Genomic DNA, 106,713 nt, shown 5'->3' with positions numbered 1-106,713 from the left:
GGCTGTGCTGCTCATATCCGGCGTGCTGCAGATTGTACGAGCTTTAATTAACTTTGACGTTGATGTTGTTTTCAACGTTGTTTATTTTTGCATGATCTCGTTAATCTCTGTGCTTGCTTACAGCTCGGCTGGTTCTGCATACACTTTGGCAACAGTTTGTGGCACATTTACGCCTCACGCATCTTTGGCGGCGTATCCGCTGGCGGGGCATTTGTGGTGCTGCCCATATTCATCAATGAGATTGCCGAAAGTCGTGATAAAGCTGCACGCCTAACATTTACAATTGAGCTGTGGCGCACTTTGGGCATACTCTTTGGCTTCCTGCTGGGCTTCTATGTGCCCTATGGTCTTGTCAACATTGTGGGCTGCCTGTTGTCCTGCGTCTTCTCGCTGCTGTTTCCGTTTGTGCAGGAGAGTCCACATCACTATGCGCGCCAAGGGAATGTGTCTGGCCTGGAAAAGTCATTGCGCTGGTATCGTGGCATACGCGACATGGACGAGCGCGAAAAGCCCGAGTACCTAAGTGAGCTGAGCGAATTTAAAGCTGCTCAAGCACAGCACATGGTTCACTCACCACTCTCCCATGGCTATGTGGTGCGCCTAATATGCGTGAGCTTTCTGCTAACCATTTGTGCCAAGCTAAGCGGCGTATTTGTGGAACTCAACTATGCTGCTGATTTTCTGGGACGCGCAGGCCTCAGCATCGAGTTGAACTATGTGCTGCTGGCGCTATCGCAATGCCTCGGAGCGCTGCTGGCGCGTCTAATTGGTCCACGCCTGCCGCGCAAGGTGAGTTCATTGGCTTGATTATCTAGCGTTTGCTTGCTATTAAAATTCTGCTGCAACAGTTGCTGCTCTGCTTATCCTCGCTGCTGTCCGCGGCGGCGGTTATTGCTCTGGCAATCTTTAAGCTGTATGGAGCGCAGTGGCTGCACACTGACTGGAGTAATCGCTATATACCCATGATATTGCTGGCTACGCAGCTGTTCTTTGTTAGCTTTGGTCTCTATCCGCTTGCGGCGGTAGTGAGCAGTGAGGTGTTGCCCACAAAGGTGAGTTTCAACAGCGTGTGTTGAGTTTTACTTTTCAAAAATAAATTCTACTTTTCGCAGCTGCACGATGTGCTCTATTCGCTGGCCAGCTCGCTCGCTTGGCTGCTGCTCTTTGGCATGATTGAGGTAACAATTTTTAAACTTGTTGCTTAATTGTTATAAACAAATATATTGTACACAGGGCTTCAATGCTGTCAAGAGCACGCTGCTGCTCTATTTGTGGGTCTTTGCTGCCGCCTCCATCTTTGTGGGTCTGATATCTTTGCCGCTGCTGCCGGAGACACGCAATCGTCGCGCCTCAGCTGTACAAAGGGAACTGGGCTTTGTGCCCGCCGATGTGGGCGTGGCCAAAGTGGGCTACTTTTAGCAGTTAAGTGCTCCGTTTAGAAGCTGCTGCGTTTTATCAGTTGTTTACTTATTGTGCCTATTTAATTTAATGACGAAGCAACTAGAATTTGGTAGCCGACAGACAGTTCTGTTGAAATGCGTGTAAGTGTAAGTGTGCATCATAAAATGCTGATCTGTGCTTATCTAATCTTAAATAAAATAAAATATATTCTAAAAGAATTCATATTTCATGCCCAGAGCTGCAGATAGGCTTACTCTTAAGTAGCAGTGGTTGCAATAAATTTCAACTTAATGTTGCTTGGTCGAAAAAAGAGGTAAACACTTTTGCTTTCATTTATACAGCACAGCTTAAGCTTAATATATGCTTATTTTTTAAACAAAAATTGAGACGTAGCGTGCAAATCGCTCCCAGATTTGCCCATGTGAGTTGCATTATAATGATGCGCGTCTCTATGAAATTTTTGAGGCGACGCGTCGCTGAAACGCTTCCTACATAACTATAATATAGTCTATATATAAATATATTGATTGTTTAATATTAAGTCAAAAGCCAATAGAGAGTGCAACTGCTTTGGTTGACAAAGAGCAGCGATAGTCTCAACCTTAGCAATTTGTTGTTGCCGCCAGCATAATGAGAGTGATAAGCGCAATGTGCACAGTTGATCTCTGTGTGTGTGTAGATTACACACACACACTTTTATTTATTAACTAACTGTTTTGGGTGCGAAAATTTTTAATGCCGCATATAAAAGTTATCATGTAGCAAGTGCACGACGTTAGTTAGTCGAGAACCTTAAGCGCGCACTCAACCGCAACTAAAATCCACAACTTTTGTTATAGAGGATAATGGTTGCTAACAACTTAATAAGTTAAAGTGCTTAAATTTGTTTAATTGTTTAAATTTAATTGCGACAATCATGGGCAATGCTGGCGATGTGAAATTTCAATATTTGGCTGCAATATTTGGTTAGTATTGAGACTAGTCTGCCAGCAGTCTATATCTAAGTGTGTGTGTGTGTGTGTGCTAATCAAATTAAAAATCGCAAACGGCAACAGTGCAACGTAGAAATGGCAAATAAAACCAAAAATACAACTGCATGATTTCATATCGAACTTGAATATCTACAGATAAAAAAAAATGCCATAAAAAATAGCAAGCAGATTAAATTCAACAATATTGTAAGCACTTTAGCAAACAATTTCGCTTTATTTTCATTTGTTGCAAGCATTATGTTTACAGAGCTTTATTCACATTTTGCTGCTGCTGTTTTTATTCCTGGAATCGAAATCAAACTCAGTTTTATTTTCTGTTCAACCAGTAAACATTGCATCAATTTCCTTTGGCGCATTCTGTGGCTGGCCCTCCGCTAGTTTTCTGGAGCTCTCCAGCAAGGACAGTCCCTTAGAGACGGGCCCGCTCACGCATCAGGATCAGGGCAATGTGGCTTCAGTGCTATGCCTGGGAGGCTTGCTGGGCAATATTTTTTTTGTCTGGCTAGCCGAGCGCATTGGACGCAAAGGCTCATTACTGTGGACTACTCTGCCCTGCTTGGTGAGCATAACTGCGTTAATTAACTTTTCTTTCGAAGCAAAGAAAGCAAGCAAACTGCAAAGCTTACTCTCATTTGTAGCTTGGCTGGATAGGCATACCTTACGCTCGGAATCCTGCGCACTTGATTGCTGCACGCTTTCTGGGCGGCTTCGGAGGCGGCGGTGGCTTCGGCGTCATTCCCATTTATGTAGCAGAGCTGGCCGAGGACAGTGTGCGTGGCGTGCTAGGCACATTTTTGATTTTGACTTGCAATGTGGGCGTGCTGCTGGTCTTTGTGCTGGGCTACTATTTTAATTATGCCACAGTCGCTTGGATGGCCTCAACGCTGTGCATAGCTTTTGTTGTGTGCTTCTGGTTTATGCCCGAGACGCCGCAGCACTTGCTGCAGCTGGACAAACTGCAGGAGGCGGAGCAGTCACTGCGCTATTATCGCAACATACGTGCGCGCGTGTCCAAGGAGCTTAGCGAGGAGTTGCAACTGGAGCTGCATAGATTGCGCACACCCGAGAAGGTCGAGCCAGAAGATGATTGCATTGAAGATAACAAAAATAGGCTCAGCTGGGCTGACTTCAGTAAGTAAACAAGTTGGAGTGCATACAAATTAGCTCCTATTATTATTTTTATTTTCCAGCGGAGCCCACAGCGCGCAAGGCCTGCCTCATTGGCCTGGGCCTGCTGCTGTCCAATCAGGGCTGCGGCTGCTTTGCGCTGCTCAACTATACGGCGGTGATATTCGAAGCGTCCGGCGCCAGCATGCCGCCTACGCTGGCGGCCATAATGGTGGGCGTCATACAGCTGTTGGGCACATATGCATCCACCTTGCTGGTGGAGCGTGCCGGACGCAAGCCGCTGCTGCTGATTTCAGGCGTGGGCATCTGCTTAAGCCAGTGCGCCATGTGCGCACACAGCTATCTGAAGAGCACGGGCTACGATACGAGCGGCTATGACTGGCTGCCCGTTGTGGCGTTCTCCTTTATGCTGTTCATTGCCTGCTGGGGACTGCTGACGCTGCCGTTTATGGTCGTGGCCGAGATACTGCCGCCCAAGATACGCAGCACTGGCATGATGATGATTATGTCTGTGCTCTGGATGATTTCGATGACCACCATAAAGGTGAGCAGCTGCAGCATTCAATAAAGCATTAACTATAATTATTTAAATTTAAATTGCAGTGTGTGCCGCTGCTGATTGCCAATTGGGGCATGCATGGCACCATCCTAATGTTCGCCTGCCTAACGCTCTGTGGCACGCTTTTCATTGCCATCTGTGTGCCCGAGACCAAGGGCAAGTCTGTCGAACAGATACTAGCCAGCTTATAGGCACTAAGCCACTTAGTAGCGAGTCTATGTGTTCCAACAAGTTGTCTGTTGTTGTTGTTGTCATTCGTTATCTTTAAGCATTGCTTATGTGTAAGATCAAGGCGCGTCTTTGTTGTAAATAAAACTAGCATTTTATTATTATACTGCCCTGAACTTCCATGTGCGGCGACTATTAACAAACGCCCAGCTATGATTAGATAAACTTACTTAACAAATCTTTACAGCTTCTGGCGTCAGTTCGCGTGTCAGTCTAACTATTAAAACAATGCAAAGGAATTTATGCAGCCAAAAATGTAAATTCCTTTTATTTATTTAATGACAACATAAATAATAATTGGGTTAAGCTGACACATCGGTAGCAAAATAAAGAGTAAAAAAAACAATATAAATTAATTCATAACCACAATATGCACAAACATTCCGCGTATTTAGATAACATTACAATTAGCATTTAATTAATTTGCATTGTATGTTGTGCGTAAATAAACAAATAGTTTTTAAATGCAAAACCCGTTTTGAGAAATTAACACAAACTATGGTAATTTATGCAAAGTATAGAAAGCAAAGCAAACAGCAGGCAAAGAAGTAAGTTAAGTATACGCGCGCAGTTAGTTGGTTAAAACATTTCAAGCACGTCAGACGACAGACCGACAGTTGAGTGCGGTTCACTCACACATAAAATGCTAGTGAATAGATTTATTTGTTTAAAACTTTGTTGCACAGAACGTAAACTGAATCAATACTATGCAGCAGCAAGCGGTAAGTTGGCTACATCGTCAGCAATTGGTGAAAGCCAATCGAAAGTTTACTGAACATCTTGACAGCTTTTCATAACTGCTGGAAAAATGAATGGCAAACAACAAGTGAAGCTATAAGTACGGAAATTACATTTCAAGCTTATTCCATGTGCATTGTATTTAACAAATTACTTATGACAGGAACAACTTTAACAAGTTTGATGCTAGTTGTTGCTTATGGTGTAGCAAACATTAAACTACGTAGGTATAATATTTGTTTACTAACTAAATTATACAGCAAAATATGCTGAGCTATATTTAAAATCATGAAGAATAAGCATGTCTTGTATTTTCTAACTTTTTAAATTATTTGCTTTACTTATCAGCTATATAAATGCCAATGACATCTCTAATTTCGTATTTGTTTTGCCTAATTTAATTTTCTTTATGTTTTGCTTGTGCTTTGCCCCACTGTGTGTGTGAGCATAGACTTTATCTACAAAATTATTATTTTACTTACGCTTTTAATGCTCAGCAAGTTGTTAACCTTTGATAAGACAAGTCTACAAAACACAATCTAATGCATGCTGTCTAGCAAAGAATTTCAGTTTGGACCCAATCGTGTTTAGCGTCACTACGCGCAGCAAATTCTAAATAAAATATAGTTATGGGTTGGCCAACTTATGTGAGAAATCAATATATGGCAAGCATTGCTGGTGGGTTTACAATTGCAGCTAGTAACAGTTTAAAATTTAATTCGTATATAGTTAATTAAACGCGCGCTAAAATTAAATATATTTTATCTTAAGCTGCAGCTAAAAGTTTCGATATACGCTGATCTATTATTGCTCTTAGTATATATTTTATTTATTTACTTAAACTTTAGCTTATTTGATGCGCTTGCATTTGTTTTTGTTTAGTTTTAGTGATAAGCTTGCCAGATAAGCATTGCTAATATTTATTTCTTTGCAGTCAATATACTTTCAATTGCTTTTGGCGGCACCATGGGCTGGATGTCGTCCAGCTATCTGGAGCTGCAAAGCGCTGCAACGCCTTTGGCCACTGGTCCACTGAACAAACATGAGCTGGGCTGGGTGACTTGCAGTCCAGCGCTGGGCGCACTGCTGGTCACTGTTTTCCTCACGAGCTTTGCGGACAAATATGGACGCAAGCGCTTTTTGCTTTGCTTGTCGTTGCCCGTGCTGGTGAGTGTTTGATTCACAGCTGTGCACTTAAGCCATAAGTAACTTAGCAGTTGTTATTTAACTAGCTCAGCTGGCTGATTATATCCTTGGCACGTCATCCTTGGCATTTGTGTCTGGCACGCTTTCTGGCTGGCTCTGCTGGCGGCGGCTCATTCACCGTTATACCGCTGTATATAACGGAAATTGCAGAGAATCGACTGCGCAGCACACTGGGCACATTCCTGGGACTGGGCACCATGCTGGGATTTCTGCTTATCAATGTGCTCAGCTATTACTTTAGCTTTGCTGCTGTGGCCAGAGTCATGTGCGCGTTACCTTTGCTATTCGTGGCCTGCTTTCTGCGAAATCCGGAGACGCCGCAATTCCTAGTAATGCATAATGCTGCCAAAGCGCAGGCTGCTTTAAGCTATTATCGCGGCATTGACAGCAACGCTAAGCCCGATGTGGAAGTGCAGCAGGAGCTAAACAGACTTTGCGAGCCACCAGCACTTGAGGCTCGCGAGGCTGCAAAGAGTTCGCGAGTAAGCTGCGCTGAATTTTGTAAGTAAGTAGTTGCTTCCAAACTATCGTATTACAAGCTTGAATATTTACGTATACGTAATACGCAGTCAAACGCTAGTTATACAATTATTTTGCATGCCAATAATTTATTTTAAATTGTACATGCTTGCACAGTATTTTTTTTATTTTTATATATTTTTATTTAATTTTTCTAGTGTATATTTACGCATACGTATACGTAATACGCAGCCAAACGTTTAATATTAAGCTAGTTATACATTATTTTGCATGCCCAATAATTTATTTAAAATTGTACATGCATGCACTGTATTTTCTTTTATTTTTATATATTTTTATTTAATTTTTCTAGTGTATATTTACATATACGTATACGTAATACGCAGCCAAAACGTTTAATATTAAGCTAGTTATACAATTATTTTGCATGCCCAATAATTTATTTAAAATTGTACATGCATGCACTGTATATTTTTATTTTTATATATTTTTTATTTAATTTTTCTAGGTGTATATAGTATACATAATACGCAGCCAAACGTTTAATATTAAGCTAGTTATACAATTATTTTGCATGCCCATTAATTTATTTTAATTTATACATACTTGTGCTGTATTTTTTTTATTTTTATATATTTTTTTGTATTTTTTCTAGTGCAACCCAAAGCGCGCAAAGCTTTTCTCATTGGCTCGCTCATGGTGCTGATTAATCAATTGAGTGGCTTGTTGCCACTGCAGAATTATATAAGCAGCATTTTTAGCCAAGCTGGCTCGGGTCTATCAGCCAGAGTGTCCACCATTATAGTGTGCTTCATACAGCTGCTGGGCACCTATGCCACAACGCATTTTGTGGAGAACGCTGGACGCAAGACGCTGCTCATCTGCTCCACCGCGGGCATTTGCTTGGGCGAGCTTGCCTTATCGGCTTACTACTATTTAACAGCCCAGGGCTACGATACCAGCAGCTGCAGCTGGGTGCCCATTGCTGCGCTGTCCTTTGTGGTGTTTACTGCCTCCGGTGGTGCAATGTCTATAATCTATGTGGTTATGGCTGAGATATGTCCGCCGCGTATACGCAGCATGGCTGTGCGTATACATATAAGTTGCATATTCATATTGGGCATGACAATACTTAAGGTAAATATTGCTAGTAACTTATACTTATACTTAGGTAACTTTATTTTACAGACATTTCCACTGGCGAGCGCTGCATTTGGCATTGCGGGCACTATATTCGCCTTTGCTGTTTTCTCATTTGTTTTAACTATTTTGGTGATTATATTTGTGCCTGAAACGAAGGGCAAGACTATAGAGGAAATTCAAGCAAGCTTATAAACGATAAAATGTTGGAGCAGCAGACTATACAAAGTATTACTATAAATTTTTAATGCGGTATGTCTTGGTTTAAGTTCAAAAAACACTCAAATCAAATGAAGCAAAGCTGCAGCAGGCGTCACATAATGCGGTATAAGCCTGACTTTATGCATGAATAAATACAAATTTTAACAAATAAAAAGCTGTGTATTTTACATCGTTGTCTTGTTTAGTCTTCCAGCATGGACTTGCCTTTGGTTTCGTTGAGGCAGCAAACGAAAAATACAAAACCAAAGGCTGTGATTGCTGCACAGGACCACATGGTGGCGGGCAGACCCCAATTAGCCATGCACAAAGGCAATATATTGAGCATAACAAAGACAAAGCAGCTGCATATAACAATTGCTATAGATGCAGCCTGTGCGCGTATCTATCAAAAAGTTTAAGCAATAAAATAAAATTTAGAGCGCACTGTAAGCCAACTCACCTTAACTGGAAATAGCTCCACTAGCACAACAAAGAAACAGCCAATTAGACCTATGTTGCCTAAAAATATATAAAGCGACATGCAAAGCAGCGGCAACCAGCTCCAGTCGCTTAGATCATAACGCGCAGCAAAGTAAGTGAACAGACCCAAAGCACTTAGACTGAAGACGACGCCCGCTGAGCTAACCACCAGCAATATCTTGCGTCCCCATATATCACAGAGTAGTGTGGTTCCGTATGTGCCCAGAATTTGCACCACGCCTATGAAAATAGTGCAGTTATCTGGATTCAAAGTGCTGCCCGATGCAGCAAATATATCCGACATATAGTTGACCATAGCGAAGAGTCCACTGAACTGATTCACTATAAGCAGCACAAAGGCTATGCCGTAGGCCTTAAGCGCAGCTTTAGTAACTGCAAAAGATTAGATAAGCCAAGGCTTAATTTAAATGCTGCTCAACATACAAAAGTCCTGGAGCGTGGGCTTGTCCAGCTGCTTTGCTGCACTGGTAAGCGTATGCTTCATATGCTCAAACTCCAGCATAGCCGAACTGGCAATATCCTTTATGTTCTTATAATATCGAAAGGACTGCTCGGCAGCTGCAAACTTGCGCTTGCGTATCAAATGCATGGGCGAGTCGCGTATAAAGAAAAGCGTGGATATGAAGTAGCTCAAAGGAAAGATGAGCACCACAAGCGGTATAACATGATAGGCCAGATGAGTGCCCAGTATATAGCCCAGGAGTATGCCTATATTGACGGAAAGCATGACCATCGAACCAAATGTGCCGCGTACTCTAGCAGAGAAAAGAAAAATTATGGGAAAAATATTTGTGCTTAGTTTTCCCACACTTATAAATATTAATATGTTAACTGTTAGGTTAGGTTGGGTGGAATATTTAACGCTGATTAAAGTGCTTAACATTTTGTTTAGCTTAACTTACGATTTACTGCCATTGACACAACGTAGTCGCGTGTAAGTCGTAAACTTCACAATTTATCACAATTATAACTTACTTGGCATCTGAAATTTCGCTTAGAAATATGGGATGAACAATGTACATGCCACCGCTTGAAATGCCAGCGAGAAAGCGTCCAACAAACAAATATTCCATGCTTTGAGCAAAGTAAACCAAAATCCACAAGCACTGGGGGCGAGCAGAAAAATGTTTGAGAGCTTTAAACTTTATTGAAATACTCACTGAGTGTGGAATTGCTATGAATAGCAGTCCCAGTCTGGCGCCAATGCGATTGAGTGCCACGCCCATGAATATATTGCCAGTTACAGCGCCCATGCCCAGAGCAGAGCCCACCCAGGATATTTCCGCAATACTTAATGAAAATTCCAGCGGGCTGTCTGCAGACTGCAGCTTACGCAAAATGGGGGAGAGCCAACCTACGCCTATGCCATGTGCTATAGATATGAGATTAACTGCAATACCAATGCTATATATGCCATATGCTGTTTGAACTCTTTAAGCTTGAACACTTACTGAGCACAGTGGCAAAGAATTGATAGCGTTGCCTTTCATTTAGCAAACAGTCGGTACGCTGCAGCAGCTTCTTAAGCATTTTGACCGTACTAAATTAAATTAAAACTAAGTGTTGCACTTGGCTTGCATTTTAATACTACAGCGTCTGCAACTGCTGCATAGACTTTAATAGCAGCTGCGTGCTTACGTCATCATAAAGATAACGAAAACCTTTAGATTTAGCACTTTAAATAAGATGACGCCTACCCAAGAAAATATGAAAGTCATGCGAGCAACAAAGCCGCAAGCTAAACATGATTAAAAATATAATAACAGCTACTACGTACTTTATTTTTATTATATTTATACTAAGCATCCAGCAGCGATTTGCCTTTGGTCTCTTTGAGAAACAGCAAGAAATACACAAAGCCAAACAAGCCCACAAAGGAGCAGCCCCACATGGTGTAGGCCACGCCAAATGTATCCATGCATATGGGAAATATCTTAAGCGACACAAACACAGCGCTGCTCAAAGCAACAACCACAGCTGAAACGGCCACCGAGCGTATCTATCAAAGTCAAAGACACACTGTAATCATGTGTATTATAAATTATATAAAAATCAACTCACTTTTGCCGGCATCAGCTCCACAACCTGCACAAAGAACACCCCCACCAGTCCAATATTGCATAGGAAAACATCCAGCGATAGCAGCAACAAAGGCAACCAGCCCACTGACGACAAGTCATACTGCTGCGCCAGATACACATACAAGCCAAAGATGCAGAGACTCACACTCGCGCCCAGCGAGGAGATCAATAACAGAATCTTGCGGCCGCATCTGTCGCACAGCAATGTTGTGATGTAAGTGCCAACGATTTGCACTACGCCCAGGATTATGGTGCACATATTAACGTCCAGCGTAGTGTGCGACACCGCAAAGATGTTCGCCATGTAGGTGGTGAAGCAAAAGGTGCCAGTGAACTGATTTGTTATAATCAACACTGTAGCTGTGGCGTATGCACTCAAAGCAGCAGGCGTAACTGCAAAGACAGTTATGAAAACAAAGCTAGTAAGTGTTGCTTGTGGCACATACCGAAATCCTTGTAGCTGCTGGACTTTTGCTGCAAGCTTTGATCTGTTGTTAGCTTGTGCTTAATATCCTCAAATTCCCACATGGCAGCTTTGTCGGCTGCACCAATGTTTTTATAGAATCTAAAGGACTTTTCAGCAGCAGCAAACTTGCGCTTGCTAATCAGATAATGCGGCGTCTCGGGCAGAAAGAGATTGCAGATAAAGTAGCCAATGGGAAAGGGTAGCACCCAAAACATTGCAGTAAAGTAAGCCACATAGGTGGACAATATATAGCCAGCCAGGACGCCCATGTTGACCGACAACATAATCATGGAGCCCAGACGACCGCGAATGCTGCAAAGATAAGCGTTGAGTAATGGAGCGTAGCAAGCAGCAGCTTGGCAACTCACTTGGTGTCTGCAATTTCGCTTATAAATATGGGAAAGACTATATAGCCAGCGCCGCCTGTAATGCCAGCTAGCAAACGAGCTACATATAAATACTCCACGCTTTGTGCAAAGTAGGAAAACAGCCAGAAGCACTGCAAGTTCAGTTGTTAATTAAATTCAAAGTTATGCTTTAGCTAACTTACCACATGTGGAAAGGTTAGAGCCAACATAACAAACTTGCGCCCAATGCGATCCTGCATACAGCCAGCCAGCACATTGCCTATAGCAGCGCCAATGCCCAGCAAGGAGCCAATCCAGGACAGCTGCTCCACAAACACATCAAAGTCCAGTGGCGAGTCCGCAGTTTGCAGCACGCGCATCACTGGCGACATCCAGCCAATGCCAATGCCATGAGCAAACGTTGCAATGTTCACTATACCGCAAAGTTGTGAATTAACGAAAATTAAATTATGCCGTAAGCCTACCTAGAAACGTGGCCAAAAGCTGATAACGATTACGCTGGTTAAGCAGCGAGCTGGAATTCTGTAAAACAGCCGCCATGCTCAACGCTCAACGCTGGACAAAAGCGAATTGAATTCAAAACGTCATTATCAAGCAGTTTTCTAGTCTTTTGAGCTGTTGCAGATAAAACAGATTAGGCCTTAATTGCTCATGAGTAAGCACACAAATTTATTAGCGTGGTAAACAATGATGAAATAGTTGCAGATTTAAATACATTAAATTTAACTTAAAGCATGTAATGTTATTGAAGCTAGTCGAGCAGCGCTTTGCCCTTGGTCTCTGTCAGAAATAAGCCAAAGTAAATGAAGCCAAACAGGCCCACACTCGAGCAGCCCCACATCGTATACTCCACGCCAAAGCGGTCCATGCAAATTGGAAAGATTTTCAGCGTAACAAACACCATGCAACTGAGCAGCACCACAACAATGGATATAACCACAGAGCGTATCTGAATTGATATGAATTCAATTAATTAAGGCAGCGTTATTAAAAATTGTTATAAGCTTCACCTTGCTTGGCATCAGCTCCACCATCTGCACAAAGAACACGCCCACCAGTCCAATGTTGCACACAAACACGTCCAGCGACAGCAGCAGCAGTGGCAGCCAGCCCACCGCTGATAGATCATAGTCCTTGGCCAAATACACATAGACGCCAAATATGCCCAGGCTAATGCTGGCGCCCAACGTGCTGCACAGCAAAAGAATCTTGCGGCCACATCTATCGCATAGTAAAGTGGCCGTATAGGTGCCTACAATTTGCACTACGCCTATGATAATGGTGCACATATTGACGTCCAGCGTGGTGTGCGACACCGCAAAGATGTTGGCCATGTAGGTGGTGAAGCATGAAGTGCCAGTGAACTGATTGCAAATGATGAGCACAGCGGCTGTGGCATAAGCCTTAAGCGCCGCAGGCGTCACTGCAAGCAACATGTCAATGCAAATATTTGCCAAAGTGCGGCGGCTGCACTTACCAAAGTCCTGTGTGCTGCAGGACCTTTGTTGACCTTGTTCGCTTGTCAGCTTGTGCTTAATATCCTCGAATTCCCACATGGCAGCTTTGTCCGCAGCGTCAATGTTTTTATAGAATCTAAAGGACTTTTCAGCAGCAGCAAACTTGCGCTTCATGATAAGATAATGCGGCGTCTCGGGCAGAAAGAGATTGCTGATGAAGTAGCAAATGGGAAAGGGTATGGCCCAGAAAGGCGCCAATGCATAGGCTACATTGTGGCTTAGTATATAGCCAGCCAGCACGCCTATATTAACCGATAGCATTATCAAGGAGCTGAGGCGACCGCGAATGCTGCAAGCAAATTATTTAATTAAATGCTGAGCAAACTTCAGTGTGCCACTCACTTGGCGTCTGAAATTTCGCTGATATAAATGGGGAATACTATGTAGCCAGCACCGCCTGTAACGCCAGCCAAAAGACGCGCCAGGTATAAATACTCAACGCTTTGAGCGTAGTAGGACAACAGCCAGAAGCACTGCAAACGTTTGAAATATATAAGCGCGCAATTGGGTGTGGAATTGGATTTGGAGTAGCTACCACATAGGGCACAATGAGAGCGTACATCACTGGCTTGCGACCGAAGCGCGCTTGCAGGCAGCCCGCTAGCAAGTTGCCTATGACGCTGCCAATGCCCAGTAGAGAGCCTATCCAGGATAACTGCTCGACCAGCACATCAAAGTCGAGCGGGGAGTTCTCAGTTTGCAGTGCCAGCATCACTGGCGACATCCAGCCCATGCCCAGGCCATGCGAGAAAGTAGCAAAGTTTACTAGCAAAGCACAAGCAGATTAACATTTATATATATATACTGTTGATGTTGCTACCTAGCAGCGTTGCAAGGAACTGATAGCGATTGCGCCTGCTCAACAGGCAATTGGAATTCTCAAATATCGCAGTCATTGTCAATTCCTTTGAGCAACTCAACACGACGTCAACGACAACACACTAAAGACTCAACGCGTACAACAAGTGAGAGTTGCTTTTGAGCATAAAGATAAACGCAGCAGAGCTTAAGAGTTAAGAGATTTATTATTGCGGCTCAGTCCTCGACCATAGATTTGCCTTTTGTCTCGGGCAAGAACAATAAAAAGTAAACAAATGTGAGCAGCGCAGACACGGCCGAGAACCACATGGTTATAGATATGCCCATATGATGTAGCAGCAGTGGAAACAGCTTCAAAGTGCCAAATACCAACAGACTTAGAAACACCACAGAAATCGACGTTGCCACGCTGCGTATCTGCAAATGAAAACAGAGAGACGATGAGCAAGATAAATCAACGCCGCACACTTTTGTGCGTGCGCACCTTGGCCGGAAACAGCTCGACGAGCACCACAAAGAAGATGCCAATTAGCCCGATATTGCCCAGATAAACAATCAGCACCATCAGCAGCAGCGGCAGCCAATTGAAAGCGCTTAAATCACTTTGCGCCGCGAAATATGTAAACAGGCCGAAAACAAAGCAGCCCAGGGCCACGCCCAGTGTGGAAATCAGCATCAGTATGCGACGTCCTATAATGTCCACCAGCAGTGTGGATGAATACACGCCCACAATTTGCACTACGCCTATGATAATGGTGCTGCTGTTTACGTCCAGCACCGCACCAGACGCAGTGAATATGGCCGACATATAGTTAATGAAGCTAAACACGCCACTGAACTGATAGCCCAAGGACAAAACAGTAGCCGCGGCCATTGCTTTTAAAGCAGGACGCGTCACTAGAATTAAAAAATTCATTAATCAAATATTAAGTATACGTCCAACATTTGTTGCAAGTTTCTACTCACGCAAGTCCTTGTAGCTCACAGCGCTTGTACGCTCAGCTTCTCGCGCTTCAATGGCCGCGCGTAGCTGCTCAAAGTCCGCCTTGTTGGCCGACTCCACAGCGCCATGTTGATTGTTGTAGTATCTGAAGGATGCCTCCGCTGCAGTTGCGCGACTTTGCATTAGTAGATACGGCGCCGTTTCGGGCAGCATGAGATTGGCCAGAAAATACGCAATGGGCAGCAGTATGCCCAGAAAGGGCACCACATGATACGGCAGATAACTGCTCAGTATATAGCCCACGAGTATGCCCAAGTTGACCGACAGCATGACCATCGATGTTAAAGCGCCGCGTATGCTGAAAGTTTAAACAACTTACTTTAAAGTTCATGCGGCCATGTTAAGTTACCTGCTGTTGGCCAGTTCGCTAATGTAAATTGGCACCACCACATAGCCCGCACCACCAGTGAAGCCGCACAGAAAGCGCGCAGCATATAGATAACCCACATTCTCAGCGCTATATATCAATATCCACAGGCACTAAACAGAGTTTGCGCTAAGTTTAGTTGCAGTTTGACAGCAGCATGCCCCACTCACCGCATAAGGTCCTGCCAGCAAATAAATGCAAAACTTGCGGCCCATGCGCTCCAACAGCAAAGCGATTGTTAAATTGCCACATAGACTGCCCAGACCCAGCATGGAGCCCAGCCAGGAAACTTCATCGATATTAACCTGAAAGTCCAGCGGCGATTGCGCCGTTTGTATTGTGGTCAGAGTGGGCGACAGCCAGCCCACGCCCACGCCATGTGCAAAGGTTATAATGTTGACTAGCAAAATGTGAATTTCAGTTGGCATAGCATAGAATCATAGCTACCTATAATAGTGGCCAGCAGCTGGTAACGCGTCTGCGGCTGCAGCAATGACATCTTGACAGCTCCAAGGTGCTGCTTCAACTGCTGCTAATCAGCTATGGCTGCAATGTCGATAGCTCAAGTTTAAACAAGCTTTGACTTTTAGAGGGCACTTTCCAATGTGAGAGCGTGTGGCAGGTTCAATGTTTGAACTACAACAGACAATTGTAAATGGCTAAGACGCGCCATAAAGATAAGTTGCAAGAAATTGTCTGAAGCGTTAATTAGTGTGTTTTGCGATTTAGTTTTACTAAATGCTAAAGAAGGCGTGTCTGTTTATATATTTGCTAAACTTGCGCCAAAAATTAACAACCACATGCATGCTGAGTAAAGCTCAAGCTTAGCGACTTGACATTGCTGCGCAGGCAGCATCATAATTAACCAAAGGCATGCAACCGAGCAGATTGATATGCGATATATATTTGCCTGCTGCAGCTACTCACATCAATAATGCCAGCAGACATTGTAAGCATGCTAGACATGTAATTAATAAAGCAAAGCTGATATCCTATCAAAAGCAAAAGAGCAACGCAACATGCCACATAAAGGCTGCAGTCAGTATTTAATCCATATAAATTATTTTATGCTTAAATTTTATAGCAAAATGTAATTAATCTTGCGCTGTGTAACGAATTGTAGCAAGAGTTGCGCAGCTGTCGTATTACACATACGCACTGTTGTGTAAAAAAAATGCCAATGTAGCATATCAGTTGCAACAATTTGTGCTTTACCCTCTGCTTGCTGCTCTAAGAGTTAAAGAGCGTTTAAAAATGGTTAACCTACTCTCAGGCCAAGTTCGTCAACTCGAGCGACTTAAGTGACGCCTTTGATAATTTCACAAAGTAAACAAGCAGTTGGCTCAATATTTACTTTAATGCCCGCAAAACAATGATAAAGCATATTTAAATAGCTTAATATAACGCTTTAGTTAGCTTGGGTAAGGTTAGGTATTTATTATAATAAAACAACTAGCATATTTTTTTTGATATTTCGTTTTTCAGGTAAATGTATATATTTAAATAAATTTAATTAGATAATGCAACATATAATGCAATATATAATTTGTTTTTGTTTTGTTTTTTTTTTTAACACGATTTGGTGGCATAACATTTTGCCCACTTAAAACAAATTAAAAATCTAGCATACTAAATCACAGTGTTTTTTCCAAGTGAAAAAATTAGCAAAAAAAATCTACAAAAACTTTCTAGCATTTTAAATAACGTAGCTATAGTACAATATGTGTGATAATAATTATATATAATAATAATATGGGCTGCATTTAACATTTGCATTTTTAAAAGGTACATTAAAACATAATTTATGCAACAATAATTTGTTAAATTAAATAATTAATTATGTGTGGGATACTACTTTTGCCAGTAATAATAATAATTAGGATAAATGGCTAACAATTAAAATGCATAAAACAAATTTGAAATTTGTTGACTACTAAAGAAGAAGCAACAAACTAATTTTGGGATAGCGCCTGCCGTTTTGCCATTATATATGTAATGTATATAGAAGTAAATATAGGTATAGCATATAAATAAACTAAATAGTAGGTAAATAATTAATAATAATAATTATGTGGCTTGAAGATTTGAATCACAAAATTGGCGCACGTTTGTAATTTGTTCAACATTTGTGTGTGTGTGTTTCAGGCAAATTCGTATTTCTTTTTACCACAAAATGTTCGCATGATGAAATTACTAATTACGTATTTATCACTGGTTCGTTGTCTGCTGTGTGTGTTATCACGTCTTTTTGGGGCAACGCAAATAGCGCAGCACCGCATAGCCCAATCCGCGAAATACCAGAAAGAACATCATCAGGATTAGCGTATTCAGCCAGAGTGGTGATGTTGAGTTTTGTGCTTTGAGTATTTCCTCATATGGAATGAATTCGGTTGTCTGCTGTTTGCATATCTCATAGCTGCTGGGTGTGCCACAGCTAAAATAAATAGATAAAATCAATTAGAGAATAGAATGGGAAATTTAAATCTTAATTATAAATCTAACTACAATTACTTGATTTTAATTTGCCAATTATAAGCCCAATAAGCTATAGAGACAAAACTGTTGAAATAATTCTAACTTAAATTAAAAAATCGAGCTACGATTTAATCAAAAATACGTAATAACAAATTTAAATATAAATTAAGAATTTAGCTACAATTACTTGATTTAATTTCCTACACACTTAATGTAAATCAAAGGCGCAATTACTTGGTTGAAATTATAGAAACAAAAGTGCTGAAATAATTGTAACATAAATTAAAATATCGAGCTACGATTACTTGATTTGTTTCAGAAATATTTAATGCTAAGCTCGTTTATTTGGAGGGTAACAAATTTAAATCTTAATTGAAAGTGTAACTACAATTACTTGATTTAATTTCTTACATTATTAATGCCAATTGCTTGAATGAAATTATAGAAACAAAACTGATAAAATAATTCTAAAAATTGAGCTATTTGAAATACTTGAGATATTTAATGCCAAGCTCGATTACTTGAAGGGTAACAAATTTAAATATAAATTTAAAAATTTAAAGTACTTGAATTGGTTTTTTTCATTTCCACAAACGAATAGCTTAGATTTAATTATTAATAATCTATGTAATTACTGTATAATATATGAATTACTATATGTATTTAGTGCAAGTAATTGTGAGTAATTATTACCTAATTGCTGGTCCCTCGCGAAACTCCAGTATCTGCATATTCTGGTATGCATAGTGTATCATCGATGTGTAGCGTATCCAGCTGAGACCTTCCGGAATGCGTGACGATAGATAACCGCCAAAGAGCTGCGTGGCAAGCGTATAGAGCGCACTGAGCGTAATGCTCACATTCATGTCCATGCAACAGGCGCCTATGAAGAAGCCCACGCTCTGCGCCACAATCGTGTTCAACAGCAAAAAGATGAGCATCAAAAAGAACAACTTCAAACTGCAATAAATACAAAAATAAGTAAATGCTTATTAAGCTATAAAAATATACTCACCTGCTGCAGCCAAGCATGGGATAGCTAATCATGAGGTAGACTGTGGGCAGCGTTATGACCAGCGGCAGCTCGGCACACATTTTGGCCAAATAATAAGCCGACAGTCGATAAGCGCCCGAGCGTCGCTCCTTGCTAATGACCTCACGCTCCGAGGGGACTGCAAAGCAAGCAGCAGTTAGTCATCTATAAATGCTTAAAATCTTTAAAGCTTACATGAGTTAAGCGCACCAAAGAGCGCAAAGAGCATCCAATAGGTTTGCGAGAAGAACATCCAGCCCTGCAGATCGTGCAGAAACTCCTCAGTGCGCGGCAGCTGAAACCAAATGGCGCCCGCCATCAAAGCCAAGCCAATGGTTTGAAACCAATTGAGCTTGGACAGCATGCGCGGCTTGGCCTCCTTGAAGTTGCGGCTGGACAGCACGCTGAACTGCGTATGAAAGCGCGTGGGATAGGCCAACCAATCATCGCAGTCATTGGACGCAGCGTGGCCACCAGCGCTGTAGGAATGACAATCGCTCGAAGCGCAGCTGCTAAAATTCGATTGCGAATCGCCGCCGCACCAAACCAAATGCTGCGCAGCTTCCTCATCAATTTCACAGCCAGTTGCAGCATGATGCAAATGCTCAAACTGATGATGATGATGGTGGTGATGATCGTTGTAATAGTTGTCAATGATATCATTGATTAAAATGCTATGCTGCTGCTTCTTGGACTTTTGCTGGCTGCTAATGCAATTGCGATTCAAATAGTTGCCATGCGACTCACGCGCGGCAATGAAAAGTTTTTCGCGTATGTCCGGATGCGATTTCAGCTGCTCCACTGCGCAAATAAGGGAAAGTATAAAATTAGTTGCATGCTTTTGAGCGCTGCTGCGCCTGCAGCGACTGCTACACTTACAAACAAAATCCGCTGGATTATAATGCGGCTTAATGCGCACGCCTATATCTTCGAAATGTCTGTAGATATGCTGCACCTCACCAAAGTACGCGGTGCGTCCCTGATGCAGCAGCAGCAGCTTATCGAACATATGAAACATTTGCGACGACGGCTGATGCACGCTTATCACAATTGTCTTCTGCTCCAGCTGCGCATAGCGCTTCAGCACCTTCATTAGCGATATAGCCGAGTGGCTGTCCAGTCCTGAAGTGGGCTCCTAAAGCAAATAATTAATAGAATTGGGCTTAGCATAATTTTCTAAACTCACATCTAGCAGCATTAGCAGCGGATTGGTTAACAGCTCGCAGGCAATGTTGGCGCGTTTCTTTTCGCCACCGCTTAGGCCACGATTCAGATAGTCACCGAACTTGGTTTGCTGACAGCTGCTCAGCTCCAGTGTCTCCAGTATGTGATCCACCAAACGCAGCTTCTCCGCACGCGGCATCGACTCGGGCAAACGCAGCAGCGCCGTATACATGACCGTCTCCCTCAGTGTGAGCTGCGTAAAGAAGATTTCCTCTTGCAGCACATAGCCAATCTTGCGGCGCCACTTCTTGGACAGCGGCTCGCGATTCAGATACACATGACCGCTATCAAAATGCCGCTGCCCACTGAGACAATCCAGCAGCGTGGTCTTGCCACTGCCCGAGGGTCCCATTATGGCCAGCACCTCGCCGGGACTAAGAGAGAGAGAGAGAGAGAGAGCGAAAGAGCGCGCAAGGTAGTTGCTTGTAGTTGTTACTGGTTCAGTGGGTTTTGTTTTTGTTTTGATTATGTTTGTTTGTTTGTTGTTACCTGACTAATCCACTCACATCGGAAAGTATTTCGCGTTCATTGTGCAACAAGCTTACATTCTGAAATGTTAGCTGTATGCTGGGCTGCTGCTGCTGTTGTTGTTGTTGTTGTTGTAGTTGTTGCTGTTGTGGTTGCTGTTGCTGTGTGGCAGGCATGGCAATAATTTGATGTTGCTGCTGCTGCGGCTGCTGCTGCGGCGTTGCAGTATTAATAAACGAATATGGCAATGTGTCAACAGCGCTGTAAGTATATAAATTATTCATTTCATCCATTATGCATTTCATTAGTTAAACTATGTTGATGGATATATCAGATTAAAAATGATAAAAGTTGCTTTTATGTTCAGTTCAATGGTTAATTTGCTACATTTTAATTAAATAAATGCAGCTTAGTTTGATTTGCTGCATTAACAATTTATATAATTTGCATATTTTTTAACGCTTCAACTCCCAAATGTATGCTATGCCAGCTTATAGCTTATACTAGTGCATAGCATTAAAGTGAACTGAACTTGATTAATAATAATTTACAAGTGCATTGCTTTGTACGCGTTCAATGCGCATCATTTGAGCTCTGCTATTATTAATCGCGCAATTTAAATATAACGAAAAATACAAAGCAGGCAGCTATGCTAGACTAAGCGATACGCTACAATTTGGCAATACAAAAGTACACATATTTATAATTTAATATGCATTATTAGTTAGTTGACATAGCCGTTTTGTATTTATAGCACATACGCAGAAATCACAGCAACAATAAAAACAAAAGTCAATGAATATACAGCAAAAAAAAAAAAGTTCGCTGTGCATTTTATATGACAAAGGTTTACTCAGTGTGCGTGTGTCGTGTGCATGGCTGTGTGTGTGTGTGCGTTGGCGATAACGCAGACAACATAAGCAGCGTGCTGCTCGCATTATCACTCTCTTTGCATGCGCGCTCTCTTGCGCTTGCTCTCTCTCTCTCAATGTTGCGCTCTGTTTTCTTTTCGCTTTGGGCTCTCGGTCAACGCTTCTGCTACAAACCACGCATACAAATGCAGCAGCAGCGACTAAGCAAAGCGAGTCAATAGCCTCTTGGTCTCGCTCTCTTAGGCTACGCTCTTGCGCTTGTTGTTGTTGTAGCTATCAAAATTATTTAAATAACTGCCAAGCGCACACTCCCCTTACAAAGTAAAAGAAAAGGAAGTAATATTGTAATAAGCAAGAACAAAAGTGTGCAGACAGCAGCATCCAACCGAAAATTGAAAACAACAAATAAAAAAACAATGTAAATGTTCAATATGGGCAGGGGGGGAAGCCAAAGTAAATAGTGAGTGCAATGAACCGCACAATGTGCGTGAGCGTGCATGAGACGGCAACAATACAATAATGTAAGGCCTCAAGTGGGGGTCAATGCAGTCAGAGAGTCACACACACACACACACGCACACACACGCACACACTGGAGATTGTTACATGTGCATGCAAAGTATCTGATAAACTTTTAGCTTAGAGGCGACACACAAAATACAAAAGCTGTAAACATTATGACACTTGCAACAAGGTCCGGGTCTAAAATAAACAACAACAAATGCGCTGCTGATTTATATATTATTATTAAGTAGTTTTATGGCCAATCAATCGAGGCACAAAGAAATTTATGCGCTTGCTTGAAAATTTCCGGGTTTAATATACTAACAAATATATAGAAGCGCGATAAGTTCTATTAAAGATTTTAGCTTAAGTTTGATTTTTGTATAAGCCAGCAAGTATTTTATATAGTATAGATTGGACTGATGCAACAAATGTTGTTACTCGCTACTAAAATAAATTTTAATTAATTTTGCATACATTTTTGTTTGTGTCCAAATAACAAATATATATTTTTAATAGCTTTACAATATCTCTAAATTTTTTTTGTAATTTTTGGTAGCCTCTCTTTAGCTTTTATTGCTGCCTACGTGCGTTTTGTCACATTGAGCGTCTTAGAAAAGTTGCCCAAGCCTCGCTTACAAAACAAACAAATGTCGATTACAAATTAATAGAAAGTCTAGTACCCATTAAAATAACAAACAGCCACAGCAACGTACGAAATTTCCACTGAAATAAACTAACTTAATTTATTTGTCGACTTAAGTATATTTGACTTTAAAAGTCACGTGTTCTTTGCTCTTTGCTGTTGACTGCAAAATTGGCGTTTTTCGCTTTGTGAAATGGGGCAGCGTGTCATTTGAGCCATGTTTGGGTTTATGGGTCAAGAATGCCAAAACGCTGACGCTTCGGTCGCCAAGGTTATCGGTTTAATGCTGAGGCGCACAAAAATTGATTTAAATGTGCAAAATAAATTAAAGCGAAAAGTAGTTTTTGGGTTTTTGAATGAACTTTTTGGAAAGTGGCTAAATTTCTATTTGATAGACGTCATTAGTGCATGGACCAGCGAAAGTCTGTATATATATATAGTAGATATATATAAAATACAAAGTGCATATAAAAGTGAAGCTACTTTAAGTTCAAACGTCGTGACTTTATAATTTTGTGCTATAATTTATGTAATTAACGCGTAATTATGCAAAAAGCATAAAACTAAGCTAAGCTTTGTTGGATTAAGGCCACCCAAGGCAGTTGGCGCTTTCTAGTTGTTGTTAATACCTTAAATTAAGTTAAGCTAAAGCTTTTGTTGCTCAGACTGTTAAGGAAACTATGCGCTGACTACGCCAAAAGGTTGTTGACTTCTTACAGCAACACACACACACACACACACACAAGAAAATAATATAATTCACACACACACGCATACAGACGCGCTGAGCAAAGACAAAACAAAAATACGCAAAAATTACGTGAAAGTTTGGCATTGCATACACAGCCAATATAACTTATAATCATAACACACACACATGCATACACACGCATACACACATACACACTTAGCTACTTAAATAAGGCACGCAATCAAAAGCAACGAAAAAAAGAATTTTTTTTTTGAAATTCTTATCTCGTTTTTTTTCTTTATTTTTTATTTTATTTTACTTTTTGTTATTTTGAATACATTGACCGATATTAAACAAGTCGCAAATTGCGTGTGTGTGTGTGTGTGTGTTAAGGGCTTGCAGAGTTCATTGACTGTGGCTTTGTGTAGTTTTTTTTTTGGTTTGTGCTTTGCCATTTGATAATACTAGATTACTATAGAAAGACTTATATCAGCTTGGCTTAGCCCTTAATTAAGCTCAGTTTATTTAATAATTTATTGGTTTTATGCAGAGCAGCTTTGTGTATTATTAGCTTATAAATTTATTATTATTTATGTACTAACTTGCACTTAACTATGATCTGTTGTAAAGACAGCTGTATATATGTTTTGAAAATTATATATATTATTTTTATTATATATATTTTACTTAAATTTGTTGCTTTAATTTTACATTTTTGCATTTTAAATGCAATTTTTATTTTTAAATGAAAGATTGAAAAATATTAAAAAGTAATTCTTATAATTAAAATTGTGCAATAGTTTGCATTGCTTTAATTTGTTTTTTGTTTTCAATCAATTTGAAAGCTCGGAAATGAAAGCAAATGCGATTAATTTAACACTGATTTTTGCTATAAATATACGCGCTAGTTAAATTGGGTCACTAATTTGTTGTCGGTCTATCAAAATTTGTTGAGTGTGCAATTTATTTGATGTGGCTACAGCTGTTTGTTGTTTTTGCTTTCGTTTTGTTGTGAACTTCCCAAGACAACACAACTTGAAACAAAAATGATTATAATTCTATAAATGTTTGTCATCGTCGTTTTTATTTGTTGTTCTTGTCTACAAAGCTATGACCACGCTCAATTGCCATTTTTTTCATTCTTTTTTTTATATTTGAATTTTTGGCGTTTCTTTCATTTGGCTTTTTGTTCTTGCGGCGACTCGTTACTGACCCAATTCTTTTGTTGCTTTGCTCTTTGGACACATTTCTTTTTATTTTTTGATTTGTTATTTATGGCTGAGTTAATTTGTAGTCGCGACTATATATATATATAATTGTAGGCACATTTTTTGGGCAAATGTGCAAGGCTTAGGCTGTGACAGTGGCCTACATGCTGTATACGTAATTTATGCATGCACACACACATAACCAGCTCTGAAGCTACGATCTATATCAATTCCAGTTCTTAGCAAGCGCAACATGTGTAGGTGTTGATACTATATATATATATGTATAAGTTGTGAGTTTTTTTATTCTAAATTGAATTTGAAAGGTGAGTTTAGAAAGCAGTCGCTAGAGTAGAACCTAAAAGCGAACCAACTACTTTCAGAGTTGACCAACTTTGGATAAAAATATAATAAACAATGATGACTTTGGCAAAGGCGTTAGGCGTCGTTATATAAGCCAGTCTATGTAATTGAATGTCCAGAGTAGGAGTCTGAGTTGTCAACTTGCTTAGTTGTTTATATATTAAGCGAGAGAGGAAGTTCATAAATATGCAATATAAATGAGCCAAGGCGCCGACGCTTTCACGAACTTTCACGCCACCTTGACTATGAGTCTGTCCGTCCGTCTGCCTGTGTGTCTCTGTCGCTGTCGCTGTGTGTGGTAATTAGTTTGCTGGGAATTATGCTTCCTAGTTATTTGTTTTTGTTTTTGCACATATATTAAGCGTGTTTTTATTTCTTTTTCGCAATTGATTGGCAGCCACCAACTGGGGCAAGCTGCAACTGTATAATTTAGCATATGAATTGACACAGTTGTCAGCTGGATTCTACGCACTTTCTCCTCACACACACACACACACATGCATAGAGAGCTGCAGTTAATGTTACAATTGTCATTTGAAAGTGTCATGGTTGTTGCATCATTTTGCCAACAAATTTGCGCAAATTTGTTGCACAAATATTGAGCGTGCAACGGAAGTAAACAATAACAAACTAAACAAAATATTAACCAAAAAGTTACACAAGCTACAAAGCTTTTGCTTTATTTTTGCATAAAGCCGCAGCTGCTGCCAATTCTCAGCTCCAAGCCGCTGATAAGAGTGCGTGCCACAGTGGCACGTTGACGAAAAAGAAAAGCCACAGTGAAACTCTGAAAGTTTGCAAAAAAATTGTCTTTGACTGCGGAAAATGAGGCAGCGAAATGTCATAAACAATGCAGCCAGGCGAAAGGTGGAGAAATGACCAGAAAACAAATGTGCATAAGAGCGAGATGGCGAGAGACAGAGACGGGGTGAAAATGCCAACTTTGTCTTGTGCTACAAATGAGTGAAATTATTTTGACATATTTTGTGAAATTCAAATAACATACAAAATTGAAGACATGTATTAAATGAACTTTTAGTAGATTGTGCAAAATTCAAATACAACTTGACACTTGAATAAATCAAATGCTATTAAAGGATTTATTGATTTGAGTTGATAAGCTCAATCAACGTTTAAGCTTGTTGAAGCAGCAATTGAAATATTAAATTTCATTTTCATTGCATATGTGCATTTAACTAAAATTTAAGCGCTGCATTCTAGCAGCGAAAAATATATAAAACAAACAAACGAGAACTACAGTCTCAGCTGCATTCCCCACTTCGCTCTCTTTGGCAGCTCTAAGCTTGACAACAACACAAAAGCCCAAAAGCAAACGCACTAAAAATAAAAAAAAAAACAAAACGTGCGAATGGCGCGTCAAGAGCGCAGCGCGTCGCGCACGACAGAGAGAGAGCGCGCGGCAGAGAAAGAGAGTGTGAGGCCGGCTGCTTGGCGCGCGGGCATTGAACCTGCCAAGTAGAGCTCAGAATTGGCGAAAGTGAAGACCCACTGCCGCAAGCTCAGGCACGCCACAAAGAGCAAGCGATAGCAAAAGAGAGAGAGAGAGCGCGCCAAAGAGAGCGCGTAAGATCGTAAGCTGATGACGCAGTAGCCGCAGCAGCGCTGACGACAATAACAATAAAACACTAAAGCGCGATGATGTTGCAGAAACAACAAACAGACGCGATTAGAAGCGAGCGAGAGGCAACGAAGAAACAAAAGACATGCCACAAGAGCTTGCCACACTGACTGACTAACTCACTTACTGACTCTCGCGCTCACTCGCTCTCGCTCTCTCTCGCTCTCTACGCTTTGATAATTATTGCGTTGTGCTCATCATCATCAGTGCCCTATGCATTCATTTCTTGGAAGCAAACCAAATAATAAACACACTAACGCAAAAGCGTTGATCGCATCACACACACACACGCACGCACACACACACGCAATAAAGCCAAACGCAATTTGTTTAAAATGTAGGTCTATAGGTTTCTCGAAAGCCCCATGTGAAAAGACATGCCACAGCAACCGCAGCAGCAACAACAACAACAACAGCCGGCTAACAATAATAATAATAATACCAAACAACAACAACAACCAGCAGTGGTATAAGCAGCTGCTACACACACACACACACACATGAACACACACGCATAGGCAACGCTGAAATGTCTTTTCCCCCATCATATATTTGGCTACATGTCCAGGTCTGACAGCATTTAATGTTATACACGCGATTGCACTGTGAGAAAATTTTGGTAGCATTTCAAAGTTGTAAAGTTTACTTATAAATAAATTAACAAAATATTTCCATAAGCGAATTGGCAGCTAGTTAATGAAAGCTTTTTAAATTTATATTTATTTATGCTCATTATTGAGGTATTAAAATTTTGCATAATAAGCAATGTAACTCTCAAAAAACTTAAGTTATTTCAAATTTATATTTTAAGTATAGTGTGCATTTTATGCAATTTTATGCATTAATTTTAGTTATTTTAAATATATTTTTTTTAAGTATTGCTTGCATTTAAATAAATTTTTCCTTCATTAGAAAATCTATAAAAATATGAGCTGTTTAAGTTAAAAATAAATATTGAAATATAAAATAATTGCTTGCATTATAAAATTTGTATGCAAATTTTGCTTACTAAATAAATGTAATACTCAATTATAAATCAATTTGAACACACAAAACACACAATAGTTTTGCTTATAATTTTTTAATATAAAAATTTTTATTTTAATTTTTTAATTACTATTAACTTTTATAACAAATTTAAGTCTTATGCTTTTTAATAATTTTAGTCAGTTTCAAATATTTTTTTTGGGTGTAGCCGCATCATTTGCTTCGCTCTCGACTCCATTGAGCAATAATGAAGCTTTGGAGCTCTTAGCAAAAGCAACTTAAGGTTATTAGCCGCCTTGTTTTTGTTGTGATTTTTTTTAGATGCTTTTGTTTGTGTTGTTGTTGTCATTGCTGTTGATCTTAATGTAAGACCCAAAAGCGCCGCAGACTTTTGCTGTCTTTTTGTTTATTTTGACTTGTTTATGTTATAGAAAGCAGCAAATTGGCACTCAGCACAAAAATGGACGAGGCGCCAACAAATGTAAATAAATGCAATGTGTGCAGTTATTTGTTTTATTGCAGCTCGAACTAAAGCAAAGCAATTTAGGCGAAATGAATTGAATTTTGCTTTATGTTGGTTTCAGTTTTGCAATTTAATTAGTTTTGCTGTTGGTTGTAAACTTATTAATTGCATGAGTTGGAATAGCGTGTAAAATTTCGTACACGGCGTATGCGTAATGTTAAATAAAACCAATTACGTATACCACATGTAGTGCACTTGGCCGCTGTGGCGCTGTGTGTGCCATAAAATACGCTTAGCCACTTTGGACACACGCAGTTCAGTTCAAGTACGTCCATGTGACATGAACTTGCCCAAAGTTCAGCCCACAATGCAATGCAAAATAGAAGTGAATGCACTCAACTAAGCAAAGCCAAAGCTAAAGCAACAAATGATAACTGACAGCTGCTGCTGCAACCGCAATTTAAACTAATAATTTGCAACAACAATAACAGCAGCAACAGCAGCGCTAACAACAGCAGCAACAATGCCAATGACAATAATTCATGTTTGAATTAATTTTTATAGCAGCAGCAACAATAACAATAGTAGACCACAGACAATGCACAGTGGGCACACTTTTGTACCACTGTGCGGCGACTGCGACGCTGACTGTGACAGTGACAGTTGTCAGCGCCGCTGGCTGGCCGAACGCTTGGCCTGCTCTGGCCTCCATTGCCGCTGCTGCCGTCAGCGTAAGTCATCAACGCCCACACACACACACACACACACACATTTGTTGTGTTATTGACACTGGCAAGAGACACAAGCCTAACGGTAGATAAAACCCAAACGCTCGCCCCGCGGCCATAAAACTTACAATGTATGCAACTCAACTCGACTCGACTCGACTCTAGACACTCGAGTCTATTTAATTTTCTATTCTAGATTAAATTATAATAAATTGCAATTTCTCCTGCCTCCGTTGCTGCTTGCTGCGCCCTTTGCTTTACTCTTGCTGCATTTTTGCATTGCGCAACTTCCTTGTCTCGCTCTCTCTCGCATTCGCAATGTTCTCGTGTAATTTATTTTGTCATGTTCTATCATGCATGCTAATGTGTCCCCCCCTGCGGGCGGGCGATAGACAGACAGTCGGACAGACGGACAAACAGGATGGCCCAGACCTCGACTCGACTCGACGTTGACATCTCGTGGCGCCCACACAAAGAAAAAGTTCAAAAGATTGCAACTGAACTATGCAATTTATTATTGTGTAGCCGCATAGATTTTCAATTTAAATAGACAAAAGAGCTTGAATATTAAATTAGCTCACACACACACATTTGATTAAATAGCCACAAAAGGCATTTCAACTATGCCTTGAGCTCAAAGGACATAGCTCAAGGCAGTCCATGCCCACATGCTTTGAATTCAATTCAACACTTAGTAGCAAAATGTAATTCATATGCAAATGGCAGTTGAAAATTTCGACAGCAGCTGGCGCAGGATCGTACAGTTTATTATATATAATTCTAAGAACAGCAAGCTTAGATCTGCTACCTGCGTCTCCTTTGTTTGTTTTTCAGCTGCGCACTGAAATTCAACTCCTATCCAAACTTATCTAGCCCAAACTAGCTGAATCAGCAGTTGCCCCAAGCCCAGAACCCAACTCAATTCCAAAACACAAATTCTCAAGCTCTGACCACTCGGTTCGGCTGTGCAAAACTTGACCTACATACAAGTTTATTAACTGGTTTCGGTTAGCATCAATTGATGGCATTAAGGGTTGATCACAAGCCAATTGCTGCAGCAGCAAATCAAATGGAGCATAGCCTAAAAATTTAAAGCTTAGCACTGCTTAGATCAGCAAAAGAAAATTTAATTTTTTTTAAAAGTATTAGCAATACAGCAATACAACTAAAATTGTTAGTCAAACGTTTGATTAAAAGCATAAAAAGTGCAGTAAGCAATTAAAAAAATAATATTAATAGAAAAAAAATGATTAAAAACATAAAAAGTGAAGTAAGCAAATAAAATAATTATGTTAATAGAAACAAAACATTTAATTTATTATAAAGTTCTAAAATAAAATTAATTTTTCGTTGCCATAAAATAATATTAATAGACAAAAAATGATTAAAAACATAAAAAGTGCAGTAAAAAAAAAAATAAATATATTAATGGAAACAAAATATTTAAATTACTCTAAAATTTTAAGATAAAAATCATTTTCGTTGCCATAAAATTAAAATAATTATAGAAAAAAATTATTAAAAACATACAAAGTGTAGTAAGAAAATAAAATAAATATTAATAGAAACAAAATATTTGATTTACTCTAAAATTTTAAAATAAAAATCCTTTGCCATAAAATTAATAATGTTAATAGAGAAAAATTATTAAAAACATAAAAAGTGAAATAAGAAAATAAAATAAACATATTTATAGAAACAAAATAATTGAATAACTCTAAAATTTAAAATAAAAATCATTGTTCGTTGACATAAAACTAATAAAAGCAGCGATGTAAGTTGAATTTAAATATTTCAGCTATTTAAAAAGTTATTTAATTTATTTTCTTGTAAGAGCCATAAAATAAATAACAGCAGCTATAATAGAAATGTAAGTTTAAAAGTTATTAAATTTATCTTTTTGTATTATTTTATTTTTATTATTTTTTTATTTTATTGCAGCTGTGCTTTATCTAAATATTTAACTAGCTAGTTATACTAAAATAGTTTTCTCTAACGCTTAATTTTTAGTTTTTATTTTGAACTCGTAAAATTGAAAATGTTTATCGCTTAGAGTTAAAAGCTTTTCGATTCAAACCCAAACCCAATCGAACTGAAGCTGCCTAGATTTATCCCAATTTCAGCCCCCACCCCGCTCCTCACTACTTGCAAATTTATATAACTCAATCGTCAGTTGGCATCGGCATCGGCATCGGCAACGTCATAGCGACCATTTGGCCATTAGCCTAGTTAGGAAAAATGCGGGTGCAAGCTGTTTGCAGTAGTATGCATTGTATTTGAACGATCCGATAGCAACTTGGACTTCATCTCAGCTGCGATTTCTATGCATGTGTGTGTATCTGTGTTTTGTTTGCCGCTGGCCCTGGCATAGGCAATAGGCAATAGACGCTTGTGTATGAGCGTGGGCGTAGCTTTGTGGGCGGCGCTTTGCCGATAATGCAACAATATGAAACAAAAACATAAATAAATATACACAAACGCATGTGTTTGTGTTTGTGTTTGCGTGCCAAGAATGCGTTGCCAGCCCATCTGCTGCCGCTTCTCATTGTTGTTGTTGTTGTTGCTCTCAGCAACTTTTTCGAGTTCAATAAACTTTAATCGCACATTAACCGCTCCGCATTCAAAATTCGATCCGAAGAGCGCATTGTATGAAAATCGAAACGAAACGCAAACAAAATCAAAATCTGCCGCAGTCTTTGCCTTTTGCCCGATTGTTTTCTTTATTTGCCTTTTTAGATAAAAAGAAAAAAAACAATATGAAAGAGTTCGAGGCCTGTTTTCGCTTAAAATACCAAAAAAAAACTTCATATAAACATTCAATGCAGCATGTGGAATTTGAATTTGTGGCACGAGAAATTTGAAGCGTTTGAAGTTGGAAAAACATTTTAAAAATTGTAATAAGATGCGGAAAATTAAAAAAAATAAATATTGAAGTAAAGCAATTGTTATGAAGATTTAATAAATAAATAAAACAGCAATATTGTAATAAAATGCATTAAAATTGAAAGCAAAGCAACAAATGAACTTTTAAATAAAGCTAAGAATTATATAATATAATTTAAAAATTATATAAAAATAATACACATTTAATTTGTATATAAAATGTTGTAAAAATTATATGAAAATAATTCAAATTTAATTTGTATATAAAATGTTGTAAACATTATATAAAAATAATTCAAATTTAATTTGTATATAAAATGTTGTAAAAATAATTCAAATTTAATTTGTATATAAAATGTTTGCTATAATGTTGTAAAAATTATATAAAAATTATTCAAATTTAATTTGTATATAAAATGTTGTAAAAATTATATAAAAATAATATAATTTGTAAAAAGTTTGCTATATAAATATATATAAAAATAATACAAATTTAATTTGTAAGTAGTTTTGTTTTAAATTGAAGTTTTGAACAAGTTTAATAACAAGAGCTGCGAAGTTATTAATTAAAACAATTCAAATAAAGCTAAAAATCATAAGAAATGAATTATTTTTATATATAAAAAGCATAACAATTTATTTAAATACCTAGAGCAAGCAAATTTAATTCTTAAATACTTGTTTTGAATTGAATATTTTTGAGCAAATTTAATACTTAAATATTTCTTTTGAATTTAAAATTTTTGAGTTTAAGCTAAAGAGCTGCATAGACTCAAAAAAGTAATTCAAATAAATTTAAAATAAAATTTGGGATTTTCTTGGTGAACTATTTGTGCTATGTGAACCAAACTAGTTTGACAATTTGTAGTAATAAATATGTCTTCGAAAAAAAAGAGTCAAGCCGAAAAAGCAACACTTTTGAAAGTAGAATAAACTAAGTAGTTCAGTCAGAAACCAGCTCAAGAGCAATAACAAACATAAAAACTGGCAAACTGGTTTTATTATGCATTTTGATTGATAGTGCGACAATAAAACTAATGTATCATAATAAATATTGACAAATGAGCGCGCATAGCATAGAACAGATATTGAGTGAGTGAGTGACTCAAATTTGTTGTAGAGTGTAACCAGCTGTTGTTGCAGCAATTGCAGCTACAATTATTTTGTTTTCAAATTTGTTGTCACTTACCAACTAGCTCGACTGACTGACTGACTGACTGACTGATTGACTGTCCAACTGACTGACATATATATTGCCACACACAAACATTAAATGTTATAAATGCCAAGTACATTGTTGTTGTTGTTGTTGTAGCTTCATTTCCAAAGTCTGTAAGAAATTGCAGCTTATACTATAAGAAGTTCAACTGTAGCGCTTGCAATTTACTACACAGCAAAATTAAATAAATTAAATTACAATGTGTACATTGTTGTTTGTTAATGCACTTTTGCTTGCTTGTTGCTGTTGTTGCTGTGGTTAAGTGCAACTTCATTATGTGCATTTAACATAAATTTTCAATTACTTAAGATCTCAGGCATCAAAGTCAGACTTAACTTAAATTGCATTTTATTTTACTGCTGCTGCTGCTGCTGCCGCTTGTGGCCCATTTGATTTTCGCTTTTTTTTCATGTTCTTTGCTTCTCTCTTGCATTGATTGCAGTTTCTTTTACTTTTTCGATTTGGTTTTTTGAAATCTCGTACATCTGTTGTCGCAATTTTGCTGAAAATTGGTTCACAGTTGACCCAGTTTTTGTTAGCGCTTGCATTTGGCTCTGTTAGAAAGAGAGGCAAGAGTGAAAGAATGGATCTGAAATGCTGAAATGCTCATTTGCCAGCTGGCAGACACAATTTTATATATGTATATATATCAGATCGGCACCAAAAACTGCAACATGATGTTGCCCCAGCAACGTGGAGCAGCAAACAACTGTTGAGCCCAAGGGGCAAGCAGCAGCTAAACGTATGTGTGTGTTTGTGAGTTTGGTAAGTGGTTCACTTTTTTTTCAAAGGAAATTCTTGAAATGTTTATTGTGTCAAAACAAAGCACAAGAGCATAAAGAAACAATTGAGAGCAACAGCTAAGGGTAAGTTACGCTCTCGAGAGAGCAAAAGCGCGCTCACGAGAGCGTAAATAACAGATTAGTACAAGAACTTTTTATTTAAATGATATAGAAATTGTAAATAAAATAATTTTAACTATTTAAAAGTAGCAGCTGTATTTAAGTTCTAAGTTCTAAATTGTTAAATAAATTTCTACTTTTCTTATTTTTTTTAGTTAGTTAGATATTAAGTCTAAGCTATAAAAAATATATTTTAAAATTATATAAAAAATATTTAAATATATATAATTGTTCTTAAATCACACAATGAATATTTAACTTTCTAAGAGTTGAAGATCTTTCTAAGTTGTAAGACAATGATATAGAAAATTGTTAGATATATATGCAACCATTTCTAATTTATTTTATATTAACTCTTGAACATGTATGAAAACTAATAAAATATGCATATAATTGTTTTGCAAATTATAAATGGTTTTTTACAAATTATTTAACATTTTTCGCAGCTCTTCATTATTTTTTTTATAGTTCGAAAACTGTTACCAAAGTGCATAATTTAGTTTTAATGCAGCGCATCAGCAGTTGGCAGTTGTTAGCCCCAGTTTAATGCATATATATATACATATATATGTTTACTCATGTATATATGCCATATAATCCCCCCAACAGCGACAATACGCAACAAAACCTGCTCCTGGCTCCCAATAGTTTGCCCTTATGCTTTTTATATTTTTTACATGCAGCTTATAAATTTTGCTCTGGCTCTTGCTCTGGTTGCATGTGGTTCTGTTCTTAAAGTTGCATGCAACTCGCTTCAGTGTCTCTGTGTGTGTGTGTGTCCCAAATTTTGTAGGTGAAATTGCAGTTGATGACCTGTTTTATATAAGTTTTTAGTTTTTATTTTTTGTGGTGGCAAGAACTTGCGGCTTGAACTGGACTGCACAGTGTAATTCTAACTGTAGGGTGCGCAGCTTGCCACCAACACACAAAAAAAAAATTGGGTCAGGCTGTGCGAAAATAAGAAGTAACAACAACAACAAAATAAAAAAAAATAAAAAACTCACCTTTTGGCATCAACTAAAATGCAAGTTTTGCTCAGATTATCCGTACTTGGTAAAGTTGTTTGTGATGTGTGCGTAAAGTCCGAGGATGTTGTTGATGACGAAGACGCTGATGATGATGCTGAAGATAATGACGATGTTGTTGATTCGCTGCAAGTTGCTGCTGCTGCTGGTGCTGCTGCTGCTGTTGCAGTGTTTGTGGCTGCTGCTGCTGCTGCAATTGGCTGCACTTCGATTTGTCGCCGACAATCGGCAATAATTTTGGCCAAACGTAGGCGAGGGTAGCCAACCAACGGTACCTGCTCCATGGCTGCTGATTCGCTGTCGACGTCGACGTCAGCGTCGGCGTTAGCTTGAGCTTTAGCTTTGGCTTTGGCCTCATCAACACTTTCCACCACCTCCAATTGATTCAATGACATTTTTTCGTAATGTGTCTGCGACTTGAGCGATTCACACTTTGCCTTTTGCTTCTTGGCTTTCAATTCTTCAGCTGCCTTTGGAATTTTTTGAATTTTTGTTTTGCCGACACTGCGCAGCAAACTATTGTTGTTGTTGTTGTTGATGTTGCTGCTGTGCAGGGAACGCGCGGTGGCTGCAGCAGCAACAACTGCAACTGTTTCCTGTTTAGTCAACAGCAATCGCGATGATGATGATGACGACGACGACGGCGACGTCGACGACGATGTTTTAGTATTAACTGCTGCTGGCAGTTGTTGCTGTTGCTGTCCTACTGTTGCTGCTGTTGCTGCTACGGCTTTTAATGACTCCTCTACAACTTGTTCAGCTGTTGCTGCTGCTGTTGCTGTTGTTGCTCCTGCCGTTGTTGTTGCTGAGTTTACTGCCGACGTTGCTGCTGTTGTTGTTGTATTTATAATTGCCGGCTGCTGTTGCTGCTGCTGCTGCGTGGCGAGAGCGGCTCCACCTTCTGGAATAATTGTTGCAAAAATTTGTTCGCCAAATATGAAAAGATCCTTGGAAATAATCATTATCACCTTTTGTGTTGTTTATTTGTTGTTGTTGCTGCTGTTGCTTTTGGCTGTTGGATTTTTGGATTTTAACAGCTTTTATAAAATGTAAAGCGTTTCTTTTATAATTGAAACGAAGGATTTTGAAAACACGTTTTCTTTTTTATGCATTTAACATATTTCGCTGACACATTTCATAATTCGCTGCCTGTAAAAACGAGTTGCAAAAAATATACAAAAAAAAATAAATAAATGTGTATAAAGATAATGAAATTGATTAAAAATGAATTACATAAAATTACGAAATTTAAGCAAACTTGTTAAGGAAACAAATTTAAATTGAAACTAAGAATTTCGCTAGTAAAAAGCAAAAAGCGATTACAAAGCAGAGGGATAAATAATTAACGCCACACATTTTGCTATCGTCAGTTTACATTTTGTGCATAACGTTTGTGTATTTTTGTAAACATAACAAAAACCCCCATATACGAGTATTAAAAAAGCAATGCACAAAAAAAAATGCACACAAACACACACACATGTACAGTAAGGAAGAGAGAGAGGCAGAGAGCGGGAGTAAGAGACGCAATAAACAACGAATTGGCGAATCGACAAAATTGACAACGAATCTGCTTGTTAGGAGAAACGGTTGATATAGAGATGTTAAGGGTATGAGCGCTATTAAAATTACTCATATGTGTGCATGTGTGTGTGTGCCTGTGTGTGTGTATATTAAATATTAACTTAACGCCTTACACAAGCAACAAGAAGAATTAACGCTGCGATGATCGCACATTATGCTCTTTTCATATTTTTTTATTATTTTGGCATGTGCATGCCGCGCTGCTATTGCTTATTAAATTTTAAGCATTTTTTTTAATTCAATTCAACTTTTTATTTTTTTTTGTTGGGCTTAGCTCCACACTCGCGCACAGGGTATACACAGAACAGAGAAACCGAGACCGGAGACCGAGACCGAAACATATAGAAACCGAAACGAAACGAAAAGATGTAAAAGACATTTAATGCATATTGTTGCTTTTGCTTTGCTGCTGTTGCTGCTGCTGCTGCTCCGTTCGACTAACTGAATTTCGTATTGTAAGGAAGGTAAACGGCCAACGACAATTTTCACTCACAACGCGCAACGAGCCACGGCAATAACGAAGCAACCAACAGCGGGCGATTCCGATCTCATACTGTGATCACCGTTAAGCGCTCTGGGAACATTTGCTGTTGTCTGCTATGCAGCGCAGTCAGCGTCGCAGCAGCGCCAAAGAGCGGCGCGCGCACGAATGACAATTTTAAACAGCGCTCTCACTTGCACTCACACTCACTCACTCAGCTGCTGCTGCTGCTGCTGCTGCTCTCTTTCCCCAACACCAAAGCACGTGCGTACAAAGCTTATGCTGCTGCGCTCTCTTTGCTGTAAGCTTACAACTACAAGTGCGCGCTCTCTCTCTCTCTCTCTCTTTCTCTTTGTTACGCTCAGCTCAACTGCAATGTAAAGCAGCGACTGTTAAACTACAGCGCTGGCTGTAATCAGTTGCTGATAATGAACTTTATGTATGTCGTAAACGTTTCAACGATAAAAACAATAAATGTGACTGTTAGAACTGCACTGTAAAATATTAGCTACAGTTTCTCGCAGTGTAGAGCACATTTGATTCAACAAGTTTTTTGTTTTTCAAGTTTCGATCGGACTTATTTTTGACGAAATCTGTCGCATAACATTTCCGGCAGGCACTGCCAAAAGACTTCAGTTGTTCTAGCATAACAAAGCCCAGAGCCAACCACATACATAAATTAAAGCCTAACGCGCCTATACAAAGAGCTTAACAAGTTTAATAAAACAAAGAAAACGCAAACTTGTTTGCTATATTTTAAATGTAAAAGTCTAGCATGAAAGCAAATTTTGTATAAATAAGAAAATGACAAAAAATTAGGCCTATATGTATAGTCATTTTGGGGCTGTTAAAGCTTATCAGTCATTAAACTTCGCAAGTCAACAGCAGCGACAGCAACAGCAACAAAAACACGTCGTATGCGCAATTTGTATGCGTGTTGCCGTTAGACGAAAGTTATGAAATTAAATTTTATTAATTTATGTGCATAGATTAGCTTACTTGCAATAATAAGCTATAACAATTAATTATTTAAACTCAAATGAACATAAGCTTGTTGTTCAATTTTGAGTCTTTAACTATTTTATTAATTTGCGGCAATTTAGAGAGCGATTGTTCTGTTTTTCTTTTTTGTCATAATTCCTATAGCGAACGGGCTGCAAATACGCGAAACGTTGACAACAAGACACAAATACACGCGCATGCCTACGCACTATTACTATCGCACACACACACACACACGTACACTACGCATGCTGACAAAGCTTTTTAAAGCACACGCACTTGCTCTTAACCTTGAAAAATTGAACAAGACGCGCACAACTTTTTTTTTTGCCGCTGCTCTTGTTGTTGTTTTTATTGCTGCGGTTACTTGGCGCGTCGCTTTTTTTTTTTCTTTATTCGCATGTGCGTATGTGTGTGTGTGTGAGCTGTAGGTATTGTGCGACTCTTTTTGGGCAGCTGATAACATTTTGTTTTTGCTTTCTTTTCTTTCTTTCGGTGCGTGCGTTGCTCAGCGCACAGTCAAAAAATATTTTATTTATTTGCGTAGCGCTGTAGAATTTTCTATAGTTTTTTATTATGCGCAAACACACACACACACACAAACTGCCATAGGAATTCTTTATTCGCCAATTAGCTACTTTGTAACATTTAAAATTTCGTCACACAACTGCGTATTTATTTTCATACATTTATTTCAACGTTTAATGAACTCTTATCAGCTTTATTTTATTTCTTTGGCATTACAGCGGCAACAAGTAGGGGTAAGGCCAGTTACCCAAACAAATAAGGAAAGGCTGCATTATAAAAAAAGGTATTTGACCATTAAAGTGCTTGAAATTGATAGCACTTGAACTTCAACTTGACCTAGATTAATTGGCATAATATAGTAAAAAATAGCTAGCATAGAATAGAATCATAGTAGCTTAATTAAGTAACCATTATTTTTAAAAATGAATGCATTCACTTTATTTTAGTTTGAAAAGAGTTTAACTAGAATTTAGTAAGTGCTTGCAATTAAAAACTGTTGCTCAGTTTTAGGGCAATTTTGCAGTCGCTCAAAAGTATGTCACAGCAATTAGTAACGCACGCATGTAGCTTTTCCTCGAAAATGCAAACCAAAGCTCAAATTACACGGAAATTATTACATAGTTTTCAAATTGCTCTACCCAAGCGTAAGTTGTAAGCTTGACAAGCAAAATTGAGCAGCAAACATAAAAGTCGCTCAGTTCAAGTAAAAAGCAACACATGAACATAACTATAAATTATAGAAATATATAATTGTACACACACACACAGATATTTATATATATTTATTCAGCATGGATGAGTCTGTTATATCCATATACGATATGCTCATCAAGCGACACAAGCAACGTAAGCGAGAGGAACAGCTGAAGGAGGCGCTGCCCACAAAGCGCGTGTACGGCAGAGTGGTTGAGATTAAGGATAAGCATGAGGCAGCACAGTCAGCGGAGTACACGCTGGAGGGCAGAAAGATTATGCGACGCTGCAGTCATGCCAAAGTTAGCGCTGAAAGCGACAAGCAAAAGGTGACAGCAGCGCATCTGACCAAGAAGCATTCGGGCATATTGCTGCCGCCGCCCACGCGCAAGGATGTGGTCAATCGACTGGTGCAGCAAATGTCGTCGTCTGTGCGCAAGGCCAAGGAGCAGCTGGCCGTGGAGCACAAGGTGTCGACTACCAAGTCCACCAGCCGCATCAAACACTCGCCCAAGCTGAAGCCGAAGAAAGTGAAAGCTACACAGGATAGCGCATCCAGCGCCAAGTCCAGGAAGCGTCCAGTGCTCTCACCACGCAACACCAATCGCTTGTCCAAGGAGAAGCTCAAACGTGATAAGACAGTCACTGTTGCCAAGGCGACTCTAAGCTCGCCGCAGTCGCAGTCGGCGCAGCGCGTGCGCTCCAAGCTGCGCTCAAGTGCGCGCAAGTCCAAGATTTCGGTCAAGAGCGGCTCCGAGCGTCCGTCCAGCAAGCCAGCGGACAAGCCCAATCCACGCTATAGGCTCTAAGCAGCGCCAAGCAGCTCAACAGATTTTCCTTTCGCCAGTGTAAATTTTAAAAGTTATTGCCGCGTTTTTCACAGAGTTTGCAAAATTATTAGTTGCAACTTGTTCGCAAAACTGTTAATAAATTAATATATATTTATTTGCATACGCTCTCGCTTGTTTTTATAATAAATTAGAATTTTTATTACTGCAGTTTAACATGTTTCGTTTTACATTTATTTTTGCGACACTTTTCTTTTTGTAATGGAATCGTTTTGTTTTTGTTTTTTTTTTATCTATGCATACAGTTTATATAAATGTACATTAAAATGCAACTACTACAAACTAACAATACTTGCACTTATTGTTTTATAATCAATATAATTTCTGGCTTAGCATTTAGTTATGTACTTAAAGTTTTGTTTGGGTTTGACGACTGTAAACGGGCGTTAAAAAGAGTTTCGAAAACCAAAAACAAAAGTTCTCATAAAATTTCAGTTAGACTTGTAAAAATTTACACATTTATTGTTGTTTTTATAAATTTTAGATTTTTTTGGTATAATTTATATCAAATTGAATTTATGCTTTGCGCTTTAGAGACGTGAAATGAACTTTTTAAAACAAAAATCCAATAGGCGCATTCCTTTTTACTGGCATGTGTGTGTGTGTGTGTGTGTGTGAAAATACTTTGAGAGCAATTAAACATAAATGCAGCTACTAACACAATTTGAATTTAACTAAACTTAAACTAAATACATATATTAAATTCATTAAGCATAATACAACAAACTAAAAGTAACTTGTAATTTAAATAATAACATTATAAACTGCTGCAGATTTAAACAAACTTATATGTGTACATGTGTGTGTGTGTGTGTGTGTGAGGAGACTGCTAGCTTAACTGTTTGCTAGGATATTGTGCTGCTAAGGTATCATGACTTCGGTCAAAGTCTTTTCAGTCTGTAAAAAAGGAAGGAAGTTGGGTTAGCATAAATTATAAAAATCATAAAGGAAACACATAAAAAGAAAACTTAATAATAGTAAGAGTAAGGAGCAGTGTATTACTAGTTTCATAACTAAGTTGTTGCTAACAATTCATGTTTTCTTTTTTGGTATTTTGATTTTCTAGCTGTGAGCGAGCGCGCGCTGTGGGCATTTAAATGTTTTTAATTAAACAATTACAATTCAGTGTGCAGATCTTCAATGCTCTGACGCAGTCGATCATCGCTGTAGACCTTCTCGCAGACGATGCTCACCTTTTTCAGCAGCTCAATGGCAGTTTGCAGCACTTGATGCCATTTATGCAGCTCCGATTCATGCGACAGCTCCTGCTGACGCATTAGCTCCAACCAATCTTGATTCGTATTCGGCAACTCCCTAAAAGCAAACAGAACAACAATTAACAATAAGCAATTGATTTATCGATTTGCAGCTCACTTGAGTGTCGCCAGACTCGGCATGCGCGCCCGTCGACTGAGATCCACATCGATGCGTTCCTCTAGCTTCCAGAGCTTAATCAATAATATCACATTTAATGCCAGCAGCACGAACATGAGCACAACAACGGCCAGCGACAAGCTTTTGTGCTTGTAGCCATGTTGAGACTGGCCCAAGTCCATGCCCAGCTGCTGTGCGCCCGCCAGCAACTGTTGCTGCTGCTTCTGCTTCTGCTGCTTAGCACTGTCCGCCGCCAGTCCCGCTGCAGCGCCAGCCACGCCCCCAGCGCCCGACAGCAGCTTGTTGTCCCAGCTATCCAACGTGTCCGGCATGCATGTTTGTGTTGTGTTGCCCAGTGGCTCCTCCATGGGTCGTATTTGTGTAGCAGTTCCTACAATGGCAACGAAATCGAATTAACGAAACGCAAGAAAATTAAAACAATATGATGGGCTAAGCAACAAAACACAAAACTTTACAAATGCAACTAAATAAATTACAAATACAATTGTACACATGCACATATGGGGCTATGCATATATAATTAAGCTAACGAGCAATCAAAGCATACAAAACGCAACGATCAGCCGAGCGATTGCCAAAAGGAAAGCGAACAACTTGACTTTCGATTTATAACAAATAATGCAGCAATAAAATATTTAATTACAGCTATTCTAAGAAGCGCTTAAGACCATATAGAATTGATATGTTTTAGTTTAAGATTAGTTTAAGACTATTATAACTGCAGCTGATAGCATGTGCTTTCGAATTGATAAATTATATCAACTATATCAAGCGATTACTATCAGTTTATAGTTTTTACATTTAAATTGTCAAAATATAAGACTTTTGTAAGCTTCAGCTGTTAAAATTAACATTCAAGTTGGCAAATTATAAGACTAGCTATAAGATTACATTCGAATTGACAAAGTATAAGCAGCGTATAAGACATAGAATAGTCTTTAAGCTGATAGTATTTACATAGAGGTTGACAAATTATAAGAGTAACTATAAGATAATTATAAGACTATCAGTTATTAGTTTTTAGATTCGAATTGACAAATTATAAGCAGCGTATAAGACATACAATAGTCTTTAAGCTCATAGTATGTAAAAATAAGTTGGCAAATTATAAGACTAGCTATAAGAAAATTATAAGACTATCAGTTATTAGTTTTTACATTCGACAACGAAGCGTATAAGACATGCGAAAGTCTTTAAGCTGATTGCATTAACATTCAAGTTGACAAATTATAAGACTAGCTATAAGATTACATTCGAATTGCCAAAGTATAAGCAGCGTATAAGACAGAATAGTCTTTAAGCTGATAGTATACATAGAAGTTGACAAATTATAAGACAAGCTATAATATGCTTAGAAGTCTAGACTACAATCAATCTAAGTTGACATTCGAATTAACAAATTTGAGCTGAGTATAAGACAATTACAATTGTTTAATTTCATAGCCAAAAGTTGACAAATTATAAGACAAGCTATGAGATGATTATAAGTCTAGACTACAATCAATCTAAGTTGACATTCGAATTGACAAACTTTAAGCTGAGTATAAGACAATTACAATTGTTTAATTTCATAACTGTAAGTTACAAAAAGCGAAGCACAAAAGTCTACACTCAATTGCTTTATACGCTTGCAGTGGGATTAACTATATCTAATCTCTAAACTAGTTGTTCGAATTTAATGACATTATTCGTTCGCAGTCCAATGACAATCGCTGTGCCGCAAACTTTCAGTAACTGTAGCCATATGGCGGCTATATACCTTTGCAAGTGTGCAATTTGGCCTTACGATGCTGACAAATTGGTTGCTGTTGTTGTTGTTGTTGTTGATGAGATTTTGCATGATGCGGCGACGACGACTGCGACTGCTGCTGAAGATGTGAATGGGAATGATGATGACGATGCTGGTGATGATGTTGATGATGATGCTTAACAGATGAGCAGTCATTGTCCGTGCTGGTTGCTGTTGTTGTTGTAACCAGTTGATTGGATTTTAGGCCTGTGTATGTTGTTGGTAGCTGGTTGTAGCTTTTGTTTGTTGTCATTTATAATTGTTGTAATTGATTGTAGTTGTTGTTGTTGTTGTTGTGATTTTGTGGTTTGTGGTGCGTGCAGTATTTTTTTTTAGAGTAAAAGCAATATCAATGGCATTTGACATTTTTTTCGTTTTGTAAAGTTTTGTCACAATTTGTTGCTATTGTTGTTGCTTAAACAATTAGAAGCTTACCACGTCGCGGGCGTCTGCCTTTGCCCTTGGCAGGCGGTATGCAAGTTTCACTTTGCAGCGCATGCAGCTGCGCCCCAAAGAAATCCTCCAGACCCGCCCACGTGTTCTTCTCGATGAAACCCTTGACAACGCCCCAAATGGACTTTTTGTATTTTATTTGCGCATGTATGGACAACATGGTGTGATCATCGACAGTGCTGTGAATAGATAAACATAAGCTAACAATTAAATTAATTAAGCAAGCACTTACCGCGCCAGACAAAAGTGTATGAGCACGCTGAAGCTATCCGCATAGGGTATGCCCGCATTAACGCTGTTCACATCGATGGAGTAGAGCTCGCCCGGCTTGCTGCAGTCGCGCATGGTTTGATATTCAGTTACCTAGCAACAAATATTAGATAAATGCAGCTCCATATACTAGTAAGTGCTTGTACCTTTGAAGTCTTTGGACCCACTGAGGCCGCCAGCTGCACTGTGACGCTCACTTGACGCACATTTTGTCCCTCATCGTTCTTCTTCCACTCGCCCGCGGTCAAGTCTGTGGACTTGCGTGAGTCATGAAACTCCGTTAAGAACTTGGACTTGCTGAACAAAAAATTAAACAAAGTGTCCACCTTAATGGGCAATATAGTGTGCACTATTTGTCGCCCCTCATGCGTTGAAGTGCACTCGGTGCTGGGCACAAAGCTGCAATGAATTTCAATAATAAGTAACTGGGAGTTTGAAGTTGTGGCTGCACTTACGGCACATTGTTTGCTTCGGAATCGGAAGAGTCGGACACATCGGTGGGCACAGCCTCTGAGTTTTTGCTTGGCAGCTCCGCTTCGCGTTGACGCTGATTCAATTTGCTGTGCTTGCGTTTAGTTTCAGCGCCATGATGCGGCTCGGCGGGCGTCTGATTGTTGCTGCTGTTCTCCAACTTTTTCTCAGGCGCAGGCGCAGCTGCTGCTGCTGTAGCTGCTGCTGCTGCTACTGTTGTTGTTGCTGTGGCACTGCTGGGCGCGCTTAGCGTCACCGCTACTGACTGCTCCGCTGGTTTGACCGAGCTGAGCGTCAACTCTTTGGCATTTGCCTTCATTTTCTTATTCGATTTGCGATTGCTGTCGCTTGCTTTGTTGTCGGATCCGCTGGCTGCTGAAGCGTTTGCCGATGAGTTAAGATTCGAGGACTTGCTCGAGTTGAAGAAATACTTTGTTTTGGATTTACGTGTAGCTGCTGCTGCTGCTGCTGTGTTGCTGCCGCCGCCGCTGCTGGCGCTGCTGTTGCCGCTTTGCTGTGGCAGCTGCTGATTGCTAATGCTTTGACTTGAGTTGCTCTGCTCGCCGCCTAAATCATCAATGGCCGTTTGAAAATCAACGTCCGTTTCGGTGTCTGCATCCAGCGTGGGATCTATGTAGTCCTCGTCGTCTGTGGTTAGGCCCAGTTCGTCGCCGTAGCAGCTGTGCACATGTCGCCAAATCTCCTGGGGCGAGAACAGTTTATTCATCAACGTATTCTGCCATACCCGAAAGAGCATCAAGAACGACTTGTCACGCGACGCGAATGTGGCAAAGAAGTATTTGTCCTTTGCTGTGGCTATCGAAATGGCATTGGGTATGACCAGCGCTGTTTTCTCCTTCGTTATAGCAGTCACATCCTTCCATTTGATGCTCACATACGTTTCCCAAGTGAAAATGTTGGCATGGAAGCAAACGTAGTTCTGTGACACATACAAACGACCCTGCACCAAAATGTCGCGTTGCAAGGCGCACGAGTAATCTGCAATTGAAATCGAAGCAATAAATAAATGTTAAATAAATTGTTGAGTTCAATACTCACCCACTATTAAACGCTCTTCGTTGGGCACATCCTTGAACAGCTTTTTAAAGTCTTCGGCGCGCGATTTGTAGTTGGGATATATAACGTTGTACCAGGATTTCTTTTTGGCGCGCTCGGATAGACGCGAAGTGCTGCGTGCGGGTTTCTCTAGCGAGGAATTGCTGCTGCCCACCTGTTGAGTTGGATCGCCGCGCACAAAGTGATTCTCAGTTTCGCTTAGCTTGCTTAGTGTGTCCTGCAAAAGTCAATTGCAATTACTCATACGACGCGTGGGCTGAATCATACGCAACAGGTGTGCGCTGCTGTTATCTTTAGTAGTTATAGCCGAACCCCAAATTGTTGTATAATGTGACGCACAAAATTTAGCCTCAACTTACGCGTTGCCCCGCACATTGAATTCTAATACTAAAAAATATCGTTACGCCTTATCATGTTCCAAAGCTTCGCAACCACAAAACGAAGCTTTTCGTTATATTTTTTGTGGTTTGTTGTCAACAACATCGAAGGGTGGCGTTTTATCAGCTCATATAGCTCAATCGATAGGGCTGATTACAACACTCGCGAGCTGATCTACTTTTACTTATAGTTAAACTGTATTATCAGCTGATTTATATGTATTTGGGTATTTTTTGGTAGCGCGCTCTTCACACATTTTGTTGTAATTGCTGGCGTTGTGCTAACGATTAGCAGCCAAGCGCAAAATGTTAATAAAAAGCTTCGAAGCTTTTTATTCAGTCGAAAGTGCAGCGTCAATTCTTTTTTTTATAGCACACAGACGTGGCTAGAGCAATGTCTAGGGGTTTGCAATCAATTTCGCTTGAACTTTATCAATAGTTTGTTATATTTGATTGACTTTTAATTTCATAATAGAATTAAAGTGGAATGGAATTGCTTAAGCTGCTGCTTTCTTGCTATAATAATTAAAAATAAATTTTCAGTCTCTAAATTTAGTTACAAATATTTATTTTATATATATAAAAGTAATACTCGTTGCATTCTTTATCAGCTGCTCTGCTTTATAATTTTAAATTCATTTGTATTGAGTGGATTTGCTTACAACTTCTGCAATAAAAATGCAATTCAATATTTTGAACTTTGACTCTATACAAAATTCTTTAGCAGTCTCTAAATTTAGTTACAAATATTTATAATTTTAATATTAAAGTAGTACTCGTTGCATTCTTTTACAGCTTTTCATTTGTTTAACTTTCACTCTTTACAAAATTCATTGCTCTTTTAGTTTAGATTTATAACTAAACTAACTCTTGCTCTGATCTCGTTGAGGCTAAAACATATTTTGTCATATTTTGGGGCTATAAATTTACGTGGATTTAATCTTTGCTTATCTTTGCTGATAAAACAAATGTCGCTGCCTTTATCATTAACATATGTTTATACACACATTGATAAAAATTATTAAAAATACAAAGGCTAACAACCTAACAACAGCCCAACAATTTTAATGAACTGACCTATAAGCCACAGCTGGGCCTTAACTCAAACTCACCTCGTCCCTGTTCAGCTTGTCCGGCTTGCCCTTGGAGCTGGTGGAGCTCTTGCGACTGCTGGGACTGTCCGTGCTGCTGGCGCCTTGATTAAAGCCGTTCGAGTCCAGGCAGGCAGAGTGTGCATCAGTAGCTGGCGCTATGTGTATGCTGGGCGTGCTCTTTGGACTGGGTGGTGCTAAAGGCGGCGTTGCATGGTTGCCATTGCTATTGGTGCTGCTGCTGTTGGGATTAACAGGCGATGCGGAAGCGGTTGAGGAAGAGGAAGCTGTTGGGTTTGAAGACGAATTTGAGTTTGTGTTCTGCTGCTGCTGCTGCTGCTCCAAGCTGCTCACAGCCTCCTGTATGGTAATCAATTTGCTGCTAGTTGTTGTTGTTGTAATTAGTATATCCTCGCTAATGGAATCGCGCCTAAAAGTAAGAATTAATATGACTAAGTAACTAAGCCTTAGTATAAATTGTTAGGCATGCTTAATTAATTGTTAAATGTTGCATGCAACATACTTTACCGCAACGCTTGAGGCATGAAGTGTGTATTAGCAGAGACCTACCTGTCGCCAATGTTACTTGGCTCAACTTTATCCTGCTGCTGTTCATGCTGCTCCTCTTGCTGTTGCTGCTGCTGCTGCTGCTCCTGTTGCTGCTGCTCTTGCTGCTGTGCATCGCAGCTCATGTTGGCATGAGTTGTGTCCACACTGCTTATGGCAGCAGCTGTCGTTGTTGTTGTCGTCGTATTGTTGCTCAGTTCAATATCTTTAATCCTACAGCCAGGCAAAGAGTAAATAAAAAATGATAAACCAAAATAAACATAAAACACATGCTACAACTAAATTTAATACCAAACAACGCAAAACTCGTTGACAACGCGTCGTCCCATTTCACGTCTTGATCAGCGCAGCGCGCATAAAACAATTCAATAATAATAATTGCCCCATAGCCCTGACACACGAATTTAATCAATTTTCTTTCTTTCATATATATACCACAAATACAAGCTAATAACCAACAGCGCTGCAGATAAGACACGATAAGATATTTCTCCCTTTTGTTATTAATATTTTATTATTTGTTTGTGTTGTTGTAGCTAAGCTATGACTTATTATTAAGCTAAACAATTGCTTAACGATTTTTCTATGCAGCTAGCGCAACTTAGCTATACTACTATAATATATATATAACCCCTTGTTAACTTTGCCTTCCGAGCAGCAATTACTGCTCGTTGCTTATCAATTTAGCTGCTGTCTGAAAACTGATTGCAAAATGTCAAGAGCATGTACTAAAATATCATTAAATTGTAACTCGACAGCTCTGAGTTTTTCCATTTAAAGCACAGCGTTGGTAACTCGACATTTTAATTTAGTTTTATAATTAGAAAAAGAATAAACTCCGTTTATTTTTACTTTTTTGCTAAGCTCTTCACATTTAGTATTTAAATTTATTTATTTATTTTTAATTGTAGCCTAGAATTAAATTCTATGGAACAATTGGTATAGCAAGAGCAACAAATATTTTTAAACATTTTTTGCAGCTTATAAACTTTAGAATTTTACAGTTCATTGTGCTGCTGCTTAAGATTTCAAGACATTAAAAAAAAAATGACTCAAGCTTAAGTATAAATTAAATAGGAAAAAGTCGCTGTCTCATTAAAATAAAGACAAATTTTAAAACTTATGAGCAACTTGCTTAAAAGCAATTTAATTATAAAGGAAGAAAATGTGATGCCTGGAAATTTTTAATAAATTTAACAAACATTTTTATTTCTAAGTCTACAATTAGTCATTGCAATTCGCAGATATACACTCATTTTTGTTTATATATATTTATTAATATTTTCATTGTGTTGTAATGTAATCTGTACATTATTTATTCCTATAAAGTGCTGAAATATCAGCTGACAATATTGCTAGACAAATCAAGGGCTTGTCATAATAAACAAGATGACTTTAATTGTCTAATAAGCTACAGTTTGTTATAAAAAAAACTGCTCGTCTTAAATTTCTAGCTATTGTTTGCTTAAATATTCGAGCAGCTGTGCAATTGTTTGAGTTGAGTGATCTACTGCCCCAATATGAAGTATGGACTTGCGCAGCCATGAGTTAGAATTTTAGTATTACAGAACATTATTTAGTTAGTTTTATAGAGCGTGACGCAGCAGTTTGTGTGTAAAGTGCAATTGCACTCAATTTACAGCATATTTTCTATGGAATTTTGCTAACAATTGTAATATAAATATTTAATGCTTGTCTTTATAATTAGCAAAAGCATTTAGCAGCGTTATTTTATTATTATTTTTATAGTCTTATGGTTAACTATTTGTAGCGTAAATTGTTTACAGTTGAGCATATGCAAATTATAAAGGCGCAACGTGTCGACCTTATCAGTATAAAACATTGTATGCCCGCTCAAGTGCATAAAAATAGAATAAAAACAAACGCAAACACACAAACAAAATACAAAAATATGGTTGGAATTTTGAAAAAACACACAGCAGCTGAATTATCAACTGTCTAAATTAGCAGCCATTTAATTGGCGTGTAAAATTAGTAAGCATGGGAACTAAGCTTAAGTTGCTAAATAAGTATATAGTATTAATTGTTGTAAAAACAGGAAATTATTAAAACGTGCCAGCAGAGAAAGCAATTACTAAGGGGCTAAGATTATAACTTGTACACTCACCGCTTGAGCTTTAGATCTTTATTATTGTCATGACATAGGAAATAAGTCAACATGCTCGTAACAACAACAACAAACATTAATAACAATGCTAATTAACATAGATAACTAGCTAGTTAGTTCTACTTTTTTTTGGGGGCAAATCAACTATCAAACCCAACCCAGCAAACTCTACGAACTAAACTAGTTTATAACCTCGCGAAAAATCAATAATAACAATATCAAAAGCAAGCTCTTACATTTTTGTTGTTTTTTTTTCGTTATTTTTTACGCTAGTTCCTATTGTTATAGGTCACTCTTGGCTGGTCAGAAGTATGTCATCATGTTATGGCAAAAAACAATGACGAAACGTAGCCGTCAACAAAAAACACAACCACAAACAAAATGAGTTTTATTTTTAGCAAATTTCAACATTTCTGCAAATGTCATTAATTTAAATGTAGCAGACAGTTGTGCGCTTTGTTTGTTAATTATTTAATTAATTTAGTTTGCTTTTGTTGTTTATCTTTTTTGTCTTCTCTGCGTTTACTTTATTTATGCCGGCGCACGCGATTCTCAAGCGCACGTCATTTCAGGGCGACGTCTGAATTTGCACTCAGCATAAGAGAAAAACGCAAAGCGCAAAGCACGAGCCCGTAGCCGGCAATTCAAGTAAACAACAACAACAACAATGGATTAACAATTGAAATATATGCGCACCATGGGGGTTGTTAGTCATGCGCTTGACTGTATAATAATATAAAAAATTTAAGCAAGGCCTCAAATAATTTATTTAAAAATTACGCCAAAAAAAATCCTTGCTATGCTTTGGTTTGTGTCTTAGCTAAATTGCCTAAGCTACGCTCACTCACTCACACTCTCGCGCTCTCTCTATCTCACTCTCTTAGCTCGCCTGCTTTGAGGTCATTATTATCTTATTGGAAATCTATAGAACTAGCATTTTATGCCTCTAAGCTGTTTGTCTATCAATCAAGTTAGCCAAGGAATAACAATAGAGCATGCAAAGTAACTGTTAAGCATGCAAACCAGCAAGAAATGCCTACACCAAACATTTATACATAGTATATATGTAAATAGAAAAATTACGTAAAACGTTTGTATGTATCTTAGACCGAAAATTGCTTAAAGATAAAAGCTAGTCTAGTTAAACGAAATGAGATCAACTTACATGGACGTTGTTTGCAAATTGAGGCTGGCTGTGCGTTTGTGTTTTTGTTGTTGCTGCTGCTGCTGTGACGTTTGTCGATTGAGATTCTGAGCGGTGGTCAAGGATTTGGGAAGAGCTCCTTGGCTGGAAGATTTACGTAGACTCACAAAGCGCGTACCGGCTGTTAATGTGCTATAACTTGTTTTTTGTTGTTGTGCTTGCTGCTGCGGCTGTTGAGTTGGTTGTTGTTGTTGTTGTTGCTGTCTCTGTTGTGTGACAAAATGCATGACAACCTGAGCACTCACACTCACAAACTAAACTATTATTAAGCGCTAACGCTCGCACTCGCACAATTGTTTACAATTAAGCATTTAATTTTGCAAATTGCGTTTTGTTTTTATAATTCGCTATTGGGCCAACGGTACTTGAGTGTCTATTGAAATTGTGACTGCGACTGCTGCTGACGTCTGCGGAAGTTGTTTCCTCTTAATTTTATAGTATCTCATAGTTTTATTTGTTTAACACGACGTTAGCTTAAGACCGCGCACACGAATGAAATGCAAATTTTAACAATTATCTAGCCTAAAATGAGATTCGTTTGTTAAATTCTTGCGTTTTTAGCTATTGCAGTTTTTTTTTATTTGTGCGCATGAAAAGTATTCGTTGCGCATAGGGTTGTCGAGCTGCGCAAATTTAGCTGGCCACTTGCAATTTATACACACTGCATATAAAGTTAAGCTGAAGTTATATAAGCAGCCAGCGCAGTTAAAATATGTTATTTAATTATTGCATAAACAAATGACTGAATTCAGCATTTATTTAAAATTGCTGCATGTAGACAGCTCTGCCCAACAGCTGCGCATTTATCTAAGCTGGTCACACTATTTATATAAAAGCCACATTCAAAACAACGCACTTTATTTTATTAATATCACAAATTAATTTTATAAAAATGTTTGCTCCACACCAAGCGGCTGTTGCAGCCAAACCAACCAATTAACATCTATTGCAGGCGCTATAAGAGAAGAGGGAAATAAAGAGCATTAAATTTCAAGCTTAGCAAAGAGCGGGCAAAAGCGATTGCAGTTGCATTTGAAAATATTTTTCAACTTTGAAATGCAATGCGTGTAAATAGTTAAGCTTAAAAAACCGTTTTGCGTAAGTACAAGACTCGAGTTGCCGCTTTTCAATAGACCACGTATGAGTGCTAGATCATCTGGAGTAAGTGACCAGCCGGTTAATTGACCCACAGACTGCAGCTCCGGGCAGCTGTCCATAAGTAGCTGTAAGTGCAAGTACATATTATATGTTTATATTAAATAACAAATTGTATTTACCTCCACGGCCTGCACTGTAAGCGAGGGTGCCAAGGTAAACCAAATATCTTCCAGGATATGAAAATCGTGCTGCACAAATATGCTGGCAAAAGTAAATTAGATTAAATTATAGAGGTATGTATATGATTAAGTAAATACCTAATAATATCCTCATCTGTTATATCTACAGAATCCACTGCCAGGCGTTTAAGATCAGTGCAATTGCATACGAAGCTCTTCAAGGAGCTTGTCAGAATATCGCTGCTAAGAATCTCCAGTCCTTCCAGCTGCTGAAAGCGCACATGACACTGCGCATAGCTTAAGCTCTCTATCAGATAACAGTCCAAATCTATTAAGGCAGGGCAAAGCCGTGCTAGCTTGCCCAGCTCCAGATTGCCAGTGCCCTTAATCATGGTCAAGTGACGCAGATTGCGGCCCAAGGGACGCTCGAGCAGCGCCAAGAGCTCAGCGACAGCAAATTTGCAAATCTTAAGCTTGCGTAGTGTGCCATTTTGCAAAGCACGCAATGCACCAAGTTTGGGTGAGTCCATGTAGAGCGTCTCCAGCTGTGGACAGGTTTGCATTATTATACGCAAGGTGTCCTCATCCGTGGAGGTGTCATGCGCATACTTCAGGCGACACTTGAAGTTGGTATCAATGTTGTCATAGATAAATTTTAAAGCAGCACCCACAAAGCTGTAGGTGGAAAGAGTTTCCACATGCGAGCAACGCTCTAAGATTAAAGCTATATCCGAATAACATATGTTCTCCTCACCAGGCATGCCCACATCCAGCACTGTCAACGATTGAGCGCACACACCTTTAGCCAAAAAGTCTATGCCTATTTCTGTAATATCCGTTTCTCCAGATATATCAAGTATTTGCAATTTGGCACAATTGAGGCTAATCTCCTCCAGCAGCTGATCGTTGGCTATATAGGGCACATAGAGCTTCACCAGCTGCTTGCAGCGTCGCACTATTGCATACATATAATGCATATGCTCCTCCTTGACCCAAATACCCTTGAGATTCAGCACACGCAGTCCAGATCCCTGCGCCGCAATCACTTGCAATATCTTCTCGTAGTAGCTGAAGGGAAACACTTCGGTTACCAGAAAGGTGACGCCACAATTGAGCAACATTTGCAGGCAGGTGAAGCGCATGTTGGCCTCCAAATAATCCGAGCTGAGTATAACACGCAGCAGATCCTGATATATGTTTGAAGTGGCGCCATTCTGTGTTAAATATTCATTCAGCTCCACCATCACTATATTTATGTCCAGCTGCACATCCGGCGCATATTGGGCATAGCTTATGGTGGACACCAGCAGATTGGCCAGTTCTGCCAAGGAGCTGTCGCTCAAGCTGCGCACGCTGCATTTCTTCGACATGATCTCAAAATGTTTGTTTGGTAAACAACGCAGTTGCTGTCTTTAAGCTCTTAGGCGCTCTCTTAAACGCGCGTTGCGCTAGTTACATCACTAGTTGCATTTACTTAAACTTTAGTTCATTAGCATGACTTTTGCATATTAATATTTTAATTTAATGCTTTTTTGTATGTTTTATTGTGTTTTGCTATATTTTTAAGCAATATATAGTCCGAACAAAAATAGATTTAGCTTCACTGCTGTAGACAAACTATATAGAATCGGTCTATACCTTCGCGCGTCGCATTGCAGACTAAGAGCACTACATTTGCCCTGGGAATTGACAACAAACGTTTGTTATTCTAATTTTACGCCGGCTATGCAGACATGTGAAGAGCGCTGCACATGGAAAAAAGAATGAATTGGATTTAACTTGCGGTCTTGATAGTTTAAAATTTAAAGAGAGCGCGTGCTTTAATACAATTTAAGAGATTGCTAATACATTTTTAAGGCTGCAAATAACTTGGCAGCTTCATGCGCATAAACAGCCAAGTGGAGAAGAAGGAAACGAGTATAAAGATGAAGCCCATGGAGGTGAGCAGCATGCGATTGAGATGCGTTTTGCCAGGCGAGTGTATGGTGTCCATTATGATGAATCCCAGTCCGCCCATGGTAAAGAGAAAGCTGCTGGCGAGCCCTTCGATGATATACTGCGCATTCACGCGATAAGGAAGAAACGCCACCGGCTTCGAATGACCATGCTCGTCCACTGTAGCGCCCACGCTAGGCGGCTCCACAATCACATCGTATATAATGCCTACAAATACAAATGTTATTGTTTACTCTGCTTTTGTTGCTTAATTTGCAATTGGCGACGCTTACCGCCTGTAACCAAAAAGTAAGAGAGCAGCACTACAGAGAAAACTGCCATAGCCGAGGGCAGCGGTATGCTGAAGCGACGCACTCTGATGTTCGGCGGCACCAGTATGTGAAACGGTAAATTATACAAAGTTTCTAACATTTTATTGCAAACTTTAGCTTATTTATGCAAAAAATAATACAGCCGGCGTAGGCGTTGTTGCACTCTTTTATTGTTGACGTTGTGCTAGAGATTGCATACTATCGATAGGCCATCGATTAGCAACTATCGGTATATGCGTTTTACATTTGGTCACATTGCAACACACAGCTGTTGAGGATACAAACAATAGCGTAATAATAATATTGTTTGATAAATTGTATAAATTATAACAGAAATGGCAGACGCCAATATATTAACAGGTAAGCATGCAGCTGACGTTTATTGCTTAGACTAATTAATTGTTATCAACTGTTATTTTCGAACAAAGTGCCGGCTGTTGAAAAACGCGTGAATAATATGGGCGATTTGGCTCAATGGCAACGATCTCGCGCTTACCACGATCTAATTGGCTATGTCAATGGCACTAGCTCAGCCGTACAGGGTATCAGGAGCACAGATGAAATGTACGAATCAGAAATGCTGCGTAAATTGTTGGAATTATTTACAGCGTTGGAACAGCTAATGGAGCGTTATCCACCGCTTGAGCAGCCGCAACGTTTTGGCAATAAATCGTATAGAGATTGGGCTGCTGCCATGCGTGAGGAAATGCCCAAAATGCTGACAGAGATATTGCCCATAACAAAGCATAAATATTTGAACGAACTGCTGCAATATTTAATGGAATCATTTGGCAATGCCACGCGCATTGATTACGGCACAGGACATGAGCTCTCCTTTATGTTCTTTCTGTGTGCACTATTCAAGGCGGAGATATTGCTGGAGCAGGATATTGTGAGCACAGCGCTGCGTGTGTTTAAATGTTATTTGGAGCTTGTGCGTCAGCTGCAGCGCACATATAACATGGAGCCGGCCGGTAGCCAAGGTGTCTGGGCGTTGGATGATTTTCAGTTTGTCCCCTTCATATGGGGCAGCGCACAGTTGGCGGGTAAGTGTGCCAAGCAACAATATAATTCCAAATTGTATACAGCTTTGTTCTATTCTAGTCAAAAGCCCCTTTGATCCTGCCAAGTTTGTGGATGAACAGGTCATTAATGACTTTAAGGAGCATTATATGTTCATTAGCTGCATTGATTACATCTGCAAGGTGAAGACGGGACACTTTGGCGAGCACTCCAATCAGCTGTGGAGCATTTCAGCTGTGCCCTCGTGGGTTAAAATCAATACGGGCCTGGTCAAGATGTATCAAAAAGAGGTATAACTATTGTGACCAGCAAACTACAATTGGTAACTTACATTCCAAGCAGATACTGGCCAAGTTTCCTGTCATTCAACACGTTTACTTTGGTGAGCTCATGTCCTTCGAACCAGTTGCGCCCGGCACAGCGTTAAGCAATGCACGGCTAGGAAACGTAGCACCGCCGCCTTCCAAACGAATCTGCATTGCGGCACCAGTGGTATTACCACCGCCAGCGGAGGCACTGCTAGCTGATGCCAGTGTCGGTGACTCGAGCAGTGAGAGCAGCGATAATAGCGTTGTCTTGCGTCCACGCACAGAATCTCCCGCTTCACTAGTGGGCATTGAGTGCTCCGGCTCCGGTGATAAGCCTACGAATCCACCGGAAGAACTTGTCAAGCCGCAGCCAACAGAGTAGAGAGACAGCTCATGAGCAAGCTATTCAAGAAATTTGCAGTAGTAATGTTGTATTTTGAATTCCATTGTATGCTAAATTATTAAATTTATCGTTAGTTGTGAAGTTTGTATTTAATTCTGTATTGCGACAGTTAGACATGCACTGTGCGCTGCGCAATAAGCTCAAGTTTGACAGCCATTGTCTGCGATCGATAGTTAAACAAAACTGTTGCGTACCAAGCAGTTTGAGATGAGCTGCTCACTGCTCAATTAAGCCGAAGTTTGACAGTCATCGTCAGTGTAGCTTGCGCGTCATTGTGCCGTGTGTGATTTTAAAGTGTTTTATTTATGATTATGTATGCATAAGCGAACCAATTTGCTGTCCATCATTATCCTGCGAGATTTAAGTGTTAATAGCAGCCAAAATCAATATGTTAAATGGAGCGGGTAAATATAACACAACTTTTTGCATTTTTTATTATTTCGCAGTTTTTTGTTTTTGCGCGCGAGAGAGTCAAAAGTATAAACATAAAACAAAAGCCGTAAGCTGGGCATAATCATTTATTTTCGACACATCATTTATCACGCTGGGCACAGCAGCAGTTGCCACGCCCACACAAACAACAGCATAGATCAAGCCAACGCGCGCAACCAACCCCGGACTCCCCTTGCCCACACTTTCGCAACGGCTGCATTAAAAGTTTGCCGACGCATTTTGATTGAAGACTTGCAAAAAAGAGAAAAAGAAAAGTGAAAAAATAAAAAAAGCAGCCGTGAGCTGAACTTTGCACAGCGCTGCGCTCTTAGCTTGACCGCTGGACTCTGTGCTGTGTGCAAATTGAATGATGTTTGCGGTCGCTAGGTGGCGTCCGTGTGCAAAAGAAAAAGAGTTGGGTGCAATATTTATGGAGGGGGGAAACGCATTAATCAGTACAAGGGCTCGAAAGCAATAAGTCACGGCAATGTTGCAGAGCAGGAAGCAGAAATGTGAGCAAATAATAGTCAATGCAAAGAATTTGGAGTCAAAGGAATTTTTCTCTTTCTTGAGAAAAGTTTAAGTGTGCGTAGTGGGAAGACTTGCGTTTCAGTTTTGATTATGGCTTAAAAAGGACTAGCTAGATTACTGTTTGGGACTGACAGCCCAGCTGCACACTAAGGACCCTAAGCAAGCATGTCCTGGCTGTTGTTCTTGGCAGGCATATGGGACCACAAATTGTTCTTGCTGCTGTTGCTGTTGCTGGTGTCCTGGGAACGGGAACGGGAGTGTGGCAGTTACAGGACTAAAAGGATTATCGTTTGGTTGGGCAACGTTTAACTCGTTCGTTAGCTTGCTTTTGGCATTCATTATTTGCTCTTGTATTTTTTGCTGCTCTTTTTTTTCGTTTTGTTTTTGCTTTTGGCCGTTACATCTCATTCTCACACCACGGCCACATGCCAGTTGCTGTGTCCTTGTCCGCGCGTCAGCTGCTGCAACATAATGGAGTCGACTCGGGCAAAAAGCCGACAAAACAACAACAGCAAACAGCCAAACGCATATTTCAGTTGGTGACTGTGTTGCCTGGAAAGTCAATTTAGTTGGCTAAAAGAGAGAGTGAGAGAGAGAGAGTGAGAGAGAGTTAAAACTATGAAGCTGAATCTATTCAATGTCACATTGTTGTGAAAAATTAACTTGCTATGCTCGAACTGAAGCAGAAAATAGTAGTTTTTTTAAAAAGCCAATTTACTCTTTATACCTTAACTCAACTTTGAGCGCAACTTGTGCATAAAGCACTTTAACTTTATCTATACTATTTAGAAGCCATTATTTTGCCAACGCATTTACCATTTTCCTCATAGACAATAACTAATTTTCAGCGTCGTAAATGCAAAAGTTTTGATGCCGTCAAAGTTTTGCCTCAACAGTTTGAGAATCACTGCACAAAATGGACGCATCTTCGATGGCAAATTACAAAGTTTTCAACAGCAGCAGCAGCCAGCGCAGTAAATTGGAGGTGCACCAGTAATTAGTTGAAGAGAGTTAGCAGTTGAAGCGTAAATTGAGCTGCGCTCGCAACTTAAGAGATAATTAAAGTTGCAACTGGGGATCAATAAGCACTTAAGCTAAGAGAGCGCTGAGCTGAACGCTAAACAAATAAGCATTGTTTACACAACATTGCGCAATTCAAATCAAGCGTTAACAACAAGTTTACAATGATTTAGAACAAAAGTGTGCAAAACCTTGAGGAAAAGGTTCAAGTCATCAAAGGCAGAGAAATCTCAGAGCTCTGGCAGCAGCAGCTGGCACGCTGGAAAATCTTATAATATTAGCCACGACGTAAACTTCGTCATGCAAACATGACTTGGCAGGCAAGAAGCACAGCGATGTTAACCTAAAAGGGCAGGGGGAGTGGCGCTTGTTGGACATGAAATGCGCGCAGCAAATTGCATTTGCTTCCTCTTGGCCTACACAGCAGCAGCAGCTTTTACTACTTCCAATTCATTTTGCGTGCTCTTCCTCTATCCCACTCACTCACTCACTTACGCTTTGTGCTGAAATGCTTACTTCCTGTTTTGGGAATACGTACGTTGCATTTGCTGCGAAGCTTGAGCTTGGATTACATGACCATCGATATGTGTCTTGGCTGCGGGCCAGAAACAAATTCGAAAATGTTGCATACTTTTTTGCGCGTTCTCCTGTGTTTGTTTTTAATAACTTGCAATATTTCTTTATGCGCTTTACGTGCCAAGCTCTCCCTTTTTTTTGGGTTTGGTCGCTCAGGTGTCGAGCTTAATAATTAGCAAAGCACACGTGCCAAAAACGTTAACAATACGTAAGTGTGTGTTGTGTGTGTGTGGCAATCATCTTACTAATCAATAAGAACTTTCTATCTTTACTTCATCAGCTTTTGTGCGCTCTCTCTTTGCTTCGCCCACGGCAAAGCAGACTGTACTTTAGTTAAAGTTTCTTTCAGCATGAAATGCACTTGAGTAAAAGAACTTTGAACCTTTGAAAAAAAAAGTCAATATAAGCAATTACAGTTTGTCTTAGTTAAGTTTGAGTAGATTTTTATATTAGCGTTGGCACTCAACTTTTAACAATTCTACAATTCACTGTTGCCAACTCGCTTATATTAATAATTTTATTCTGACTAACGTTGCCTTCAATAGTTGCTTTTGATATATAAACCACAATGCATTTCAAACTTTAAGCTGCTGCTTTGTGCAAACTTTGCTGGCATTTCAAATGTGCATATGCACATATGTGTGTGTGTGTGTGTGTGTGCACATTAAATATGCTGGTTAACTTTTGCGCTGACGTTGCACTTTTTTTTTATTATTTGGACGAGTTCGTCGGTCGGCTTTACGGTTACAACAGTGACTCCCCAAACGACATTCAAATGCACAATTGTTGTCACTGTGCAGCTCTGCTTGTTGTCGTTGTTGTTTTTGTTGTCTGTCTGTCTGCCTGTCTGTTAGCATGCTAAAACATCCGGCTCTGGCTGTTGTGCAGCAGCTTCGCTTTATGTCGCCCAACTTCCGCTCGAATAGAGTGAAAAATAGCATTTTAGTGGGAGCAGTGCTCTAGTTGTTGTTGTTGTACTCTTTACTTGTTTTCTATTTTCTCTTTTTTGGCAGATAACAGCAGATTGACAATACAAAGCGCAGTGGCTGCAAAACCGCTGCTGGCAATGTCAACTCCAACTTGATCGCTCTCTGTTGCGTTGCGTTGAGTTTTGGGTAAGCAACTCTTTAAGCGCGCTCTTGGGGTAATTAAAGTAAGCATGTTAAGTTTAAGCGCAGGGCGGCGCTGGCAATATCGACTCCATCTAGATCGCTCCCTGTGCTATAAGTTAGTAACTCTTTAGGCGCGCTCTTAGGGCGATTAAAGTACGCATGCTATGCTTAAGCTCAAGGTGGCGCTGCTGCAATGTCGACTGCAACTTGATCGCGCTCTTAGATTAATTTAAATACGCATGTTAAGCTTAAGCTTAAGGCGGCGCTCTTAAGCACAAGACGTTCATCGTATTTGTTTGCGTTAAGTTGCAGTTTTAACTTTTGGCCAATTGGCACATTATATTTGCACAAGCATTTGTAAGTTTTATAATTGCAAAAGTTGAGAGAGAGAGTAGAGAAAAAACCTCATTTACAACTCGACAAAGTTTCTGTTAATACAAACACACATAGAGAAAGAGAGCGCAAGTTAGTAACGAAAAGCAGAAAAGAAAAAATAAAACAAAACCAAGCGAGGAGCATACGAAATAACATTTGCATGCAAAGAAAGCGCTTAAAAGCGTAGAGCGCTGAGCTGAGCGTATGCGCTTTAGTTTGTTTGCTGTATTTCTACATATTCCACATTATTTTTTATGCGTTGACTAAGCAAAGAAAAGCAAAGCAGAAATTGCAAACGACTTCAAATAAGTAAACATTGCACACACACACAGTCACAGCCACACACTAATGCATATTAACTGCAGCATGCACACAGTCAGACAGACTGTTTATTTATGTGTGCGTGTGTGTGTGTGTGTAAGTATTTCTCACCAAAAGCTACTTAAATAAACTACATTTTACAAGTGCTGCTGCTATTTTAACAGCGCCCACACCCACGAAATACTGCGACTGCTGCTCCTTTTTTTTTGCTTTTATTACTGCTGTCTAAAAGTTTTAACAACATTTTTTTTATGTTTTCGGGGTGCGCATTTTGTGCCAGTTTTATGTGTTGCGCCTGCCAATTTGCGTAGTTTGTTATAGCAAGCCGGAAATTTGATTTACAACTACGGAAAATGCTCAAATTTGGGTGTACAAATAGCGCTTATTAGGCAATGGCATTCAAACTGTAGACTTGAAGCGGACTGCGCAGCCACTGAGCTGTGGCTGTAAAACTGCATAGTGCTTGATAAGCATTTTAAATTGATATCAATCATTGTTATTTTCTGTTTTTTCATGTGCACACATTTTGACAGTTGTTTTTGCACCAATGTGTGGTCAACATGTAATCACTCAAAGAGTGTTACAACGCAAACTTTACACAATTTCAATTAACAAAGCAAACACACACACACATATACAACTACAAATACTTTAGGTTTGCACAGTTGCAAGTTTTTTGCGTAACTTTTACGTATCAAACAACTGACTGGCAATGCCTTTCAGTCTTTTGCCTTTGACAGCAGCCTAAGCCAGCAAAACAATTTTCAATTCTCTCCCGCTCTCGCTCCCGCTCTCACTCTCACTCTCACCAAAATAGCTAACCTCTGAGAGCGTAAGCGACACTTGTGGGCGCACCATTAAGCACAACTGTAGTCGAGTGCAATACCAAAGCAAATGCTTAAGAGTGCAAAAGAAAGAGCGTGGAGCGGGAGCACAAGAGAGCGGGGAGAGGCAGTGCATTCGTTTAATTGGAATGCATTTCAAGTGCCGCAGCAAAGTTGAAACTGTTGGCAAATTTTAAGCGTATTTTTTTTATTTCACTTTTACTTTGCTGATACTCGGATACTGATTTTATTTCGCCTTTAGCCAATTACCACAAATGGCTGCCACCAGCCCCTCTCCTACTCCTTTTTTATAACTACAACTATCTGTAGCTGCATTTTATTATGCTTTTCAATCAACTTTTGTATTCGATTTGATTTCGTATTTATATTCAATTTCGATTTGCTTTTTGCTGTGTGCATGCGTTTGCTCTTCTTCTTCTACTATTGTGAGCTTGCATTGCAGAATTTTCTTAATTCTGTGGCATGCAGCAAAGCGACAATGCAGCATATTTTTGATAAATCTAAAAGCTGATTAAAGGCTTAGCAAGTCAAAGTAATAAAGTTCAAAATAATGGTCAATTAGTTATGAACAAATAGAAATATGGCTTTGTTTAAATCCTTACGCTTTGATGAATAAGCATAAAAATAATTACTATATATTAAAGTATATTTTTACATAAATAATTTGCTTTCATTTGCTGCTGCTCAGCCAAATCCCTTGCCTGAGCCTTTACTAATTTCAACAGCAACTTGCCGCACAGGACTTATCTATTTTTTCTTACATAATTTATGAGCCTGCTTAGCACTACACACACACACACACACACACACACAGAGAGAGTGCGACAGCTGCGCCTCCCCAAAAATAAAAGAATGCCGGCAATAAACATACCATACAAGTACTTACTGCTCTATATATAAACGGCTAAACAATGAGGCCTGCTGCTCCGCTTTGGCTGTAAGCCTTGACTGTGTGGCTGGCATTTTAAAAATCGTTTAGCGTTTTGGGCACAAATGAAACATCAAAGATTTACGAGCCATGATTAAGGCATTCGCTGGCGCGTTCACCAGCAGCAGCAGCAGCGGGAAAAACAAAAGGCTTGGTGCAAGTGAAAATTCTATTTATATAGTAAGCAGTTTGGCTTAAAATGCGCGCCGCCCAAGCTCTTCAATTCATATTAATGCTGATGCTACGAAATGCTTTGCTTGCGCTGCAAAGTATGCTACAATAAATTGCATAAACAAAGGTCTAACTAATTATGACAAACATTTTGCTAGTGTGTCGTTTGACAAGAAATTTCTAATTAAGCTTGTGCTTTGCGTTAATTTTTGCAACCGACTGTCATTTGTCATGCATGCCTGGGGGGTCTCGCTCTCACTTGAAGCATTTCATTGTGGCCCTGCACCAAAGCCTTTGGCTTGTTGTCATGTTTAATTATGCCCTGGCTCGCTGATTTGTTATTGTTGTTTACAGCTGCTGCCGCGCTCGAGACACTCACATGGCAACCCAATTAAGCACCACTTAGTGGCGCAACCCACAGCTGATATCAAGGCAAATGCTTCGCTCTTTATTTTATTTTTTCCAAAATTCGACTTTGCCAGGCAAAGCAAAAATGTATTTTCAATCCTTTGGGAAATGCGTAGTTAGCTTTATTAACATTATGCTAGCAATAGGGTATGCTGCACTGTTTATAATTTATAAATTATATATTAAATAATAATTATAAGCATTAAAAATTAGACGCTTGTTGTTTTAAAGTTGAAATAATGCTGAAATTACAATTATTTTAGCTTATGATCAATTATTTAATGTTAATAATTATTAGCAAATAATGAAAATTTTTAAAACATATTAAAAGTAAATATTTTACAACTATACTTTAATTGAATAATTTTCAATAATTTAAATACAGCAATAAAATCTAATCTTTAACTTAAATAATAGATTTTTATATATAATTTATTTCTATATAAATTCCAAGCGTATAAACGCGTCGAGTTTGCCACTTGCTCTTTATTTATTTCTTACATTTTTCTCTCATTGCTTTTTTGGCCGCCACCGACGTCAACATTTTTGGTTTATTTGCTGGCGAATCCTTTCGAGGCTTATAGTTTTGTAATTGTTTTGGGGCCATTGTTGTTTATTGTTGTTGTTGTTATTTTTAGCTTGCTCTGCTCTGCTCTCGGCGGAGCTGTCGCTTCGCTTTAAACTGCTTTATTTCGCTTCGCTTGACTGTGAACGCCATTTGCATTGTTGCCTCCCTTGTTGGGGGGGTTGGAATTTTGTGCTTGTCGCTTTTGGGGCGTGTGAATAATGTGTGAGCTTATGCCAGTTGGTCTCATCTCTTTCGGGTGCCGTTATAATGATTTGTAGGCAATGCCAATCTAATTAATGTTGTCGCGGAACAGTCCAAAGAATTTTCTACTTTTCTTTTTTTAGTAAATTTTTCATTTTCTGCTAATTGTAAGCTCAAGCGCGCATTACGCTTTGTGTCCAGCTGCTTTAAGCCATTAGCTGCAGTTGTGTAAGAACTTCGCAACACGTCGACATCATTGTCATTATGCTTTTATGGTTTTAGTTTTGCCGGTGCTGCAAACTAAACTTGCTACTGTTTTTTTTTTTTGCTGCTCTACGTAATATGCATAGCACTGGGGGACAGGCGAGTAGTGTAACCTGTTTTAACGAGCTGACAGACAGATAACAGCAAACTTTTATTAAGACTAAAATGTCTTGTTGATTGCAAATGCCACGACGCTACACTGAGCTGGGAAAGTTGCTTTAAAGTTTTGCTGCAAAGTAGGCAACACTTTTTTATTGTGCTGCAAATAAAAAAGAAAACTAAGCAATATTAATGCAATATAAATGCAAATTATATATTAAATTTATATGCTGTAACAGCTTAGGCAATATATCCATTATGCTTTTATTTATTTTTATGCGCAAATAAATCTTAGCATAAATTTATGTGCTCTCTACCTGGCTGCAAACAAAGTTGTTTTAATAGCCTCCAGGCAGGCAGGCCGTTAGTTGTCTAACTAATCCAAGTAGTTGGTTACCAAATCCCAGCACACACACCTAACATTGTGCATTTGGTCAAAATAGTTGCTTGTTTGTGTGTGGTAAACTTTTTAATTACGTTAAGTCACTGGAAAATGTTTATGACTGGGCAAACACTTTTGGGGGGCGTGAAAACTTTTAACAAAGTGCAAATGCAACTTTAACTGCAACATGTAGTCAAGGCTGTAAACATTTTGCCATTTCTTGTATTTATTTTTCATTTCCGAGCAAGCAAATAATATGGAATACGTATTTGTATTTAACTTGTGCTTATTGACTTGGGTTATACAATATGCTTTTGCCATGGAAATATGACAAGAATTTCGCCGCAAGCAGCACATGAAGCAAATACAATCACCTGTCTCGATTTTAAGTGCCCCTCGATGACAAAAAAGCGAAGAAAGTAGAACAAAGCAAGTAACAAATATAAGAAAAAGCGCCGTTAGCTAGGCAACTGTATCAAAGTTATGGCGACAAGCGTATTGAATTTTTAAAACTAGGGCAAGCTTTACAGAAATAAAAAAGGGCAAGCTTAAAATATGCGTAATGTCAAGTTCGAGCAAACTGCATAAATAATTGAAGCCGCTCAATCAAAAGTTCAATGGGTGCGCATAAAAATAAAATCAATGACACATAAGTGATAAATTATGTTGCATGATTTAATAATGCGATTGTAAATCATAATTGAGCATGATTTTTAATCACTTAATGACAAGCTGAGTGTGTGCGGAGCGAGAGCGAGTTGGATATGAATAAATATGAATATGGGCTGCAAATATAAATGCATTGGCAGCTATAGACGAATGCTCCTGACCGTACACATGTCAACATGTTGTAATTGCAGTTCAGCACACACACACCCACACCCACGCACACATGCACACATATGAACACGTTGCAAATGAGCTGATTGGCTTGTCCTGTTGTTGGCTTTTGTGGTCACGTTGCTCATTTTCGCACAATGTTTTATGCACAACTAAATTCAAATGCGCATTAATGTGCACACAGCTAACCAGTCATGCCGTTAATTTATTATGCAAAACAGGCTCTGCCCACGCACACAGGACATAAGACATAAGAACATTGAGCAAACTAATAATACGATATATTATGACTGCAATTGTGGGCAACTATTTACGCAAGTTTCTAGTAAACGAGTCTACGAACTGTTAATGTCATCAATATTTGTTTTAAAAGCCTTTGATAAATTATTCAAGTTGTAAGTAAATATTACGTATTTTAAATTTGAAAAGCTGAACTTTACTTACGCAGCTTGACCGAATGGCCGATGTTATGGCTTTATTATACAAGCTTCAGCTTATTTGTTATGGTTTACTTACAATTATTCGGGCAACAAACACAATCTGGCGACCACAGCAGCCACCTGTACGGCCAACGCGACGTATGCGCAATGCAAGCTACGGCATAACAACAACAGCATTGATTTTGTACATCTTAGCCTGGCTAATCCTTGGCCTGGCCCAATTTGTTGCTCTTTATATTGAAAGCAAGATATATGCCAGAATAACTAGCTTAGAAGTTGACTTAAAGCGCTTGCAGTTGCATATTAACAAAGCCAAGCGAATGCCAACTTATAGTATTTGATTGCTATAATGAGCAAATGAGTTTAAACAAGCGTTTAATTGTGCATTAAATAAAATTATTGTTGCGCCAAATTGTTGTTTAAATGCTTGTGAAAACGTCGCACTGTATATTACAGTTTTGCATGCACTTCACTTCACTTTACCACGCGCACTGACATGTCAAACGTTTGAACTGCTGATGGCAACTGATCTCAGCCAGAGCTGCAGTCACTTTATATACCTGTCGCTCTCTCTCTTTAAGCTGCGCGCGAAAAAGTTACGCGCTCCCAGCTAGGGGGCGCCCTTACAGCAAAGCGAAAAAATTCCGCTGTCCGAGCTGCGCGCGCTACTCACTCCAACGTACAATAGCAATGCTACCTAGGCAGGCTCTCTCAGCTTCGCGCGCTCCCACACTTAAATAGACGAAACGAAAAAGTTACGTTCTCGCAGCTAGGGGGCGCCCTCACAGCAAAGCCAAAAAATTCCACTGTCCAAGCTGCGCGCGCTCCCTCACTCTTACGTATGAGAGCATTGCTACCTAGACAGGCTCTCTCAGCTGCGCGCGCTTTCACACCAACGTACAAATGCTGGGTAGCTGGTAAGGCTGTCTAAGCAATGCGCGCTCCCGCTCTCCGCTGCAAAGCAAGCTACTTAGACTCTCTAAGCATCAGTTTTGTTTTGAAGCCTGGCACACAAACAACGCGTCGCGAGCTCAGTGAGAGTGAGAGCAGCGCTGCCTTGGCAAAATGAGAGTGAAGTGAAATGAAGGCAGCGTTGCTTATACAAATCGTATGACAAGTGAGCGCTGCTAGGACAGCCTAATAAAAATTCTGAGTGGCACTTCGCTTTGTAGAGTGTTGAATATTAGTTACAGATTTTTATGCACTTCACTTCACCCCGCGCACTGACATGTGAAACGTTTGAATTGTTGATAACGGCTGATCTGCAGCCAGTAGTGCTGTACTTTACATACATGTGGCTCTCCCCTTAAGCTGCGCGCGAAATGAAAAAGTCACGCTCTCTCTCAGCTAGCGGGCGCCATCACAGCAAAGTTCGGCTCTCTGAGCTACGCGCGCTCCCTCACTCCAACGTGCGATATGAAGGCTGTTTCAGCTGCGAGCGCTCCCACACTCGAATAGACGAAACGAAAAAGTTACGCTCTCTCAGCTAGGGGGCGCCTTTAAAGCACAAAGTTCAGCTCTCTGAGCTGCGCGCGCTCCCTCACTCCAACGTGGGAATGCAGCAACGTGCGTTAGGCTCTCTAAGCATCAGTTTTATTTTGAAGTCTGACATACAAATGACGCGTCGCGAGGTCAGTGAGAGTGAGAGCAGCGCTGCCTTGCCAAATTGAGAGTGAAGTGAAGTGCAGGCAGCGCTGCCTATATGACAAGTGAGTGCGCTTCGCAAATTCGCGGTGCTGGCCAAACAAATATTCAGTATGCGACTGCGCTCTGTAGAGTGTGCACAAGTCGGCGGCGCAAAATGGTTCATGTAAGTTTTTATTTTTGTTGCTTGTTGTGTGCATTTCAAATTTGTGTCATTTTGCATAGCTCGTTGCATGCAACATAAAATGCGCATGTGTGTGTGTGTGATACATATGGCATAGTATACTATATGGTATATATATAAGTTTTTGAGCTGTTGGCTGCTGCGTGTAAGCGCTGACTAAGCCAAGCGTATATGCATATAGAATGTCGTTGGATTTAGCTTGTTAGCCATGGGATGGGGGTGGGGTGGAGTGGAAGCAATTCGAATGCGTTGCATGCTAAATAAAATGAACTACTACAGACACACACACACACACATACAGTTACATCTATGCATGTAAAATGCTGTTTAAGTTAAACGGATTTGGCAAGTCTTTGGCAAAATACTTGTGCTCAGGCTAAAGATTACATGCATGAGAACTGTCACAGCTGCTAGAAAGTCAAAGAAAGTGGACGGACGACTGCAGAGCAATGTCATTAATTTGATAAATGAATGGAATACAAATAGAAATTGTTGCAGCTTTGAGCTAAAATCTGTTCATTGAATTGCTATTAATATTGCCGAACATTTAAATTATGTTAGTAACTGTATACCCAACTATGCAGACTAGTAACAGCTTTGAAGTAATTTCCAGCCAAGCAGCTTGCAACTTGTAAGGACACCTAGGCAACAAGTCAGTCAACTGACGTTGATGTAGATAAATCCTTTCAACTATTCAATGAAAGCCAAGTACTTTTATTTCTGCAAATTCTGGTAAACCCCCCGCAAGCGCCTCGCGTTCCCACTGTAATTGCGCGCACTTTATGGCTCATTATTTTGAATGGAAAAGCGTTTGCTATGGCTGCACATGGGTGGGGGAGTGCGGGAGCAGGGGCTGTGGCATGAGCTCATTTGCAACATGCGACTTTTCATTATGCTGGCAACATAAGAAGCCAAAGTGTGGCTACAATATTTAAAGTTGCGCATTATGCACATGGCTGATGCCATTACCACTAATGACGTCATGAAATTCAATGCACTATGCCACCGGAGATGGTGTCAAACCCCAACCCCCAACCACTCACGCAGTCCTTGCTGCATATGCTGCGCCCACGCTGGACTTCGCTCTCTCGTGTGCACTCATTGGGGCATTCACTGAATACTAAATGAGCGTTTTTCCTGATATTGGAAACTTTGCTTTTGCATTTGCGGCCAGACTTGCACGCATGATGACGTCTATAGCATTTTTAGGCAGCTATTTTTATAACAGTCTCGGGCTATAAATGTGTGTGGAAATTTGAAACTAGCCAACGCCTTTTGTTGCTCTGCGCTTGACTTGCAACTGAACTTTTGACAGCGCCAAACGCAGCATATGATTTTAATGATAGCCACAACTACTACCAAGGAACGAACTTTTTTGACAACAGCTGTTGGCCCAAAGAGTAAACTTCAAGCCAATTCGAGCTTATGCATAACAATAACAAAAGCAATTGCAAGAAACTGACATTTGGCATGGATTACTCTGCAGAGTGGAATCTCTTTATGTTCTCTCTCTTTATACATAGCTGTAAATCGTATGTGTGTATGTGTGAGAACAATGGCAACTAATTTGAAAAGCGCTCAAAGGGCTCTGCGCTTTACAATTGCTTAGAGCAACAAAGACAACAACAACAAGAATGAAAAAAAAAAAAACGCACAGCAGGCGGCGCTGCTTAATTGAATCAAAGCTAAAATTCTCAGCTGGCGACAGCAGCGGCAAAAACTTTTCAAAGAGGGCGCTTCGTTTTAAGAGTAAAATAATTGCAGAGCACAATACTTTGATTGCAGAGCAAGCGAGAAGGCATGAGCACCGAAATCTAATTGCTTTAAAGAACTTTAACACAATAGTGCGGAATGTAAAAATAATAATAATTAATAAGTTTCGATTGCGCGCAGTTAGATTTATAATTAATTTCAAATTACGCGCGTGTGTGAAAAGCAGAGCAAAAATAACTTTTAAAAAAAAGTTTATAGCTGAACATTTGTTTACGTCAAACTGTTTTAAAAGCTTTAATTGCTTATGCATTAGTTGCTCACACATGCTTGAAACACAAATCAATTGAGAATATTTAATATTCAGCTTGTCGTTTTATCTACTTTAAAACTTAAATTTCATCTTTTATGTTTATGTTGATAACTTCAATAAATCATTAATTAATCTGTCAGTTAAATTTTGCAATCAATTGCTCTAGCAAGAAATTTAATTTGCTGCCAAAATATTTATTTCAATTTGAAACATAATCTGCAGCTTCTGCATTGCATTTGTAGCTACGAAAATTCATTTAATAATTCTATGCGAACATATGCATGCCACAGTCATTAAATTATAAATGAAATGACTTTTAGCAGTTGCAATAAGAAGCTGCAAAATTATTAATAAGCAGCGAAAGGATGTATAAACTTTCAAAATGAAATGGCCAAAAACTTGCACATGGCAATAACAAAAACAATAACTTTGTTTCGTGTTTGCCAAGTCTTGGCTGCAATGAAACAATAACAACAACTGTAAACTACAACTGGCCACAAGGCACTGGCAGCAACTATTTTTCTTTTATTTTTAACTATTTACGCGCTGGCGGTAATTGCCGTTACCCGGTTGTCGAGTTGCGAGCAGCAGCAGCAGAGCAATGAGTAAAACTTGCAACTTGCAACATTGTGTGGCAGCAGCAAAGCGACTTGCTCAGCCAGCTTGACTTTGTTATAAACAAAAACAATGCGACAACAATTTAGGCAAACTAAAATTATACAAATATAATTAAATTGTTTTTATTAATTAATGTTTTAACATTTATTTGTAGCGTATGTCGAACTTCGACTCAACTTTAATTTTTTGTCTGTTGTGCATTTTGTATTTCAATTTGCAGCCGCTGCACAAATTAAATTGCGCTAGCGCTTTACGAGGTGTTGGCCATTGGCCGTTAAGCCAAATGCATTTAACACACACACACACACAGACAGACAGAGACAACTTTATCTGTGGCTGTGTGCGTATTTTTTGCAATATTTTTCATACATATTTTATGATATGCGAATGGCCGCTTGTGCATTTTTCATATTTTACTCGCTCGCGCGTTGACAAGCGGCGTGCAGATTCACCAAGCAGCCAAGGACCAAAAGCAAAAGGCCACATAAATTTTAAATTGAAATCAATAATGTATAGCGGGCGCTTCACAAAATAGGCTGCCAATCAGTCAAAGGGCTCGACTGCTTTCTTTATGTTGCTCTGTCGCTTGCTTTTGCTTTAGTGCTTGCTTAATTGAGTGTGGCGTGAGTGAGGCAATGATTGTTGTTATTAAGTGCATGTAAAATTATTTATTGGCATCCTGTTTGGCCATCAATTTGCATATATGCAAAATTGTATTGAAAATGCTGACTGCGCCTTGAGGTATGCAGCACATTTTTGTATATAAATGCAGGCATAAAAACAGCAGCAAAACTTGAATTTTTAGTTGGAAATAGAACGTTTTTTTAAGCGTTTAACCACAAATACTGCAGCTACATGGTAAGCAGCGCAAAAAGTGCAATATGGCTGCTGAAAAGCTGCAAAAGAAATAAAGCGCGCGGCCTCGAAATAACAACCACGCCCAGTTTGACGCAGTTCGTGTGTTTTTTTAATTAAACCAGCCGACAATTTGACATCAATATCGAAATTAAGATCTTGCAGTGCCAGCGGCACACACACAGACACACACACACAAACACACACACACACACACACACACACACACTTCACAGCAGGTGCTGAAGTTATAGTAACAGTTGAGTACCAACATCCGCAGTCAAAGCGGATATCCGTTGCGAAAAAAATGGGCATTGCTGTTGTCATTTGCTGTGCGTGTATGCGTGAGTATGTCGAGTGCGGATATTGATGTGTTATATGCAACAGAGAGACGACATGCAGCAATGTTGGCCCAATGGCTGCCTCGGCTGCAGATTCTTAAATTTTGTTGCCAACGCTTATATATATATATACAGTATATAACCAATGCGACAATCAGAACGTGCCACGTGCTGTGTGTGTGTGTGTGTGTGCCATTGTCAAGTAACGGCAAAATAATTGCGCATACGCCTAGTGACGCAAAAATGTGCCATAAAAATGCAAATGGACGCAAAAGTTATGAATAAAAAACCGCAGCGACGCTTGTCAATCAAATTTACACACGCTCAAGTGTTTTAAAATACAGTCACACACACACATGCATGGTGTGTAAAAAACTAGCGCAATAAAAAATGTACAACTGGCATTTTTATGCTTTTAAAAATGCATTTTCTATAAATGTTTATGGCTCTTAACTGGCAACAGCTTGGGTTGCAAATAAAATATTGTTGCTGTAGCTCAATTAAAAATATATAAAACATTTAAATTTGCCAAGTTTTTATTTATAAAGCGTTAGCCAACTAATGTGCTTAAGGCAAACTTTTAAATACCCAAAAAATTAGTAACTGTATAAAAAAGACCCACAAATAAACAAAGCGATTCATGTAAATATGTGCGCAGCTTAAGCTTAGTGCAAAGCGGTATTAACAACAAGCAAAAAAATAAATATAAGCAAGACAAACAAAAGATATAAAAAATGCTGGCAGCGAAGCGTGCAAAATGCGCAAATGAATAAAATGAAAATGAAATAAAGCCAAGCAGACGGGGCAGACAACTGATGAGCAACTGAATATCAAAGCGTGCGAGAGGCAATAAGGCAACACACATAAGCCACCGAAAAAAACGATAAGCAAAAAAGGCGACAATGAGTCCTGGGAGTGGGAGATAAAGCGTGAGGCTGAGCAGCGTAGAAAACATAGCAACATGCGTTGAAAGTTTTCAATTTTTACGACTTCATTAGAAGCGCATGATGAGCAATAATGATAGCCAAACAGTAAGCAAGAGCGTGCGAGAGAGAGAGAGAAACTAAAACCACACATAGACCAAGCAAAGGGCAAAACAAAAAAAGCAGCAGCAGCAAATTGTAGCCACAAACGCAAAAACTCAGCAGGCAGCAAGTACAGCAAGGCGCGTAGACAAAAGGACTCTCAAGCTGAAGAATTTTCAACAGCCAGACACACACACACACAGACGCAGAGCAAGTGAAGCAGCTGGAAAATTACTCCTTACACTTTATGAATGAGTGTGTCGTTTAAGTAGCCAAATGTATGTCTTCTTGTCTATGTGTGGCTAGAGGTCCTTAGACACACATGAGTGTGTGTGTGTGTGTGTGCTCAGTGCTGCCCTTTTAGCCCTTTTCCGCTTTGAGCTTTTCTTTTTTATACCAACTGTGCGTATCCTTATCCTTTTTTTATCTTATACATTATTAAGCAATTTCAACAAGTGACTTTTATATTGATATTAATAAGCATAATATAAAATCTGTTGGCTTATATTATATATATGCAACTGCTATAGCAGTAAAAGTCAGTTACTGACTAAGTTTTAAGCAATAAAACTAACTAGAATTGCTATAACAATTTACTTGTGTAGCTACATGCTTAAAAATTTATTTTATTTATTTATATAGTTTTATTTTAATTATAAAAAAATGTTTGCCTAATTTTTACTTCAAAAATTCAAATTTAACAAACACATATCCAAAGCAAAGCTATAACTAAAGTATATATATTTTATATATATTTTTTTTAAATATTTATAATATTATATATAAAAAAAAATTGGCCTCGCTCTTATACAGAAACTCAAAACTATTGCAAAGTCGGATAAATAATAAAGAAATTATTTATATTTAAAACTTTACAAAACTGTTAAAATTAAAATATTTATAATATTTATTTTTTTATTTATATAGATATATAGTTAATATAAAAATGTTTGCCTAATTTTTATTTCAGAAATTCAAAGACATAAATCCAAAGCAAAGCTAAAACTAAAGTAAGTCCAATTCATGTATTTATATTTAAATGTAGAAGTTCTTACAAAACTGTTAAAATTAAAATATTTATAGTACTTATTTTACTTATTTTTATATTTATATCGTATATTTATTTCAGAAATTCAAATTTAAATCTAAAGCAAAGCAAAAACTAAAGTAAGTCCAATTAATTTAGTTATATTTAAATGTAGCAGTTTTTACAAAGCTGTTATAATTATAATATTTATTTTATTTATTTATATATTTATATGTTGTAATATTTATCACTGTAAGAATTGTTAATTTTGATCTGAGAATTTTAGATTTTTATTAGTTAGAATTATTAATTTTTATGAGTTAGAATTGTAGAAATTTATCAGTCCCTTGTCTATCCTTTTTATGTTTCCTTGTGGCAACACTGCTGAGCTCGAGTGTAATGAAAGTTTAAATTGTTTTTTGTGTTAGGCAAATGTGTTGGAGATTGCTCGACGCATAAATTCATTTTTCATAGATTTTGTTATCAAGTTTACGACTTAGACATATGATATATTGAGCTAATATTATTTGTATAAAACGAAAACATGTTACAAGCTTTTTCAATTAAAATGCACATGTGGTCAAACTTGCTGCTAACAAAATATCAATAAAATTATATACCTACTATATATGCTGTCTAGCTAGACTTGCCTTAAGCGCTGCTGCCTGCTCCTTTGGGATATTATTTCTAAAATCATTTTATGAGGCATGCAATTACATTTATACTTGTATGAAATCAAAGGCAAACACAAAATTGAATTTTGGCAGCCAAAGCAATGCGATACAAACTGGAAAAAAGAGCAGCAAAAAATACAAAAAACTCGGCAGCAAGTCAATAAAAAAAAAACGAGCCAAGTTGTAAGCCAAGTTGCAAGTACTTGGCGTGTCCTTTTTTTTTGGTCCAGGCAGCTGCACTAATTTGATTTGCTAGCGACAGTCGGTTGGCAGTTCTTGGCTAAATTGTTAATTGATTTCATTAAGTCATTTAGAGCCAAATGGGCGTGGCGTAGTGCAAGAAAATATTACAAAAGACAAACGCTCGTAATCAAAAGTTCATTTAACATGCAGTCTGCATTGCTCTGCCTCGAAATCAGTTAAGACAATTTGTTCGACAAGTTTGGCATATGTTTAGAGGCGTCACTCTGTGGCCAACAAAAAAAGAGAGCAAAGGACACACACACACAGACAGACACAGAGACAACTTGGGTCAGCCAAAGGACGCAGCCACATTTTCGATTTGATTTTTTTTTTGCTCCGCATCTTCTTTGCTTGTTGGTAGTGCTTTTCTTTTTTTTTTCCTGCTCGACCCGCTTAGCAAGTTGCCAACTTATCAGTATGCGGCAAGCATGGCATATATACATATATAGTATATATATAAGTTACACCAATTTCCGTTTTACGCACACTTTACTTTGAGGCTGCGGCACTTCTTAAAGGTCTATGCGCATCAAATAAAAATAAATATGACAAGCTTAGTTTAAATTTAAATTTATTTAGTGTATAGAGTTTTATTTTATATTTAATTTTTCAGGCATCGAATAAGCAGCGTAGCTTAAATTTAATTTAAATATAAATATATAACTAAATGACAATTCGTAAAAAATATTCAAGTAATGTTAACAAACTGTTAGCTAATAATAAATTAACATTATAAATAAATATGATAAGCCTTAGCTTAAATTTAAATTAATTCTTCTATATTATTTTATAGCAGCAAGTTGTTTGATTTTATTTAATTTTTCGTGAATCAAATAAGCAGCGTAGCTTATCTGAAAGAGAATTTTTATGTTAACTAAATGGCAATTCGCTAATTTCTATGTTAACAGCAGAATTTTCTATTAAATTTATATTAAAAATATTCCAGCAATATAAATAAGCTGTTAAATAATAATAGTATAGAAATAAATATGAGAAGCTTTGGTTTAAATTAAAATATATTAAATAAATAAATAATATTTATTTATTTTTATTGTATAAAATTTTATAGCTGTTTAATATATTGCATTTAAATTTTCGGATATCGATATATAATTTAAATGTAAACTGAATGACAATTCGTTAATTTTTTATATTAACAGCAGAATTTTCTATTCAATTTATAACAAAAGTATTCAAGTAATGTTAACAAATTGTTAAATAATAAATAAACATTAGAAATAAATATGAGAAGCTTTAGTTTAAATTGAAATTTATGTTGTGTATATAATTTTAAAGCAGCACGTTGTTTATTATATTGCATTTAATATTTCAGAAAACAAATAAGCACCATAGATTATTAAATAGAATTTTAATTTAAACTAAATGACAAAACGTTCATTTCAATATTAAGAGCAGCATTTTCTATTTAATTTATATAAAAAAATATTTGAGTAATGTTAACCAACAGTTAAAGCAATGATAGCTAGAAATGTTAACCAGCTGTTAAAACAGCTACAACTGTTAACCAACTGTTAAAGCAATTTAGCTGCATGCCTAACTATCTATGACTTTAGCTATAACTTTTTGAAACTTTTACAGAAACTTTTTTAGAAATGTTAACAAACTTTTACACTTTTTGAATTGCAATATAATATAAACCAAAGTCTATTAAATAAATGTTAGCTTTATTTATAAATGCCAACAGCCTAAATGTTATAGAAATATTAACAAATTGTTACATTTAATGCGCTTTGTTAGCAACAGTTTTTATTTTTTATATATAAAATAAAATATTTATTTGCTCTATGCTGTTAGCAAGTTGATTGCAACTCGTAAGCGCATTCAACGTTCAACGTTTTTTCCAGGCGTTAGCAGCTTATGTGTCAGTGACATTGTTATCCTTTCGTTTGCTGGCTTATCCCTGTCGTCTGGCAAATGGCACATGCGTTCTTATTTTTCCACACGTAAACGCAAAAGAGTAAAAATCAAGAAAATTGTTTTTCATTTTTTATTTGCACTGTCTTTTGCTTTTCCATTCGTGGCGCTGTCATCATTTCCCCTCATCCTTTTGCCATATCCGCTGCAATTGCCATGCAAATGTTGCGAGCGTTCTTCATTTATCATTGCTGTTGACTCTTGACGCTGCTATAGACTTAAAGTTTCAAATGTCATCACTTGATGATGTTGCATACACAATTTCCCCCCCTGTGTGTGTGTGTGTGACTTCAATTAATTGCAGCTGTAATTGGCTGCAAGCGAGAATCTTCATTGTTATTTGCATATAATCAAAGCATTTGCAAATTGCTGGCGTCAGCTCTCATCAAGGCAAAGGGTTAAAGTGTTTGTGCTCACGAGTCAAGCAGCTAATTTGTTGTGCAAATAAATCCAATCGATTGGAATTGGCTACAAAATTCATAGAGGCAGCAAATTCCAAGAAAAATTCACCACAAAATTTATTGAACAAATATTAATAATTAAAATAAATTTTTAAATGTGCAAATTGTATAACATTTCATGTCAATTAATATTGCTAAATTGCTGCTTAATATAAAATACATTTTCACAGCTTCAATTTACCGACATCATTAACATTTTTGGTTAATGCCAAGAGTTCAATGCTCAAGTTACGTCATTACGCCAAAGCTTTTTGTTATTAATATTTGGCAATTGTTGGCGTCGCCAGGCATTTGATAAATATCGATTACAGGCAACTTGTTTGTTCGACTTGACACAGGCAGGCGCAAGTGTAAATTTAAGCTGATTTATGGGCTGTTTATATGCCGCGCGCTTGTTAAGCAACAAAGTCGACGTCAACATAATCCGCTTATGTGTAGCAATTTGTGTGAAAAATTGAATAATAACCTTGCAGGCGATGCCCAAATAGCTTAGCATTGTTGCAATTTACAAAATGAAATTTCAGATTAGCTCAAATGCTTATTGATTCCCCCAAAAAAATAAGAGAGCGCGCGCAAAAGTAGGCAACAGTTTTTTTTTTTTTTAGCGTGCATGACTTGAGCGCATTATTGTGTGTGTGCTTGTATCTGTGTTTGTTTGTGTGTGTGTGTGTGCTTGTTTAGCTGTCACAACAGACTAAACTTTGCGTCTGCACATGTTTTGACACTGAAGTCGCCGCCGTCGCTCGCATTGTTTAGGGCTTAGACAAACTTTGGCTTTTACCTCAGCGCCGCCGCCGCCGCATGTTTTGTTTTATCTCTCTTAGGCTTAATTGGAAAGCACACACACACACCCACACACACGTGTTGGCTTTAACACACACGCTCGTCTACAAAAACAATAACAACGCAAAAGGCGCTGCCAAAATGTTGCTGCCCAAACATTGAACAGCCAAAATGCTTATGCTCGTGTCCTTGCAGCATCTGTGGCACGTACATTGGCCAGCAACAACATCATCAGCGCAGTTTATGGCAACGCATCAGCGTAACCAACTATTTATAGCACCCATACTCACATAACTCTCATATTTATGAGCACTTATTTAGTTTTCTTTTGTTTCGCATTAACATAAGTGTGCCTGAGCCTGCAGCAAAGCAAAGCAAACACTTACATATCCTTTAGGCTTTAAATGACTAATGCCTGCCATTGAAATCAGTTCGAGCATAACAAATGTAACCTGCATTGTTTCTATGTCGTAATTGGCGTTTGCATTTAGTTGAGTTTTGTGTATGAAATTTCGAGTGCCAAGCCTTAAAATTTACCTTACGCTTATTGTTAAGACTAACTGCTATAGAACACGCACAAACTGCTGCAACAAGTGAATTCATTGTCTTTTGTTTTAATTGCCTGCGCGCTTAGCTAAAGTTAATTAACGCAGCTAGAGTGAGAGTTAAGCTGCTACAGTTATAGCTATAAGTATAAGACGCTAAGCGAAGTTCCTTTGACTTCGTCAGAGTGAGTCTCTGCTCTATTCATTGTATAAGAATTGTTTAAATAATTATAATAGCATTGGTTGCATGCTTTGCATTAAAATAATAAACTTTATGTAGTGTTTTTACTGAAAGGATAATAATTGATGCATTAGCTATGCATATTAAATATTAATAATAATAATTTTTTAAGTTTGCTTACTTTAAAGAAATAATTTTGCTTTGTTGAGTTTTATTTAAACCAAAATAAAAATAATAGAGATTTAGTGGATTATATACTTCAATTCTGATATACTTATAAATTATTTCTTGGCTTTTATTCTGTATTTGATGATTAAGCTAAAAAGCTACAAGTATAAGACGCTAAGCGAAATTCCTTGAACTTCGAACAGGACTCACTCTGCTCTATTCATTGTATAAGAATTGTTTAAATAATTATAACTAGCATTGGTTGCATGCTTTGCATTAAAAGCAAAAATTGCATGCAGTGTTTTTACTTAAAGCATAATAATTGATGGATACGCATATTAACACACAGATAAAAAATTCAAAATAAATATTACTTCAATTTTATTATTTTAAAGAAAAAATTCTTTCTTCTTCAGAGTTTTAATATTTGAAAGATATAATTTTGCTTTGTTGAGTGTCATTTAAATTAATAAAAAATTAAAAGAGATTTATTACATTATATGCTTCAATTCTGCTATAGTTAGAATTTATTTCTTGGTTTTTTTGTGCATTAAAAAGTATGAGATGATTAAGCTAAAAAGCTAGCACAACAATTTATAAATTTATAAATAATTTTACTGAAAGGATAATAATTGATTACTTACAAATATTAACAATCAAGAATTATTTCTTAAGATGTGTTATTTTAAATTAATAATTTTGCTTTGATGAGTTATAATAAATAATAGAAATTTATTGGATATATATATACTTTAATTCTGAAATATTTTTTGGGCTTGCTGAGTTGTTTACTGATTAAGCTAAAAAGCTTATACTAGCACAACAATTTATAAAAGTGCATCAAATGGTTTTTTACATGTTTAAAATTATTTATTAATTTATTTGCAAGATTAATTATTATACAAATTAATATAATAATTAAAAGTGATGAGTGCTAGCTAAATTCTTAAAGTTTACTAGGCTTAATACATTACTTAATGTGTCTTTTAATATAACTGCTGCTTACATAAATTTTAAATATGTTAACAAGCTGTCAATGTTCAGGTTTTTCAAGTCACATTCAATTTAAAACTTCAAGCTGCTCCCACACTCTCAATGCTGCTCTCATTGATAATTTGGCAGGCAATTTCTCAAGTTTAATAGGTGCATATTTTGCTGCTCGCACCTGTGTGTGTGTGTGTGTGTGTGTGTGTGTGTCAATTTATGCTTGGTCAACTCAAGCGTCTAACGTGTTTTTAATTATGTTTCAACGACAGGCTCATTACGTTAAAGAGCGAGGCAAAGCTCATGATTAATGTATGGAGCATATGACACGAGAGAAGAAAGAAAAATGAGCAGCAAGGCGGGAGGCTTTACCTATCTGGCTGATAATAACTACAAACTGAGCGACAGGGCGACAATCGGTATACAAAAATGCCAAGCAGACACGCACACTCAGCTGCGTGTGTGTGTCTGTGTGTGTGTGTGTGAGTGTTGGTTATTAACATGCCATGTGGCGTGGCAATGAGGCAAAGGCGGCGCACAGGTAGCTTAAGTGATGGTCCATGATAAAATTGCGGAAGCGCCAAAAAAAAAAAAAAAAGCAGCAGCAAAAAAATGCCAATGGCAACACGAAATAAGAAAATGTTGAGCATGTGTGTGATGAGAGTTTTGTTGTTGTTGTTGTTGTTACTTTTTATATGCACGGCATAGGCAGCAGGTATTAAATAAGGAAAAACGGTTACGCTCTCGCCAACTGTCTAACAACAAATACGACGGTCACAAGCACTTGAAGCAAAGCGATTCAAGCACAGTTGGCTGCCTAACCTCATTTCGTGACTGCTCCCCCTAACATACCCACATCCCACATCCGTTTGGGGGCCTGCGCACGGAAATCAGTTTGTCTTACGCTTGCCTGCATTTGCGGCTTGCCTAAAATATTGTTGCACCTCGTATATGTTTTTTAGCTTCTAAGGCAGCAGCTGAAAGCAGCAGTCAGCAGCAGCATTAAAGGCTAAGCTGACTTTGTTTAAATTTAAGCAGCACAGCTTAATATAATATGTGAAACGAGTAACTAAATTTAATCAAATCAAATTGAATAAAATTCGTTGCATCTAGAAAAGAAATACAAATCGATTTGCACTTCCATTTTCAACATTTGTTTGCCTATGAGTTTCAATAAAAATAATCTATGCTATTGCTAGTTGCTAATAATTTTTAAAATATCTTTTAATTCAAAGCTCAAACTAACCAAAGTTAAAGTTTAATTAAGCAAAAGTCTAAATACCAGCAAATTTAGCTATGCTAGCTCTAAGCTCTTACTCTATAACTCTCTTTACTCTATATTTATCTTTACTAAATATCTATATATCTTATATATATAATGTATATGTTTTAACTTCTAAGGCAGCAGCTGAAAGCAGCAGACAGCATCAATATTAAATGCTAAGCTAGCTTGCTTAAATTTAAGCGCAATAGCTTAATGCAAAATATGAAATGAATAACTAAATTTAATCAAATCAACACAAATAAAATTCGTTGCATCTAATTTTATTTATTTATTTAAGTTCAGTTATTAAAATATTTATCAAAATTTTACTGCCTTAAATTTAAGCACAACAACTTAATATAAAATATGCAATGAATAACTAAATTTAATCAAGCTAAAATAAATAAAGTGCGTTGCATTTAGAAAAGAAATGCAAATCGATTTGTAAATTATAAATTATATTATTAAATTATTATATTAAATTATCAAAATATTTATAGTAAATGTCAAAATTTGTTAAATAATCTGTTAAATATCAACAAAAATAATCCTATTTATATATAAATAATATACTATTGCTAGTAGCTAAAAATCTTTTAACCCTTTAGTTTTGGATCAGTGTTGCCAACTTAGCTATTTTGGCGTCAAATTTGGCTATTTTTCATAGTCGAAAACTGGAAACAACCCAATTTGGCAGGAGCCTGTTATTGACTATTTCGAAAAATTAATTTGCTATTTTTTAGCTATTTTTTAAGTCGATAATTACAAAATGTTTAAGAAACTTGAGCCTCTACAACTTTTCGTAAAAATTCTGGCAATTTTGAAAATGAAAGCAGCTATTTTTCAAAAAAAAAAGCCAGCAGCACTGCTTTGGACTAGATTGGAACTAAATATATAACAAAAGTTTAGCCTTAACTAAGCAAAAGTCTAAATACCAGCAAAGTAGCTCTAAGTTCTTACTATATAACTCTCTTTACTTTTACTTACACTATATCTTCTATATATAATTGTAGCCTTTGCTTATTATTGATAACATCAACGTTTGTTTAGCTCTAACTGCGCTTGTGTACTAAGCGCTTAGCCTTAGCCCCAAATGTAGCCTGTGCCTTGAAGTCTCTCTCTGACCTGCTTTTGCGCTTGTCGCACTGACTGTGGCACGATTTGAAGCCGCAAACCTTTTGTGGCACATGCTGCATAACACTTTGTTTATCGCAACAAAAAAGTATAAAGCACGACACTTTATTTTATGTTTATGCTTTTATGCTGCGCGCATGTTTGTCTGTTTGCCCAACTCTCGAGTGAGGCTCGCCTGACAACAATTTATAATTTTCAACTGCCTTGGAGCGCGCCTTGTTGCTTGGCCTGCTTTTATTTCGAGTTTATGATGTCTTACTTACGCTTTAAAACGACGAAAATTAGCGCAGTGCGTTTAGCCTTTGCACTCGCTTCACGCGTCGTATGCGTTATATCGCTACATATTAAGTATGCGCCGCGTCGCCAAAAGAAAGTTGTTTGTGTATCATATTTGTTTGTTTTTATTAGACATAAACTAAAGTATACACATAAACAATTTATTTTATTTATATTTTGGTTTATTTGTTTATTTTTTTTCATATATGCGCATATATTTTGTATATAAAACTAGCATAAAAATTTACATAAAACAAAAGCATGTCAACAACAATAATTGAAACAAAAAAAAAACTACAATTTGTTGCTGGAATGTTTATAAAGAAAGCTTAAAAATTATATATTAAATTGAAAATTGAAACAATATTTACTTTCTATTATGCAGTTGACTCGCGCTTTTGGCTTTTCAATAAAAAATAATACGCTGCTAGTTTTTAATGTAATGTAATGTATTATATACAATTAAATTTTGTTTCCATAGATTTTATACATAGATGATGGATTCTCTTAAAGTTTACATAACTAAAACTAATGATAACATTTTCATTCATTTGCGAAATCGAAGACGCTGAGCTTAAGTAAATTGTGTGTGTGTGTGTGTGTGATATTTATTGTTAATGCTGGGCTATCTAGTTATAGTTTAAGCTTAATTGACTTAACGAATGCGTTGGCTGAGTTCGAAGTTATGCAAATTAAGCTTTGAGTGTTTTTGTTTCTTGTAAGCAGCTGCCAAAAGTTATGCATATATAAATATGTTTGGAATTTCTTTTGTGTTTCATTTATATTTATATATTTTTTAGTATATTTTTTAAATATGCTTTTACATATACAAAAAATTAATCAGTCTAAGTACGTGTTCTTGCTTTCTCCTCCACTTTTGGAAATTAAGTTAATTATGCCCATACTCGTGTAAATTTCATTTGTTAATAACAATTTTGCTAGCGATAGACAAAACTGAAACTCAAAATATTGGTAACTTATTGTTTTTTCGCTATATATATGCATGTGTGTGTGTGTTTGCATAATTTATATAGCCATGCACAAATATCACGTTCCGTTTTTCATTTTCCATTTTCCTTCGCTTACATTTGCTCTGGCGTCTCTCACGCGTATTTGGTAAACGCCCAACGCTGCGAGGCCAGCGCCGAGTTGCAACGCTGCGCACTTATGCCCTGCTCATTGTGATCCCGCGTGTCCAGGCAAACGTTGATCTTATGGTGACGCACCATGCCGCCCTCCCGCATCAGCCAGCGCTGATTCTCCGTATCGTCGCAGGCCTTGAGCACCACCTGGGAGCCGCGTGCGAACTGCACGAGCGTGAGGCAGAGATCGTCGTGCTTGATTTCGCCGCGCTTCGAGTACGCCCACTCCTGATTGCCGCCAGTGTTGTGACAGGGGAAGAGACCTTTAGATAAAGGAGCAAGCAAAACGCAGAGAAAACAAAAGTTACAATTTTGATAATTAAAAGCAATCAAATTGATATTGCTACAGATAAAAAATGAAGGCAAATGATGTTTGAAAACTGCAAAAATAATTTATAACCATTTTTAAAATCAAATCAGATGCTCTTAATGTAAATTATTTTTCTATACATCAAAGAAAAAGCAAAAGTAGCTACTTGAATATTTTTCACAGCAAGCAAAATATTTAAAAAATTTTAATTCTTAAATTTAAATCATATTTTCACAGACAACATTCCTTTAGATTTATCTATAGAGAAGTATAAATCTTAAATATTCTTTTTACACAGATCAATATTTTTAGAATACAATAATAGTTCATTAAATATTTCTTGGACAACAAGTTTAAAGTTTAAATCAGCTACTATTATTGTAATTTATATCTCTATGGATAAAATAAAAGCAAAGTAAATCTTTTAATTTAAGTAAAGTTGCTCCATAAATTTCCAAAAAAATTCTATTGCATATTTTCAAGAGCAAACCCCACAAATATAAGATCCAAAACGCATTTTTTCATGTTAATTAATATTCCCATTGCTCTATAAATTTCCAAAAAATTCTTTTCCATATTTAAAAGAGCAAAAACTACAAATATAAAATTTAAATCGCATTTTTTTCATGCTAATAAATTTTCCCATTGATAATAAAAGTAGAGCAAATATTTTTAAAATTTTTTAACGCTGCTCAATATGCTAAAAATACAAAAATAATTCATAAAATAATTTTTAGACAACAATTTCAGAATATTAATTCAATTTTCTTGCTCTACTATTGCCCACTGTACTTGGCATTTGCTTTAAATTTATTAACATACGTTTTTGTTTGTTTGTTTTCTCACTCACCCACTGTGCCGTCAATTAAATGTCCCATTGTGTCCAAGCATTCGGTAGCGTCCTGTCTGAATTGGCCCACTTCCTGGGGCACGGGGGCCTGCAGGTCGGGGTAGACATTCTCCAAATACCATTTGAATGGCTTGCAGTGCAGTTTCTCCTTCAGCGCCAGGCGGTCGTCGATGCTGCGCACAAGGACAAAGACAAAGACAAAGACAAACCAAATGAAAATAAATATAAATGGGAGTTCGCGCCGCACTCACTTGCCGAATGGAATGTTCTTGGCCAGCGGCACGGCGTTGTAGTAATGCTGCTTGTAGTCGTCCATCCAGACTTCGGCGGCGCGGCGCGTGTTGCGCGCGAACACGTTGCCACTGCCGCCGGGGAAGGTGTAGGGATGGCGCTTGCGGAACACGTGGCCCACACGGCTGCAGGGAATGATTTCGAGGCTGCCGCCGCACTGCCAGACGCGGAATGAGATTTCCAAATTCTCGCCGCCCCACACGTCCATTTTCATGTCGTACTTGCCCAGTTTGTTGAAATACGCCTTGTCGATGACGAACAGCCCGCCGGCAATCATGGGCGTGCGTATGGCGGTGGTGGGATCGTTGTGGCGTGCCGCACGCTCCGTCGGACTCAAATACTCCCACTTGAATATCAAATTCCAATCGAAGCCGCCACGCAAATCCGCCGATGCGCCAATGTACTGAAAGTTATCCATGCTAATCACATCGATGACGGGGCACACAACGCGCGTGGGATCCTCGCGCACTCGCTCCAGCAGCGGCTCCAGCCACTGCTCATTGCACTCCACATGGCTGTCCAGAAAGGTGAGCACGCTGCTCACGGCGGCATCGGCGCCGCGCACGCGAGAGCGCACCAAACCCTCGCGCCGATCGTTGCGTATCACGCGCACTTTGTCAATCTTCGCCAGCTCCAGACCATCCTCAGCTAGGGCGATAGAGAATTTGTCATAAATCGAGTTAGAAAATTTACTTCTAAGCTATTGGTATTCAAAATTTGTTGAGTTGAGTTTACTAGCGAAAATTAATATGCTTAGATTTTATAGAAAAAATAAAACGATATTAAATTTGCTAAGCTAATAGCATAGACTTTTAAATAAATATATAAGAAATTTTATATAACTTCTATAATTGTTAATCATAAGCTTAAGTTTCGTATACATAGTTAGTAGTTTGTTTTTATTTTAGGCAAACAATCAAAAATTATTTCAAACACCAGCAATTGCTTTATCAATTGATAATTGATAATAATTCTAAGCAAAGAAAAATATTTACAATAATCTGACTACTTAAAATTATTTTTTTTGATTCATTTCAATTCATTTGAACACTTAAATAATGCTGATTAATCTTAGAACTTTGCATAATCTTAATCAAATACGAAATATGCGAATACTTTATAGATTAAATGAATATATTATATTATATTATTATATTGTATGAATTTACTTCATAGATTATATGAATATTAATTACTTTTATTTTTTGTAAATAATTTATTTCATTTATATGCGTTAACCCAATTGAATTGCTAAGCAGCGAAGACAATTTTAGGTTGCAGTTTTTTGAGGCCTCACTTATTTACTTTTTTAAAAGCTTTTTGTATACAAAGAAATAAACATTTGAAAGCTATAAATTATTTAGCAAATATCTAAGCTGTCTTTTAATTAACGCCAGACTATAACTATATGTTTAATTGATATATATTGCTTTGAATACTTACGATGATCACTGAAATCATCCACGAGCACAATTTCGCGTATTAAATGCTCTGGACTGCGATTGAGCACGCTAACAATAGTTCTGAGCAGCGTTGATCTTGCCTCATTGTGGAAAGTAATGATGACGCTTGTCTCGGCCAAATCCTCGCGATACTTTTTGGTGCGACACCTGCCAAATGAAAAGTTAATGGAACTGCAAGTGCAGCCAAAGTGAGGGCAACTTACATGGGATTTCTGGTGTCGGGTATGTCGCGATTGCTGGGCAGCGCATCGCTCGCCTCCTGATTAAAGCGATTGCGTATGTAAGGATCTTCACCTGTGCGCAGCGCGCCGCCGCGTATGTAACCCGCTTCATCGAAATATTCCACCTCGCCACGTGCACTGCCGCCGGACATGGGCAGACGCGCCACATTGCCAGCGTTGGCAACGTTGCTGTTGCTGCTGCTGCCCAGCGCGGTGTCCTCCAAGGCGACAATGCCATTCAACTTGAGGCCATGCACGGCATTGCGCTCAAAGTCCTTAACACTGCCAATGAGTATGACATTGCCGCCGGGATCATCGGCCGCGTTGCCGCCAGCAGCAACTCGCAGCCCTGAGTTGGCAGCTGGTGCCCATTGGCGCGCTGTGGATGCGCCCGATGAGACATCGTCCTGGTATTGCTGCATAGCTGTGGCCACCTCACGTAGACGCAGCGCACGATTTTCCACCTAAGAGCACACAGAACAGACACAAACAAAGGTATAAATATATTTATATATAGCAACATATATGTGCAGCGCTTTTAATTTATTTCTTTAATCTGCGCCCAGCGTGGCCATAACTCAACTGAACTGTAAAAAAGGAGGAGAAGAGATAGAAACAACAACAAAATGCATAAAACAAAAGCGCAAAAGTTGCTGCTGCTGCTTGCCTTTTGGCTCATAGATATGGCGGCTATAGCTTATAAGTTAGTTGCAAGGTTTTGTTGCAAGCTTAATAATCTATAAATGCAGCTTGACCTAGTTAAGTTTAAAAATAAGCGTCTAAATTGAAATTTATTGTAAATTAAGCACAATATAATTTAATTGCTCAATGGTGTGTGCTAATAAAATATTTTAGACTAACAGGTGTGGCTAGTCAACTGCAAAACATAAACATAATAATAGTAAAATTAATATATGCATAACAGTTTATAAACATTTTATTTATTTGACAGCTATAAATTAAGTTAAATTCTAGCGCATAAAACAATTTAGTGGTAAATTATGTAAGCGGCTGAAATTGAAATTTAAACTTTAAAAATTTGGCAAATAATTTTGGCAGCTAAAAGTAAACGCGTTAAAAGGGCAACAGCTGCTTGGGGCCATATTTGCGCTTTAAGTTTCGTTTGGCTGCTCTCACAAATGATTCATTGCTTTGCTTTACTTTCTGTTTGGGTCATTTGGTCAGCGGCCCCCATGACTTGATTATTAATTGTCTTGCATTTACATGTATTTGTCATGGGTTTGAATTGAAACGAGTGAAATGTTTAGCCCAGTCATTTGTTATACGTTGCGTATGCGTGTTTTTTTTTTGCGCTTAGTTGAAATTCAAGTGTCGTTTTTGGTTTTGATTTACATAAGACGTGCAAAAGTTTGGGTGGGCGGCGCTATTCTTAACGCATTTTTATGCTCCACCAGAGATTTCTCTGCATTGTTAAAATATTTAAGCGCTCTCAGGCATTGGAATTGTAAAAGAAATAACAGTCGATGTTGACCTTTGCTACGCTTTTGTGGCATTGAAAGTCGCTTAGCAATTGAATTTCAAAGGCGGCGCAACATTTTTATTGAATTTCCGTTTAAGTAGAAAAGCAGCAGCAAATACAAAATACAATAAATATATAAAGCGCTAAATTTAATACAAAAGCAGCGGCTTGCTCCTTATCAATTTAAATTGCATTGCGTATACGCAATGTGTGCAATTGCCATAGGGTTCAAGCATTGCATATTGCTGCAGGCTGTGTTCTCTCACTCTCTCTCTCTCTCTTTCTCTCTCTCTCTCTCTTGCTTTGCATATTTAGCAAACTGTTTTCAATTTCGCAGCTCGTTTTGTTGCTTTTGGGGGCTAATTAGTTTCATTGTTTGCATGAAATGTAGCAGCAACATGAGCCTGGGATTTATGGTCAATGATTGGTTTAGGTTTTGCTCTGTTGATATATGCACAAGTGTGTGTGTGTGCGTGTATGTGTGTGTGCAAACTAAACACAAACATGTGGAGAGTGCAACTTGAAGCTCTAAGCGGCTTATTTGCAGATCATTTATGCGCACTTTGCTGCCAGTTTGCTGAATTGACAGCTTGCGGTCGAACTAAGCGCCAAAATTTTACTATTAACTTGGCGTTAATTAACCATAAATCTTTTGAAGGGTGTAGCTCATACTTTTCATTATTAGCAACAAGTTGCTTTTGACTATTTTCGCAGCAAAGTTCAATGTTTTCAGTTCAATGACTTCAACTATCAACTTGACCAAGTTAAGCTAAAATATTTGGAGCATGCCATATGCTGAGCAACAACATTGAGCAACAAATCTAAATTTATGTGCGTTTAACAAAATTGGCAGCATGTGTGTTGCGTTCTAAACAAATAAATGAAACTAAAGCAACAGCAATGTGGAGCAGAAGCAGCAGCTCAATTAAAATTAAAGCTAAATTGAAAAAAATGTTAATGTTGTAAATGTTGCAGCACAATTTATAGCTTTGACATTAAAATTGTTATCTGCTATGCATAAATGAAACATTGCAACATATTTTGAATTGTTTACAACACATTTCAGCTGCTGATAAGCAACTTCAAATGCTTCTAACAAATTTAAATTGCAAGTTGAGCTTTTGGGTTTGCGTTCAATCTCTTGGGCTGCTTTTTATTGCTTTGCCAGAAACGATTAAAACTCTTTGGGGAGCAATTGCATAAAAGTTCTGTTTGTGTGTGTGTTTGTTTGCTTGTGTGTGTGTGTTGAACTATTTAAAGCAGGCACAGTGCAAAATGCTAAATCTGTGCCCATGTCAGGTTTCGTTTTCAATTTTCTCTCAGCGCCTGGGCTGTCTTTTGTTGATATGTGCGCAGCATTGATGCAGCCCTGCAGTACAGCCCAGCCCAGCCCTATAGCACATTGATGAAAATTATATAAGCTCAGTTTTGTTGCTTAACTAAAAGTTAGTTAGCAATTCGTATTCCTAAATTTAAGTTACAACAATAAAAAGCAAAGACTTAAACCAACAGTTTCAACAACGCTGCGTACTGCAGGGCTGCGAATGGTTGCACACTTTGCTTATTTTTGGTATCAATAATTTTAGGGCGTGCATTGATTGAATTGTGTTGTACTTTTGTGTATTCTTTTTATTTATGCTTAGGCAGTGAGCGTTGCTCGTTGCTCTAGTGACGCATAAATGAAACACACACGTGTGTTGAATACTTGGCTTAGTCTCACTCTAGTTCAAGCTATTAACATATGCAGGCATTTGCTGGTTACGTTCCAATTAGCAAATTATGCAGTTTACAGCCTTTGCACGCATTGAGCTGGAAGACTGCACAGCCAACCAAAAAAATAAGTTGAAAGCGGCGGCTGCGGCTTAAACAAACCGAAACGAGCCGCTTTAAGCCTCAATGATTTAAGTTGCTTGGCTGTAACAACAAAGACATGAAAAGAAATTGGCCAGCGAAAATGTTTACTAATTAAACAAAGAAAAAAACGCAGCAAAAAAAGAGAAAAGCTAAAGCAATTAGCATTAGAAAAAAGTTTGAGCTGCCGCCCAATTAACAACGCCAAAATCTAGAAAGTTGCAATACTCTCTTTATATATAGCACAACTGCATAGCTATATAGACTAGTTAGTTAGTTGCTCCACCTTCTCCTCAGTCTTGCTTAGATCGGTGAGCAGCGCTTGAGTGTCGCTCGCCCATGTGAGCAGCGTTTCGATATTAACCTCCAAGCATTTGATGCGCTTTGACTGCAGCTCAATCACCTGATTCAGGCGCTCGACTTCCTGATCACGCTGCGCCAGCTGCCGACGCCAGTGCGGCGCGCTGTGACGCGCTTGCAACTGCTGCAGCTGCATGATCATGTAAGCCAAAGTGCGCAGTGAGAGGCGCGTGTGTGTCTTGGACTTGAGCGTTATGCTCGACGCGGTTTTGTTCCCCACACTGCTAATCACATCGATATTCTCTATAAGTTCGTCTATAGTGCGCACTATGTTGAACTCAATGGGCTCGCCAGCGGCTTCATCTGTTTGCTTAACACTCGCCATAAATTTGGCATCTTTGGCAACAGTCAGGGCTCTGGGCTGCTCTCCCGGACAGTCCAGCATGTTGCATATGATTTCGCTGGACTTTATCTCTGTGATTATCAGTCCACTCTCAAATTCATTATTATCCATTATTGGTTAGTTGTATTTAAATATAAAATTTTGTGCTTTTTGTTTAGCCTGGTTTGAGTGCGTTTCGTTAAAAATATATATCAATTAAGTTGGGTAGCTTAAGCTAAGCAAAGTTTTATTTAAAGCAAAGGCTACTCAGCTGTTGATTAGGGCAACAAAGCACAGTTGATAGTAAATTCAAGGCTCGAGCTGCAGTCAGAGATGCTAATAGATTTAGTAAATGACTTAAGACAAGCGAGAACTTTATATTGAAAATATATCAAGAGTTGTATAAATTTAAATCACAAATTTAGTTGATAAAGAAAGAAATAAAATTGTAATAAATTATTTTAAACATTTCTTATAAAAAAAGCTGCCAGTCTTATACTTATACTTCTACTTATACTAACTCATCTCATGGATTAATAAAATTGTAATAAATTATTTTAAGTACTTCTTTTAAAGAAAGCTGCAAGTCTTATACTTCTACTTATACTAGCTCATCTCATGTATAAATTATTTTAAGTATTTCTCATAAAGAAAGCTACAAGTCTTATACTTATACTTCTACTTATACTGTCTCATCTCTTGTTTTAATAAAGTTGCAAGTCTTATACTTATACTTCTACTTATACTAGCTCATCTCATGTATTAATAAAATTGTAATCAATTATTTTCAACATTTCTTATAAAGAAAGTCTTATACTTCTACTTCTACTTATACTAGCTCATCTCGTGTATCTTCATAATCTTTGCTTTTATTTCCTGCGCTTGTGCTCATTTAATTTTTATGCCACATTAACGATATGACAACAACTTGGTTACGTCTAATTTCCTAGACATAAAACAAAGATTTAATGAGCTGAGCAACTGTAATCAGTGCTTTCTCAGTTAATGTGCTGAGCATTAAAAACTAGTAACTTTTAAGTTTTAGTAGCAGCATTATAAAGTTCACATAGCGCACACATACATGTGCACATGTGTGTGTTATTGTTAGCATATTTGTTTTGTTTAAATTGCAGCTACTTATCTGATTGGCACATCAATCATTTGGCTGGGCCTTTGTTAGCTGCAACGACAATTGGCAATTGTCAATTGTTAGCAACAAATTGCTGTTGGCCAAAACAATAAAATTCTGTGCAGTTTACAATGCGTAACATTTTGCATAAAATTCAAATAAATAAAACCAAATAAATAAATTTTATAAGCCAACTACTGCAAGCGCTTTCAGTTGTTAATTGAACTGCAGGTTAATTGAAAAACTCTCTTTCTCGCTCTCTCTCTCTCTATATCTCTCCGTCTCTCTTTGCATATTGCTTTACTAAGCTGCAGCTGTCAGGCAGTTGGATGTGGCTTGCAGCTTGTGGCAATCTGTGCAGGTTGCGCAACTTGAAATTCATTTGCCGCTTCAATGTTGAAGATGTTGCTGCTGCTGCTGCTGGTTGCTGTTGCCAAACAAAATTGCGACCACAACACAATTGCAAATTGTTGGGTAGCAAAAAAATACAATTTTTCTTTTTCTTCTTCATGTGGCATCTTCAACGCAGCGCTGTGGAGCAATCGCTTGGAGCTTCCTCATGGCTAAGTAGCTGCTGCCGCTGCAGCTGTCAGTCTGTCTTTTGGCTTAAAGTTCAGCCAGCCAGCCTTCGTTTTCGTTTTCATTTTGCAGCTTAATTTAAGCAAACAAGTTTCCGTTGACTTTTACATTTACATTTGTGTTTGTTTTTGTGCTTAATTAAATCAACAGCAACTGTTAACTTGGGCAAGAGCAGCGTGGCTAGTATCATTTTCAATGTAGCACATCTAACATTAAACAATGCAAAATGTTCAAATGTGACAAATCATTTTTATGCTGGGAAAATAGCGCGAGTTTTGAATTTGTATAAATTTTGAAATATATTTTGTAGCTACGCAGAATATTCATTCAATTAAGAGCGGCTTCGATAAAGAAGATGTTGCTAGATTTAAAAAAGACTTAAATGTATCGAATATATTTAAATATTTCAAACTTGTATCTCATTTTGGAATTCTAGCTTTAACAAAAAATCATTAAAAAAATGTTAATGTAATATTCAGACTTATTAAGGTTAAGGTTAACTTTTTAAAGTTTGCTTAAGTCTAAATAACATTTTTAAATAATTTATCAATCATTGCCAGCAGACCTACAATCACTTTTCAAACTTAAGCACTAAATCTTTGACTTTTGCATGTTGCTGAGCTCAAATTGCAGCTGCTTTTGTGTGCAGGCTCAACACTTTCAATTCTCTATGTGTGTGTGTGTGTGTGTGTGTGTGCGCTCTATTAAGTTTAATGCCTGCTTAGTGGCCAAAGTTCAGCAGTTCACACACAAATGTTATAGCAATAGGCGTTGGCTGTTGTAGCTGCAGCTGCTGCTGTTGCAGTTGCAGTTGCTGCTGGGTGGCAATTTGAAGTAACTGCCACAGCAACGGCAATAAATTGCATGTTGCATAAACAACAGCAGCTGTTGCATGTATGTGTGTGTGTCCAAATTGCTACTATGACTATCACTCGCTCTCTCTCTGGCGCGCTCTCTCTATATTTATCAGACTCTAAATCCGCTGCGTCGTCGTCTGTTTAAGTGCCACATGTCGCCGTCGCCGTTGCCGTTGCCGTCGCTGTCTGCCACAAACAAAACGCAGAATGCTGACGCTGCTTGTGAATGTTGCGACGCTTGTAACTGTGGCTGCTGCTGCTGCAACTGGAGATCTTCATAAAATATATTAAAAGTGCTTTGCATAAATTTTTGGACGCAGACACAGACGCCTTTGGGTTTGGCCTTTGGGGTTGAGAGCATAACAATTAAGGCCAGCTGCTGATGCTGATGCTGCTGATGATGCTGCCGCATTAGAAATTAACACTCTAAGCAACTTTTGCCACTCAGCGTTGTGCCCCAGAGTGCTGGCGTTCTCGTATATAGATCATGATTCATGCGCATTCAATAGAAATTAAAGCGTTGCGAGCTTCATGTAGCACATTGTATTGAATTGGGCGCAACGCAAACGCCGCTGAGCTCATCAGCAACAGCAACAACAAAGCAATTTTGATAGATAATTGTCAAATAGCAGCAATTCGCAGTTGTTTGCGTTCAGTGTCAACAGCATCGCTATATTAAGTATACGCGCCATGTGGTCACTGCTGATTTTGTGTGTTTGCAATTAGCCTAATAATTCGATTTATTTTGCGGCTAATGCGGCGCAAATTTTTGGTAACCACACTGAATTGCATTAACATTTACCAATTATTATGAACGCGTTGCATCGTCCATTGTTTTTGCATTTTATTTAAATATTTTATGTGAAATGCTTTGCAGTCAATGATTTCGGTTTGGCATTAGCGATTTGACAGCGACTTGTGCATATTTGAATTTTAAATATATTTATGCTATTGTCTTAAATAAATTGCTGTGGCGTATATTTGCATAAAGCTTTAAGTTTTAAACATCAATTAATTTGACAAAATAAAAGCAATAGCAATTATAAAATTAAATGAACTCTGTTTAATGCTAAATATTTAATTTAATTTAATTAAAAAGCAGCGCTGTGTGTTTAATAAAATATGAACAAATTGTTAACAGCAATTTAGTTTATTAAAAACATATATATTGCTTATAAGCTATAAAATTTATTAGACAATTGTTGGCTTAACCTAACTAAATAAAATATAAAGCAAGCCAATGGCTTTATTTATTTAAATTAATTATAAAGCGGCGCTGTGTGCTTAATAAAATATAAAATAAATTGTAAACAGCTTTGAAAAATAAATTAAAGCGATTATTAATTTTGGTAATGCAGTTTTCTCATAAACTATAAAATCTATTAGAGAATTGTTGACTTAACTTAACTAAATAAAATGCATAGCAAGCGAATGGCTTTATTTAATTAAATTTAGTATTTATTAATTTGCATATTAACAATTAATTCTTCTGCTATCTTTTTATGCTCTCGCTCTCTCTCTCTCTCTATCTCTATCTCTATCTCTATCTCTATCTCTATCTCTATCTCTATCTCTATCTCTATCTCTATCTCTATCTCTATCTCTATCTATCTCTATCCATCTATCTTTTTCTCTATCTCTATTTATCTCTCTCTCTCTCTCTACTTCTCTCTCTCTCTACTTCTCTCTCTCTCTACTTCTCTCTCTCTCTACTTCTCTCTCTCTCTACTTCTCTCTCTCTCTCTACTTCTCTCTCTCTACTTCTCTCTCTCTACTTCTCTCTCTCTACTTCTCTCTCTACTTCTCTCTCTACTTCTCTCTCTCTACTCCTCTATCTCTACTTCTCTCTACTCTACTCTCTCTCCCTCTCTCTCTCTCTCTCTCTCTCTCTCTCTACTTCTCTCTCTCTCCCTCTCTCTTACTTTGTTTTACGCGCTGCTATTAAATCTTTTTGTTCTAGCACTAGCGCTTAACTATTGCTGCTGCTGCTTTATGTAGCGCACTTTAGTGTTGGCAGCCGAGTGGAGGAGCAGAGTGCTCTTGTGAGTGCTGAGATCAGAGTATATATAAACACCGTTTAATGCGGATATGACCCATATAACAACAGCTGCTTCACTCGTCGACTCGACTCGACTCGCCAACTTGCAACTCATTGTCGATGGCCTTACAAAAGTCATTCGCTACACAACATAAACCAAAGTACAAGACAAGCCGCTCCCGCCCCCTCCCGCCTCACTGACACTCACTTAACGTGTTTTGCGTCATAAAGTTCAAGTTCATTATGCCAGCAAACAAAAACAGTTAACTGCACGCCCCTGGCGCCCACAGAAATTGTTAAGTGCCACTTGCAACGATTACACAAAAAATAACAACAAGAGTGGCAAGAAAAAAAAAAGTGAAACCCGCACAGACAATAAAAACAAAAGCTGCTGACCAAGCAGCAACAGCAACAACAACAACAGCAAACGCATATTAGATAATTATTTTATGACAGTCAACTAAACTTGTATTAGCCAAGTCAGGCCTGGCCCTGCGCAAAAATTCGCATGCTGCTTGTCAAGCAACTTTTTTGCTTTTGGCCAAGTTGACATTTTGTTCGGCTGCAGTCAATGCTCATTTAAAGCCATTTAAATGTCAGCTAAAGATTATCATTTAAATGCAGGCAACCGAAATTAGCCAAATAAGTGAAAGTACAACAATCGAACAATTTCGAGAAAGTCACAAGACACAAGCAAAATGCAAATACAAAGATTTTGGTAAGCGAAGCGCTTAGGCCAGCGTGCGCAATTTCAATTACATGTAATTCCATTTACCCAAAAAGCTACCGCGATAGCAAATTTGCAAATCGTTAAGTTGTGGCAACAACTTAAACTTAAGCTTAAGCTCAAGGGTATATTAGTTAGCTTAGAGCGTTTGGCAACAACTCGAAGTGTGCAGACAACTTTTACTTTTGCAGCTTTGTTGAGATCATTTCTAATGCAATTTTAAAACAAGTTAGCAATTTGTTATAATTAGTGATGAATACTTTTAATCAATTTGTATTGAAATTAATATTAAGCTGCTGTTTAGCTTAAAAGAAAATATTTTATTGCATTTATTGCATGATGACATGACATTAAATTAATGCATAACTGAATAATTGCTATTGTTAACTTTTAACTAACAATTAATTCTAGCGAGCGGGCAATCGGCATTATCGAAAGTATCGAAACGCTAAGCAATTTATATTGGGAATTATTAAATGCTTGGGCTATAGATCTTGGCAGAGCTTATCAAATTTCGTTATATATATGAATAAAATTTATTGCAGCAGAAATATGTTAAACGTAGGGCATTTCTATTCGAACTATATTCATTGGCATCTTTTCTAAAATAGTTATACATTAAATTAAAACAATTATTTCATTTAAATTAAGCAGGCAAAACAAACTCATAACTATTTTAAATCATAGATGTAATATGCCTAAGTGGCAGCAATCATTTATATTATAAAAAAGTTATATTAAGTTATAAGTTATATTATATATATATTAAAGTTATATTATAAAAAGTTTAAAACATTTTAAATCTATTCTTCATAAAATATGTAAAAGTTTAGTTAACCCAAAGAAATTGATGACCCGATTGTCGAAACAATATTTCAAGTTGTGTTAGCATCTATTTTTATTTATATTTTATTAAAAATAAAAATTTTACAAATTAAATATTTGCTGTGCTATTTAAATTTCTACAGCTGTTCGTTCGATCTGCTAAAAAATTTAAAATTTATTGTACTAAAATATATTTTTTTGAATTAAATTTTAATGTTAGAACTTAGTCAATCTTACTTAAGCTAAGTGTATACAATATTTAGTCTCTGCCATAGCCTAACTTAAGCCTTTTTTTCTTTTGATATTTTAGTGAGCTTAACTAGCGCTGGCATTCACCTTGTAGCCCCCCAATTTTTTGCTTTTTCTGCAACTTTAGCAGCTGCGCATTGTAGTTTTTTTTTTATTAGTTGCTGCCGTGCCTCAGCTGTTCGCTTTTGTTGTTGTTTGTTGCTTGTTGTGTGGGTTTGTGTGTGCTGATAACTTCAAGTGTCTTACACTTTGATTGGCAGCCCAATGCTGAGGCGAAACTTAAACTCATCATTGATACTTGCTACACTGAAAACAAATTCAACGAATCATGTCTCAATGTCGTAACAGGTGTTGATTGTTCAACACGCTTCATTCACAATCAAAAAAATAAAAAGTAAAGCGCTGCATCATCGCAGTTCGCATTACAATTCGTTAATTAGTAAGAAAAGTTTCGACACAACTTCAATTAAAATTGTATATATAGTAAGCTATATAGATAATGCCGCTGCAGACTGAGCGACAACAGCAGCTTGTTTGGCATTAAATTTCAGCACGTTATATTGTCGTTTGAGCAGCAATCAGAGCGGAACTGCACGCCAGGCAAAGCAAAAGCTTCAGCCCTCTATGCAACTCGCTGTGTGCATAAAAATTGACGCTGTGATGCGTAAACTCATTGAGTTTGAACTTGAAATTCAGTGCGTTGCGTTTGCTATTTTCAGTTGAATCAAACTTCAGGCAGCGCAAATTGAAATTCTTCAGAATTCAAGAGTTAAGCGACTGCCAATTGTCGCTCGCATTGCTAATTTGCCAGTTAGGTAATTAGCACAGTGCCATAGCTAATCAACTCATCACATAATTAATAATCGCCGCACTGTTCCGCAATTATGTTGTGCAGTGTTGCTTAGATTATCTCAATGTGTGTGCGCATGAATAACTTTCGCTTTAGCTGTGATTAGTTTTGCTTAAAATGTTTAATTCAGCGTCTTGTGAGCAATAAATTGAGGTAAGGCTGTGACTAATTTTAGTTTTATTGCTTTATCAATATTAGAATAGCTTAATGGCATTCAAAAATCTAATTTAATTTTGAGGCACTCAAAAGCTTAAAATATAAATATAAATAAATTATTATTAAATACAAATATTAATGCCATTTAATTTTCAAGTAATTAAAAGCTTTAAATATAAATCTAAATAATTATTAAATATAAAAATTAATGCCATTAATTCCATTTAATTTTCAGGCACTAAAAAGCTTAAAATATAAATATAAATAAATATTATAAAATTTAAATATTTATGCCATTTGCATTTCATTTTGTTGTGACTATTTAATATTCAAATAAATACATTTATCTCTTTTAGCTTTTAGCAGCATAAATTCCATTTTGATTTATTTTTTTCCGCTTTTAAACTGCACTCTGATTTTCAAAGTCAAGTCATGTGCGTGTTCTTGACCCACGCCACTACCAAAATAAAATACATAACTGAATTTTAATGAGATAGGCCAGTTTGACTAAAACTGGAACTCAAAACGGGTCGTGCTGGGCAAACCTGTTTTCGATTTATCGGTCAGTCCAAAAAAAAATAAAAATAAAAAAGCAACAAATGTTAATGCACAAAAATTCGTGTGTTCTTTGCTTACACAAACTAATTAACATATTTATCAAAACTTTGAATAGAGCAGACAATTTGACATTTACTTTGAGGCTTTGATTTGCCAAGTTGAAAATTAAAAGATGCCTATCGGGGTAAACAGACAGACAGGCGTAGCTATTAAGCCTTAAGGCGCAAGAAGAGATTCTGGCCTAAACCGGCTTTAAGTGCAACTGCCTGTTAACTTCATTGCGCAATGTAAGCCAAGCTGCAGTCAAGGTCGTTTGCTCGCCACACTTAATCATCTCTTTTTTTTTTTTATTATAACGCGCAATGTTGAAACTGAAATATTATTGTGCGTATCGCTGTTGAGGCTTGAACACTTTCAATTTCATTGCTTGTGTGTGTGTGTGTCTTGATTGTATAAAATTACAAATAGTTTATTGATGGCAGGAAATCATTTTTTAACTGCTTTACAAAAGTGTGCTGCGAACTTTTATTCAACCAGAGCAAGCAAAACATTGCACAACAACAATTCAAACTACATATTTCTATTATCAAAATATAATGGTGCGTCCTACTACAGATCATATATATCATTGCGCGCGCTGCTGCGCGGAGCTGAGCGATGCGGGTGAAGTCGTCAGCAGCAGCAACAAATGTATATTTGTTAACAATACACGCAATATGCAATTTAGTGACACTTTATATTGCAGCAGCAATTATGTCATACGACCAGCCAAATGTGGTTGCTGTCATTATCTTGTTGGATATCGCGTTGAGCAGCATGCGCTGAGCCCAGCGTTTCAGCATAAGATAGCGCTGAACAAGAATCGAGCAGTTACCATAACCGATGGCAAAATATTCAAACCGCTGAATATTGTGAAATGGAATACGCAGTTGTCAATCTAAATGCAAATATAACAAGGATTTGGCAGTAAACAATTTGTGCAGCTGAAATTCAAGCAATTGTCTTACACTTGAGCTCGAGTTGTACTTCCAACGAAATGTTTTAGTCTGCTGAATTTCTTGTTAAGTCTGCAGCAGCAACAAACAATCAATTTGTAATTTGTTTGCTTAAATATAGAAATTGTATCTACGCTGGCTACAATTTATTTTTTAAATTCAATATGCAATTTAATATTCAATGCTTTCTATTTATATATAAACTGCTACTATTTTTAGTACATTAAATTCTTACGCTTTTATTAGCATTTAATTTACATATTGATCAGCTCTAGTTGCAATCAAATGTTCAGTTTGCTCATTGAGCTTCTGCTGCTTATAACAAATGCTAGTTGGAAATTTCAGCAACACTTGAAATGCAATTTTCGACAAATTAACTAACTGTACATTTTTTGCTTGCAACTTTTGCTTAAATGAAAACATCAAACTGTTAATTACAGCAGCGTATAAAAAAGCAATAAACGAGTCTCGACAGCAAATTTAAAATAAATACAGTGAACGACGCCATTTTGTTGATTCAATGCGCCCACACACACACACACATACACCACACACACACATACACTGACAATAATACGTCTGTTAATTACACTTTTGATCTTTGCAATGATTTTTAAATATAATTAACGCCAAAGTGTGAGCGAGAGCGCGCGATTGCGTAAAGTGCATAAATACAGGCGATTATATGCAGATTTAAGCCTATTTACTTAAGCATACAGACGTGTGCATTAAGTGTAAGCTATATAGCCAGCAGCTTGTGGCGAATGCAGAAAATTTCATTTATTTTCAATTTAAATTGTTCAAAATGAGCTGCAGCTTAATTAAAAGACAAAGCTATAACTTTAGCAGCTTTTATTTAAATATTTATATCTAAAGTAAACATTTTATTTGGCTGACATATTTAGCTATAGCATTGATATAGCAGCTACTTATAGCATGCAATGATAACTAAATCGTTCGATTAGCTTGTTTGCCTCGAAATTTGCCAACTTAACTTTTAGTTAAAGATAAGCCACAAAATGAATGTGCAGCTGTCAAAAAGCAAACACGTGTGTGCGCTAGATAAACAAAACTGACTGATGACACACATAAAATATTTAAATTACGCATACGCCGCATAACACAACTAAAAAACTAAAAGTAAAAAGCAAACTGATAATTTTTATATCAAAACGAAGCGGCCAAAGAGTTTCTGAGGCGTGCACCTGCCTGGCCAAGTACGTGAGGTTAATTATGTGCACACCCAAAGAGATGGGAGTGCGATAGAGAGAGAGGGGCGTACACAGTAGCCAACAAATAATTGCTATGCATGGCGTATACGCAACATGCCAATGCGGCTGATGATCTATGGCCTGTTGAGCGGAAGACAACAACCAAAAACAACAAAAAGAAAAATGCACAAGTGTTGGACAGTTAGACGGACAAGCTGTAAACTTGAAGGTGGCAATTTAACAGTTGTGAAAAATAGTTGAGCTTGAATTTCTTTGCTTACCTTTTCCGTGCTGGTTTGAAAGTAATAAACCATGACGAACATCCAAATGATGCTAACGAAGACGATTAATTTGATGTTGCGTCGCATGTTGTGATTTCAATTTGTCTGGACGTTTCCTTGTTGCAAGTTGCTGTTGCTTTGGCTTTACTTAAAACACTAAAAAACACAAAGTGCATTTATTTTGTTATTAATTGAACACTGCACATAGCTTAATTAAGCAAGCTGTTTATATTTAATTCCGCCATGCATTTAATTAATTAAGTTGTTAGTGTAGCTTTAAATTTATTTTAAATTGTACACTGCTACAAATATTTGCGCATTTATCTGTTGCTTGCTTATCGTATTTTAGTTATTAAAAGCTACACAAGTTTTTAATCAACTTGTTGGCGCTTTTATCTTAAAAAATGATAAGCTGAGCTAGCAAGACAATTTGCTTAACAATTGTCAAATATTTATGCGAACTGCTTTTGATTGCTTAACAATTGTGAAAGTTACTTTGATTATTATTATTATAAAACAGCGCACGTTTCAATTAACACTGCGTTAAGCATACGACGCGTAGTTTTGATAAGATAAACAAACAGTTATGTATTATAAAAAAACACTGCACATTTTATAATAATTTGTAATACCGTTTAATGGAGTTCAACTTGCCGCGCAAAGACCGAAACGTTGCACGTTGCACGCTGCCGCTTTTTACGAGTACAACTTGGCTTAGTAACGCTTGACTGAGTCACGCTGATAACGTTAACGTTAACGTCACAACGTTAGCGGGTCAGCGTCGCACACACAAATGGCCAAGCAAGCAAAGCAACGCGTATATTTTATGTTGTTGAGCTGCTATCAAAAGTATAAGAGTATCGAGTTCGAAGCGAACATGTTGCAAGCGAACTTGTGCGCAGTGCGTAGGCAGCCAACTGTAGCTGTGTGTGTGTGAGTTGATTGCCAGCTTGTTTATCTTGCAACGACTTGTGGCAGCAATTTATGTGCTACAATTGCTTGTGCTACATATGCTGCGTGTCCTAAGTGACGTATGCGTAATATTCTTATATCAGCTGTACTTTTGTTTTGGCCACTTAATTTGCAATTTGTGCGCTGCTATTCAATTAAAACAAAATTCATATGCATGAATTTTTAGCACAAACTTCAATTATGCAGATTTTAGCTAAAAAAAGCACAACTGAAATAAAATGAAAGTTGCGCTGGTCAATTGGCATGCAGTCCGAGCTAAATGTGTGCATTATTTATAAACTGACTCTGTGTGTGTGTGTGTGTGTTTAGTTAACAAAAGCCATAACTTTTTAAGGGCCAAGTGTGCTGTGTGCTGTGCGCTGGGCAACAAAAGAAACTTAACAAATGTGCGCAGAGTAAACTAAAGTAAGACACACAACAATGCGCTGCACAGTTTACACTACAGAACAAATTTATGAGTTTCTGTCTCTTGACATTTTGATAGTTACATTTTTAAATTTAAGCTTTTGGCATATTAGTGCAATTTAAAGCAACGCTGTTAACCCCAAGCTTAACCCACTGTTGCCCACTTCACTTATTTAAATTGGCTTAAAAACTCAACGAACAACAACAACAAAGTCATGAATATGCACACAGACAAAAAACCGAACGAGAGCTATACAATTATACAAATACAAGCACCCACACACACACACACGCACATACACATAAGTGTGCGTGTGTGTTGTAGTCTTGGCGTTGTATGAGTGGCATTTCCATTAGGCGTAATTAGAGCATTTAGCAGAGAGAAAAAGTTAAAAAAAGCCAACGGCACACACATAGACACACACACACAGTTACAACTTCAACTGGCTGTAAGTTTGCTTGGCTTGTGTTGAAAACAATTTAGCTGCTGCTGCTGCTGCTGGAAAAAGTCTCGACAGCAGCCTGTGCTGCTCAAGAGTCTGTCTCGAAGTGCAGACTTTGCTCAAGTATGATAATTAAAAGTTGGTTAAATGTTGCATGAGTTGCATGCAGCATCCCAGACACACCACACTGCACACACACATTCGCTTGCAACCGCAAGCAGCACATTTGGCAGCCGCTGCTCTCTATCATGCCACAACGTCAACGTCATTACTTAGCGCAGCCAACTCACTGCAGCGTCTCTGACTCTTTCGCTCCTTGCCGCCGCCGGAAATCAAAGTGCAAACTACATTTTGTCAAATGCTTGCAGGTTGAAAAATATTTCAAGTACGTTTCAAATTAACGCATAATTGCATTAGCAATCGCCGCCATTTTCCCCCCAATTTTTGTTGCAATTTATGGCCCAAAGTGCTGCTGCGCACTCATTGCTGCCACCAGCTGCAGCAGGCCAAAGTTATGTGGTTAGCAGCACAGTCTGTGAACGTTCAGCTAATGTCTTGCTGACAAGCGACGGTTAGCGCCTGATAAGTGGCATTAAGTGTTATAGCCCTTTGGCGGGCGGCTCAGTGCCTGCCAAAAGGTGTGACAACTTTGAAGCGCGCTCACAATTTATGAGAGAATTTTGGCAAAGCGAGTGCTGCAATTCATTTGGCATAATTTTAGTTAAAACTAATTGTTGCAATTATAGATTGTCTTCAATTGTTTGCTTCTAAAAAAAAACTTACAAATTTATAGAATCACTTTGTATTTTGTTATCTAACTTGTAAATTGTTTATATTTAGACTTTAGAGATATAAACAATTTGCAGGTTAGATAAGAAAATTAGAGATTGTCAAATTATTACATTAACAAAGAGAATAATTGTTATATTTTCTTATCTATTTAACTTGTATATTGTTTTTATTTAAACTTAATATGCGCAATTATAGATTGTCAAATGTAATTGATTTGAGTTGTTGTAAGCCTTGGAACGATTACAATATTGAACACATTTTGTTATTATATAAAATGTTAGAAGTAATATCTGAATGCAAATATCTGGTTATCTAAATTGTTGAATAGCATTTGAATTAATTAAACATACAAAGTTAGAAATGTGATTTATTATAGTTGAAGTCATAATAAATTAACAACTGCTTACATATCGTCCCAAACACTTTCAGAATTTACTTTTATGCCTTAGCAGTTATATTTAATTTATTAAATTTATAAAATATTTTTACATGATTTTTAACCACTTTTTAAAATTTTGAGTGCATTAATTCTACAAACTAAAATGCAAAAGTTCTACAAACATTTTAGCTGTTAAATGCAGCTTATTAAATATATTTTTAAATGTGCTCGCACATTAAACACACTTAATTTCTCTTAGTGTATACACTCAGCAATTGGCACTCAGTGTTTGGACTCACATGACACTTGCCGGCCTTGCTTGTGCTCTCTCGCTCTCAGCAGCACCCTTTGCGCTCTGTCTCTCTCTTGCTCTCTGTGTGTCTCTCACTTATCTGTGCATTCACTTTCTCTAGCTCATTCTACCAAACTTAAGGGTTGGCATTTGAAGAAGCACAACGAGTGTCATAATGTGCGTGCGGTTGCGTTTGCCCATAACCACTCCCTGGCACTGACAGCGCGCCCCTGCACCCCTCTCTCCATCTATTTGGGCAACTAACCCCCACCGCTTGGGCTAAAAGCAGCAACGCTTCAAAACAAAGCTGCCCTGTCAGCTGCTGCAGCAATTTGATTATTTTGGCACACGCGACTTTTTGTTTGTCTGCCTTCGATTTTTACAATAACTCACACACACACAAACAAACACACACATGTGTAAAAAATGTGTAAAAAACAATAACGTTTGGTTTAGCTTACATTTGTTTTACACTTTAAGATACTTTTAGACTAAATTGCTTATTCGCTTTGAGTTTTTGCAACATTTGTTTATTAATTTAATTTAAATGCACTTTTGGTGTTTGCTTAACTTTCGGTTTATTTACATGCTGTTCAGACGTGTAGCAAAAATATATTTATTTTTATTGTTATTGTTACAACTACATTAAGTGTTGTTCATTGCGCTTTTGGTTAAATCATTTTCTTGCTTCTAACGCGAACCGCTGCGTTTCGTTTGTTTCGTTTGACAGACGCTTCCAAGCTACTGAAGCAGCGCGCTGAGGCTCAGCGACATTTTTGTTATTGTTGTTGCACTCTCTGTTTTAGTCGCCCATTTGGCGTGCCTCACATATTCTTCATTTTCTTTTTTCCTTTGCTTCTTTCTTCTTTTTTTTTTTTTGCTTGTTTTATAAAGTAAATTTTTTCTGTCGCGCATTTCCTTGTTTTGCTATCCATTTGCTTCCTGTTCGAACTTTTATCACGCTCTCGCTCTCGCGCTCTCTTTGTTGCTTGGGGGTTGGTTTTAGCTTTTGAGCGCCGCTCTTGAGTTTCAAATGTGGCGCAGGCGCTAACTTTGAGTTTCAAAAATGTTAATTTGAAAAATTCCGTTAGCTAGAACAGAGTAACAAATATTTTAGTAATTATAAAATTAATTTCAAACAAATCTTTCAGAAATTATTAAATTAATTTAAAACAAATATTTCAAAAATTATTCAATTAATTTCATACAAATATTTCTGAAATTATAGAACTAATTTATAAACATAATATTTATTTTGTATATTATTCTCGCTTTAATTTTAATTTATTATATATTTATTTATATAATTTTTCTAGTAATTTTTATGTTTATCTTAAAAGTTTTAAGGCCTAACAAATGAATTTGATAGTTAATGCGCCACTTCTGCCACTTTGCACATTAAATACTTCAATTTGAAACAAATATAGCAAAATTATTATATGGAATTATCTTAAAAATATTTATTTTTTATTTTTATTTATATAAGCAAATTAATTATAAGCAATAAATTTGTAACTTTGCCATATTTTCTATCTTAATTAACAATTTTGGAATAAATTTGATAGTTACTGCTTCACTTCTGCCCACTTGGCACATTAAATATTATGATTTATTTTAGCTTAAAAGCATGCACACTTGAACTATGCCAAGATAATATTATTATTATTATTTGCAAGTAGAACTTGCGTTATATTTTGACAGGCATCGAAAACTTTTGTTTACCCACACGCACAACACGACGCATTGTTTACGTAATTTAAGCCAAACTTTCGCTTGTTGCTGATAACGGGGCACAAAACATAAATTTCTATTAGCCCACATAGGCCACATGTCAGACAAACACACACACACACACACATGCAGTGCTATGTGTGTGTGAGTTTATTGAAATTAATTTTCTTAAACCCTTCGCCTTAGACTCAACCGCAAAGTGACAAGCAACAGTGACAAAAGAATTTACAAATTCCTAGAGTATGCTGCAAAAACTCAACAGTTACAGTTATCACACACACACACACACACTAATACACGCATTTATATTTAGCACAACATTTATACAGCTTAATGCGCTTGCTGCCATTTTCATGTCATTTATATGGATTAGACATTAATTTTTCTTTTGGGCCTGTTTGCTGCTCAAGCAAATTTGCATAAAATTGTTTTTTTGTTCATTGTAGCAGCGAAATTAATATGACTACGACTAGGACTAGCTCCTTGCCGGTTGTCATGTTTATGCAAAATGATAAGAGCGCCCACACCCGACATAATTATAATGACTTTTGAGTGCTTACATTTATTTTTAGCCTAAAATGAGCGACTTGAGTGGGAATATGGCACGCACTGTTGCTTTTGACTTTAGGCAGCCACAATTAGTCTGCATTAGAACAAGTGACTTGGCTCAGCATTTTTAATCAGCAGCGGTTTCTAAGCATAAATAATTTCTTAATGTGTGAATTTTTATATAATTTAGTGGCAAACTTGCCATATATAGTAACGATATGAACAATTAAATAAACACAATGCTTTACTTTCTAAATATTTTTATGCGTTTTAAGCTGAAATTTATATGCAAATTGTTTGTTTTGTTTTATGCATGAAAATACATTTTAGCGTATTTAATTTGCAATTGCTTTTATTTATATATAGTTAAAATAAGCAGCTTGCTAAAATATAAAAAATGCAATAAATTTATTTGCATATCTTTTATATATTTTTCAGCAATTTTTTATGCCAGTTGCTGCTTTCAAAGGTTTTTCTATAAGCTTTAATATATTTTTTATTAATAGGTCTGGTCTATTGCATCATGTGGAAACTCTCAATTTAATGGAGGACTACAATAAAAGGCGCCTGCCGCATGCCGCATGCCACATGCTGCATGCACTTCCTACTGCCTGCCGCATAATTGTGATATTATGTTGAAGTCATATTTGGCAAAGTTGGGGGCTTGGGTAAGAGGTTGGCGCCTATGTTTATGCATGTGCTCGTAATCGCTGAGAAACTGAAACTGCAACAAAAGTGAAGCGCGCAAAATGTGTAGAAAAAAAAA

General features: G+C 37.8%; 14 protein-coding genes across 29 annotated transcripts in view; 5 read left to right on the top strand and 9 right to left on the bottom strand.

Annotated features, from left to right (window-relative positions):
• The window catches only part of LOC108607614 (facilitated trehalose transporter Tret1), an 8,044-nt gene extending 6,367 nt beyond the window's left edge, over nt 1–1,677 (top strand). Inside the window, exons 5-9 of the mRNA XM_033294956.1 lie at nt 4–34; nt 124–789; nt 849–1,052; nt 1,113–1,178; nt 1,234–1,677. Of these exons, the coding sequence (XP_033150847.1) occupies nt 4–34; nt 124–789; nt 849–1,052; nt 1,113–1,178; nt 1,234–1,419 (1,153 nt within the window). The 3' untranslated portion in view covers nt 1,420–1,677. The remainder of the gene's footprint in view (nt 1–3; nt 35–123; nt 790–848; nt 1,053–1,112; nt 1,179–1,233) is intronic.
• Nucleotides 1,678–2,317: 640 nt separating this feature from the next.
• LOC108607615 (facilitated trehalose transporter Tret1) lies at nt 2,318–4,412 on the top strand. Its single transcript, XM_017998528.2, has 5 exons — nt 2,318–2,366; nt 2,720–2,952; nt 3,032–3,524; nt 3,584–4,065; nt 4,125–4,412. The coding sequence occupies exons 1-5, from the start codon at nt 2,318–2,320 to the stop codon at nt 4,269–4,271; spliced, it is 1,404 nt and encodes a 467-aa protein (XP_017854017.1). The 3' UTR covers nt 4,272–4,412.
• Nucleotides 4,413–5,632: 1,220 nt separating this feature from the next.
• LOC108607611 (facilitated trehalose transporter Tret1-like) lies at nt 5,633–8,092 on the top strand. 4 transcript variants are annotated; one of them, XM_017998522.2, is made up of 5 exons: nt 5,633–5,724; nt 5,981–6,213; nt 6,279–6,753; nt 7,388–7,869; nt 7,921–8,092. In XM_017998522.2, the coding sequence occupies exons 1-5, from the start codon at nt 5,676–5,678 to the stop codon at nt 8,065–8,067; spliced, it is 1,386 nt and encodes a 461-aa protein (XP_017854011.1). In that variant the 5' UTR covers nt 5,633–5,675; the 3' UTR covers nt 8,068–8,092. The 4 variants fall into 4 exon arrangements, with proteins under 4 accessions (XP_017854011.1, XP_017854010.1, XP_017854013.1 ...); XM_017998521.2 differs by having other exon boundaries at nt 7,388–8,092; XM_017998524.1 differs by lacking the exon at nt 7,921–8,092 and having other exon boundaries at nt 6,279–6,757; nt 7,388–7,524.
• An 8-nt stretch (nt 8,093–8,100) lies between these two features.
• On the bottom strand, nt 8,101–10,147 carry LOC108607617 (facilitated trehalose transporter Tret1). Its single transcript, XM_017998530.2, has 6 exons — nt 10,026–10,147; nt 9,735–9,964; nt 9,550–9,680; nt 8,998–9,329; nt 8,534–8,946; nt 8,101–8,476 (listed from the first exon to the last, which is right to left on the bottom strand). Exons 1-6 carry the CDS (start codon nt 10,102–10,104, stop codon nt 8,276–8,278), a joined length of 1,386 nt encoding a protein of 461 aa, XP_017854019.1. The 5' UTR covers nt 10,105–10,147; the 3' UTR covers nt 8,101–8,275.
• A 201-nt stretch (nt 10,148–10,348) lies between these two features.
• On the bottom strand, nt 10,349–12,047 carry LOC108607951 (CG3285). Its single transcript, XM_033294062.1, has 6 exons — nt 11,954–12,047; nt 11,672–11,901; nt 11,490–11,620; nt 11,102–11,433; nt 10,636–11,048; nt 10,349–10,573 (listed from the first exon to the last, which is right to left on the bottom strand). Exons 1-6 carry the CDS (start codon nt 12,027–12,029, stop codon nt 10,373–10,375), a joined length of 1,383 nt encoding a protein of 460 aa, XP_033149953.1. The 5' UTR covers nt 12,030–12,047; the 3' UTR covers nt 10,349–10,372.
• A 193-nt stretch (nt 12,048–12,240) lies between these two features.
• LOC117135054 (facilitated trehalose transporter Tret1-like) lies at nt 12,241–13,902 on the bottom strand. The gene is made up of 6 exons (XM_033294955.1): nt 13,827–13,902; nt 13,542–13,771; nt 13,349–13,479; nt 12,967–13,295; nt 12,500–12,912; nt 12,241–12,438 (listed from the first exon to the last, which is right to left on the bottom strand). The coding sequence occupies exons 1-6, from the start codon at nt 13,900–13,902 to the stop codon at nt 12,241–12,243; spliced, it is 1,377 nt and encodes a 458-aa protein (XP_033150846.1).
• A 121-nt stretch (nt 13,903–14,023) lies between these two features.
• Nucleotides 14,024–15,709, bottom strand: LOC108601093 (facilitated trehalose transporter Tret1). The gene is made up of 6 exons (XM_017989007.1): nt 15,643–15,709; nt 15,366–15,595; nt 15,178–15,308; nt 14,792–15,126; nt 14,310–14,722; nt 14,024–14,242 (listed from the first exon to the last, which is right to left on the bottom strand). The coding sequence occupies exons 1-6, from the start codon at nt 15,692–15,694 to the stop codon at nt 14,042–14,044; spliced, it is 1,362 nt and encodes a 453-aa protein (XP_017844496.1). The 5' UTR covers nt 15,695–15,709; the 3' UTR covers nt 14,024–14,041.
• Nucleotides 15,710–17,087: 1,378 nt separating this feature from the next.
• On the bottom strand, nt 17,088–36,651 carry LOC108596920 (ABC transporter G family member 21). 3 transcript variants are annotated; one of them, XM_017983138.2, is made up of 9 exons: nt 36,223–36,651; nt 34,505–35,674; nt 20,417–20,656; nt 19,890–20,301; nt 19,583–19,838; nt 18,899–19,504; nt 18,686–18,842; nt 18,364–18,630; nt 17,088–17,629 (listed from the first exon to the last, which is right to left on the bottom strand). In XM_017983138.2, exons 2-9 carry the CDS (start codon nt 35,485–35,487, stop codon nt 17,434–17,436), a joined length of 3,117 nt encoding a protein of 1,038 aa, XP_017838627.2. In that variant the 5' UTR covers nt 35,488–35,674; nt 36,223–36,651; the 3' UTR covers nt 17,088–17,433. The 3 variants fall into 3 exon arrangements, with proteins under 3 accessions (XP_017838627.2, XP_033149001.1, XP_017838635.1); XM_033293110.1 differs by lacking the exon at nt 36,223–36,651 and having other exon boundaries at nt 17,434–17,629; nt 34,505–35,426; nt 35,494–35,595; XM_017983146.2 differs by lacking the exons at nt 34,505–35,674; nt 36,223–36,651 and having other exon boundaries at nt 17,434–17,629; nt 20,434–20,545.
• Nucleotides 36,652–38,822: 2,171 nt separating this feature from the next.
• LOC108602918 lies at nt 38,823–39,766 on the top strand. Its single transcript, XM_017991259.2, has one exon. The coding sequence runs from the start codon at nt 38,912–38,914 to the stop codon at nt 39,620–39,622; it is 711 nt and encodes a 236-aa protein (XP_017846748.1). The 5' UTR covers nt 38,823–38,911; the 3' UTR covers nt 39,623–39,766.
• Nucleotides 39,767–40,389: 623 nt separating this feature from the next.
• Nucleotides 40,390–51,045, bottom strand: LOC108608324 (protein Aster-B). 6 transcript variants are annotated; one of them, XM_017999658.1, is made up of 12 exons: nt 50,445–51,043; nt 47,155–47,364; nt 46,606–47,014; nt 45,099–45,333; nt 44,024–45,038; nt 43,715–43,967; nt 43,531–43,661; nt 43,281–43,477; nt 42,816–43,052; nt 41,036–41,426; nt 40,855–40,975; nt 40,390–40,558 (listed from the first exon to the last, which is right to left on the bottom strand). In XM_017999658.1, the coding sequence occupies exons 1-12, from the start codon at nt 50,708–50,710 to the stop codon at nt 40,523–40,525; spliced, it is 3,501 nt and encodes a 1,166-aa protein (XP_017855147.1). In that variant the 5' UTR covers nt 50,711–51,043; the 3' UTR covers nt 40,390–40,522. The 6 variants fall into 6 exon arrangements, with proteins under 6 accessions (XP_017855147.1, XP_017855146.1, XP_017855151.1 ...); XM_017999657.2 differs by lacking the exon at nt 40,390–40,558 and having other exon boundaries at nt 40,704–40,975; nt 50,445–51,044; XM_017999662.2 differs by lacking the exons at nt 40,390–40,558; nt 50,445–51,043 and adding an exon at nt 49,516–49,641 and having other exon boundaries at nt 40,704–40,975.
• Nucleotides 51,046–51,328: 283 nt separating this feature from the next.
• On the bottom strand, nt 51,329–53,143 carry LOC108608527. Of its 4 annotated transcripts, none has more exons than XM_017999940.1 (4): nt 51,899–53,143; nt 51,761–51,842; nt 51,574–51,706; nt 51,329–51,438 (listed from the first exon to the last, which is right to left on the bottom strand). In XM_017999940.1, the coding sequence occupies exons 1-4, from the start codon at nt 53,128–53,130 to the stop codon at nt 51,368–51,370; spliced, it is 1,518 nt and encodes a 505-aa protein (XP_017855429.1). In that variant the 5' UTR covers nt 53,131–53,143; the 3' UTR covers nt 51,329–51,367. The 4 variants fall into 4 exon arrangements, 3 of the variants coding, with proteins under 3 accessions (XP_017855429.1, XP_017855430.1, XP_017855431.1); XM_017999941.2 differs by having other exon boundaries at nt 51,342–51,438; nt 51,590–51,706; XR_001915555.1 differs by having other exon boundaries at nt 51,347–51,438; nt 51,590–51,706; nt 51,761–51,829.
• Nucleotides 53,144–53,594: 451 nt separating this feature from the next.
• Nucleotides 53,595–54,175, bottom strand: LOC108608529 (putative oligosaccharyltransferase complex subunit CG9662). Its single transcript, XM_017999944.2, has 2 exons — nt 53,989–54,175; nt 53,595–53,923 (listed from the first exon to the last, which is right to left on the bottom strand). Exons 1-2 carry the CDS (start codon nt 54,125–54,127, stop codon nt 53,613–53,615), a joined length of 450 nt encoding a protein of 149 aa, XP_017855433.1. The 5' UTR covers nt 54,128–54,175; the 3' UTR covers nt 53,595–53,612.
• A 125-nt stretch (nt 54,176–54,300) lies between these two features.
• Nucleotides 54,301–55,832, top strand: LOC108608528 (serine/threonine-protein phosphatase 2A activator). The gene is made up of 4 exons (XM_017999943.2): nt 54,301–54,387; nt 54,456–55,073; nt 55,132–55,340; nt 55,393–55,832. The coding sequence occupies exons 1-4, from the start codon at nt 54,363–54,365 to the stop codon at nt 55,738–55,740; spliced, it is 1,200 nt and encodes a 399-aa protein (XP_017855432.1). The 5' UTR covers nt 54,301–54,362; the 3' UTR covers nt 55,741–55,832.
• A 26,622-nt stretch (nt 55,833–82,454) lies between these two features.
• LOC108594256 (polypeptide N-acetylgalactosaminyltransferase 2) lies at nt 82,455–104,143 on the bottom strand. 3 transcript variants are annotated; one of them, XM_017979379.1, is made up of 7 exons: nt 104,129–104,143; nt 100,385–100,540; nt 85,899–86,380; nt 85,676–85,842; nt 84,193–84,880; nt 83,942–84,114; nt 82,743–83,044 (listed from the first exon to the last, which is right to left on the bottom strand). In XM_017979379.1, the coding sequence occupies exons 2-7, from the start codon at nt 100,469–100,471 to the stop codon at nt 82,743–82,745; spliced, it is 1,899 nt and encodes a 632-aa protein (XP_017834868.1). In that variant the 5' UTR covers nt 100,472–100,540; nt 104,129–104,143. The 3 variants fall into 3 exon arrangements, with proteins under 3 accessions (XP_017834869.1, XP_017834868.1, XP_017834867.1); XM_017979378.2 differs by lacking the exon at nt 104,129–104,143 and adding an exon at nt 101,017–101,187; XM_017979380.2 differs by lacking the exon at nt 104,129–104,143 and having other exon boundaries at nt 82,455–83,044; nt 100,385–100,471.
• Between the last annotated feature and the right edge of the window lie 2,570 nt (nt 104,144–106,713).

Source organism: Drosophila busckii, chromosome 2L, assembly GCF_011750605.1.
Source record: "Drosophila busckii strain San Diego stock center, stock number 13000-0081.31 chromosome 2L, ASM1175060v1, whole genome shotgun sequence".
Lineage (NCBI taxonomy): Eukaryota > Metazoa > Arthropoda > Insecta > Diptera > Drosophilidae > Drosophila > Drosophila busckii.
This window is presented reverse-complemented; position numbering and strand designations above follow the sequence as displayed.

Bases quoted from the DNA above. Each gene is read 5' to 3' on its own strand.
- LOC108607617 (XM_017998530.2), bottom strand. From the start codon at position 10,104: ATGCTTAAGAAGCTGCTGCAGCGTACCGACTGTTTGCTAAATGAAAGG. The intron at 8,947-8,997 runs GTATGTTGAGCA...AATCTTTTGCAG, and splicing joins GCCCACGCTCCAGGACTTTT to TTACTAAAGCTGCGCTTAAG. The intron at 8,477-8,533 runs GTGAGTTGGCTT...ACTTTTTGATAG, and splicing joins TGGAGCTATTTCCAGTTAAG to ATACGCGCACAGGCTGCATC.
- LOC108607611 (XM_017998521.2), top strand. From the start codon at position 5,676: ATGGGTTGGCCAACTTATGTGAGAAATCAATATATGGCAAGCATTGCT. The intron at 5,725-5,980 runs GTGGGTTTACAA...ATTTCTTTGCAG, and splicing joins ATATATGGCAAGCATTGCTG to TCAATATACTTTCAATTGCT. The intron at 6,754-7,387 runs GTAAGTAAGTAG...TATTTTTTCTAG, and splicing joins AGTAAGCTGCGCTGAATTTT to TGCAACCCAAAGCGCGCAAA.
- LOC108607615 (XM_017998528.2), top strand. From the start codon at position 2,318: ATGGGCAATGCTGGCGATGTGAAATTTCAATATTTGGCTGCAATATTT. The intron at 3,525-3,583 runs GTAAGTAAACAA...TTTATTTTCCAG, and splicing joins GCTCAGCTGGGCTGACTTCA to CGGAGCCCACAGCGCGCAAG. The intron at 4,066-4,124 runs GTGAGCAGCTGC...TTTAAATTGCAG, and splicing joins TTTCGATGACCACCATAAAG to TGTGTGCCGCTGCTGATTGC.
- LOC108594256 (XM_017979379.1), bottom strand. From the start codon at position 100,471: ATGCGACGCAACATCAAATTAATCGTCTTCGTTAGCATCATTTGGATG. The intron at 85,843-85,898 runs GTAAGTTGCCCT...TTCATTTGGCAG, and splicing joins CCCGACACCAGAAATCCCAT to GTGTCGCACCAAAAAGTATC. The intron at 84,115-84,192 runs GTGAGTGCGGCG...CCTTGTGCGCAG, and splicing joins AAGAACATTCCATTCGGCAA to CATCGACGACCGCCTGGCGC.
- LOC108607951 (XM_033294062.1), bottom strand. From the start codon at position 12,029: ATGGCGGCTGTTTTACAGAATTCCAGCTCGCTGCTTAACCAGCGTAAT. The intron at 11,902-11,953 runs GTAGGCTTACGG...TTTGCGGTATAG, and splicing joins GCTTTTGGCCACGTTTCTAG to TGAACATTGCAACGTTTGCT. The intron at 11,434-11,489 runs GTGAGTTGCCAA...TTATCTTTGCAG, and splicing joins AGCGAAATTGCAGACACCAA to CATTCGCGGTCGTCTGGGCT.
- LOC108596920 (XM_017983138.2), bottom strand. From the start codon at position 35,487: ATGATTATTTCCAAGGATCTTTTCATATTTGGCGAACAAATTTTTGCA. The intron at 20,657-34,504 runs GTGAGTTTTTTA...ATATACTTACAG, and splicing joins ATTTTAGTTGATGCCAAAAG to CGCTGTTGACACATTGCCAT. The intron at 18,631-18,685 runs GTGAGTATATTT...TATTTATTGCAG, and splicing joins CCCATGCTTGGCTGCAGCAG to TTTGAAGTTGTTCTTTTTGA.
- LOC108608527 (XM_017999940.1), bottom strand. From the start codon at position 53,130: ATGTCGAAGAAATGCAGCGTGCGCAGCTTGAGCGACAGCTCCTTGGCA. The intron at 51,843-51,898 runs GTATTTACTTAA...TACTTTTGCCAG, and splicing joins ACAGATGAGGATATTATTAG to CATATTTGTGCAGCACGATT. The intron at 51,439-51,573 runs GTTTTTTAAGCT...CTTCTCTTATAG, and splicing joins TCTTGTACTTACGCAAAACG to CGCCTGCAATAGATGTTAAT.
- LOC108608528 (XM_017999943.2), top strand. From the start codon at position 54,363: ATGGCAGACGCCAATATATTAACAG. The intron at 54,388-54,455 runs GTAAGCATGCAG...TTTCGAACAAAG, and splicing joins AGACGCCAATATATTAACAG to TGCCGGCTGTTGAAAAACGC. The intron at 55,074-55,131 runs GTAAGTGTGCCA...GTTCTATTCTAG, and splicing joins GGGCAGCGCACAGTTGGCGG to TCAAAAGCCCCTTTGATCCT.
- LOC108608324 (XM_017999657.2), bottom strand. From the start codon at position 50,710: ATGCATTTTGTCACACAACAGAGACAGCAACAACAACAACAACAACCA. The intron at 45,039-45,098 runs GTGAGTATTGAA...TTTCAATTGCAG, and splicing joins CGAAGAGCGTTTAATAGTGG to ATTACTCGTGCGCCTTGCAA. The intron at 43,478-43,530 runs GTAAGTGCTTGC...ATCTATTCACAG, and splicing joins ATACACTTTTGTCTGGCGCG to CACTGTCGATGATCACACCA.
- LOC108601093 (XM_017989007.1), bottom strand. From the start codon at position 15,694: ATGTCATTGCTGCAGCCGCAGACGCGTTACCAGCTGCTGGCCACTATT. The intron at 15,309-15,365 runs GTGAGTGGGGCA...AACTCTGTTTAG, and splicing joins TGCTGGCAGGACCTTATGCG to TGCCTGTGGATATTGATATA. The intron at 15,127-15,177 runs GTAACTTAACAT...TTAAACTTTCAG, and splicing joins AGCGAACTGGCCAACAGCAG to CATACGCGGCGCTTTAACAT.
- LOC108602918 (XM_017991259.2), top strand. From the start codon at position 38,912: ATGGATGAGTCTGTTATATCCATATACGATATGCTCATCAAGCGACAC.
- LOC108608529 (XM_017999944.2), bottom strand. From the start codon at position 54,127: ATGTTAGAAACTTTGTATAATTTACCGTTTCACATACTGGTGCCGCCG. The intron at 53,924-53,988 runs GTAAGCGTCGCC...TTGTATTTGTAG, and splicing joins TTACTTTTTGGTTACAGGCG to GCATTATATACGATGTGATT.
- LOC117135054 (XM_033294955.1), bottom strand. From the start codon at position 13,902: ATGACTGCGATATTTGAGAATTCCAATTGCCTGTTGAGCAGGCGCAAT. The intron at 12,913-12,966 runs GTAAGTGCAGCC...TGTTGCTTGCAG, and splicing joins CTGCAGCACACAGGACTTTG to TGACGCCTGCGGCGCTTAAG. The intron at 12,439-12,499 runs GTGAAGCTTATA...ATATCAATTCAG, and splicing joins TGGAGCTGATGCCAAGCAAG to ATACGCTCTGTGGTTATATC.